Genomic DNA, 144,179 nt, shown 5'->3' with positions numbered 1-144,179 from the left:
ACACACTTTAAGGAGAATTCCCATTGCCGTTAGAAAGGAGGTAAAGGAAATGCTTGATGATATGCAAAAGCAGGACATAATTGAACCAGTGGAAGCTTCCGAGTGGCTTTCGCCAGTTGTAGTCACACAGAAAAAGGACGGTAAGCTCCGTTTTTGTGTTGACCTTCGTTCTCTTAACCAGAACATAATAGTTGACAAATTTCCCTTGCCCAACATTTCGGAAATGGTTCTTTTAATGGACAAGGTCAAATTCTTTAGTAAATTGGACCTTAGGTCCGCTTATCATCAAGTCGTGTTACACCCTGACTCCAAAAAATGTACTGCTTTTGTTACCATCGAAGGGGTGTTTCAGTTCAAAAGATTGCCCTTCGGCTTAGCCTCTGCGGCAAGCGTTTTTCAACGCATGATGCTTTCCCTATTCAAGGACTTAAAGCGTGTCCACTTCTTCCAAGATGACATTTTGATTACAGGTATAGATGAGCTTGAACACAATTGCAATTTGTCAAAAGTTTTACAAATTTTATCTACTGCTGGTCTTACATTAAGAAAAGACAAATGTCAGTTCTTGTTAACTGAAATTGACTACTTGGGGTACACCATTTCACAGAATGGCGTTAAGCCCAAAGAGGACCTTCTAAGAGCAATCAAGTGTGCCCCTATTCCTACTGACAAAGACCAACTAAAGTCGTTTCTTGGTTTAGTGGAGTACTATTCCAAATTCGTACCTAATTTCTCACACAAGACTGAACCTCTACGTATGCTTTTGAGGAAAGGTGTGCATTTCAAGTGGGGAACTCAACAGTCCCAAGCTTTTGAACTGGTTAAGAATGATATTATTAATGCGGGCATTTTAACAACTTTTGAACCTGGAAGAGATACTTACGTTACAGTTGATGCAAGTGCTTATGGAATTGGTGCCGTATTGTCTCAGAGGTGTGGAGGAAGTGAGAAGACCGTAGCGTTTGCTTCTCGCTGCCTCAATTCCTCTGAGCGTAATTACGCTGTTATCGAGCGAGAAGCCCTAGCTGCTGTATGGGGCGTTTCGCATTTTCGCACCTATCTGTGGGGTATGTTATTTTGTTTAAGAACTGACCATAAGCCCCTCCTTAAAATCCTGTCACCAGGTGGGGCTAATAATGGTTCTCCCCGCCTGATGAAGTTTGTTGCTAAGCTACAAGACTACACTTATAGATTAGAGCACATATCTGGTTGGAGAAACACACAAGCGGACTGCTTGTCACGTCTTCCTGTTTATTCTGAGGATGTTAATGAGGATCTGGAAGATGAGAGTGTGTGTTTAGTTGCTGCCTTCGAGGATGTTTGTTCTTCTGAGTTTCACTCTATCTCTAAGGAAGAGTGGCATCAAGCTGTCTTAGAAGATTCTGATTTTGGTGAGTTGGTTGATGCTATTCGTTTGGGATGGAGAAGGGAAGGGAACGTTAAGCCTTCCTTGCGTTCCTTTGTTAAATTACAAGAAGAACTGAGTTTGGGCGTTTCTGATGATTTGGTGTTGCGTGGTGAGAGGTTTGTTCCACCGTTCTCTCTTAGGAGGAAACTTTTTTGTTTAGCTCATGAGGGACATCTGGGGCAAAACATGACTCTTAAGAGGATTAAAAAAAACTTTTGGTGGCCCGGAGTTGACGATGATGTGCGCAGGTGGGTTGAATCTTGTATTCTGTGTAAAGAGAGTGAAAAGAGGTTGAAGATCTCCTCTCCTTCACAGGGCTCCATTGTCAGCACGAGTGTTTTGCCTTGGGATAAGATCTGTTTAGATTTCATTGGTCCCATGGATTCCTTACCTTCTGATTGTAGGTTTGCTTTAGTTCTTGTTGACGTATCTTCTAGGTGGTTATGTGTAGAGTTTATGAGGAATATCACCACTGATGCTGTTATAAAGCAATTGAGGTCTTTATTTTTTAAGGAAAGTTTTCTGAAAATTCTTATTACAGACAATGGTACCCAACTTACGTCGTCCTCTATGCATTCCTTCTTAGCCAATCATGGAATTAAACACATCTGCACCTCCCTTTACAACCCCCAGGGTAATGGCTTGGTGGAACGCATGAATCGTTTGATCAAGGGTACCATACAGTTGTCGGTGCAAGGACAAAAGGATGTACGCAGGGCTGTGGAGGATATGGTGTGGTCTTACAATACCACAGCCCATGGAGTCACTGATCTGGTTCCGTTTGAATGTATGCGTGGTAGAATCCCTAGAACTAAACTCGTCCCGCAGTGGTTGTGGGAAGGAACGATTGCTTCTAAGGTAGTTCCTGGAAAGGTTGGTAGAGTTGAAGTGGGTGACTTGGTCAAAATCAAGTTGGGCCGCAGAGAGTTTGGCATGAATAAGTTCTCCGATCCCATGAGGGTTAAGGAAGTCCATGAATGGCATGTTGTGCTAGAGAACGGACAAAATTGGAATTTCCGCAGGATTGCCTTGTACGCTAAGAAAGAGGTTTCTAATGGAGGGTTGGTTGAGCAATCTACCAGGGATGTGTCCGTGAAGGGGGACTCTCATCTCAGGGGATCTCAGTTTGCTTCAGATCTTTCTCAGGCTACTTTTCCGTTGCCGAATCCTTCCCTACCTACACCTTCATGTTCAAAGAAGTTTTCTTTTGTACCAGAGTCACCAGAAGGAGCGACTTCTAGTTTGGGTCGGTCTTCTTATGGGAGAACTCATCGTGTTCCTAAGAAATTTGATGAATTTGTTAGATATTGATTTTCCTTTTGTTTGGTTGTTTTTCTTCCCTTCCTTTGTTCTTTCCTTCCCCTCTTCTTTACTTGTTTTTTTTATTTGTGTTTTTTTTTTTCTTTAAGGGGAGGAGATATGTTGTGCCTCTCATCATACTGTCTTCTTCATCTAGAGTGTTAGCCAGCATGTATTCTGTATTCTCTTACCTGTATGATTCCATGTTCTGCATTCTGATCCTGGCGGTTGCTGAGGCAGGATGGTTGATACTTGTACTGCTGTGCTTCTTGAATAAACTCACCTTATTCATCCTCCTGGACCACGACTTTTCACTTCATATAGCATACCCCTAGACTAGATATGTTTGAGCAGCAAGGGTGGAGTAGGTGCTCAGAGTCATCCAGTCATGTGTTCTTTTAAATAAGGCTGCTTTATCCTCGATCCATGATAAACATTTTACTGTTTTCCATATTCATTTTTTGAAAAGGCACTGGTTGGTGGGTGTTTCCCAAAGCACGGTTAGCCCCATGGTGATCTGACTTGTTTGTACATATTTTGCGGCAGGTGATGATTTTTGGTATTGTAACTCTAACCACAAGCTCCAATTATGAGTTCCTGTTCCAGATTTTCATACCTTGTCCCAAAAGATGACATACTGTATTGTATTGCCAGGGTCTGCTTTTGAACACTAAACTCAAGCCTGATCTGTGCAGGAGAGATGTATTTTGACAAACCAAAGATTATTCTGTATACTGTAGCAAACGTACTGTCTTGTAGTTTGGTGTCCCTGCCCCTCCGTGCCTTAACCTTTTGGAGGACTGGACCTCCCTCATATAATTTCTCTTGACCTAAAGAATTAGAATGGTGCTCAGTGCAGTTTACCAGTACGATTGTTTCTATGCTAGTCCACCATGTATCCTTATTCTATTATTCTTTCATTTCCCTGTATAACGCACTTGTGTTAACTTTTCCTTATACTATTCTCCCTTGATATTCTACCCCGACGACCATTCTAAGATGGCCGCCCACTCCCCTAAACTCCTAGCCCCTCTTCCATTTCCATCACTTGCACATGACTTCAGCAGCCAATCAGGTCAGTGCTTTCACCTTAAGTAGGCTTGCACAAAGACTGCCGGCTCACCACTCCATCGTGAGGGACCGACACGCTTTGGAAATCTCGGTAAGTGTGCACACAGTTTCACCTTATCTGCTGTGTTATATGATGTAGAGGCCAACTCTCACGGAGTCCTCTTTTACCCCCTTTTATAGGCTATTTTGCTTAATTTGAAGCGATCGCTCGTATTGTTTGTTAATTGACTTGATGCTTAATTTTGGACTCCGATTCTGGTAAGCCCCCTGGCCGTATATAATTTTAACACGTTGGTTCTAGACGTTCGAAGATCCATGACAGTCTTACTCTTACAGGGTTCTGCCCAACACCTTGTTCATTGCAAGTCACCAGTTCATGAGCCCTCTCCACACTGGCTCAGTCACGGTAAGCATTAACCAGCAACGCGCCGCTAAATTCGACCGTACCCGCTTCATCTCACCGATACCACTTCATTATTTAATTGCCGATTATCACATTCATTGACAGTCAATTGGCAGAATTCTTACTAGTAGCTGCCCTCCCTCGGTTCTTCACACACGGGCTCTCCCGTACAACTGTAGTTCTTCTTGATACGTCCGACTTTATCACCAGATCTACTGACCCAGCACCGTTTCATAATCTTGATACGCCTGTGTCTCTGACCCTTCGTGAAGTCCTCCTCATCTTAAGGGCACTTTTTAGACGATTTTTAAGAATTTTATAGATTCACCCTTCACGCCCTTAAACTGCCGGTCTCGCCTTGACACCAACTACATGTCTTCTCACTGGCAATTTATCTGACTCTTAATTCGGTTGTATTGCTCGCCCTTTAACTTATGAGATCAATTTTCCTTACTGTCTCTTCCCTCCCTTTCTTTTCCTTTAGGCAAATGAGGCTTTTATCGTTTAGGTATCTACTAAATGTCCTGATGATGATCCCCATAACTATGCAGTGGGATCGAAACGCCGTCGACCTTAATTGCGCACATTATACATTTATGTACCATGTGCCTTTTACCATGTAACGGTGTCTGAAATTTTCTGTTCTACTATTGAAATTGTGATATTTACAGAACCGTAAGCTTTTGCCTAAGAGCCCTTTGTGTTTCACTTTTTGTGTTTGTTTTAGTAGGGTATAGGCTTGTGCCCCACTTTGTAAATTGTTGATGAATTTGTTGCTACTACTCTAAAGTAAATATTTGACCTCTGTCCGGCTGGACATGTCACACCAATATAGAAACGACTGTGTCTATATTTATTTAATTTTATTCTTTTGCTTTGCTTTTACAATGCAAGTCGTTACCACGACTTGCGTTGGAGGGTGCTCTAGGCTAAGGAATAGTAGATTTACTATTCCAACACCTTCCCTACTGTACGTAGGCTGGAGTTAGAATAGTAAATTATACTATTCCTAAGTCCAGCACCCTACAGCGCAATCGTGGTAACGCCTTGCGTTATAAAACCAGGGTTGTAATGGTAGTGCAGTGTAAAGACCGCATGGTAACGTCATACATCCGTTCAAGATTAAAATGCTAAAGACACATGTTTACCCAGCCAGATATCGGGACATACTTTCTTCTAATAAATATGCTACATGTGACAACTATGTGAACTATGCTACAAATATTATTTGCTATCCTTTCGATGCTCATGACGAGCTCAGCTCGTCATGAGGTACACCTCTCGTGTGCTCATGACGAGTTGAGCTCGTCATGAACAATGGGAATCGATGATTGTCAGCATAGAGGGAGAATTCCAATAGCAACGATGGTGTTAAACAGTATAAAACACCTTATACTTAGTTTAATCAGAATATTACTTTTGTAGAATTAAAGCCACATGATGTATGCGATACCCCTGTGAATGTAAATAAATCATGCATGTCAGGGTGTTATGCAAGGTGTGCGGAGATGAATTCCTGACACCGCTGCTAGGCACTAATGTGAGGAAATGGAGTGTATTATGCGGTGTGGTTGTACGACCTCACAGAGTAACACACTTACCAACACCTTTTAAACCAGTAGGTTTCATTTGATAAACCCTCTACCTCAACCCTGGGTAACCGTGGCTCTGAGCAGCAAGGTGTACTTAAAGGAACAGGTGTAACACATTCAAACAGTACCAAAACAATTGAGGAAGAAATTCACAAGACGCTCAAGAAATCCCAACACCAATTTGTAAAATTAGATTATATTTTTTTGTATTATAGGCACCACAACGAAAAAGATCCACCGGAGGGTATTGAAGATATAGAAATTACAAGGTATAGTAAATCAGACAATTTCGCTCAAACCGCAAACAAGTATTGGCAAATTCACCAAATTTGACACTCAGAAACCTTTTCATCAAAAACTTGGCCTAGTTTTATTGCAGTCTCTTAGAGCCACATTAGGCGACCAACTCCAGTATGGAGCCCATCAGGGGAACCAGCTAGCTTCTCAGAACCAGTTACTTGGTCAGGGAAGCAGTCTTCAGGAGGTTCCAGTCACTTTTATCTCTTTGATATAGGTTCCTATGGTTATGGTCCTTATACAAGGGATGCAGGATGCTAAAGATGCTCAAGGATGCTGTAGATGCAATGCAGTTGGAAGGGCCTTCCTGTGGCTACTCCTCAGTCCTGCGAGGGGGATGAGGCAGTCAGGGCCATGTGGTAAATGTCCCTCGAAGTCCTCTTGGTCCTAGTAGAAGTCCAGTTGCCACCGACCTACCAGTTGCTCTATATCATGGTCACAGCCAAATCCTTCCCTGGGCGATAACTTGTCTTCTGGGTAACCAAGTTGCACTTCTGTGACTCTCCCAGGTCCAGCAGACTTAAGTGCAACTTCGAGCATTGGGTCCTGGTCTCTGGTGCTGCACGGCGACAGTTGGTATCCGTATGAAGATTATGGGCTCCCAAATTGCCCCAGATGGCTTGTTCAGCTGTTGTGGCCCTGTGTTGGGAACAGGTCAGCCAACCAACCCTTGAAGTCTCTTGCTTCGGCTGGGTCCCAGAGATAACCTCTCTAGGAGTAGGACACAGCAGACACAGTCCCTTCTTTGCTATCAACCAGGTTCAGAAGGTGCAGCCCATGCCTGTAAGACCTCACAGTGCAGCAGCAAAGTCCTTCTTTGATCCTTCTTTGATTCTTCTTCCGGTTCAGTTGCAATCTGAGTTCTGGGGTCAGGGGTGCCCTATTTATGCTCAGAAAGTGCAGTCAGGTTAGATGCCAATGGGCTACTAGTTCCCTCCCTTCTGATCACCTCTTTCTGGGAAGTGTGGCATCTGGATATCCCAGGAGGCACCTTTCTGCCCACTCCCAATATGGGAGAAACTCTCTATCAGCGTCCAGAGTTCCCCACCAAACCCAGAGGTGTGGCTACATGCCCCTGCGAAACTGATTTGGCAACTGGTTTCCCCTTCCAATGCCAGCCTGCCTTCCTATACAATGGAACCATCCCACTCCCAAGTGTTCCCCATTTGCTTGTCAAATGCTCAAGTTTAAGTTTCAAGTGTATTTTTATTAGCATAGTTACTTAAAACCACTGCTACAAAATGTATCAATATAAAGTTTCATTATAAATTACGTTTATAAGAAAAAATTAATAAAGGAATTTGGTTAAAACAAATAATTGTTCCTTTCCAATGCAGTGTATAGTGGACAGTTTGTTTGCTGAATATCTTTTAGCTGCCATACGTTTGGGTGGAGATGTTGCTCTGCCATGTGTAATGTTGGTGCTGGAACATTCTTCTCACAGTTATGGCATTTTCTTCCTCACCTGCCTCAAGAACTTCACCAAGCGACAGTTCAGCTGCTGGTTTTCTGGTGCGAAGGAGGCCAACACAGCTTGTCTTTGCGAGCGAATGCCTCTATGATTAAACAATGGTTTTAAAGGTTGTTTTCGTTCAGGTGTCAGTTCTTTACAGGTACAGAGTAGGTGCATCATGTCCTCCTGTGCTGTACCACATAAACAGCAGGAGGAGTCGGATTGGGCCTTCAGCCAGTGCTTTGTGCATGGAAATAGGCCAAGTCGATACTTTAAAAAATTGGATTATGGTAGATATAGCATACCCCTAGACTAGATATGTTTGAGCATCAAGGGTGGAGTAGGTGCTCAGAGTCATCCAGTCATGTGTTCTTTTAAATAAGGCTGCTTTATCCTCGATCCATGATAAACATTTTACTGTTTTCCATATTCATTTTTTGAAAAGGCACTGGTTGGTGGGTGTTTCCCAAAGCACGGTTAGCCCCATGGTGATCTGACTTGTTTGTACATATTTTGCGGCAGGTGATGATTTTTGGTATTGTAACTCTAACCACAAGCTCCAATTATGAGTTCCTGTTCCAGATTTTCATACCTTGTCCCAAAAGATGACATACTGTATTGTATTGCCAGGGTCTGCTTTTGAACACTAAACTCAAGCCTGATCTGTGCAGGAGAGATGTATTTTGGCAAACCAAAGATTATTCTGTATACTGTAGCAAACGTACTGTCTTGTAGTTTGGTGTCCCTGCCCCTCCGTGCCTCGCTCCCGTAAGCTATTGTCGATAAGAGTTTTGCCTGTATTATTTTGGCTAGTTGGAGGAGTGATGGGCCACTTAATTTGGAGTTGAGGGTTCTTTTTACAACTACCAGGGTTGTTCCCTTCCTCCGGATTGAGTCCCTTTGGGCGGTGAAGTGGTTGCCTTTGTCGATGACCACTCTTAGGTATTTATATTCTGATTCAGAATCTAGGTGGGTGTGCCCTCAGAACCAGGTGGGTGATTTATTTGAATTCTTTTTGATTGTCATGGTCTTAGTTTTCTCCAGGTTGGTGTTCAAGCTGTTAGCTTCGGAGTATTCAAATGTGGTGGTAAGGAGATGCTGTAGACCCACCTTCATCTGGCTAAGTAAGAGTAAGTCATCTGCATAGAGTAGACTATGGTAACGCTACGTTCCCTAACCTTGTGTCGTGTGAGTTGCTAGCGTTTAGTAGTGGGACAAGGTCTGCAAGGAACAGATTGAATAGGGTCAGTGCCAACACACAGCCTTGCTTGAGTCCTTTCGTTGTTGGTATCCATCTTGAAAGGGTTGACCAGTCACCCAATTTTATTTGGATCCAGCTGTCAGTGTGAAAGTTGATTAGAAAGTTAAGTAATGGCTCTGGTATGCCTCAGTTGGCCAGTTTTGCCCATAATCAGTGGGGTCAAAGGCCGCCCTATAGTCAATGAAGAATAAGTGTAATGGTATTTTTGTATTCTCTGCCTTATCAATCAGCAAAGCTATAGCTGTGACAATTGTTACAGTTCCAACAGACTTAGAGAAGCCAGTCTGATTTAGAGGAAGAGTTGTCTTCGGCAAAGTGATGGAGTTCGTCCAGAAGAGTTCCTGCAAAAAATATTGCCTTCTTATCCAAAAAGAGCAACTAAAGGGTAATTCTTTGGCAGGGCATTGTCTCCTGACTTGAAGATTGGCGAGATTATCCAGGCCCTCAGGGACTGGGGTAGTAGGCCGGTCTGCCTTATTTCAGGGAAGGGCTGAGTGCTTTTGCCCAGTAATCTGCGTCTTGTTTGTAAAGCACCGGCGGGATTCCTTTGGGGCCCGGTGCCCCTTCGCTTCTTCCCTTACCTATTTGTCGTTTGATTGCTTTAAGATGGTCACTTGGGAGTATAACTCCTGGCATTATGCCTTCATCCCCTTGAAGTATTGTTGCGCTTCCCTCGTCGGGTTGTTACTCAAGTGTGGTTATTCTCAGAGTTGCGGCTGACCTAGCTACTGTAGGCAATGATATCTCATCTTGATGTAAATGATTTCCAAGGTAGGTTGCCCAGTCCTCTTCTGATATGTTGGATGATCATCACTCATAGTCCGGGCGAATGAATTGATTTATTGTCCTCCAGATTCTTGCGCTGTTTGATATTGGTGTGCAGTTTCGCCCATACCGCGTCCTCAGAGGCTCTCTTAGCCGCCCATGTTACTCACTTTAGCTGGGTTTTCTGCTGTCGTAATGCGGCTACGTTTGTAATGTGGGTTGGATATTATTGAAGGTGTCACAGCGTGTGATTGATTGTTTTTTTTATAGATTTTTTGTGGTTTTGTAAAGTTGGTTGGACTGCTGTTGCTCAGCTGTGCTCTTGGTTTATTTACGGCGGCAAAAGACTCTGCCATTAAAGTTGTGAAGTTCACCCATTTCTCTTTTTTGTGGCCCCCTACCCGCGCCTCAAATAAAAGTATTGCAGTTTGCAAGAAACTCCCTTGCGATGCTTGCACAAATTTTATTTTCCTGTGATTGATTGTAAAATTTGTTCTTATGGGCCATTCGATTTCGAGAACTTAGGCATGTTTGTGCAAAGTGTGAGTTTCTGGGGCCGATGGTTGCTGTCCGCTTTGTCGCCCATGCTAAATGTAGCAAGTTAATTGAACAGGGTTAGGGACACAAAGGTATAGGCTAGTGTTGATTTTGTGGTTGATGAATAGTGAGTAATTGCTGGGGGGTTGTCACCTGTACTTCTGCCATTTACTGCTCTAAAATTGAGGTGTTCGAGGTCGTCTAAAAGACACTGGCTAGTTTTTGTAGGCAGTTCTGATGAGCTCTTCCCCTGTGGTGGGATGTTTCATATCCGGTTTTGTACAGACACTTCCTCCGCTGTCAATGAGCCGATTAGATGTATACTGAAGTCCCCTGTGAGTATCATGTCTGGTGTTTGACCTCACTTATACATAGCTCTAAGAAATCAGTCAGTTGATTCACAGCCTTGATTTTCCTGTTTGGGTGTATGTAAGTGTTTATTATTACAATGTCCAACCACCTTCCCTGGTAGCCCCCTTGGTGCAGATGTTTTTATTGCAATAGATTCTGATGCTGTCGAGCCAACTAAGCGGGCTGAGGTTGTACTTCTGTTATTCACGTAAATTGCGAGTCCTCCCTGCAGGTGTCTATATCTTGCCCCTTTGACCGCTGGTGCAAAACAACGTAGGTATCCTTGAAAGTGTGGTGGATCAATCAGCCAAGACTCCTGCAGTGCAATGATGTAGAATGTCCTTTGATATTTTATAAAATCCAAATCTGTCATTTTGCTGAACAGCCTGTTGATATTCCATGAGCATTTCCACAGCAGGTTAATTTCTCCTGTTAATGATGAATGGCGGCTAGTTTGTCAATTGTTTCTTGCTTGGTTGTTGATTGGCCTTGTGAGCCATCCTAGGTCTTCGAGTTGGGTTACTTGGTGTGCAGGTTCTGGGCAAGTTCTGTGTGTCTCCTGTGAATGTCTGTTTGTGAGAGGAGAGCGTCCTCTTGCACCTTTTAATACAGACCTTGGGATGTTTTTCGGAGCTGTCAGTGCTTTATCTGTATGCACCAGGGCCAGCGGAGCAGGATAGCTAGGTGTGCTAATGGGGTTGATCTTTATCCCCCAGCTTTTTAAAGTCGAGCTTACCAGGAGTATTTATTTGTGTGATAGTTGACTGTCTCCATGTGGTCAATGTATCCCCTCCCCCCTGGGGGGTCATTACGATTAATGAATTCTACTGAGTCCATGGCTGTAGTAGTTACATCTGTCAATGTTGGAATATATGACAATAGGCGGAGGATGTTACCTCGATTTAGTATGTCATGTGGGCCTTTCGATCAGGGCCGGACTGGGAACCACAACCGGCCCTGGCAAAGTGCTCGGCCGCCTCCCCTCCTCCCCACTCGGGGGTTGGAGGTGCCGCTGAGCTCTTTGCCGGGGCCGGTTTTCGGACGATTTTGGTACAGGGCTGATTTTGCAGCTATGCTGCAAAAACAGCCCTGTAACAAAAACGGCCCCTAGGGGCCCAAAACCAGCCCCCACCCGTGCGGCGCACAGGGGGATTGCCCGGTGCCCGCTATGGTCAGTCTGGCCCTGCTTTCGATCTATATTCTGGTGTAAACTTTAGGGTGTTCCCGTCTTCAATGAGGTTACCAACTATGTTGGCTGCTTGCTGGTTAATAGTAGACCGATAGTTGTTGATTCCTGGTTTGTCCGATGTTGTTGGTCCTTCAGTGGCAACCCTGCACTGATCATTCTGAGTTTATTTGCGGCTGATCCAGTGTTGGACAAGTGGTCTCTTTTTTCCACAGAAATCGCCCTAAAGCTTTGGTGCGATCAAGTTTACTGGTCGCATATCCCTTATTGGAAATAAGGCGGGTTAGTCGGGCATTAGATTGCCATTTCCGGTTGGAGTTTGGGTTGGCTAGTAGAAACGGCCAAGACAGCCTGGGAGTCTTAGCCCCTTGATAGACTGACAATGCTGTTGTTGGAGTAGGTGAAAGATAGTGCGGTGTGTTTGCTTCTGCCTTAGTTATGCGTGATGTTTGGCCATGTGCCTCCTTTCTGAGGTTGTTATGGTTGAGTAAGTATTTATCTTCATCTTCAGCCTGCGTTGGTTGCCATGGTAGCTCTGTGGTAGTGGGCTTTCATTTGATTTGGGGGCTGCCCCCTTTTCAGCAGACGTGTTTTTGGCTTTTGGTTCTGGCCCTTCCTCCCTTGGGCACATCGTTTTTTTGCTTTTGAGTTGTCATTTGTTCCTTGAGCATCTGGATCTGTCCCGGGTTCCCGGGCGGGCCCGGTGTCCAGTACCTGTGCTGTTGCTTTATTGCGTCCGTCGCTTTTGACTTTGCATCTTGTTAATGCTTTGAGAGGGAGAGACTTTTGGTCTGAACTCTCTGCACTGTATGTACTTGTTCTGATTTGTGCCTCGGTAGGGAGAGGCTCCTTTGAATGGGGATTGATGGGGTTCTGAACTGTATTTTTTATTTGTGCACACAGGTTACTCAGCATTGAGAGAAGGGAAGTTAGTTTGTCGACTATTGGGCCGCACCTACAGCTTAATTCCCTGTCTTGAGTATTGCCCCTTGTGTTCTGGAGGAAAGTGTTTAGAACTCCTAATTTCCCATCAATGGCTACTTCGAAAACAGACAAGGTCAGCTGAGTGTTCATTTTATCAGATCGGTACTGGAGGGCTCCCACCAAGAGTTGCACTGTTTTAAGTAAACTTACCAAAGCACTTTCAGAATAAAAGTTTTGCTGATGCTTGATTGAACTTTCCAGATCAATCCTTAGTGCCGGGTCCTCCGTCCCCTGGTTCCCTCTGGCTTCCAGGTGCTCCAATGCATCAGAGTTGTGAGGATTGGTCTTGGGCTCCACTGATCGCTCTTGTGTTTAGGTTGCCAGCAGTTCCTCCCATTCCTTTGCGTCAAGGTTAGAGTACTGTTCAAAGTCTCCATTCTCATGTCTGATTCTGGTTCTAGTCTAGACGATATTGAGTTAGCAATAAGCGAAGCTCAGCGTTGGGTTCTTCTGGTGTTAAGGTCAGTTTAGGTTTTGCTTCGTTGATGGAATTGGGCGAAGTGCCTAGTTCTATTATTGACAGGTCCTTGTCCGTGATGCAGTTATTCCTAATTTTTCTACTGCAGGCCCTATCCTCCAGCGGTTCTGTCACTCCTCTCTCACCCTCCCCAGGAGGTGTTAACCTCTCTGTTTTTGGTCCTTGTTGACTGGTTGCTATTACTTCTGCCATAGTTAGCTTAGCAGGACACTGAGGGTCTTGTGGTGGAAGTTTGGATTGATTTTGTGAGCCTGGTGTTGAAGCCGCAGTGGGTAGTTTGGCATCGAACCCAGGTTGGATCTCTGAGCAGGATGTTGCTCTTGACCACAGGGCCAGGCCATTCCTGCTGCTTCCGTGATCTAGGGGTTTGAGTTGCACAAGCGGCGTACGTAGGTCCTGGGCTGCAATTGTGCTCAAGAGGAGACCGTCGCCCGTATTTTTCAGAAACTGGAATTTGGTGTAGATCTTAGGCTGTGACAGTGTAGGGCAGCTCTGAGAGGCTTTCACTTCATGTTGTTTATCCCCTGTGGCGAGGCTCCTCCCTGTTATGGAGTCGCTCAGTATGTTTTTAGGGTGGGGCTCAACCATGCTGCCCTGTGGAGACAGGGTCCTTCTTTTGCGTTTATTTGTTTTTGCCTTGGGCAGAGGACCCCCTCTCACCCTGCCTGATCTAATTTATCCTTGGGTGGATTTCCCTTGTCTCCTTGTTCCTCCTTATGCGCGGCTGACTCCTCTGACCCCTCCTCTCTCTCTGTGCTGCCCTGTCCTGTACCTTAGTTGCAGGTAGCACGCTCCGATGATAAGCGTAGGTGACCAGCATAGCTGTAACTGGAGCTGCCAACCAGACAGGGGCAAGCTGGGGCTGTGGCAGTGTTTTTGCTCTGTTTGCTGATTCTTCTGACTCCCGGACTACCTTAATCTGCCCTTGGTGTTCCTGGCCTGCTCTCCTGAATACCCCAGTTAGTCTTAGATGCCTCAGATGCAGTCAAGCTGCTTGCAGTCAGAGCAACATGGAGCGAGGTGGGGTTGAGCAGGGGTTCAACAGCTCTGCCAGCGGATTTCAGCGATACGAAGGGAACCTGCGGTGAGATTTAATGGTGAACCAGCTGGTGAGAGAGCTCAGGTGGGGGTTGCACCTCTTGCAGGATTTAGCGCGCAGACAGCACGTTTAAGGGTTAAACGCTGCTATTGGACGTTCTTGTGTTCTTGTATAATTATGTTCTTGTGTTCTTCCCTCTTCCTTCTAGGACTACAATTACTGGCCAGTGCAAACTGGGAGCGAGATGGGGTTAGTGGCAAGTTAGTGGCGAGTGGCTGTGATCGCTGGTGGAGGCAATGGTAGTGAGGGAATAAAGGTTGAGAGTTAAGGGAAGTTTAGGTGGGGTGGGGAAGGTTTTTCACAGCTTCAGGGTAGGCTGCCTCCCCTGTGCTGTCCACCTATGAGCCTTATGCCCTGATCTGAAACCGGACTGATGAGGGTCAAGGAGTTGATATTTCTCAATGTGGTTGCAGAGGTGCGAATGGATGCATCTTTCAAGCAATTTAGCTAGAGTCATACTGTTGGTTATGTGTCGGAAGTTGTTTGGATCTGATAGGTCCGCATTGGGCTTCATAGGAATGGGAGTAACTTGCGCAACCTTTAGGCAGTCCGGAATCTTGCCCTGTAAGAAGGATTCATGATTGATCTGGACCAAAGAGGGAGAATGGCTGAGTTTACATCCTTATAGAGCTTAGCGGGTAAAGGATCACCAAAATGGTTGGAGGGTTTAAGGGATGCCATGTTGTGAAGAAGCTCGGTGCAATCTGGTAGGAGAAATCTCTTCCAAGAGGCGATGCTTTTGAGAGAGCAGCCCAAAGGCGGGGAGATTGTCGAGGATTCTGCCAGCTCCACTTATCCTTCACAAGATTTCTTAGGTAACAAAGTTGGGTTGACAGGTAATAGCTCCAACTCTATTTTCCTTGTTTTTTCATAGAATTGAGCTGTGAAATCATCACCACTAGGGAGCAGGGATGTTGGAGTAGAGATCTGGTTGGAAGACTGGTTAGATTGTTCCTTAATGATTTCAAAGAGTTTTTAGGCTATTTTTGGCTCCGTCCAATTGAGTTCTTAAGTGGTCTGTTTTCGCCAGCCGGTTGTGTTTGTTGTAAGAGCTTCTCACCTTTCTAAGTTGAGTGAGATTTGTGGTAGAGGGAGTGTTTCTCAAGAGTCTTTCAGAGAGTCTAAGATTGCGCGGTTCATCATTTAAGGAACCATTAAACCACGGTTTGGAAAGCTTGACTGGAATCCTTTTGAGCTGTTTCGGTGCAATAAAGTCAAGAATGTTAGACAACGTGTTAAAGTAAGGATCAGAAAAATCATCAAGGTTGGTCAAATTAGGGGGGGCTGTAGTCTATTTTTGGTGATTGGAGTAGCATATTGATGATGAGGTCTCTCATATTGCGAGTTTTTTCGCTTTAAGGGGTTGACCCTGCCTACCCAAGCCCTTATCTAAGATGAAGAAGGGAATTTGAAAATGATCAGACCAGTCACAAGGTAAGATATCGCCTATTTGTATGATGTTGTGTTTGGCAATGATAAGGTCGAGAGTGGTAGCCTTATTGTGTGTAGGACCTTTACAGAGCATTGAGAGGTTAAGGTCAGAGAGGAAAGTCTTAAAGGAACTGACAGTTGAATCCCTAAGGAATATATGGCAGAGTTGGTCCGAGCTGATGACCTCCATGATTTGCTCAATGAAGACCAGACTGTCACCAGAAGGGTGATAGATCGAGTGCAGCACTCAAATCTTCTTGTCTTTGTTCCAGATTTCAGTGACGAGTTGTTTACAGGAGGATAGCACAGCACATGGAGATTGTTTTACTGTCAGAATGGAGTGATGAATGCAAGCAATGCCTCCCCCTGTTTTACCAAGTCGATCACTTCTGAGAATGGAGTAGTCAGGGGGGATTAGGATGTCAAGAACTGGGGGAAGAAGTATCATTGAGCCATGTTTCAGTGACGATCAGAAGGTCAAGGTTTTGCGCAATTATGAGTTCTGAAATATCCCCTGCATGTTTCACAGTTGATCTACAGTTGAGTAGCATCGAATTGACGTGCAGATTGGAAGTGAACACTTCTTGAAGACAGGTGGTTATGTGAAGTAGGTTTTCTTTGTTCACCTTTCTGAACTAAAGACTCGGTTCCCTGTCAGGGTCTGCAATGATGGAGGGGATGTTGAGAGTAGAGTTTGAGGAGGAGACCGTCCTCGAGTCAGTGTAAGACGAAGGGCAAGAATGTCTTTTTCAGATAGCTGAGGTAAGGGCCTGTGGGGCCTAGAGTGATGATTAGGTAAAGGCCTAGAGCACCACCTAGAACTAAGATAGGAGCGGACGTGGGATGGTCGTTAACTGAGTAGAACGGATTCTGTGAGTTGTAAATATCATTCCTCTGAGTGGGGGCGAGACCCAACGCTTCTCCATCTTCAAGGATAACTGAAGAATGCTTTACACCATCTCTTTGACAACCAAGAGATCAAGCTTGAGGTCATATCTTCTCCTCAAGGCAGGGATTGTTCATGCACTTATTTGCAGGACTGGAAAGCAGTGAGAGGGGTGATAGAGGGTTGCAAAGGACCATTGGCAGAGTTACAGAGGGAGCCATTGACACAGGCACAGAGGGAGATAAAATCATGCTCGAGACAGGAATCAGAACCTGGAGTGGGAATGGGGAAAGGCAGAGTGTAATTAGGCGAGGTAGAGGGTGAAGAACATAATGAGAGTGTGGGTGAGTGTCTGTAATTGGTCAGTGGGGAGGAGACACCAACTAGGTTCCGGGCCCTGGAGTTGGAAGATCCAGGGCCTAGGGGAAGAATATCCGAGCCTACCTGGCTGTTAGAGTTGGAAGGGTGTCCATCACCCCCGTTGTTGGGGCAAGCAGTGGGTGACGCAGGGGACTGAGGATAAGAGGGAAGGCAGGGTAAAGGAGGAACAGTGGTGGGGACAGCGCAAGGTGTGTGGTACTCAGGTCAGTTAAACCCTCACTTGCGCAAGACAGAAAGGGGTTGTTCGGGTTTGTGGTGTGGGGAGTAAAAATAACCTCTGTTAAGTTGGGCAGGTCTGTGGTGTGCTTGTTTACAGATTGGAGCACGGTATAAGGGGAGGAGGGGCCGTCTATCACCTCAGGAGCAGAAAAAGGGGGGGGCCCAGTCTGGCAGCGAGTGGAAGGGTTGGAGTTAGTTAGTGTGTTCTTAATCCTTAAGAAGGCATAGTTAAATCACTTGAGCATTGTGTCCGAGGCTTGAATAAGTACATTACCATTAAAGGGAGACATTCAGCTCAGCCTTAAGGGCCTGGGATGGAAGCGGGTTAAACGAAAGACATGCAGAGTATTGGTCAGCTGTTTGGACTGAAGCATAGAAGTTAGGACCTTTCTCCACTGTGCTCTTCTGTTGGTGTAGAAGATGTGGTCTGTCACTATAGCACCCTTACTAGAGATATATGTGTCCGATATAAGTGCTTCGGGCCAACGTTTGACGAGATTGTGTGAAAAGGTCTTCTTCGCATTCGATAGGTTGAGGGGTAGATAATCTTAAAATAGTTCAAGCCTGATTGAACAAAATTGTTAGAGGCATGATAAGTATTTTGTGCCATGGTGAATGTGGTGCATAGGAGGGAGCGGTTGAGGGAACAAAAAGGTTCAGGATGAAGATATATGAGAATGGGGGAGGGAAGGTAGATCCAATTAGGAGGGGGCCCTGGTAAGGGGAAGGGGAGCGATAGTTAGCTTGCCATTGTGACTTGATAACGCAACTGCAGGGGTGAATTAGTAAGTGGAGGAACGGTAGGGAATGGGGAGGACATTAAGCGATAGGGGAGTAAAGCTGAGGAGGTTAAGACGCCAAATGGGCATGGGGGTAAAGTAGGAAGAGTAGTCATGTACCTAGTTTTTCAGTTAAGCATCCCAGGCATCCTAGGTAGAAGACAAGCAGAAAAGATAAAGTAAGAAATGGGAGCAAAAAGGTGAGGACCCTAGAGCTGACTGAGGACTTCCAGGTATTTAATAAAATTGTCCATCAAAAGCTGAGTATAGTAGCCTTGGCGATGTAAGAGAAAGAATCAGAAGCTGTCCCTGCGTAAGGAGAGAACTAGGAGGGCGAGTCCCTGCTTGCAGGTTCAATGGGGTATCAGACGAGCAAGGTATTAATTCAATAATTACGATTAAATCCTGCTGGAGTGAATATCAACGTCATTTAACAAGGAGACCGAGAGTACCTAACTCAGGTGTTGAAAAAGTCAAGGTTCGGGCAATCTTCTAGGCCATTTAGAGTAGTGGTCATTTTGAAGTAGTGGCCTGAGAATGGATGATAGACATAAGAGGCCCCATTTTGAAGTTCGTAGTAAGCCACCACAGTCTACGGGAGGCAGTTACCTCACAGCTCAATGCTCAAATTGAGCCGCCAATGTTGCAGGGAAGGTTAAGGTAAAAACACTTACCTAGTTCGGGGCGAACACCGGGTGGAGGTGTCACTCCTCTGCACCCGGACAAAAGGCATCTAGTAAGGAGTAAGGCAGAGAAACGCCTCTCTTCCTCAGTTAAAGTCAAGGCATCAGCTGCAGGCAATTCAGAGCAGAAAAAGCCTGCCAGGCACTCTTCTCTCTGCGAAGGGTAGCTGCAACAATGTATCAGGTCAGCGCGCCAGTCCATCCAATCATGGAAGCGCGCAAACTCTCCAGGCAAATTGGGAAACAAACAGTTAAATACCACGTGTCCCAAAGCTATGCACGCTGAGCAGGACGCTCCTGTTGTGTCCTGTAGGTGGGGAGTGATCGCCCTAGGGGTATCAATCTGGGGCCTACACTCCGGGGCATCTAATCCTAACTAGGCCTAACACGTGGCCCTAGAATAAACTCAGTCGGACACTGGGAATAACTTTGTTGCTTGGTCTGCGCGCCTCTGAGAGAGTGCGTGCGTGCGCGACCTCTTTTTATTGTCAGGAGTCACATGACAAGCGCACCCCACGCCCGGGGCGCCGGGGGCGGACCTCCAGGAACATAACATTCCTCCTAAAATAAGGAAAAACCAAAACACAAACAAAATCACACTTCAACATTTTCGCTCCAGTCTCATGGAACATTAGGACCGATACCTTCAGCGTCCTTTAAGCGCAGCGCCACTTTACTGGCAGGTCTGCTCAGTTATATGCATATTTAAATGAGAACAGTCTTACGTGAAGTAGTCTCTTAACCAGCCGGAGGGGGTGGAATTGTCTCTTAATCGGCGCTGCGACCCCCTGTGACTCAGCATTTCCGCTCCAGCCTCCAACTCTTGGCTTGGCGCCTCTCTGTCGGCCCACTCCGGATCTGGGGCCTCCTCACGGGGCTCCGCGTCACCTCCCACTTCTTCACTGGAGGCCTGTGTAGTGTTACTTTGTCTGACCTCGTGACTGGGTGTGGATTCGACAGTTGGCGAGTTAGTTGCAATTTCAGTTTGTTCGCCACCCTGCCGATGCTCTGACTCCGGGGCTGCAGAATGAAACAGTTTGAAGTGAGACACATTGTGAGTCACCCTCTCTCGTCCTCGGATTGCCGTGATACGGGTGCCTTTCACCCCAATCACTCGCCATGGCCTTTTCTCGTAATTGAGTCTAAACTTGCCACTAGTAACACGATTGCGAAGAAGCACCACATCTCCTCGTCTGAACTGGGGTGGCACTGCCCGTCGTCTTTGGCTGATTTTGGCAAACGTGGTGTTTCTTCTCCTCGCAACCACCTCTTCATTAACCGTTTCAGGTGACCACTGTGGATGATGGGGGATTGAGTCTGTTATCACTCTTCCTAGGAGCAGATGTGCCGGGGCAACCCCCGTTGTGGAGTGAGGGGTCTGGCGATAGCTTCGGAGAAATGTAAAGATGGCCATTTCAACGGACTGTCCCTTATCGTGAGCAATACGGATGACTTTGTTCAGTGTCCTCATAAACCTCTCAGCTTCCCCATTGGCTTGAGGCCACCGAGGTGTTATACGCCTGTGACGGGTCCCCAGAGATGCCAAGTATGTGGCCAAGTCCTGCCCTTGAAATGGCGGTCCATTGTCCGTCCGAAGTTCCTTCATGGCACCATGAGTGGCAATAATCTTTTCCATTTTGGGTATGACACAGTCTGCACTGGTGCTTGTTATGATTTCTACTTCGGGGTACTTCGAATGGTCATCTATCATCACCAGAGTATGTCTTCCATCCGGGAGGCTGCCAAAGTCCATGCTGACCCGCTCCCAGGGTCCTTGTGGTCGGGGCTCCACAATGATGGGGGCCTCCCAGGAGGTCTCTCCCGTGACTTGGCAGGCAGTGCACGACCTCACCACGCTCTCTACCATGTCGTCCATGAGGGGAAACCAGACTTTGGTTCGCAGCCGGGCCTTGGTCTTGACCATCCCCTGGTGACCTATGTGGGCTAGTTGTATCACTTGTCCCGTGAGAGCCGTTGGTATCACTAGGCGATGTCCACGCAGGAGGCATACTGCCGTGTCTTTATTAAGTTCAGCCCTGACATGGTACAAACTTTCCATAATCTTCTGAGCCTCTGGGGTGAGCACCTTCCAGCTTTCCTTGGCTTTCTGCCAGTTGGCAGTTCGAAGGAGGTCCTTGGCCCGCTGTATGCAGGCGTCTTGAGCCGTGGCGCTCACAACATCTTCCAGGGAAATGGGACGCGGGCATGACCTGGCCACTACCCACTTCACATATGCTTCTATTTCTTCCGCCTCATCCATCTCTTCTGGAGTTGCGGGCCTGGGATGTCGCGATAGGTAATCTGCCGGGTTCTTCGCTCCTGGTTGGTACTCAATATTGCAGTTGTATTCCTGCAGTTGCAATATCCACTTTTCTATTCTTGGGGGTGGTTTCGATGAAGTCCCTGAGAACAGAGCCACCAGCGGCTTGTGGTCGGTCACCACCGTAAATGGCTTACCATAGACGTACAGGTGGAAGTGGCGACATCCCCAATGAATTGCGATGGCTTCTTTCTCAATTTGTGAGTACCTTTGTTCAGTGTCCGTGAGGGACCTGCTGGCGAAGGCAACTGGTGTCCAGTCTATTTCATCTCTTGGCCTTTGCATCAGTACGGCCCCCAACCCCGCCGGTCCAGCATCCACTGCGATAATTGTTGAGTTTTGCGGGTCAAAGAACGCCAGCGTGGTGTTGCTAGAGAGGGCGCTCTTGATGTCCTGGAACGCCTTCTCCTGTTCCGGTCCCCAGCTCCATGGAGTGGAGTCCTTAGTGAGCTCACGCAGCGGAAGGGTTAGGTTGGCCAAGTCCTTGATGAAACGACCACAGTAGTTTACCATGCCAAGAAAACTCCTGACTTCCGTGACCGTCGTGGGTGGTGGTGCATCCTTAATGTCTTTGACTTTGTCAGGATCGGGGTTGACGCCGTCAGCTGAGAAGACATACCCAAAGAATCCTAATTTGGTCCGTAGGAATTCACACTTGTCTCGGTGCAGCGTGAGGCCCGCACTGCGGAGCCTGCGGAATACTTGCGCCAACCGGTGATTGTGTTCTGGAATTGTTCGGGCATGCACCATGATGTCATCACTGACATTTATCACCCCTGGTATGCCAGCAATCAGCTCCTGAATGACATTTTGGAAAACTTCAGCCGCACTGGATATCCAAAAACTAAGTCTGGTGTATCTGCGAAGTCCAATATGGGTGGAGAAGGTTGTGATGTTTCTTGACTCTTTGTCTAGTACTAGTTGGTGATACCCTGCCCGAAGGTCAAGTTTGGAAAACCAACAGGCTCCAGCCATTTCGCCAATTAGATCATCTATCGTGGGGGTGATATGGCGCTCCCTCTTGATGGCAGCATTTGGGAGGCGCATATCCACGCAGATCCGGACTGCTCCCGGCTGTTTCGGTTTCCGCGTGACCACGATGGGCGAAACCCAGGGGGTGGGGCCTGATACCTTCTCGATTATTCCGGCTGCTTCCAGCTTCTGCAGTTCTTCCTCCACTAGTGGCCGAAGGTGGAATGCAATGCGACGGTGTCACAGGGCCACAGGTTGTACGGTGGGGTCCACGTGCAGATGTATTTCGCGGCCCTTGAAACACCCAATGCCCTCAAATAGATCTGGAAAGTCCATGATCAGCTGTTGCACCGACTCTTCATGCACTCCGAATGCAAATGTGACCACCCCCAGGTCTTCGGCTGTTCTGCAGCTCAGGAGCATGCCTTGACCCTCTTCCGACACGAAGATGTTGGCTCTCGTGATTTTGTCCCCATGGCGGACTGCCGCTTTGAATTTCCCACGGATTCGGAGCGGAATGTCTAGACCATAGGCATACACCGTGATGGGGGTGGGGCTGAGTCTCGGAGGTGTAGACATGTTGCTGTAGAGCGACGCACTCATGAGGTTTATAGATGCGCCGGTGTCTACTACCGCCATGATGTCCTGATCCGCCACCTGGATGGAGCATTGGGGCAGTGTCCTGGTGCGTCTGGTGGCGGAGCCGATCATGTGCACCTTGTGTACGGACCGCTCCTCCTCGTCATCGTCATCCATGTCGCTGGTGTTGGGCTCACCTTCTGCGACGGTGTGCACCGTCTGGCGTGGCTTGCGGAACCTCTTGGACCGGCATACCTTTTCAAAGTGGTTCATTTTGCCACATCCTGAGCATCTCTTGCCCCGTGCCGGACACTCTGATGCCGGGTGTCTCGGGCCTCCACAGTAACCGCACGACTGTCCTGATGCCCCACCTTGAGGGAGCGTCGCTCTTTTGGGCCATTTGGACGGTGTCTGGACCTGTATCTTGTTGATCGGTTCCACTTTCACATTGGCTTGTAATGCAGCTTCCATGTGGGCCGCCCTGGCCTTTGACAGCTCCTTTGTGCGGCCCAGGGTGAGGATGTCGGGTAGAGGCTTCCCGGATTCTTCCAGGATTCTCTCTCGCAACTTTGCAGAAGCACACCCTTGAATTATCTGTCCCCTGATCTCCTCCGTGACATCCTGGAACCCGCACGTTAGTGCCAGTTTCTTAAGTCTGGTGTGGTATGCGTCCAGCGACTCTTCCGGCAGTTGCCGTGCTTGTCGGAAGATGAACCGTTCATAGTCCTGGTTCGCCATGGGCTCAAAGTGTGCATTGAGAGCGTTAATCAGGGTATGGTGAGTCTTGGGGGTAGCCTCTGTGAGGGTCCGAGCAATGGAATGAATGTCTTTGCCACCAAGGTGGAGGACCATGGCACGCTTCTGTTCTTTGTGGACCTTGGTGGCCTCGAAGAATATTAGGAGCCTGTCCACCCACTCCTTCCATTTCGGAGCGAGAGTGGAGGGCGCACCCTCCACCACAAACGGTTCAATGGGCGGAATGGTAGCCATCGCCCAGGACACGCTTGATCAGGCCCGTGGCCAGCCGAGGTAGGGTCCGAAAAGGCACTTCGATGAGGCCGTCGACGACTGGGGTTTTGCACGAACGAGTCAATGCCCACCGGCAGTGCGGACGATGACCGCTGTGAGTCCCTCCGTGACCGGCGCTCCGGAGTCAGACGGCAGTGAAGCGCCCAGGGACGGGCAGACACCGCGTCCCCTCGAGCAGCTGGGCAGGACCGGACGACGTCCAGATCGCCTCGCCAGGCGTGCCGAGGTGCGATTCACGCACGTGCCACCGAGCACGGTGCGGCACCGGATGGGGAAATCCTGCGGGGGAATGGCCTCGCGCGACCAGTGGTGCTTCGATGCGCAGCAGGGTAGCGTCAGGCAGCGCTGCTCACCTCCAGAGGGTCCGGGGTAGAAGTCGTCGTCCCTCCAGGCGCGCTGCGCGGGGGTGTGTGAGTCAGCAAGGCACGAGCGATTGGGAGCGCTCGCAGCCGCCTCACCCAAGAAGGGGCACACACACGCCCGTAGCGAGGGGTCGGCAACCACCCTCGTTGCCAATTGTTGTGTCCTGTAGGTGGGGAGTGATCACCCTAGGGGTATCAATCTGGGGCCTACACTCCGGGGCATCTAATCCTAACTAGGCCTAACACGTGGCCCTAGAATAAACTCAGTCGGACACTGGGAATAACTTTGTTGCTTGGTCTGCGCGCCTCTGAGAGAGTGCGTGCGTGCGCGACCTCTTTTTATTGTCAGGAGTCACATGACTAGCGCACCCCACGCCCGGGGCGCCGGGGGCGGACCTCCAGGAACATAACAGCTCCGACCAAGGTCGTCATTATCTCCCCGACACTCAAACCTCCAACCGTGCTGCGGTACATGAGGTGGAACAAAGGTGTTGCGAAGAGGTTGAAATTCCTGGCCGCAGTAAGGAGAGGGAGCACCCAAGGCAGAGAAGATATCTGCAATCAGGGCCGCAGTAACAAAACAGTTTTGAGAGGCATATTCCTCTTGGTATGTCTGCTACAGAATGCAGCACCCATAGAAAGAGGAAATAACCAGTAGAAACAAATATATTACTTTTCGTTATGCCTCTCCCGGGAAGGCATATCTTTTTGGTGCATTCCCAGGTTTACAAGGTCTTGTACATCTGGGAATGCATCAAAAACCATGGGATTTGCATGGGAACACCATGCAACAGCCATAGAATGCCTTCCCAGGTCAGAGTAATGTAATGCAGCGATATGCACTTCATTGCATTACTCCAAATTTTTGAAGCCACTCGAAGCCACACAAAGTGGCTTTGTGTGGCTTCAAAAATCTGATTTATAGGTTTGCATCATACATGTACCACTTTGCGTAGTGTGAAAGTGACACAACCCTTTCATAAATATGCCCTTTAATGTCAGCACCCACACACAATCTTGAGCCTGTCAACCGAGATCCCTCATCTTCTACTAGCATATAGTTATATGAGAATTAACTATACAGGGCTGCTATGTAGACAATGGCTTCCAAAGGACCGAATGTTGTTCAAAATAAAAGGACTAAATAGTTATAGTAAACGCAAGAGAGTTTGGCATACCTGCCAATTTAGGAAGTTGGACGTGACCCTACTGCAGGTCACCCACCTATGTATCAACGAATTATCAAAGCTGCGGAGACAGAATGGGGAAAATTATCTATGCAGCGGGCCACAGTACAAGAAAGGGGTCTCTGCTATATTGATCCATAATTGTGTGGTCATGCATGTAAGCAAGTGCTGGTTGGATCATGGCAGGGGCTGCGTCTTCGCAAAACCTAAAATAAAATCTTCTTGTATCTTAGTAGAAATGATCTATGCTCCTAATGGACATAGGGGCATATTTACAAGCCCCTTTGCATTACTCTTGCACCATGCAAAGTGGTGCAAGAGGGACAACATCAAAATAAGATTTACGATGCCATGCAGGACCACCTTGCGTGGCCCTGACTGGCTTTATAAACCTCGAGTAATGTAACGCAGCGCAAATGATTTTGTTGCATTACTCTGCGCCAGGGAGGCGTTTTCAGGGACGCTCGGTGGGTGTTCCTATGCAATATCCATGGTATTTGACGTATTCCCAGATTTACCCAAAGTGGTAGACCTGGGAATGGGCCAAAAACCTACACCTCCCCAGGTGAGGAGTAACGCGCAGAAAATCTCTATTTCTCCTTGTTTTTTTCTCTTTCTCTGTGTGCTGCATTCTGCAGCACACATAGAAAGGATAAAACGCCTCATGTGATTGTTTTTGTGCAAGGAGGTGCCCCTTACAACACAGGCACCCTTTCTCCATGGTGCAAGGATGTCTGCGTTGGCACTAGGCAGGCAGCAGGGCACCAGGGCACGTTAAACAAGCATTTGCAATGCAATAGGTCCTCCATTACTTAAGTTTGAGCTATTGGCATTGCTAAATATTGCAACACGAATTGCAACAAAAGTCTAAATTGTAGGCCAAAGAAATGTGTATTTATATTTGTAGCAATGGTAGCATGCTGCGCTTGAGATGAATGGAGACATATATCTTATTTCTCAGACCGTTTATTTGTTCTTCTCTTTAGATTTTCCCCTGATGAAGGGCTTACTGGATAGCCCGAAATGCATAGGGATTTACAATTCAAGCATTTTGGATATTGTTTGTTGCATCTAATCTGCAATATATGAATGAACTTTTGAAACCATTAATGAGATTAAATCAATAATGGACTAATCTTGTGATTTTGATCAACTTTATTACACCCCTCGTTGGGTACTTTGAACGCTGTGCGTAGGGGGACAACTCCAAATCTGGATTTGCGTTTCTGATACTTCTTCCACACGCTCCAAGGTTCAGAGAGCGAAGCCCCAGCAGCATGCGACAACTTTGCAAATCTTCAACCTTTGGTGGTGCATGCCTAACCCTCGAATTCTAAAGGTAAAGTGCACCATACTGCGTTTGATGTGTGCACTGATGGATGGTGGTGTGTGTGCCTGTAGAAATTGTGCACTGATGGCTAATGGTGTGTGTGCCTGGTGGAAGTGTGCGCTTACGGCTGGTGATGTGTGCCTGGTGAAAGTGTGCACTGACGGCTGGTGGTGTGTGTGCCTGGTGAAAGTGTGCACTGATGGCTGGTGGTGTGTGCCAGGTGAAAGCATGCACTGACGGCTGGTGGTGTGTGTGTGCCTGGTGAAAGCGTGCACTGGCGACTGGTGGTGTTTGCGCCTGGTGAAAGCGTGCACTGATGGCTTGTGGTGTTTGTGCCCGGTGAAAGTGTGCACTGATGACTGATGGTGTCTGTGCCTGGTGAAAGTGTGCACTGACGGCCGGTGGTGTGTATGCCTGGTGAAAGCGTGCACTGGCGGCCTGGTGGTATGTGTGTGCCTGTTGAAAGTGTTTCAATTAGACTGCCTCACCAACCAAGAAATGTTACTCTTTCCTGGGTGGGACCCAGTCTTGGAGATCCCTGCCCAAAATAACATGGAAAGGTTCAAAGCATTTGCTCAGAGGATTGCTGGTCACTGTTTTAGCCTGCCTTTCGCTGAAGGCATCTGGTTGTCAGACAAATATAGGTGGGGTCCTATTTCTGCCACCCCAGATGTGGCTGGACTGGAAAAGGAGGAAAACGCTGTCTAGGTGTCTGCAATTTTCTTTCCCCAAAGCAGCTTCCATCTCCATAGCGAAGGCCTTTTCAGAAGAAAAGAAACACAAACTCAAAAAGCTGGATTGGGTTAAAAAAAAGAAAATACCTAGGGGCCGATTCCGATCCTGGAAAAAAAAGCGATTTTTATCTGAGCCATCGCCGTACGATTCGTACCCGTCCGTCCGAGTCGCGTAGTACTATCCGTGATCCGTCAATCCATCCGAATCGTCGCGATCCGTATGTATTGCAAGGCTGAAACAGTGAACCGTACGACTCGTACACATGCAGTACAACCCGACGAGTACGATCCGGACCGGGGTATCAGGACGCGAGTCGTACGGTCCACGTCAGGTAAGGGCGATTCATACGGAAAAGCGCACAATCACATACACACCGTACGGCGCGTACTCCCCCATGATCGCAGGGGTACGGCGCGTACCACTGCGATCATGGGGGGTACACCCCGTACACCCAGCGAACATGGGGTACACGCCATACACCCAGCGTACATGGGGTTCCGTACCTGTTTCATCGCAAACTCTGCTTTTACGGCTATTTTCAGCTCCCGTAGAAAAAGGGTTGTACGGTGCGTACCCGACACGTATCGTACTTGCTGGGTCGTATAAACCAGCCGCGAACCGTACAGATGTCGCGTACAGCAGGTTCGGAGTGAGACTCGTACGGAGATTAGAGTTGTACGGTCTCTGTACGATTCGTACGGAGTCCGGCTCCTGGTACGAATCGTACTTCGTCGTACGAACAGGGGACGTTGCAGGGTACGATTCGTACAGGAAAAATGCTCCGAACAGTTATTCGGAGCGGTTTTTACCGGATCGGAATCGGCCCCCTAATGTACCCACCCCCACGCGCTGGCCATTTTGGGCCCGATGTAGGTGGCCATTTACCGGCCGGTAACGGCCGAATTCGGCCGTTACCGACCGGTAAATGGGTTTTCAGATGTAGGGGGCCTATGTTTTACCGGTTCTGTAAATTTACCGAATCAGTAAATGTACAGAATCGGTAAAATACCGAATCGGTATATTTACCGATTCGGTAAATCCACATGTAGGTGGCACTCCTAAGAGTGCCACAGGCCCTTTAAATCGGTATTTTACCACCCAATCCTATTGGGTGGTAAAATACCGAATTCAGGTGTGCATGCACGTCTGTGCATGCACACCTGTGCAATGTTACACACAGACATGCCCTTAGGGCATGTCTGTGTGCCACATGGCACACAAGTCCGGATTTGGGGTGCTAGAGGGTGTCAAAGTGAGACCCCCTGCACCCTTGCTGAAATCGGTATTTACCGAATCGGTAAAAACCGATTCAGTAATGCCCATTGATTCCTATGGGCTTCAATGCCCATTGGAATCAATGGGCATTAATGATTCGGTATTTACAGAATCGGTAAATACTGAATCTTAACGATTCAGTATTTACCGATTCTGTATTACCTACACCCCCCCCCTCTATTTTACCACTTCTTAAATACCAAATCGGTATCATTCGGTATTTAAGAAGTGGTAAAATGTAATTACCTACATCGGGCCCTTTATTTTTTTGTATCAGGGACCAGCATGGCCTGGTTTTGATGATTAAAACCTGTGATTACACAGTAATCTTTCCAACAAGTGCATTAACCATCTGAGCGGTTTTACCAGCTTTTACCTTGGGACTTGCCGGATGCACTGCGATCTCTGTAGCAGATCCTTTAACTTACCCCATCTTGCTACCTTGAAAAGCTTGCGGTTTGTGGCCTATTCCATGAGCCAGAACAGTATCACCAACCGTTTCCTTGTAGTCAGTTTTATGACTACAATTGATAGGTTTGCCTGGTAAAACTGTGGCCCTTCTTGAACCCAATGCTTTGCTGCAGCAACTCCATTTGTGGGTTGCCAGAGTACTTTTGTGCCATTGCAGCGCTCACTAAAACACTTTTACCTTTGGTTTCTTCCTAGCATCACAGCAGATTCTAAATAAAAGACAATGTGCAGACATCACAAGAAGGGAGATGTGTGTGCCTGTAAACACACAGCATGAAATCCAACCACAAAACGTGTAAGGAAAAAAATCCTACTGCCTCAGCTCACTACTTAAGAGTAAGTTACAACCCCTACTGTCAGTGCCAGGATTAGCTGCACGCACGTTTTACTTACTTCTAAACTAAACTCGGACTTCACAGCCCGATGCTTAACATACACATACAGCCCCGGCACCTCCATGGAATGAAGTTGATGACGTGGCCTGGCCACAAGTGAGTGAAAGCTCTCGCTAAAATCCTTCTGTCCAAAGACACCTCCAAATCTAATTCACGCCCTCTCTATCACCTGAAGGAAGACCTCACATTATTGAAAATTCTATTGTCCTTGACTATTGAAGTACCTTGCCAGTGTGTTCTGGCAGTTTGAGTGTTTACCATTTATTGCAGTATTATCCTTGTAAATGTGTATGGTACCCTTTTGGAACTTGCACACATCACTTTTCTCTTGTATCACACTGTATGCTACCTCTCACTTTTTGTTTGCTTTAGATACTTGCACAAGTGCCACCATTGCCTACATAACGTTTGTTCTTGTGCTGGAGTGTCTGCCATTTATTGCAGTATTATACCTCTACTTGTACTTTGTACGCTTTTGTAACTTGCACACATATCACTTTTTCCTCCTGTAATGTACCGATTGCTACCTCATGTATTTTGGTTGCTCACTATTGAAACATTTGATTCATGTAACTTAACGATTGCTTTTGTAATTTGTTCACTAATTTTTCTCCTCATGTATCATTGCGTTCCTATTGTGAAGCGCTCTGACACCTTCGGGTAAAGTCTGCGCTATATAAAATCGCATAAATAAAAATTTAAAAAAAATACGCGGTTGCATGATGTCAGTCCCTCTGCCCCTGCCCGCGTCACCTGAGGACATCGTTCCCCTACATGAGCAACTAGATAAAATAAAATAACAAAAAGAAAAGCTTGAGTGTTGGGGGGAGAGCAAAGGGGCTGCTGTGGAAAGGAGCAAGCTTGTTTGGCTGCCTGGGGCTGGGTTGTGTGATAGAAAGCCTCAGCCTGTCAGCACCGAGGCACGTCACAGCTACTTTCTAGGGATGTTCATTTCTCCAAGAAGTGGTTAACCCATTTATACGCAATATATTATATAACTTACGCCTATTTTGAATGCTCCTTTCTGATTCTACGGACAAGAAGAACCATCATATAAAAGCACTGCACAACTAAAAAGGAGGTGTATCTTACAATATAAAACCTGATAGAAACCCAGGCAAGGGTACAATACCTGCTTGCTTGTGTCAGCCACAAAATCGTCTTGAAGGAACTCCACGGGGACCCCCAGTTTGACGAGAAAGAAAGAATTCCAAGGCATGTACACAGCCCGTTTTAAGACAATAGATAACATATTTTACAATATTAAAAAAAACGAAATAAACTCATTGTATCCCAAAACATCGTTCTATATTTGAATGAAGTTAACTTTATCCACTTATTAAATTATCCGCAAAAATGGTGTAGAAAACAGTTACGTTTCTTGTTTCCACCGATGTAAATACCATTTGCTCCATTCCACGTTACATTAACCTCGAAAGACTGATACAGATGGGTTATTTGGTATATGTGCAAAGTTTTTTTGCTCTGGATCCGAAACCTCTGGCTTTTAGGAAGTGGAAAACACAAAGAAACAAGACTGTTTGATTTACACACTGTCCCTAGTAGGCCTCCCGGGAAAAACTGAGGTTTGCGCTGATGAATTAGGACAATGCTGTACTTTTAACCTAGAGCAGCCGGTAAAGCCACCAGCTATCAAACAGTGCACTCTGCTGGCACATATTGGACAAAGCATCAGTTTTTATGTTAAATAAATGAGCACAGCGGATGGTGAGTGAGTTCAGGTGTGCATGTGTCAGTGTGGTTTGCATTTGGGTATGTGTGTTGGATGTGTTGCATATACGTGTGTCTTCGTTGAATCTACAAGGTTGTGGGTCATGTTTTTGCTAACATGCTGCACACCAAAACTTCACAGAATGAAAACCAAAAAAAACCCTGGGATTCCGCTGGCTGCCATGTAGTCAACAAGACTCAGGAATGTATAGCCAATGGTACTGGGGAAAGTAGGTGGTCTCGACCCTGCGGAAAAGATGTGAAGTTGTGAGCGCAGCAGAGTGGCTGAAAGTGCCGAGAAAGCGGCTTGGCGTGACCTGTGGAAGATTATGAAGGGAGCGTGAGGGCAGGGCAGGGAAACAAGCATTGGCGGCCGCGAAATGAATTGAAAAAAAGAAAACGCAAGTGGTGAGGCGCGTCGTGATGCGCGTGGTGTGCATGCGCATCACCGCAAGTGCTATCTTGCCGGCGATCAGCATGCTATAACACGCATGCGCGCTCTTGTGCGCGTTCTAGTAAGCTGATCGCTGGCAAAGTAGCATTTTTCAGAGCCCTACTAAATGTCTCGGCAGACAGCAGCGCATGAGCTGGATCAGGCCGAGACCTAAAAAACAGGAAAGTGACATTATTGACTTAAGTATGGCGCATTCCTGCTAATTTCCTGTCACGCAGTGAAGCGAGGTGACGTGCTGCGCTGGACTGCGTGAGTTGGCCATATATTTGGCCCCAAATATTTTAGGACTGTGTATTAGGTCTACAAAACGTCACAATATAGAAACTGAGAGGGGACGATAACATCGCTCAAGATCCTATTTTGGACCACACTGGAACACTGGGAACAGGCTGAAATAATGACAGGATGGACTTACTAGATCTACTGAGGGATTATGTCCTTTTAAAAATGTTGTCCAAAATCTGCTTTTGATATAGACTAGAGTTCATATTGTTTTCAATTTCAGTGCGTTATGGACAATTATTATGGGATACAGGGTGGTTCTCCTTAGAGAGACTTTCCTAACAGCAGCATTCGCTGGCCTAGCTAAGATCTTTGGTCTAAAAATAATGCCTGGCTAAAAACGGGGGTGCATGCAGGGGGCGCATGGTGTGCCCTCCTGTATTTTTGCACCACCTGTGCCTGCACGAACAGAAATTTACAACATTGTGCATTTCTGTCCGTGCAGACATGGGCTGCGCCGCTCCTACAGCGGAGTCTTTATAAGGCTCTCCTATGAGCCTTAGAAAGGCACCAACATGGGACCGCTGTCGCAGGACCGCCTGCCAGGATTACAACTCATAATGCAGCCGGCAAACTGACTACGGGTTTGGCAGTCTGGGAACACAGTGCTGGGGTGACGGCACGCTCCAAGACCGCCAAACCCGTAGTCATGTCCATAATTCTCATAAATGTAAGTGGGCAACCAACATCCACCCAAAGTAGCGCAGTGGGTGCAGGACATAAAAGAATGGGCGACTGCTGAAGTGATTCGGATGCAGCAGACTAGACGAGATGAAAAGCTAGAAGAGGATGTATGAGTCTGGAGGGCAATGGTGACAGAATTGACAGATGAAGCCAAACGGTGAAGATGGAGAGGACGCCGAGGAAGGTGTGGCATCTACTGGTGGGCCAGAGAACAACCAGGAGGCGACTGGGATGGGATAGTAGGGTCAAGCCGGGCAGTGATTATCCAAGGAACGGGAGGCCAATTTACGAAGTTATACGACATGGGACCATACGACAGACATGGAGGGGGGGAGTGGGCTGGAGTTTAGTTGGGGGAAGGGGTTTGGCAGATAAAGGGTAGCTCATAAGTACAAAGACAGAGATCACAGTAGATATGCGGGGACTCACAATGTAGAGGCACATGCATAGGAGGAAGGCCTTAGAGAAAACAGATGCAATCTTATCGCAGCTATACTGTAAATAGATTGGGAATTACTGTACATGTTCCCTCGCTGTTCTACAATATGTAAATACTGAGTATATATTGATTGTTTGTAATGTTTACTATAAATGCCAATAAAGATATCTTACACAAAAAAACAAATAAAGTGGACAACCAACATGTTTCGTCTATATGTGACTTTTTCAAGGCTTAGTTATATAGAAAGAGGTGTTGTCAAGCATCTAGAGGAACTTCATTCTGGAGTTGAGAATAGTGCTGTACTCGTGTCAGCCTGAATGTGCAGAGCTGGAATCCTCTAGAGCAGAAATATGTGTGTGATTCTGTAAAAAAGGCAGGAATAATTACTGTTCTGTAGTACAAAATAATGCTCTTGATAATTGCTAAAGGCATTCAAGGTCTTGCTAATATGTACGCAAGAGTACCCACAGCAGGGGATCATAATAAGCCCCTCCGCCCAGATGCTGGTAATTTCTAGAGAGATTACCGGCATTCATTTGCAGGCTCTCACTTCAGTTAGGGATTACATTTCCCAAGCATACTGTACTGTGCCTACCAGCGGCAGCTCCTCCTCTAAGAGGAGGAGTGTCACCCCACTGCTCTGTCTGTAGTGCAAAAAGTAAAATTAAAACGATAATAATTAAAGTTATTATCATTTTAATGTTCCTACCTGCTAGGGTGTGGTGCGGGGCTGGGTGGGTAGGCCAGACTGACCAGTGCAGGGGGCAGGGGGAGAAGAGTAAAGCACACTCTGAAGTCGGCATGGCGGTATGGCCAACCCAAGAGGGCCAGTCAAACAGTCATGCGCAGTTTGCATCTTCCCAGCTAGCTGCATTACACAGCCTAGTGAGGAACATGAAAAGCCTCCAAGCTACTGTCTGAGTACCGATCCAAGCACTCAGACCAATCACAACTCTGCTTAAGGCAGCATTGTGATTGGACAGGAGATTTTGGGAGTCTGGGAGCTTCCTGTTGCGGCACGGAGGAGACGGAGCAGAGGCAACAGTATCTGGCAGCACCCAAGTAAGTTGGTTTAATTTTATTTTTTGTATTCTCCCCTCCACTCTCCCAGCCTCCTGCTCCAGCACCCGTACTTAGTAGAGGTCGGTACTGGTGCCTACAATTCCATACTGGGAAAGGCAAACACCTGAAGAAGTCACATGCAGTAGCGGCCGCTACTAAGCACGGATTGTGGGGCGGAGGGGAGTGGAGGGGACATCACAAGATAAATTAAACTGACTTACCTGGGTGCCGCCAGATGCTGCCGCCTCTGCTCCACCTCCTCCGTGCTCAGTCATCAATTCATAAAAACGAACAAAGGCAAAGTTAGGGAGTGTTTATTCTGAAATATTTTATACAAATCTTTAAGACATTATGAGAAAAAAGGTACTATGATATTGAATTGGTCTTTTTCACAAATACATGTAGTTGCTGAAGACAATGGAGCTGCAGTTCATGAAGAACATCAACAAGGGTATCACTTCTTCAGAAGGGGCATCATTTTCTTCAGCAGGGGTATCACTTCTCTTGGCCAGAAAAACTCTTGATTGTTGATGTCCAAACTGGAGACAGAGGTTGTGATCATCGCTCCGCAAATTAATTACATGAGTTGATGTCAATCACTCTAAGGATGAAGGCCACTAGCACTGAGGTCCAGACTTGAGATGGACACAACTCTCCTTCCGCAAGTTGATCATGCTGAGGACTTTATGCATCATTTCCTACGCCAGAACCAGGCACTAATGGTGATATGGCTTCTGCAGAGCCATTAATGATGGTTAGAATAGGAAGGGATTGTTGTGGTCTGCTGTCTTAGTGAGACAGTCGTTCCTTGTGGCCACTATGAAAGAACGACTATTGGGAATCCATTCACTTCCACTGGACATCCTGTAGCGCATGGCCGATAAAGATAAACATAGAGTCTGTCAATTTCTCTTCCAGGGGAATTCATCGCTCGTGTCAATGACAGAAAGGGCTATGAGTAACTGTCCAGTGTAATACGCTCCCATGATGATGAGCCTAGAGTGGGACACTGGGAAGCAGAACTTGTCCACTGCCAGAGTACAGTCTGAGACCATAAAGACCACAGAGCCCACTGCTGCAGAGATGCGTGCCCATGAACGGTTGTAGGATGACAGGCGGACACGAGACATGGCTCTCCAGCCCATGGTGCCAATCAGGGCCGCATAGCCTGCCACCATGAAGAGGAATTCATCTTTCAGGTAGGGGAACAGGAAGGCGTAGAAGGATCCACTCAATAGGAGAAGGAGAAGGAAGACTCGCAGGTTGAGGGGCCGCAGGCCAAAGGCAAAGGTGTAGAAGAGGTGAGCCAGCCCGAACATGACCATCCCTGAAAAACAAATGACACACAGGTAAGAGGGGAGGCTCTCTCACGATTGTTAGCAGGATCCCCCCCTCCAACTATGTAAGTTAAAGGAGTGTGCATTTTAGCAGAGTTCATATTCATGACACTCTCATATTTCTTCCCACACCACATTCACTGTAATCTCACAAGGTCCTGCAAATGATTGAACTACATAAATTCCGCAGATGTGTGACACAAGTACCTGCAACTCCTACAGTGCACAATGCCCAAACCCTTCAAGGGGGGGTCCATTCACTTCAGTGCCAATTAATTTCTGTGAGATATGGAAGAATCCCAGAAACCCTCATCACATACTGAAGGGCGTTATTTTGTGTAACACCACTGGCTTTCTGAAAAACTTGGCTTTCATTGCTGAAATTTGAAGCAGCCAGTTCTAGAATTCAAGCCTGACTCTATAAGGGAGGATCCTCTATGGACTAGTATCTTGCCCTTAAATGGACGGTTCAACTGTTTAAACGCATATAACACTTTTTTGATAATCAGTGATTTGCTTCTTTCACCATGCTATCCCAACAGAGTCTTAGCAAGACATAGTATGTTGTATCAGTGCTCTTATTGCACTTGATAAATGTTTTTATTTTTCCAGAATGCAAATGGACCTTGTAGGGTGGTAAGGGAGCTCCAGATGTGACTTCATGTGGCCAGGAAAAGAACTAAGGGAGTTAGAGGGTAAATAGCTTGGCTCGCCCTCCAGTCATTAAAGTCAGAAAAAAGGTTTCTGTTTCCAGATACCTGAGAGCCTAGCTAGAGGAAAGGACAGCCACTGCTCAATGTGGTTGGCTGTTGGAAGTAGTGTCTAATGTGTAACAAAGGAAAAATTGTTCCTTTTTTAGGTGTCCCCTCACTCACCGGGGTTGCCCCACGGTGACATGCTTCATCATTGGGGCCATCCCAGTCCTCTACGGGCTGGGGCGTGCTACGACTTGCGGAGTTACGTAGGAGCACTTAAATGGACTATGTGTGGTACATGTGTATTTGTGGGGTGATATGTAATACAGGCCTGAAATGGGAGTTAAGACAGTTTTCGAACTGCAATACATCAGGAGTTGTCTACATGATTACATGTGTGTGCAATTTACATTATATTGGAATGACAACCAGAAAGGTCAACACCAGAATGGTTGAACATCGCAGTAACTTTAGGTGTAAACATTCGAACACCAAAATGACAACACACTTTTTGGAAAAGGCACACACACCCAACGATATGCGCTGGGTGGTGCTGGAAACACAACCACCCCATGCTGACATGGAAAAGAAACTGTTGGAAAAGGAGCAACGCTGGGTTTTTAAGCTCCGCTCCCATATCGTGGGATTGAATGATGACATTCCCTGGGGACAGTTTACATAAGAAATATATGTAAACATTATAATATCAGACCCAGCAGATGTGTATTTCGCGAAGTCGCATGTATATAGTATCAACCACCTGTGGGCGAAAACTGCACAACCAATGAATGAATGATCCACCACTGTTAGCTAAGATCCCTCTGAATTACTGTTTTTTCCAGCTAAAACTGACCATATGACTTTGGTGACACTCCATACCTTTAGGAAGGGTGGCGTTATCAAACCGGAGTAATCAGTTCAATTTACGAACTTCATTTTCATTTTTTTTTTTTTTTTGAATTTGGCGGTTCAAAACCCTTATAATATAGCAAGCACTTTGTAGAGCACCATAAATTATTTCAGAAGTGTCAAACTGCTGTAATAGTCGTGTTAGACACCTAAACTCGACTAGTTACGAAGACCGACACTCCTAAGATGGCCGCCACGCAGACGGGCGGAGTAACACACGCTCTAGCTTACGCAAAGGGCGTTTCCCTCGACAACGCGGGACTACCGCGATTGCCTTCAGCATTTAAACTACTCGGAACCTCCAGTCCGATAACATCCGGACCGGAGGGAGAAACAGTAGGTGCCTGAAAACAGGAGGTAACCGGAGCACAAGTAAGTAGAATAGAGCACGAAGGAATGCCGTTTTCTAAACGGAGACACGGCCTAAGGAGCGAACAGCGCTGGGGAACTTAACAACTCCATTTCTCTCTCATTAGAGTTGCGAGGATACCGATACCCCTCCGACTCCATGGGGCCCAGTTAGGTCTCAAAAGAAAGTATGTATGAGTGTGTATGATTGTTGAATGTATGGGTGTGACACTATGATAGGTGTTATGTTAAAAAACCACGTTCGAAATATGCACGAAATCCATCACGTTTTTTGTGCATGAAAACACGGCCAATGAGTTCGCGTTCAATATTCACAGAATACATCACTTCTGGAAGAAACTGTGTGTGATAACTAATGGGGCCAACCACCCCTTGAATTTTAAAGTTGTTTTCTATCTTTCAGGAACCACGTGTTTTTGGGAACAAAATACGTAGGTATAAATGCATGCACTTAATAGAGTTTGCTGCAGTTTAAAAACCTTTTTACAAATATCTCATTGATAGAGTAAGGAGTGGCGAACACAGGGCTGGTCCCTGTGTAGTCCCGAAGAAGTGCTTGGGGTATGCACGAAACATGTCGACTTAGGAGTTGATAGGAACATCTGGACACATTAAGTTTAGGATAGCCTATCTCCCCACCCCGTTTTTAATACTACCACCTAGAGGCCAGAATAAAGTTTATTAGTAACCTACTGGGCAGGTAACTTTTAATTTCATCACATAGTCCACTCCCCACAAATACACATGCACCACACATAGTCCATTTAAGTGCTCCTACGTAACTCCGCAAGTCGTAGCACGCCCCAGCCCGTAGAGGACTGGGATGGCCCCAATGATGAAGCATGTCACCGTGGGGCAACCCCGGTGAGTGAGGGGACACCTAAAAAAGGAACAATTTTTCCTTTGTTACACATTAGACACTACTTCCAACAGCCAACCACATTGAGCAGTGGCTGTCCTTTCCTCTAGCTAGGCTCTCGGGTATCTGGAAACAGAAACCTTTTTTCTGACTTCATGTGGCCACTCATCTGGCCGCCTGTGAAAACCCAGTTTTCCTATAAGACTATAGGAAAGTAAAAATGTGTAATCGTTCCACTGTAGACAACTAGATTAAATAGTGTGAATTAATACAATTCATGTTTTTGATATAGTGTGCAATACCCAGACACCCAAAGGGGCTGGATTGATTTAACACTATCAGTTTGTGTCCTAAACAAATGCAATAACATAACACAACATAAATGATTAATGATTGCACTTAAGGTGGCAACAATTAATAGCAAAGGAGATACCAATTATATCCTATGAGAAATTTTTAAAAACCTTCTAAACTATTTAATATGTCCATGCTCCGAAAAAACAGCAAAACATTATACATGCATAATCAGGTTACATTCCGAGGACCACAAGGCAGACCAGGGCTACAGGGCATCAACAGTGAGGGTTGAGGTCATATACCACGATTGTCCTGTGGTCCCTCCTACTATGGCTCTGCAAACAGGGTCAAGTGTACCCTTTCCACACTCTCAGGGTCGTAAGGGCAAGCAGTCAATGGCTTCTCAGTGAGATTATGTGGGAGGACAATAGCTCAAAACTCAACAGTCAATCACCAGACACAATGATCTATTGTCTAGCTCAGTGCTCACATATTAGGTAACAGAAAGTGTTTTCATCATACAGCGAAAAGAAATTCTGAACATCCCTGTAGTATGTATTGCATTTAGTATTCTTGTTCTCTTTAAGGAATGTTATATACGAGTTCTTACTGTGTGATCTTAGAATGCCATGTTTACTATGTCACGATCATTACGAGCCTGTTACTCATCTTTACTGGTCGTGGGTTGATTTACTCTTGACATTAAACCTCTAATGGTAAATCCTCAACTTGGATTTCATCTCTTATTTTCTCAACAAGCATAATACATTTATTGGCGACGATTTGAAAACGATTTCAATCAATCAATCAATGACACTTATAGAGCGCGCTACATACCCGTAGGGTCTCAAGGCGCTGGGGGGGGGGTGCCGCTACTGCTCGAACAGCCAGGTCTTCAGATTCTTCCTGAAGGAGAGGTGGTCTTGGGTCAGGCGCAGGTCGGTCGGGAGGGAGTTCCAGGTCTTGGCGGCCAGGTAGGAGAAGGACCTTCCTCCTGTAGTCGTTCTTCGGATGCGGGGGACGGCGGCGAGGGCGTGGTTGGCTGATCGGAGGTGGCGTTTGGGAGCGTAGAAGTTGATCCGGCTGTTGAGGTAGCTCGGGCCTTGGTCGTGTAGGGCTTTGTGTGCGTGGGTGAGGAGGCGGAAGGTGATTCTTTTGTTGACGGGGAGCCAGTGAAGGTCTCTCAGGTGTCCGGTGATGTGGCTGGTTCGTGGGATGTCGAGGATGAGTCTGGCTGAGGCGTTCTGGATCCGCTGGAGTCTCTTCTGGATCTTGGCGGTGGTACCGGCGTAGAGGGCGTTGCCGTAGTCCAGTCGGCTGGTGACGAGGGCCTGGGTGACGGTCTTCCTGGTCTCGGTGGGGATCCACCAGAAGATCTTCCGTAGCATGCGTAGGATGTTGAAGCACGCCGAGGAGACGTTGTTGACTTGCCTGGTCATGGAGAGGGAGGAGTCCAGGATGAAGCCCAGGTTGCGTGCATGGTCTGTCGGTTTGGGTGCGGTGCCCAGGGCGGGAGGCCACCAGGAGTCGTCCCAGGCGGAGGGTGAAGAGCCCAGGATGAGGACCTCCGTCTTGTCCGAGTTCAGTTTCAGGCGGCTGGTCGTCATCCACTCGGCTACCTCTTTCATCCCTTCGTGCAGGTTGGCTCTGGCGGAGGCGGGGTCGTTGGTCAGGGAGAGGATCAGCTGGGTGTCGTCGGCGTAGGAGATTATGCTGAGGTTGTGTTTGCGTACGATGGCCGCGAGGGGGCTCATGTAGACGTTGAAGAGGGTGGGGCTCAGAGATGATCCTTGAGGGACGCCGCAGATGACTTCGGAGGCCTCTGACTTGTACGGTGGTAGGCGGACTCTCTGTGTTCTTCCGTCGAGGAAGGAGATGATCCATTCCAGCGCCTTGTCCTGGATTCCGGTGTTGCTGAGGCGCTGTACTAGGGTGCGGTGGCAGACCGTGTCGAATGCCGCGGAGAGGTCTAGGAGGATGAGGGCCGCTGTTTCTCCATTGTCCATCAGGGCTCGGATGTCATCGGTGGCGGCGATGAGGGCGGTCTCGGTGCTGTGATTGGCTCGGAAGCCGGACTGTGAGGGGTCGAGGGATCCGTTTGTCTCGAGGAAGGCGGCCATCTGCTTGTTGACGGTCTTCTCGATGACTTTCGCAGGAAACGGGAGGAGCGAGATGGGGCGGTAGTTCTTGAGTTCGGTGGGGTCCGCTGTTGGTTTCTTGAGTAGAGCGCTGAGTTCGGCGTGTTTCCAGCTCTCAGGGAAGGTGGCGGTGTCGAAGGATGTGTTGATGATGTCTCGCAGGTGGGGTGCGATGACAGCGTCAGCCTTGTTGAAGACGTGGTGAGGGCAGGGGTCGGTCGGTGATCCGGAGTGGATGGAGTTCATCGTGCGGATGGTGTCTTCGGTGCTGATCGGGGTCCAGGAGTGGAGGGTGGTGGTGGGGGGTGGTTGTTCGGTCATGGTGTGCGTTGGTTGGTTGTTGAAGCTGTTGTGTATGTCCGCGATCTTGTTGTGGAAGTATGAAGCGAGGGAGTTGCAGAGGTCTTGCGATGGGGTGATGTCGTTGTTTCCTGCGCTGGGGTTGGAAAGCTCTTTCACGATGTTGAAGAGTTCCTTGCAGTTGTGTGCGTTGTTGTCCAACCGGTCCTTGAATGCTGTTTTCTTGGCGGCGCGGATCAGCTGGTGGTGCTTCCGGGTGGCAAGCTTGAAGGAGGTCCTGTTGTCCGGTGTAGGTTCCCTTCTCCAGACTTTCTCGAGGGCTCGGCAGTTCTTCTTGGAGCTCTTGAGTTCGTCGGTGAACCACGGGGCTTTCTTGCTGCCGGGTCTGCTGGGCGGGGTCCTCAGCGGGGCGAGTTCGTCCGCGCAGTTGCTGATCCACTTCGTGAGGTTGTCGGCGGCCTGGCTGGGGTTCGCTGAGCTGGCAGGAGGGTGCTGGCTCAGAGAGGTGGCGAGCTGGTCTGCTGTGATCTTGTTCCAGCTTCTGCGGGCGGCTTGTTGCTGGTGGTGGTGGGTCGTCGTTCTCTTGAAGGTGAAGTGGACGCAGCTGTGGTCCGTCCATTGAAGCTCTGTGGCGTGGCTGAAGTCGATGTCTGTGCTGGAGGAGAAGACTGCGTCGAGTGTGTGTCCGGCGAGGTGGGTGGGGGTGGACACCAGTTGCTTGAGTCCAAGATTGGTGAGGTTGTCGAGCAGGGTGCTGGTGTTGCGGTCGTTGTTGTTCTCCAGGTGGAAGTTGAGGTCCCCCAGGAGGATGTAGTCAGCGGAGGGGAGGGCATGCGGGCTGACGAAGTCGGCGATGTCCTCGCTGAATTGTGTGCGTGGTCCAGGGGGTCGGTAGATCAGGGTGCCTCTGAGGGTGGTGTTCGGGTTGGTGTGGATCTGGAAATGCAGGTGTTCGGCGCTGGTCAGGGTGTTGTCGGTGCTGGTCGTGAGACGGATGGTGTTCCTGTGGATGATGGCAATGCCTCCTCCCATCTGGTTGGCGTTGCGATCCCTCCGGACGATCTTGTAGCCCTCTGGGATAGCGATGGCGATGTCGGGAGCTGAAGAGGCGTTCATCCAGGTCTCTGTGAGGAAGGCAACGTCAGGGGCTGTGGCGTCTAGGAGGTTCCAGAGTTCGATGGCGTGTCTGTGGACGGAGCGGGCGTTGAGCAGGATGCACTTGAGGTGGGTGCTGCTGGTGTTCGGCTTGGCAGGTGCTGGTGCGAGGCAGGTCCGGATGCAGGTGAACTTGCAGGCGTGGCAGCTGAAAGGTCCATGGGTGCGACGTGGAGTGGCTTGATGGCATTCTGGGAGTCGACCGGTGTTGAGTGCGATGAGGGTGGCGGCGGAGTACGTCAGGCGGGTCGGTCGGGGTCCTCGTGGGCCAGGGGTCCTGGCGCTGGGCGCGATCCGGTCGCGGACGGGCACAGACGGGCTTACCTTTGGCGCGCCTTCGGCGCACAATCGGCGCGCCCGCTGCGCGTGACCGCTGCGCGTTCGCACGGTCGCCATATATGGCGAAGTGCGCGGGTGGGCGGGGCAGCTGGGAGGCGGGAGCGGGGAGGGATACAGAAGGCAAAAAAGGGGCGGGGCTTAGCGGCGGTGGCGGGAAGCGGGGAGCGGGGAGGGAACAGAGGGACAGAAACGACAATGCTGACAATAAAGGAAAAAAGACAATATTACACAGATTAAGCAATACAGATCTTACTAAGCCTAACAGAAGACAGCAGGGCACAGGAGCTACCACGGACCTTGAGGCTCGAGGGAGGGGGCGTGGTCGGGCGGCAGCAGCTGGGCAGCGAGGCAGAGGGCGGAGGGAGCACACGCAGCAGCTGGTGGCCGTGCGGCGCGGGGGTGTCCTACAAGTAGGTCACACTCACCTGCGTCGCACGGTCGCCATATATGGCCAAGTGCGCGGGTGGGCGGGGCAGCTGGGAGGCGGGAGCGGGGAGGGATACAGAAGGCAAAAAAGGGGCGGGGCTTAGCGGCGGTGGCGGGAAGCGGGGAGGGAACAGAGGGACAGAAACGACAATGCTGACAATAAAGGAAAAAAGACAATATTACACAGATTAAGCAATACAGATCTTACTAAGCCTAACAGAAGACAGCAGGGCACAGGAGCTACCACGGACCTCGAGGCTCGAGGGAGGGGGCGTGGTCGGGCGGCAGCAGCTGGGCAGCGAGGCAGAGGGCGGAGGGAGCACACGCAGCAGCTGGTGGCCGTGAGGCGCGGGGGTGTCCTACAAGTAGGTCACACTCACCTGCGATTTGAAGCTTGTTAAGATCAAACCCACCGACGTGAGCCGATCAGCTTTTGAACTTTTAAGCCACCGCGTCTTAACCGATTCAGGCAATTTGGATTTTGACTGTGAAACTGCGTCCTTATTTAACGGGACTACTACAGAAACTGTAAGTCATTTCACCTTTCTCAAATTACCTGAAAACGATCTTCTTAACGTGGGCCTGGCAACACCGTTTATTCAAACGCGAGAGGCTTTCTGGTCTCGCGCATATAGCCGACTTGTTGTCTGTCACGCGACGCTTGCACACGCGCAGCACGTCGATCAGTAAGACGTCATCACGGAATGTGCTCCATAGCAACCTGCTTTGTTTACGCTTCCAGCGCGTAGCGTCACCAACACAAGCACGTCGACGGCCATCTTCTTATATTAACGGTGAATTTGTCAAAGCTACGCGACTATTGAGATTATAGTCGGTTCTTGTTTAGACAAAAAAGATCGTTTGTGCTGACTATTCTTATAAAGACTGACAAGTAAGATTTTTTTTTTGTTTTCTGTGAATTGTCATTTGATTTTATTTTATTATGGCAACTTCTGGAAATAACAACAATGGAATTGTAGCACCTCCTTCATTTTTAATTGTTCCTGGCAAGCCTCCAACACCATGGCACAAATGGCTACGAGTATTTACAAACTATTTGGAAGCTATAGATGCTTTAGATTATCCTGCATCCAGAAAAAGAGCTATTCTTTTCAATCATTTAGGAGATGCTGGCCAACAATTATTTGACAATTTAGCAGTTGTTCAAGCTCCAGCTGATGATGACTCATGGAATGTGTACACCGAGGCATTAACGCGTCTGGGCAAACAGTTTAAAGATGATCCATCAGTCATGGTTGAGAGACATATGTTCTTCAAAAGGAAACAGTTACAAGAAGAGTCTATAGAAGACTATGTGGCAACTCTACGTGTTCTTGCATCAAAATGCGAATTTGGTACATATTTAGAAACTGCTCTACGTGATCAGTTAGTATTTAATTGCTTCAATAAGAAAATCCAGGAGCGGATCTTGACATGTAAAAATCCAACATTAGATGAAGTTATTGTAATTGCGAAATGCATTGAGTGTTCCGTTGTTTCCTCAAAAATTTTAGCTGAGCATGCCGCTTCTTCAAGTATTTGTAATGTTTCGCAGGCATCTGGTGATAATTGTAATGTTAATGTTGTTTCTAACCACAATACTGGCAAAAAAGTTTATGAACCAAAATCTAATGTATTTTGTTACAGGTGCGGTTCAAAATTTCATGTAGGAAACAACCCTAAGTGTCCAGCACAAGGTAAAAGGTGTTCAAATTGTAAACGTATAGGTCATTTTGCTGCATCGTGTCGTTTACCTAAAGATAAGTCTAAAGTCAATATGGTTTATTCTGAAGAAGAAATTTGCGATGCGTTAAATCTTTCTTCCATTTCCTTCATTCAGATTAATGCTTTATGTGATTTCAGTATTAAGGGTCCTATTTGCACAATTTCAATTGGCATTCAGACTATACAGGTTATGGCTGACTCAGGATCTCCTATTACCATTTTGGATGAAACTACTTTTCAGTGCTCTTGGAATAACAAAGAATTACTTGCTACTGATGTTAATCCCAAAGCTTTTGGGGGTTTTGATATAACCATGCGTGGATATTTTCCTGATAACATTGATTTTAAAGGGCGTGTGATTTATACAAAAATTTATGTTGCACAGAATGGCCGGGATATTTTAGGCTGACAAGATCAGGCCAGACTTGGCATTATTTTAAAGCCTGGTCATCCTGAACCTGTGGCCTTGGGTGATCTACCTATACTATCTGTTTTTGATTATTGTAATGATTCCATTCTTTGCAATGTTTTAGAAAAATACAAGGTTGTATTTGAAGACAGGATTGGTTTGGTAAAAAATGTTGAGCATAATATTAAATTAAAAGACAACGCTTGTCCTGTTATCCAAAAGGTACGTCCGGTTCCTCTGTCTGTTAGAGAGGACTTAAGAAAGCACATTGAATCCCTTATTGCTCAAGACATTATTTGTCCAATTGAATCTTCAGAATGGGTTTCTGCTGCCGTCGTAGCACGAAAACCTTCTGGGGAAATTCGTTTATGTGCAGACCTGCGGGTGCTCAATCGCAACATTGTCATTGATGTACATCCCTTGCCAAAAATCCATGATATGCTGGCCAATATCGGTAGTAGCAAATATTTTTCCACTATTGATTTGCGCTCAGCGTACCACCAAATTCCATTATCTTTAGAATCTCAACCTCTTACAACGTTTGTTACACCTTTTGGTGTGTATATGTATAAAAGGTTACCATTTGGGCTTGCTTCTGCAGCCAGTATATTTCAAAGATTAATGGACTCCATTTTTTATAATTGTCCAGGAATTCAAGCGTTCCAGGATGACATTTTGGTTCATTCTGAATCTCTGGATCAACATTACATATTGATGGAGTATGTTTTAAAATCACTACAAAGTCATGGTCTTACCATCAACAAGAAGAAATGTAAATTTTTAGCTAATGAGGTTGATTATTTAGGCCACAACCTCTCAAAAGATGGCATTAAACCCAAATCTTCTTTGTTGGAAGCTATTAAAAATGCTCCCTCTCCTTTAGATAAAGACTCGTTGAGAGCATTCTTGGGGTTGAGTGAATATTACGCTCGTTTTGTCAGGAGCTATGCACTTGTAGTCCAACCTCTTAGAGATCTGTTAAAAAAACATGCAAAATATGTGTGGTCCTCTGAATCTCAATCTGCTTTTGACTCCATCAAAAATATGATTCTCTCTGCTCCTGCCATCAAGCCCTTTTCCCATGGTGTTCAAAGCATCATTACTGTTGATGCTAGCTCCCGTGGTCTCGGAGCTGTCCTTAGTCAAATGATTAATGGTGAGGAATGCACCATTGCATTTGCTTCTCGTTCTTTGACTTCGGCTGAAGTCAATTACAGTACTATAGAGCGAGAAGCTTTAGCTTGTTCATGGTCTGTCGAAAAATTTAAAATGTACATTTGGGGAACCAGATTTCTTTTATACACAGACCACAAGCCTTTAATTTATATGCTTGGAGAAAGTTCCTCCAATAGAGCTTCTTCTCGTTTAGTTAGATTATTGGCACGACTTCAAGAATTCAATTTTGAGATAAAATATTTACCTTGTGGTAAAAACATCCGCGCGGATTGTTTATCACGTATTCCTTTGTCCACTTGTAAATTGGTTAATTCTGACTTAGAGTGTGTTTTTGCTGTTGATGATGCTCTTCAAGGAAGTAAGATCACTAAACAAGATTGGTTAAATGGAATGGAGAATGATTCCTGCCTGCTGAATGTTAAGAGATTTTTGATTAAAGGTTGGCCCAGGGATAGAAGTATGTCAATGGAGGAGAAACATTTTGCACAAGTTGCATCTGAGTTGTCTGTGTCAGGTGACATTTTGTTTAGGCAAGACAAATTTGTCCCACCTGTTAGCATCAGACAATCCATTATTTCTGTGGCACATGAGTCTCATCCCGGTATTACTGGTACCACAAATAAAATCAAAACCACTTATTGGTGGCCTGGAATTGATAATCAGGTTAAATCATTTGTCAACCAATGTCCACAATGTTTATGCTCAGATAAACATTGGAAGTTGTCTAATTCACCACTTGTTCCAGTAGAATGGCCTGAGGCTCCTTGGCAAAAAATTGCCATAGATTTTTCTGGCCCATTTTCTGTTTTTAATGATAACCTTAAATTTTTGATTGTGGCCATTGATTACTTTTCTAAATGGATATATTTTTCTTTTGTTAAGAATCCAAATTCTTGTGCTGTGATTTCATTTTTAAAGCGTTTATTTTTTATCGATGGTACTCCACATGAAATTGTTTCCGATAACGGTTCACACTTTGTTTCACAGGATGTGAATATGTTCTTAAATAATTTAGATGTCAAGCATATTTTGGTTCCTCTTTACAGTCCTGCATCAAATGGTCTTGTAGAAAGAGCAAACCGTTTGTTGAAGGAAGCTGTTCAAACAGCTTGTGCTAACAAACTTGATATTTCTGATTTTCTGTATGAGAAAATCTGGAATTATAATTGTACCCCGCACAGTACCACAGGAGTATCTCCTTTTGTTTTACTTCGTGGTAGGATTCCCACTTCTAGATTGAATCCTTCTTGGTTGATGAAGAGTTCCCTTGTCAATGTTGATTTAGCTAAGATTAGTGAACGTGTTAAAATGAAACAGGAGAGTTACAAAGGCAATTACGACAAACGTATGCATGTTACTGAAAAGCCTCTTGTTTCAGGTGATTGGGTTATTATTAAGAAACCTGTTAAAATCACTAAGGGTCAGTCCAAATTTTCTGCTCCTGTCAAAGTGTTAAAAGTCTCTCGATCTGCAGCTCTTTTATTTGAAAGAGGTTGGTGGAACAAGAATGCTCTCATTAAGATCTCTGATCAACAGGCTAGGATTATTTCCTCTAACAAGCAGACTTCGGATTTATCCGATGATTTGAGTACTGATTGGTTTGGTGTTGGAGAGTCTTCAATGATTCCATCTGTTCCATCTGCTCCTGTCAATTGTTCAGCAAATGTTGTTCCTGATTCTTCGTTATTTGCTTATGGGGATTCAAATAATCTTTCTTCCCTTCCCACTTTACAACCTGTTTCCAATACCATTGGTGCGGGGGATGGTAGGGTGGTCGGTCGCAGAATCAGATCTGTTCCTGTGAGACTCCATGATTATGTTTTGAATTAGTATTTCTTTTTCTCATGAAACTGTATTTTTATCTGTAACTGTTTTTTATCTGTAGTTTTGGGTTTATTTATTGGGGGAAGGATGTGTAGTATGTATTGCATTTAGTATTCTTGTTCTCTTTAAGGAATGTTATATACGAGTTCTTACTGTGTGTTCTTAGAATGCCATGTTTACTATGTCACGATCATTACGAGCCTGTTACTCATCTTTACTGGTCGTGGGTTGATTTACTCTTGACATTAAACCTCTAATGGTAAATCCTCAACTTGGATTTCATCTCTTATTTTCTCAACAAGCATACTACAATCCCAAAGATGACTAATTTACAAGGTTTAAATCTCCCTCTGAGATCTAGTAACAAGCTATTACCTTCAATAGTGCCCACTTCACCTACACCCTCTATCTCGGGAATGATCGCCCCAAGCAAGGTTGACTTAGGCAAAGATAAAAGTATGGCATAGATTAGACAAAAGTGTAGCTCCCTATTAAAGCCTTAGAGAGACCGACATAGAAGGCTCTACCGGCCATGAAAGGCCCACTCCAATGTTAAACAAGGGAGCAGGCTTTTAATGACCGGTCGCGCCCGATACCGAGGGCTCTAATGCTATTAGAACATTCTGCCCTTAGAAGACAGAGTGTTCTAATTTGTAAAACAAAGGCCTCAAGGAGCCTGAGGGAGTTGAAAACCCATCGGGCTCAGTGAGGCCTTTATTTACAGTAACAGCTGTGAAAGAAAAACATTAGAATGATGATCTTCTGGGCTTCTACCAGCATTGCCTTCAACAGAGCACTCAACATTCCAATGTTCTAATAGTTCAATAGTCTCTCAGGCCTAACATGTTTCGATTGGGAAAGGTTAGCATTCTAGCAGCACACTTTCTCTTTGTGCATACTAGGTACAGTCTCTTAAGACGTGCAGGTATGGCCCAAGTTACCTGTTCAAGCGATGTGGTGAATCAGCAACATGATCTGGTGTGGTCAACGACTTTACACCCCCTCTGGCATCAGTGTCAACAATGAGAGATGGGAGATGGGTGTTAGGTACATCCCAGAACAAGTGGGTTGAGTAGCACATTTTACTGTCAAGTCAACGGCTGTGGCCTCTAGGACCACGGCAAATGGGCATTCATCTTTGGCAGATAACAGCCTCTGATTCAATCAGACTCTCATCTTCAGCAGATGTAGCCTTTATGGTTGATGCAGAAGCACACTCATCTTTGGCAGTGGTGGCCCCCGCTGCTGATGCATCAGCTGCTCAAGAAAGTGCACTCTTAGTAGCAGCACAATAGCTTCAAGGTCTGCAGCAGAAAATTGCGGCAGCACAATTGTGATTCAGTGTTCAATTTCTTACCTCTTCATGACCAGAACTGAACCAGGAGTGCAGGGGACCTCTCAAACTGTAATCCAGTACTGGCTTCAATCCCTATCTGTTGTCATCTACTTTTAGTTGTTCTACACCCCAGGAACACACTAGGCTTCTCCTACTGGACACTCTGTCCTCCTGCAAGGGGTGGCGTAGTGGGCAAAAGAACAATTGATTTAACCCAGATCTCTTGACTGGGGTGAAGGTTTGATTTACTCAGCATTCCGTCCATCATTTGCTGATGTCGCCCTAAGTGGGATGGGTATGCCCAGGTGTGCGTTCCTTGCTCGCTGTGCCACTGCATTCAAGGTAGCATGGCTGATGAGGGTTGAAAGCCTGAAAATGGTCCCAGGATGCTTGTTTCTGTCCAGTGAGGACCCGGCTTGACAGTTCAGGCTGGATTATTCCCATGAGGAGCAGGGTCAAGACTGATTTCAATATGGCTGAGTCCAAACTTGGGTGGCGTAGTGAGCAAAAGAACAATGGATTCAACCCAGATCTCTTGACTGGGGTGAATGTTTGATTTACTCAGCATTCCATCCATCATTTATTGGTGTAGCACTCCTGCAAGGGCAGGCACTCTCCTTACCTACCTGAGCAGGCATGCAGGGTTCTCGGTACGTAGGCAGACACCCAGATTCTACAGCAAGTGGCAGATTTTAGGTGATGTCCTCTCACTTCTGTGAGACTGACTTTCTGGCAGAAGCCATACCTGGTCAAACAGCAGTCCTTTGAGTAATTGGCAGAGCACTCCCTTCCTTGTTTAAGAAGAACGTGGAACTGGAACAAAGTGAGGTGGCTTGGATCACACTTTTATTCCCATCTTGTAGATAGAGGATGTGGATCCATTGGCTGAAGTCTCAGAACCAGTTTGGGTTGATTGTCTTTCAAATGTCATGTTCTGTCTGCTCCTCAAACAAGTTTTTGTACAATATGATGACTCTCACATCAGTTATCAATGGTGCAAGCTCCAAGCAGAAGTATCTAAAAGACAGGCACAACTGAGTGTAAGATCTCTGCACCTGGCTGCCATCAGCCTTCCTCAAACAGTAACCAGTAATAGACAAAAGGGTAGGAATGACCTAGAAACTTCCTCACCTTGAACAACAGAAGTGCAGTGTCATCCCTCACCCCTACCAAATGACAGAGCAGCAAGAGTTAATCAGGAACTCCCTGATACCAAGGTCCTTGCTGAATTTCTGGGTATCCATGTCTCCATCCTCTCTCACTTCAGTGTTTGGACGAACACTCCCAGCCACAGCAATAAAATCACTGCGTGAGAAGCTGTATTCATCCTTCATTGTATGCCATGGTAAGCAATGGGCCATGCAAAATGGATCCCACTGGTCCCAGTGCTCAGACGCCCTCAACCACATATTCCTAATACCACACGTCACACACATATATAATGCATACACGCACAGGGCATGCACATGGAACATCAGAGTAGAGTTTGGAGTTCACATACAAAGTAAAACTTTACACAAGAAGGGCAGTAAAACGCACTCTTTTCTGACACAGAGAAAAGGTTCTGGCCATACATAAGATATATAAAAACTGTACTCCGTTCTCACCATTTTAAGTGACAACCAAAGGTATCCCGTTTTCCTCAAAGGAAAATGGGATGCATTTAAAAAAGAAAAATGTAACTACTCAGTTTAATTTTTTAAGGTTCTGCTCTTAAAAATATTTTCTCACACACTATCAAAGGGGAAGGGGTCCCCTGGGGATCCCTTCTCGAGTGGTTTACCACCTACTTAATGTAGGTGGTAAACTGCGAGTGTTGCGGCTGCAAATGCAGTCACAAAATAATAGTACATGGCAGTGAGTCCCGCTATTAGGAAGGGACTCCCCTTCCAAATAGCAAGAGTTGCAAACACTATTTTGCAAGCCTATGACTCGCAAAATAGCTTTGTGCATGCCATTACCCTTTTTGTGGTAGCAAACGGGTCAATCTCCAATTTGCGAGCACAAAAAGGGCAGCACATCTGGCCCTATGTCATTAAACTGGCAAAACCAGCAGGAAAGTCGATCTTCATTTGAGAGTTACATTCTGGCTTTGTGCTCCACAATAAAATCAAAGCTCATTAATGTGAGAAGCCATCTCAACATTTTGGGATTTTCACCCTTCATTGTTATCAACCACTTGAGAGGCTTGTGATCTGTCTGGACCACAAACTTGGTACCAAACAATTAAGGTTGGAACTTACTATCACAAAGCATTCTCTTTCGTTGGCGGCCCAGTTCTGTTCTCTATGAAGCAGTTTATAACTGATAAATACAAATGAGCATGGTCCACACTTATCATCAAGTCGAGCTAGAACTGCTCCAACTCTCGTCAGAAATTTCAGCCATTGCAAAGAAGGCCTTATTGTAGTCAGGTGCTTTTAACACAGGAGAACTGCATAGCACCGTTTTCAGGTTCTCCAAGGCATTCTGAGAATCACTATGTAATGCAATTCACTTTCTTAGGATACTTCTTAAATGTCATGGTTGTCAAGAGCACATCTATGGGCCAAAAAATCCGGAAATAGACAGTGAGTCCTAAAAAGACTCTCACTCCAACACAGACTGGACCTTAGCATCCAATGGGTGTATCTACTCATTGCCCACCTGATGTTCAAGGTAGCATGTTTAGGACTGCCCTACCTGTCTTGACGATCAGTTTTGTTCCCTGTACCCAGAACAACACATGTTCTAGGTACTTCACTTTATTGTGGTGCTTCCAGGTATTGATGGTCCTCCCATAAATTGTTAAAGATAGCGCCATTGTCAAGATAGGCCATACAGAACTCCTGCAGCCCTGACAGAACATAGTTTCTTAGGTGCTGAAAAGTGGCAGAAGCATAGAAGCCTAGAAAGACATGTCCATAAATTGGTGCAAGTCTTCTCCTTAGCACTTGTTGCTTATGCAATCTGCCAATACTCACTGGTTAGATGAAATGTACCCAAAAAGCAAACAACATACAACCATCCAGTTGCTCCTGAGCTGTGGGAATGGAGTGTACATCCATTGTGCATTGAGGTGCTATGTTATGCATTGGTAATGTGTTCATCTATTATTGCGATGTTTTTTTTATATTTTGTTGGTATGTGGGTGTGTCTTTTATTGTTTTGTTGTCATGCTTGCTGTCTTCTGTTGTGCATTGTTATTGTGTGTCTTACACTCACGTGACAGCTTACCCCAGATTTACACTATCAAAGTCCTTCTCAATGAATCTGCTTCTCTGAAGACCAGATATACGATATACGTAGGGATTTAGATTTATTAATTTCATCTATGTTTATTTACTTCACCTTAAAACCATGTGCAGCCAATTAAGACATATGTAAGCACAGTTGTACATTTATAAGCACAGTTGTACATTTATGAAGCATTTACACGTACATACATGGAAGTGCTTTTACATACCTTGGGCCAAATTTAGTAACATTTGACGCAACGCAGCTTAGCAAGGCAACTTGCTGCAGTGTGTCAAATGGAGCGAACAGGAATGCCCTATATTTACCAAGATATGGCACATTTCTACATCTCCAAATCCAAAGAAATCATCTGTGGAATACCCCAAGGATCCTTGGCCAGCTCCACCCTCTTCAACACTTATACAACACCTCTGGCCAGCATTGCCAAAACCAACGGACTCAACATCATATCCTACATCGATGAAACACAACTATTACTCTCCCTTGCTGAAGACACCACCAACATCAAGACCAGCTTCAGCAACTGCATGGCAGGTGTCACCAACTGCATGAAGGACAACTGCCTGAAGCTCAACACGGACAAGTCAGAGGTACTGATTTTCAGAAGTACGAGTTACTTACCTTCGGTAATGATGTATCTGGTAGAGACGATTCTAGTCGCAGATTCCTTCTTGTAGAATTATCCCCAGGCATAAGACTGGATCCGTATAATTTTATTTGCCACAGCATCTCTGCGCCCCGGGGGCAGTACCACGTGACTCCGCCCTGATGTCGTCCGCGGGCATGACATCAGCAAGGTCACATAAGCCCCAACCCGGCTTGCCAACGTCAGTTTTCTTCTGAGAACTTTTCGGCGCCACAACGCGGAGCAATCACAAACAAAAACTATGAGAATATGGGAACAATGTGCGAAAAAATCAGATAAACAGAAAGGGAAGAAACGAATGGTGAGAAACAGCACCATCCGGGAGAGTGCCAGGCACTGTGGCACCGAAAGTCATAGGGGGCAGAAAAGCATGTGAAAAAGTCACAGCAGACGAAAAGACCTGCAACCCCAATCTATAAACAGTGAGGGACAACAAGGCCAGAACTGAAGAGTAACTATAATTCCCCCCGAGACAACACCAGCATGGAGAGGCGCATTCCCTGTAAAGAGCTACGGGTCGAGGCACAGCCAAGAGACCCCAACTCAGAGGACTGCAGAGGAGTCAGAAATGTCAAGCAATGAAAAAGGGCGAAGAGCATGAGTAGGCCCAAGATCAGGGTGCAGGGATGCAGAAGTACCCATGAACCAACCAACCAATCACCAGAAAGGAAGGAGTGGGTCAAACAAACAGGACGAGCATCCCACTAGGGAGAAAGCGAAAGAGGGCACTCGCAGGAGTCAAAACCACCCAGAGGAAGGGGAGTGCAGAAGACCAAGCTGAAGGTCCTCTCAGAACCGGGAGGAAGGGCGGGTTGTGAAGGAATCTGCTGCTAGAATCGTCTCTACCAGATACATCGTTACCGAAGGTAAGTAACTCATAGAACTGATAGAGACTACTAGCCGCAGATTCCTTAACGTAGAATAGATACCCTAGCCATACCCAGAAGGGAGGAGGGCCTGCGAGAGAGCCTCCCAGCAGGAAGAAACACAGGGCCGCAGCAGGGGATGTGTAAAGGGAACAAGAAGTGCGGCCCAGCCCCCTCTAAGCAGAAGGAAGCACAGATGAGGCGAAGGGAGGCCAAGCCCATCCAAAGTACCAGGGACATCCGCTAGAAAGCCCCAGAGGTACAGACAACAGCAGAGGAGTACAGAGGAAGAAAAGAATCACCTCAAACTCTTAAGGAGAAGAGGTAAAAATGAAGACAAGCCCTCCACAGGAGAACACACAGTGAAGGGGACAGCTGAACCTGCCTCAACCTTGAGTCAGAGGACAAGGCAGGAATGGCTCTACACCCAAGAAAAGCAGGCGTAAGAAGAAAGACTCCAGCAGAACAAGAGGCAGAAGCACAAGGGCACACGCCAGAGTCCCCGGCTGTGGACCAGAAAGAGCAGGCTTTCGCAGCCGGCAGCTGGCAAGTACCATGAAACCGAGCGCCAAGACCAAGCCGAGCGCAAGACGAAGGTAAGGACCAGGGATATCCAAAACAACCCCTATAGGAAGACCGTTCCAGACATAAACTGACCCACAAAAAGAAGTGGGACCAGCCAGAAGAGAAAAGGAGAAATACGTAGGACGGACCAAAGTCATCAACCAGAACACAGGAAAATACCAAGAAATCCAGGAGGACCAGGTCAGAACGCTAGAAAAAAAAAAGACGGAAACACCACAGCACAACGTCGCAGACGGCATGCCAAAGCTGTTCCAGCGAAGCAGCAGATTCTGAGAATCACAGAACCTGGAGCAGCACAAGCTACGCCCAGACAAAGATCAAAGAAACCGCACCAGCTGTATACAGTGACACCAGGAAAGGCGAGGAACCCGCAAAAGGGAGTCCACACCCCCCAGCATAGGACAGAGCTATACAATAGCTACAAGTACCCCACTTAAGGTATGACACGTCCCAAAGAAAGCATGGGAACCACTCTTAGGGAAAAAATCCCGCATCAGAGAACAAGAATATAAGAACTGCAGTAGGAACCACAGACAGCTAAGCAATCAGTCAGAAAATACACACTTGTCAAAAGGGCTGAACCAGCAGCCAACAGAAGAGAGGGGCCAACCAAGGGACCCCGAAGGCACGTCAAACCACACAGAACAAAACGGGCCACTCAAAACACCAGATTCCAGGAAGCAGGTGGGATAACGCCTCCCATCAAGCCCCAGAGGATCAACAAGCCAGCCTACGGAGGGAGAGGAGGACGGAGTCCCGCAAGGAGACACTGAATTGCCGAGTCCGCATAAGTGTTAAACAAAAGGACCCCATCAAAGGGAAGGTCAACCAGATGCTCCCTAATATTCTCAGGAAAAACAGCATCCCGCAGCCAAGCAGGGCAATGGAGAGCCACAGAATTGGCCATAGCACAGCAGAGAGCATCAGCAACATCCAAGGCCGCACGGAGAATAAACGCGGCCAACTCTCGACCATTCAACACATGGTGTCGTAGATCAGTGCAGGCACCCTCATGGGAGTCATTAGGAAGAAAGGACTCCACAGAATCCCACAGGCTGGAGGTAGCCCTGGCTAACACACAAAGAGTGTGGAGCACCCGCAAAGCAACACTGGATGAAGCGAAGATGTTACTGTCCCATGAATCCAACCACCGGGCCTCCCCAGACGGAGGAAACAACACCACAGGCAAGGACGGAAAAGCAGTCTGCAGAAGAGAGCCCTGAGTAGAAGGGTGGAAGGAAAGGCAGACTGGGTTGAGTGGAGCAGGACGGTGGCGATGCAGGAGCGGCTGAGACACCGGATTACACGTGGCAGGATGCCCCCAACCCCCCAGAGGAGAGTTTAGCAGATGTGGAGGTCGCTCCTTCTCCTACATAGCAGTGAAGACATGGCACACGCTACCCTTTCATCTACGGACCTCCCCATCTCTTCCAGAGTTCCAAAAGTACCTGAAGTCCTGGCAATTTGGCTATTCAACTGGACCCTGACAGTGCCTGGATACCCTCACGGGTGAAAAGTAACATTCTACAAATCTACTGATTGAATGATTCCTGCTCTCTCTGCGCTGTTGCACTGTATGCAGCCTAGCGCCAACACAGGCACCCTGGCGCCATGGGGCATGAGTGCCTGCAGTACAAGGAGGATAGTTTTTTTGCAGGAACGGATACCTTCCTGCACAAAAACAATTCTCAGAGGCATTTTCCTATTTTTGCAGAATGCAGCACACATAGAAAGAGGAAATAACAAGGAAAAATAAAAGATATTCTCCTGGTAATGCCTCTGTTGTGATGGTGTAACATTTTGACACATTCCCATATTTTCTCCTCTTAGTAAATCTGGGAATGAGCCAAAATCCCAGGGATGAAGCATGGGAATGCCCACGTCCACTCATGGAACACCTTCCCAATGCAGAGTAATGAAAGACATTTGCTCTTCTTTGTGTTACTCTGGATTTACTAAGCCAAGCAGAGCCATGCAAAGTGGTTTTGCATGGCTTAGTAAATATCACTTAAGCCCTTGAGTCTTGTGTGATGCAATGGCAATGCAAGATCTTAGTAAATCTGGGCCTCAGTCTGTTTAAGATGTAGCATGTACACCTAAGAGGCTTACCATGGAGAAACAAAGAGGGCCAGATCAGGCAGGCATCCCCTAGGGCAGAGAAGAACAACCCAATGAAGATCATTCGGGCATACGAGGTGAAGACTCCAAGACTGGCAGCATGAGCACCAACGAAAAAGCACAGGCTCAGAATGGGCAGGCACTTGATAAGGGCGCTGAACCAGCCAGGTTCAGTGAGTGGTAGCCACAGGACGAAGTAGATACAGGTGGTCTTCAGGAAAGGCAAGAGTTTTGGGACGACATTCCACACCTGTAGGGAAAACAAAAACAGACTGCGACTCACTATGACATCTCATATAGCAAGCGTTCTTTTGACAATATAAAATGTGTTATCTTAGCATTCCCCAGTGTATCTTCTGCTACCTGGACAAACTATAATGTTAACTTTATGCGACTCCAGTATTTGTAGCCAAAGTAAATTCCCCTTACTGAGTTGTGGGTTTACTGCCACCTATTGGATTGGGCAGAAACAGCATCAGAGAATGTTGGGTAGTCCCTTAAAACCCCTTTTCTAGAATGGAATGAGGAATATAAGTAAGAATGTAATTCACTGCGTTGCACGGAAGATAGCACAACTTGTAGAGTCATACATAAATGGACTTTCAATGTCTGAAAATAAGTATAAATGTTGGGTCCTATGTAGTGTCCTCTAAATAAAATAGCCATACCTAGTGACTCTCCCTCTTGTGTTAGCAGTTCAGGAACAACATATTGGTATCAATTATAACTCCCTCCAAATGAGCACAGGCATTATTGACATGTTTACAATTCACAATATTGGTACAAATTGCACTCACATCAAGTGTCGTTTGGGAGGAGAACCAAGGTCCACTCAGACCTTCTAGAAGTGTTCTAGAGTCATAGCACAAACATAACCATGTAAGGAACACCTTCATACAGCCTTAGCGGTCTAAACTCCATCCTGGACTTAGGATAGTGAATCAGGATGGCATCGGATTTGCCATGGTTAGAAGTGCTATAGTAGGTCTGATAAGCAGTGGGAAGGGGGTGAGGCAATATAAAGTGACAGTCCATGGGGGTTGCAGGGAGGGACTAAGGTGTTGCAGTGATGGTGTCCTGTTATGGACATTTGCTCACATGCTTTTGCCAAATCCTGTTCTTTGGGTCTCCACTTCTCCTTTCAAGCTCTGTCTTCTAAGCACAACTAAAATCTGAGAATTTAAGGATCCAAAACAAGTACTCACAGGCGACTACAGCACGTCTACGAACTACAACACCTCCAATAAAAATAAGCATTGGGAAAGCCAATAGGTTTGGCCCCTGGCAAATGGAAAAGTAAACAAGCATTGGCATACCCAATAGGTCTTGCCTAAATGTTTAGCCATGCAACAGTTGATGTTGTTGCACCAGGGATATTGTGCTGGATAACTAAACACTTATAAGGTCCCAAAGGCGAGACCTATTGGCTATGCCAATGCTGGTATCTTTTCGTATGATGTGGGGGAAAGGGACATGACCTGATTACTTTCCACTCTCCCATTCCTCCTTTGGCTACCGTCCTTCCAGCTGCCTCCATATCTTGCTTGGAAATTCTGCATGCCCCAGAAGCATTATGTCTTGCTTGTTTAGGTTTTGGGACTCCACTCTTGTGCTGTTCCCCATCACCTTTAGATAGTTTTGAATTTGGTGGCTGTCACTGTGGCTTATGCCAACTGAATCTCCATGCTGGTGGTTTGAGGTGGTAAAGATTTCTTGAGGTGGGGGGCAGCTGTTTTTTTCCACCTCTGTTCCATTACTCTGGATCTTTGTCTTAGAAGTAGGTAGTATCAATTTCTTAGCCTGCATTCCAGTAGTCATTACGGCAGTCAGCAATGCAATTTGGCGGGTGGTAGGCTGCTGGTCAGAACTTGTAACATTTTCTGCTCCTCTTCCACATTCTCATTTATGATCCGCCTCACCACCCACTCCCCTTTTTTAGTTCAACTTTGAGGTAGTGTGAGAATTAGGGGAAGAGCTGCACCAGGACCTTGGTCTTGGTGGTGCCCCGGTAGGCACGTCCTCGCCCTCCTAATTACTCAGTCAGTCAGTCAAGTACACTTTATTCGATTGTTAAAATCATAAAAGGTATAAAACTTCAATGTACATACATTCCAAGTGCAGGATAACACATAGTTAAAACAGTTTAGCAGCAGGAATTATAAAAGGTACATTTGATTATAAAGATTTCATTTCAAGGAATGTACACAATTCAAATGATAATAAATTCATGTTCTTGTTAAACGTGATTTCGTTCTTATCGCAGCCACCAAGAAACTAGCAACACTAAATATAACATAAGTGCTACCTAGGAGCTGAAGGTTAATTACAGCAGGCCTTACTTGGGTAAAGCCTTCCTTTCTTAAAATAGGTAGCAAAAATTTAGCCCTTTCCACAGTAAAAAACCTGAAGAACATAGGTAAGTGCATTGTATTTTGTATGGATCTATTGTCGCACTTACAAAATGGGGCTGCCTCAGGTTTCGCCCATTTAGGGAAGCTACCCAACTGGAAGTGGATTAAATTAAAACGGAACTTAGTCAACAAGAACCTATGAAATGGTTTAGTGACAATGGCAAGATATGGTTCCATTGAGGGGGAATGTAGAAGCAAATAATGAGATCTGACAGTTGGCTTCATCAATTCCCTTTCCTCTTGTGCCAGTCTGGCCCCCTCCATGTAATGTTTTTTGATCATGCCAATGTCCTCCCTCCTAATGCAAGAGGGTGAATAAAAAAGTTCCGGGCGACCCATCTCAACTAAGGATCTTTTTATGTACTCCAGCCAGGGCACCCTATTGGAATGATCTAAAGACATGACGACAGCCATGATAGAGTGGTTCAGGGATAATTCGCTGTTCAACCAGGTCCTTAGCCAGAAGATTATTGGGGCTAGCCGTAACCTGTCGGAAACAAAATCCAACCCCAGCTCCACATGTGTCGAAAAGGTTGGGGTAGACTGAGGGACCGACAGCAGCGATCGTAAAAACCTATTTTCCACCTTCTGGATGGTGTCGTCTTTTATGTAACCCCATAAAGGGGAACCATATGTTGCAATAGAAACGCATTTGGAGTTATAGATCTTTAACATTGCCTGCATCGGCCTGGCCCCCAGCCTTTTAGAAAACCCCATAAGTGAAGCAGTTGATCTTGCAACGGCTAGACCTCTCGCTCTGACCTGTGGTCTCCATGAGCCTCTCTCATCAAATAGTACTCCTAAGTAAGGGAAAACGGCCACCCTCGAAACCACCTCCTCCTTGCATTTAAAAATCATCCTTTTACTCTTTCTGCAGTGGAGGCCTACTACCATAGTATGGGATTTGTTGGCATTAATCTTTAAATCGAGTTGGTCCATGAAGGCCCCGAAAGCGTCCAGCAGCCGTTGCAGACCAACGCCAGTACGGGCTATAAGCACTGCATCGTCCGCGTACAAGAGGGCAGGTATTTTAGCCTCTCCTATACGCGGAAGATCACCCTGTACCGCCTCCAGATAGCTGCTTAGGCCGTTAATGTACAGTGTGAAGAGGAGGGGGGCCAGGATACAACCCTGGCGCACCCCACGCATGGACCTAAAAGAGGTTGTGCATCTACCCTCATTAGTGACTCTGATCTTAGCAAACAATTCCTGGTGTAGTGATGGCATAAAATTTACCAGGGCCCCGTCTATACCCATCTTCAAGAGGATGTCCCATAATTTGGTTCTGTTTACCAGATCGAAGGCCGAGGAGAGGTCCATAAAGGCCAAAAATAAAGACCCCTCCTTGGTTACAGTGTATTTAGCAAGTAGAAGATGCAAATTTGAACACTGCTCGACCGTACCTCTCTTCTCCCTAAACCCGTATTGGGCATTGGCTATGCCCCCGCTACTTTCCACACTATTCCTTAGTTTCGTCAGAAGGACTCTGCCCAGGATTTTAATGGCAGAATCTAAAAGAGATATGGGTCTGTAGCACCCGGGGTCCTCCCTCTGTCCTTTTTTGAAAATGGGTACTATGACTGAGGTGGCCCAGGAAATGGGGATGACGTTTCCATTAGCGGCTGTGAAAACTTTGGAAAGCACTCCTGCCCAAAATTTCGGGGAGTGCAGGTAAAAATCTGCGGGCATGCCATCTGGGCCTGGGGCTTTGTTTTTCGAGGTTTCCAAAATAGCTATCTCAACCTCATCAGTAGTAAAAACTAGTGGGGCATACTCAGGAGTTATAGCTTGGGGGCCCTGTGTCCCGGGCGATGGGTCTCCATACACTGTTTTAAAATGGGCACGCCACCTGTCGTCGGGGATAACACAATCCATAGGCAAGTTATCCTGGCCAGAAAACAGGGGCTGATTTATCACTTTCCAGAATAGACTGCTATCCCGCTTGACATCGACTGAGAGTAACTTCTCCCACGCCTCTTGCTTTAAGGCTTCCTTACGCTCTCTGATAGCCTGCTTATATTCCCTCCTTAGGGTAGATACAGCCTCCCTATTTCTTGGGTTACGGGTTAAGGCTGCTAGGAGTGCACTATGTGATTAGAGCATTTGGAGTCAAACAAGCGATGTTGTTTGTTGCCACTCTTCCTCAACCTAACAGTCAGCTGGTTTGAGATCTGTAAACAAATTTCCTCATAGGCACCCAGGATTTCTCAGTTATCTGCACTAGGATTTTGGCAAATTGCCACCGCACTTTCTATATTAGGGAACAAAGCTTCGTAGAAGTCATCAGGCACCACATTAGCCCACTTGAGCCGTCTACCCTGGTCCACCACGTTAAGTGTTCCCACCCTGGGTTTATCGGGGGACGGCATAGAGCCCATGGAATCACCCCAGTAAACTTCCAATAGGACAGGATTGGGATCACTAAAAGGGGATAATAGGCTCCTGTATGAGGCAACACTATGTAAAATAGCCGGTGACACAAATATGCAATCAATAATGGAACCTGGGTCCGACCCTTTGAAAGTATTGAGCCTCGGAACGTCTGAGCTACAGACAGGTTTCATCAAATTGGAATTAGCCAATAACTCCTCTAATGCCTCTCCCCCTTTAGAATGCTCGAAGTGCGTAATATCTGGGCCGCTCAGTCCTGCATAATCAATAGTACCACATAACAAAGTACATGGGTGAATGTTAAAATCGCCCATAAGGACGAGTTCGATATTAAAATGTGTGTCTTGACTGACCTCTATCAACAGTTGGTCCAGGATGGCAAGATTATCGTTGCTATTATCCTGGATTCCTGCATTGTAAAAATTGATAAACATGGTTTTCTGGGATGAGGAGATCACCCTTTCCACTAACAAAAGGTGTGGTGAAGGTTTGTTGATTACTTTAAGTGCCCCCTTAAGTTTTAGTGAGAAAAGAAAACCACCTTTGGCTCTGCCCGCGGCACTAGGGGCAGCCGGCACCACGAAACTCGAGAATCCATCTAAACTGAAGCTGGGTGATGTGTCCCAAGATTCCTGGAGGGCTACAATGCCATACAAGGAAATAAAAGCAAGCCAGGCCTCATCGGTCCTTTTTGTTCTAATACCCGCCACATTCCAACTCAGTAGCATGCATGTTTCCGTTGTGTCAGGAATGCAACTAGGTTCTTCTACTGGGTGTGCTACTGGTGGTGCAGGTAGTCAATCTGTATCCTCTAGCCCTGAAAGTGAGGAAAAGCGGTTACTGAGAGCCAACCCACCCCCATCTGTGGTACCAGGTATATGATGACTAAGGGGTGCGTGCTGCCATGGCTCGGGGGGGTTAAAACCAATATGGATCGATTGGTCCACTCCTGTTGGTGCTTGATAGCGGGGGATTAGCAAACCTGGCCTCCCCGTCCTTACTGGATATGGTCCACTACTACCCCCTCTAGGGGGACGTTGCGGGCCGTGTGGGCTTATTGTGGGTGGGTAGAAGAAGCCTAGAGGCAACGGTCTTAAGTGATCGTTGCTCGAGACTCTAGAACCATCCCAGAATAACCTTTCAGCCACATCGGCGCTGTCGAAATTAACTATCACACAATCCCCCTGAACCATTTTTGGAACCCTCCCAATCCATCCCACCCTATTAGCAGAAATGATCCTATCGGAGATACTTCTCCCACTACATGAGGCAGTGCACCAGGTTCGTACTTTAGCTATGAGATCACTGGCGCTCTCGCGCTCTCCTCTATTCAAGGGTGGAGTACCCACAAAAATTGCCACTAGCGGAGCCGCCTCCGGTAATAGATGACAATGAATGTTACTTCCTGTGGGATTTCTAACAATGGGAAGCTTTTGTGGTACCCTAGGATTATCCACCTGGGTGGGAGGTAGTGTAGTTACGGTAGGATCGACGGGTGGTTCGATCACCATGGGCTCCCTTGTTAAGCTTCCCGGCTCTGCCCCCGCAAGGCCCTCATTGTATCTACCCAGGAGCAAATTGTGATCAGTAACCATTTTATCAATAATTACACATTTCTTAAGGAGTCCCTCCAAGCAAGTGTTCAGAGTGTCCACAATGTCCTTCGCGATGGCCACAAGGAGCGGTTTAATCCGAGCAACAAAGAGCGCCTCCAACTGGGCCTCCAGGGTATTAGTGGATGTTATTGTCGGCCCTGGCAAATGTTTAGCTTTCCCCCTTTTTTCCTCTTAGATGTGTCACCAGGCTGAGGAGTGGTGGTAAGCTGTGGTGACTCCGATAGAATACTCGCTATGGCAGTAGGTGTGGCTGCAGGCTGTGTGACTATTACCAAAGGTTCCAGTGGAATAGCAGGGGTAATAAGAGCATTGCCACTAGCTGCAGGGTCAGCAGGTTCCACAAGGGTTGGGGAGCTAGGTAGGGTGGGTAAGACGGCAGCTTGTCCCAGACCCAATTCGAGTTCGGCATGAGCGATTTCCCACGGCCGTGGAGAGAAAAGTAAGGATAGACTGTGAGTGTCTTGGTATCTTAGCTTTTGTGTTATTATCATCGCCATTACTCAAGTTCTTTCGCTTACCCATGACACGATGTTAAGGGCCGGGCCCAGCCCTGCCTCCTTCTGCCAATGACGGCCACAGACGGCCCGCCCTCTGCCCGGGCTCCGCCCGGCGCCGTCCGCGCGCGTCCCGCGGGGCGGGAGGCACCCCTCTTACTTGTAGAGCCTCCGGGCGCTGGGATGGCGTCACAGGTCTTGCACCGGCGGCCGGGGCAGCTGGGGGATGTAGTTCCGGCCGGAGTGTAGCCAGTAGCCGTTGCCCTCACGGCGCGAGATGGTAGGGGAGATGATTCTGTCCCTGCTGGCTTCACAAGGCCGTTCCCCTCACGGCGCGTATTGCTGCAAGTGCCCCCTAATTACTCCTTTCTCTGAGGAGGCAACTCCTTACTTGTGAAATCTAGAAAAATATGGGTTATCCTGATAATGGTGCAATCCATGTAAGTTGGTTGTTTTTTTTCCATTTTTAGTAATAACTAACTACAAAGATGCACTGGTACACACGCACACACAAACACACACACTTTTAAAATAAATTTTAGTTGATAGTTATCATACAGTAAAAATCTACACTTTTATTATGCACTTCTAATGAATTAAGTATAACCATGAGAGTAAAATGTACAGCCCTATGTTACGGTGCAGCTATATCCTGCTCTTTGATACCAGCAAATCACTGATTCTGCATCACATTTGGGAGCTAATAATTCAATGGTGTGGAAGAGAAAGAGCAAGCACAAAGCATTACCACTTAGCACTAAGGTAAATAATGGAAGAAACAACCCCCATATATTACTACTACACAAAAAAACTAACATATTTCAGTTAGAACGCTCTCCCTGTACATTCATTATGCCCCTGTTGACAACGCTGATACATCTGTCATGTTGTGATTGAGTATCAAGGGATGCAACCATCTTTGTGTGGTGCGGTTATTTAAACAAATGTATAAAAAATCCACTCTAATGCGCATTAGAAAGAATAATGGAGAGATGTCACACAAAAAGTAGCATTACACACAGGCCCAAGGCAGGGAATGGTTTCATATGTAAATCCTGCAGACTTTGATTAGGGGGTTGCCAATTATAACAATGGCTGCCATGAGTTCATTCTTTGCTATGTCTTGCACTGCTCCTACTACTCCTGGTCTTAGACATCATGAAGGGGGTTGGCCATCCATTTTGTTGGATGTAATGCCCTCACACACCCTTGCAGGTGTCATGCTTCATCATCTGGGCTTCTCCTCGTTGGGTCGGTGGTGCAATACCCAACGGGTGACACCTCAAAGAGGGGCACTGTGGCGGAGATCTTCTATCTAACTGCCATCAGGTGAAGTGTGGGTGTGGGGCCAGAACAGGTTAGACGTGTCAAGTGAGTTAAAATAAATCTCGGAGTACCAGGATCAATTTTATTCTGTCTGCCCATCTTCCTGCACAAACTATGCAAGCATGTCTTCTCCTAAGAAATGGCATAGATATATAATTTCTAATTGAATATCACAAAAAAGAAGGGACTAGAAAGGTTAAGAAGAAAACTAGCACATGAAAAAAGACAACTCTCATCTAGCAATCTTGAAAACATGCCATTGAGGGTCATGCTTATCAGGTTAATAATTTGTACAATGGCACAGTGTACTGGACTATACGAACTAATTGTTGAATTACCCAAATCGGTGGACGTCAGAAGGATGAAAGGCTGTGTTGGTCCTCCGAGAATGTGAAGCTATCACCTTCAGGTTACAGCCAGATGTCTGCTGTGGATGTTTTAGCCTGCAGGCAGGGTCAGTGTAAAAGGTTTTGCAAAATATTGCTACATTAACAAGATGGACCGCAGAAAAGCCAAGCTGTTCCTCGCTTTCTGAGTGATTACTGCAGAATCTCTTTATTCTTCTTTCATCTGATTCCAGTTTGTTAACATGATATGTGTTTTTCAAGGGTCCCACACAAAACAGTTGCTGCATGCGACTCCAAATATTTCTGGCTTGCGCAAGCACGGGCGCAGGACCACGTCCTAGGAAACGGTATATTATAATTTCAGAAATATGTGCCGTCTGATGAAACGTCTCTCTGTACTCGCCAGGATGCCACTGTTCCCTGGAGTGAGTAAACCAATTGGTTATTTCTTGGAAGCTTTTTAACCAATTTAAAAGCTTAGTGGTTGTGCTGTAGCTCATGCCGATGTTTACTCAGGATGAACCTTGCATTCTACATATACTTCCTTCGAGGTATGTGCCGGGTCCTTCCGTCTCTATGGCTGCTTCAGCGTGGCACGGGGGTCCTGCAGAAGTCAGGCGCGTGCATGCTCGCGTGCACATAGCGGAAAAGGAAAACGGTTGCAAATGGATTCTGCTCGATCCAGCTGAGGGCCTGTGGGCCTACTAACTGTGTGGAGAAGTGGCAATTATATCGTGTAAATGCGTGGTGGTGTCTATATGACTATATTTTGTATTTACATTCAGTCATTCATTCAGTAGAAGTGTCCTAGATTTTTTCACTAGGGCATATATAATCCGTCGCTGTAACTGTATTCTGTGCCACATTGCAATTTTCGACAGATAGTTGCAATTTCTAGCGAAGGCCCTGTCACTAGTGCTGGAAGCCAAAGCATATGGAAACAAGCGTTGGCAGGCTGGCAGCAGCAGGGGCGGCACGAGGCACGAGCCTCGCGCGGCAGCAGAGGGGAGATGGGGAACTGCGCGATTCCCTTGAAAGAGCGATAATTGCTACCATTTGGCGGTGCTTGCTCCCGCAAGTGAATCGCCAGACGTGCAAGCGTTGCCATTGAAGGCAATGGAACGCGTACACGTTTATGGCTGAAAAGCCAAAGCGATAGCTAAAGGTCTTTTTGCCTATGCAGCACAATGAAGTCGTGAGTCTCTCTGCCGCTTTGCGGCGGTGGGCTGGAGTGAGGTTGTGAACCTCTAATACGATCCAAAGAACTTTTGTCAATCCACAAAAAGCCAGCTCGAGCCCAAATCCATAAAGCATGAAGTTATTTATTTAGACATGAAACAAGCCATACCCGATGCGTTTCGGTGCAGCATCACCTTGGTCACGGGTCAAATGAGTGTTTGTCAAATCAAAATACATATAGTGCACAATCAACAAATTGATGTAGGACTACGTATCCCAATGTCACGCTATTCATGGAAAAGTGGCATCCATTATTAAATGGTTTTTAACAATGCAGCTTTAGCCCAAACAACCATTTATTTTCATAAGACTTTAAGTATTTAATGTCAAGCACCTGCCCTCCCTTGGGCGGGGCCGCACACGTTTTTCTCAAAGGGCCTGTCCAATTTGGGTTCCTGGATTGTGACGGATGTTTAGCGGCCTCCCAGATCGCGGATATGGCCCTTTGAGAAAAACTTCAACCTTGGCTGACACCACGGAAGGTTACAGCGTCTAAAGGCGGAAGGGGAACGGACGCTATCCAGGTATGCATGCGAGCCCGCACCATATTTCAGCAACAAAGCAGCATGGAATACGGGCAGGACACTTGACTTTCACCCACTTAAGATGTAAATATGTTTAATATGATGAAGTGCGCATCCACTTGGATTACACAGCTTCTGAACTACAGCGCCCAGAAGGCCGGGTGCGGCCATGCCCAAGGGAGGGCAGGTGCTTGACATTAAATACTGAAACATGCTGCTACTTCATTTCTTGACTTAAAGCCACTGAAGAAGAGAGCTTGCGACACTCTCGAAACGCGTTTGGCATTTCATGTAGATTGGAAGTGTTTTCCTGTTCGAAATCCACGAGCATGCTGAAATAAACAGGTGTCTGAAAATCAGCTTCTGAGTGGCCTGTCCAATTTGGGGTCCTGGATTGTGACGGATATATATATATATATATATACACACATGTTTTTATAATGATTTGCTTGACGAGGCATGTAGTACATCTAATGCATAAACATTTCCTTACCGGCTGCCTGACCATCTAATAACAAGAAAGCAGATTTTGCTGACAGACACGCTGTAGTACATTCTAATCTTGACTTTTCCAATGAGTTCAAGAGTTTTAACCACTCAACCTTCGTTTCCTGCTTCCCAATGTCTTCATAGAATGATTATGTGAATGTATGCATCACTAGGATCGCTAAAATGTATTTGCTAGGCAAAATGACCACAGCCTAAATCTTGCACTTTTATAACTGTTGGATAATTTGCCCTTGCTACATGGTGACCAGGGATTGTTTGCCTTTGTATTGAACCTTAATTGTGTTGGCTGTAGAACTCTGGGCACTTTAACCCTGCTATCCAGTGTCAGTGTGCCTGTGCTCTCCCTGTTGCACATTTTAAACTTGGTATAAATGTGATTGGCACATTAATGTGCTTGTTATGTCCTTAGTATATGGCACTAACTGCATAAAGAGCATGCAGAACAAATGATACTAGTGTCCTACAGCTCTCATTGTGCCATCCACTAAAAAAGCACTGTGAAAACATGTCTCCACGCCTGGCAAAACAAACCTTTTGCAGGTCTAAACCTTCCTTTTTGATACTTATAAGTAACCCCTAAGGCAGGCCCTAAATGCCCGTAGGGCAGGGCACATGGTATTTATATATTAGGACATGTATATTTAATGTTTTTCATGTCCTGGCAGTGGAAAAACCTCTTGAGACATTTTTCACTTTTGCAAGGCAGGCCCTCCCTCAGATTATTACTAGCTTACACTATTAACATCAAAAATGGCTACATTCAGTTTAAGAGTAGCTCAGAAAATTGTTCAAACACTCATTTTAATAATAACATAACTTGAACAAGTCATTTGGGAAATTACACTTTTAGAAAGTCGTCATTTTTATTCCTACTAAAACCAAAAGGTTTTCCTGACAGTATCCAGCTGTCACCTGACCCCTGATGGCTCACCTGTGGTGAGATGTGTATTGCTTCCTGACAGTGGACAAAGGACCCTGAGTCTAGAATACGTCTAAAAACATGTTATATGTAAAAAATGGAAAAAAAGATGCTATTCAAATTCAAAAGCTCACAAGCCCACTAAAGAATCAATATATGATTAGACTTACTGAGCACATCGAAAGCCATTGTTTTCAGTGACAGCAGAAGAAAAATAAAATAAAACAATGTTTCTTATACCAATTTGGCTTGTTTGGAAAAAAAGGCTGAATTGTTCCCATCACACGAGAGCCAAATGTTTATGTGTCCTATGTGGGAGACGTAACATTACTGTAGCTTGCATTCGCAGACGACAGTCACTGTAACACCTCTTGTATCAGGTCAATGGAGCAAAGGTGATCTTCACGGTTCCCACAGCAACTGCTGAGGAAGCACTCAACACCTGTGAGCCTGTTGTAGAGCCGTCGTCCATTTCGCTAGGAGCTGAAGCATCCATCGAGGCTCTAAGAATACAGTCATCATCATGGGAATACGCTGAGGACACCGATACAGGTGGGCCTTTAAGAGGTCCAGTAGTTCATCTATGGCCGGTGGTGCAACCAATGGAAGGGTCAGACACAAGTCCAACACCCATTCATATCGTCATAATAGGCTGCGGAACACAGGCAAGATGAAGTCAAACCAGACTGGTCTGAATAATAGGAACCAATGCTCAATTAGCTCCCGAAGCCGAGGTGTGCCCAGATGAAGCACCATGCATTCACGGCAATGTTGCACCAGCATTGATTTTTCCATCTCTCGATGAACTGGAACGTTCAGTGCAAAGCAGGAAAACTAAAACCAGGATACCCACTACATGTAGTAGAACCAGCGGAAGCCCTCCAAAAATGTTTCCCAACACAGAGTGTATCAATGCTCGAATGACTTTAAAGATTGTCTAAAAGGTGCTAAACAATCCAGAGCCTATACGTTTAAATTGGTGCCCGATCCCCCTCGCATCAGACATGTTAAAGATACGATGAACCAATAGAGAGGGAAGTTCGTACACACTAGTGCCTGTATTTCAGAAGAAGACCTTGCAACCTAGAGATCAAACATTTTTCGGGCTAAGGTTAAGGCCACATCCTCCTGAAAAAGCATGGCTTTCAGCATGCTCAGAGAAACAAACCGTATAAAGCAAACATTCAATGTAGGCCATAGCGTAGCCTCCCTAACTGTGTGGGTCGGTGGAAACAATACTTTCATACAACAAGTAACCATGGAACTTACTGTGACCAGATATGCGATGCCCGGTACCATTCCACAACAGCCTTGATTATACAGTATCAAATAGCTCCCATTCAAGAGCAACTCATAACACCGGATAAATCACGCGAGCCAGGGAATCGTTCTAGTAACAGGACAAGTTTGCAACAGAACCATTAGAGGCCCCATGAAGCGAAATATCCTTGCAAACTAAGGACCCACTTAAAGTACTTTCACAGTTTGAATTGCTGAGAAAAACGTCAGTGCCCCTATTCCTGCATCTAAATCTGTACGGTAATTGCCAGTACTTGCGTATGTACCCTTCTCCTAGCGCTTCATATCTGCCTACTGAATAGTATTTGAGACAGTATTAAAATTGGAATGTCACCACTGACAGTGTAATATAGCCATAGATTAACCATTCTGTGGCAGGTGACTCAGCCACGGTGAAAGGTAATTGGCCCAATCTTTCAATGTGCACCATGGTATATTTTGCATCTCCGTGTGCCATAACCATCTGTCTTTCCATTAGGTTATTTACTGAGAACAGAGTCTTGCTGTTGATGTAACACCAGGGCACGTGGCCAGAATTCAATGATTCTCCCGTCCAGTTTAATAATGTAATGGACCGGAATTGCGATTGTCCTTGTTGTAGAATAGACCATTATAGCTATTGCAGAAGACACAATGTTGCCCAGTGAATTAATTCTGGATGATAGTATGGCCATACTATTGTTGACCACAGTCAAAGCCTTTTCAAGGTTAACCCTATCTATTTCACATAGTCTCTCAGCAGCCTCCTGTTGAGAGATTTTCCATAGCTCGTTGTAAGTAGCATACAAGAAGCACTTCTGGCGTGGCTTCTGGGGACCTATCAAAAAACCCCTAAGATCCATGTCATCTGAGAGAAGGTATAAGTGTTGTTTCACTTGGGACAGTTTTGAGGTCTTTAGCCACTCTAGGCATAACTTCTCAACACTGTAAGATGTCCATCAGTTTCACCCCCCTGCCCTGTAATCATTCTGTATTTGGTTCAATACATCTGGTAAAACTGCTATTGAGGGAGTACCATGAGTTCTAGTATAAATGGCAGCAAAGACTGTACCCCAGGTGGTACAATCCTCTATCGGGGAGCCATCCCCATTGGCAAACAAACTATTAGTATTCTGTGTTTTCCTGCGGGCCCATATGGGGAAATACTGCTTCAAGCGGAGCAATTTTCTGTGCTATCCAGATGGCATTTGCTCCCGTTTGGTGGGCATTCTTCCCATAATCGTGTTCAGCATTTGTGAGCTGATAGTTGTCGTAGTCAATTGGGGTTGACCAGTTTGAGCAATCCTCACAGGTTGAATTGTAAGTGTTCGCATTACGAACTGTGTAAGGGTTCTGTTTAGTTTTACTACGTCTCTGTAAAGTGTACGTAATTCTGCTGCTGACAATCTATTATTCTCTGGATGCGGTGTGTAAACAGCTAGGACTGGCCAGTTCACTCCTTCTCTGTTGAGCTCCTAGAGGCCTAACTCCCTGTAACTGCACAGCTGACCAGTTCCAACTGGTCCTGCCATGGACCCTGTTGCTGGCCTCTGGCGGAGTGAGTTCTGTTGAGCGGACTGAGTCTCACAATTGTTGTGGTGTGGGGGAGGGTACCTTTAAACCAATTATTATGGTCATGGGATGTTAACGGGACTTCTACATCCAAGTATGGAAAGCAGTCTTCAGGTGTGCCATCTTCAATGTAAGTATATAACAACTTTGTACGTGCATCTGCAGGCGGGAATCTGACCCAAGAATAGAACAGCTCTGTCCTGAATGCTTTGTGTGCCTCTAAAATGAAGGTAATACAACCACCCGTTGCCCAGAGGAAGTATTACAATAATTTCATAGTAACTTCAATCTGTAATTTTCTATAATGTTAAGAGCAACTTCCTGCTCTTCTTCCTTTGTACCCAAAGCGCCGTCTCCACTGACAGACATTGAGACGAAGTCATCTGTGGCGTACCACAAGGATCCTCACTCAGTCCCACCCTCTTCAACGTATACATGAGCCCCCTTGCGGCCATCGCTCGCCAACACAATCTCAACATCATCTCCTACGCGGATGACACTCAACTGATCCTCTCTCTCACCAATGACCCCAGCACCGCCAAAACCAACCTACACGAAGGAATGAAAGAAGTTGCCGAATGGATGAAACACAGCCGTCTGAAACTGAACTCAGATAAAACAGAAGTCCTCCTCTTAGGTACATCCCCCTCTGCATGGGACGACTCTTGGTGGCCGGAAGCCCTTGGAAAAGCACCCATCCCGACAGACCACGCACGGAACCTAGGCGTTATCCTGGATTCTTCACTTTCAATGAACAGACAAGTCAGCGCCGTATCCTCATCCTGCTTCAACATTCTTCGCATGCTCAAAAAAACATTTCGCTGGATCCCCACCGAAACCAGAAAAACAGTCACCCATGCTCTGGTCACGAGCCGACTGGACTACGGAAACACCCTCTACGCAGGTACTACCGCTAAAATCCAGAAGAAACTCCAACGAATCCAAAACGCCTCAGCCAGGATCATATTAGACATCCCGCGTAACGAACACATCTCTGGCCACCTGAAAGACCTCCACTGGCTGCCCGTCGATAAGAGGATCACTTTCCGACTGCTGACCCACGCACACAAATCACTCTACGACATCGGACCAGAATGCCTCAACTCACGACTGTCCTTCTACACCCCCTCCCGCCAACTACGTTCTTCCAGCCAAGCCCTCGCCACTGTACCCCGCATCAACAAGACCACCATGGGTGGAAGATCCTTCTCATACCTGGCAGCTAAAACATGGAACTCACTCCCCACTTACCTTCGCCTTACCCAGAACCACCTAGCATTCAGAAAGCAACTTAAAATGTGGATATTTGACAAGTAACCCTCCTCCCCTCCCTAAGCGCCTTGAGACCCTCTGGGTATGTAGTGCGCTATATAAATTCTTTGACTTGACTTGACAGACATTGTGGGAGGAAGTAATAAGGAAAAGAGATAAAGTTTTGCACAGTGTGGGGAACTATAATCCTTCAAGCTTGAAAAACCTACAACCAATACATAGAAATTAAAAGCTCCTAGAGGCCTAGCTCCCTGTAACTGCACAGCTGACCAGTTCCAACTGGTCCTGCCATGGACCCTGTTGCTGGCCTCTGGCGGAGTGAGTTCTAACCCCCAAGTGGTGCCCCATGTCCCAGACCCATGGCTGTGTCAGAGTACTCATCCTGCCCACATTGTAAAAGTTGGGACTGAGAAACATTTTGCCAGCTTTCTGTCTGGGGAACCGAAGGAGACCAGCATCACTGTTGAAGTCGCAACTGTCAACGTTGAATCACTGATCAGCCTTAGCTTGCTAGTTTGCCCGGCTAAAGGAGAACTGACTTTTCAAAAAGTTTCCTAGTCCCAACATAGAGAGGACTTCATCGAGACCAAAACCGAGCAGTAACTCGTCAAGGTTGAAGTCTTCACTCATTCAAGCTTGCCATCTTTATTGATGGCCGTACTAGGACTCTGTTCTTCAGCAATCCATTGTCACCAAGCCTAGTTTCAGATGCAGCTTGCTTCACCGATGACCAGCGGTCTTCAGTTCTGCGCATGTGCAGAGGACAGACGCCATCTCGCTACTCCGCCGATTCACAGGCAACGTCGCCCGCCCGCCAGGGCCAGAGCCGACCACCGACCGCTACCGCCTCACAGAGACCCTCACAGAGACCCACGACAGCTACGGCGGTTTCCAGGTGCAGGCGGCATTCTTTGCTGAAACGTCGGCCGGAACGGCGGGGGCGGCCCGAGAGAGGCGGGAGTCATAGCGAGTTGCCCGGGAGCCGTTTCAGTAGCTCCTTGAGGGTTTTAAAACCGCAAGAGTAGCGGGAGAGGCCCGACGGTGGTGGGAGCCGGGAGCTGGGAGCCGGGAGCCGCAGTGAGCTATCCCGTGGGTCATCCGGTGAGTCGTGCCGCCCCCCGCAAAACACCTGGCAAACTTTCTCGCATTCAGCTGGCCAGCAGAGGAGGAGCCGCCAACTGCGCCTTGGAAAATAGGCGAACAGGTGCCTGCAAGGTGAGAGGCGGAGGCTGGAGGGAGGGAAAGACAAAAGCAAGCGCAGCAGCCGTTAGAGGTCGCCGCAAAGTAAGAGCCGGGGGTGGACCCAGGGAGGCGGGTTGACTAGGTCCTCCCAGCCTGCGGCCCCCGTGTGCTTCGCTTGTTTGCCCACCGTTGCCCGATTGCCACTCACCACTTGCAGTTTGCTGCTATTTTCCGTCATTTGCCATTCTCTGCCACTCTTATTCGTCAGCGGCAAAACCAAACCAGCAGCAAATTAGACAACAAACCAGATAAACCGACAATAAACCTACAACGCTATTCGCCACAACTCATCACAAACTTACTACAAAAGGGAACAGAGTTAAAAAGCCAACAGCTAACGGCTAACAGAGATACAAAGTAACAAAGAAGGCGAACATTGTTTTATCAACGCAGCCTGCATATCGTCCCACCTCATTATCAATCAAAGGGTCAATCTGCACTGCCCTCTTCGTAGCAGCATGAGGTCGGGGAGACTACGAGGCGAGGACGCCATAGCATCCACATCACAGGGGAAGACAAAGAAAGTTAAGGGGGGTCCCCCTGTACGACCACCAACGGGGTGGCGGAAGAGGTGGGGGAGGAAGTCGAAGGGACAGCCTTGGGCAGGGGTAAGAGTCCCACAAAGTTAGCCCAGGAAGTTCAAGGCTTTAGTACAACAGCCCCCGCAACTGACTCTGCAGACCCCGCAAAAAACCCCCGGGGCACGCAATATCAATCTGACATTCCTGGTTTACTAAGCACGGATGAAGGAGCCAACAGGATCAACAACAAGGACAGCACAACTAGCAGCCCTGCAGTGAATAATGAGGGAAACAATTTGAGAGATGTAACATCACTCCCGGCACATAGTGAACAGGCCCTGCATTTAAAAGCAAGCAAAAGGGCATTGATCACGGACTTCCTCAAAGTTTGTCAAAGACTTTCCACTGGGGGTGGGAGCGGGAAGGTACCCCCACTACAAGACTCCGGCTCTAAATGCAACAGCTTACAACATAACGCTTACATGGAGGGCACAAATAAGGAAGCCCAACGGTCCGTATCACTACCAAACCGGCCAAGGTGTTACAGCGAACCCTGCAAAGCCCAGACTACAAAGTCAAGAAGGAATTCTGGGTGCAAGAGGTCCGGCCCTCTCTGGTCAAACGTTTTAAAGATCCAACAAATAGCTAAAGACTTAGAGCAAGTTAAGGGGGAACCATCCATTCAGCCACCACAAATGACCAACATACTGCCAGCGCGCGTCCTAGTACACTGGGCCCCGGACGCAGCTGATGACTCGGTTTTTCAAGAGCCGAGTTTGCAGAATGTACATCCAATTCAGAATACGTCCACGACTACAACTGAGGAATCCCCTCCGCAGTTTCAGGTGTATCCCCGCGTTGAAAAACCGTGCCCAACACCACAGGTAAACTCTTACAGTCCAATGTCCAGTCATCCTACGCTGGGCTTGGAAAAAAAGCACTGCCCTCTTTCCACCGGACGAGTCACTGAAGACACTGATGCTATCAAAGATAGTCCGATACCGAAGCTACAGCAACTAAATTTAACAGCAATTGAGACTGCAAAACTCGAACGAAGCTCATGCAAGTTATCAACTCAACACAATCAAGGTCCTCGGAAGGAAGAGAGCACCGACAAAAGACCAGGGTGCGACCAAATGCGTGAGCATCTCATCCAACCACACCACTTAGTCTACTCTGCTATATCACCGATCTCCATTCATAGACACTCTCGGGGGGAATCACCAGAGAACAGTCAAACGGTTTCCATTTGGCCGCAATTATTAAAGACAATGGAAACCATAGGAACCGCCATATCCTACCACGCGGACAAATTGGACACTCAAGTCGACCTGCTCTACCTCCTGGCGTCTCACGTCCAGGGGATTGAACAAACCTTCAAGACTTAAATACCATGATTACCAAGGTTCAATTGACTAAAGATCATTCGTTCTACACTTGTCACTGCTCCAATATAATAGACAAATTGGCCACAGTACCCAGTCTGATGACCCAAATACTGGGGGCTGTTAAGGATTCGTCAAAAGACTCCCCCACGGAAACAACCACAACATCAAGTGATCCAACCGGCAATCAGCATTCTAAAGAGGACCCCGGTAGGCTGACAAGGCTGACCATTGCTAGCAGGGGCGAAGAGAGCCTGGAATCGCAAGACTATCCACACTCCCCCCAGCAAAGGAAAACAGGTCGCCAGCAAGCCTAGACGACAACAACCTGGTTAACCGTATAGAGGCAGCCGAGTTAATTCAGGAGCCAATTCCCAACGTGGTGCCAACCGCTAATCACATCAAACAGGCTTCAACGCTTACTAAGAGAGAACGGAAGCGACTAAGGAAAGCCAGAAACGCAAAAGTACACAACCGAAGGGCCCCTCAAACCTCTCCGGAAAAATCCATCAACAATTCCGTGATCAAGGAAGCTAAACAGCACTCTGAGTGCGTCCCAGTCCAAACTAAAACAATGTCAGAGCAAGGGACCACGCCGAGGGATTCTTCACCCACCAAGGCACCCTCAATTTCAAAAGGAGCAACAGGTCACACTACGACAAATCAGAACGCATTAAAAGTGTTCAGTATCTTTAAACCTGCGGGACAAAAACCAGATTGTAAGGTACCACTTCAAGAGCCTGGAATAAACATAAACATCAATCAAAGGACAGAATTAAGCGACAATAATTCTTCTAGCCAAGCCCCAGACATCAACAGCCAAGTTATCTTAGTTAATGCCGCAAAGATCAAGGGAGTCAACTCACGAGACACACAGAGTGGCGAATTTCTTGTTCCAGTCCCCAATGGACAAGACTTCGTCAACAGCGTACAGATGGTAAACTCACATACATCAGAGCTAGAGGTTGACCAGGCAGGAACAGCCCCTCCACCTAATGAAGAGAGCAGTCGACCAAAAATCCTAAAGCGGTCCATGTCAAACAACAAAATCGAGTTCATTCCACAATATTGTTCAAGAGGGTCCTACGATATCCTGAAAAGAGGGGCCATTTTAAGACTTCTAGAAGAACTCCCAGGCCTACGTTACTTAAAATCGAGCGACCTTGAATCAATAGAGTTCAAACCAAACCCTCTTCAATTAGGCTCAGACTCGACGATTACAACTTGGACCAATCATACCATCACAGATCAAATCCTGTCTCATAGGGAGGTTTTCGTCGCATGGGGCATTGAACTAAAAAAAGTGGAGCCTGCAGGATATCCCAGCCCGCTGCGGAAACAAATCCCAAAAATAAGCCTTTTAAAAAATGCCAAAGGGCCAGATTTAAGAAGCAGTAACGAAGTGGAAGTGCAGCGACTAAAACAAATTACAATCACTTTCGCTCACCAAGAGGCAGATATGCCCGAAAGGCCCCAACAAGCTATTCGGGCACAATCCCACAGGAACGCAGCTTGAATTGATAGCAGACCAACGATGGGGGAAAAGCAGGGCTGCATGATCTGCTCATGGAACATCAATGGCTTAAATACAAAGCTGGAGGAAGACGACTTTATTGAGTTCATAACCCAATTTAAAATACTACTGTTTCAAGAAACATGGCAGACCAAAAACTCGCCTTTAGTGGGATACAAAGAATTCTTTGTTTCAGCCCAGAAGGAGGGACGTTCCGGTAGGGCCAATGGGGGCCTATCCATCTTCACAACAACAGATTTCACCTGGTCACCAATTTGCATTGACTTAGACTCTACATGGATGCAATGTATCAAAGTGGAAGTTTCCCCTAACCTGGGCCTCCTGATCGTGAATCTCTACATGCACCCTAGCGGAAAACACAAAGGGATAAGGATAAAACAACTAGTCACCACAATCAAGACACTGAAATCAACCTACCTAAGCGAAAACATGATTATAACGGGAGATTTTAATCTGAACCTAACTCGTGGACAGGAGGGAACCCTCCCCGCTCACATCGAGCCACGGCAGGGCAATCAATGCAGACAAAGTGCATTGGGAAGGAAATGTGCCTCTGAATTGGAAGCTCTTCATCTGTACACCCTAAATGGGAGAGGCCATCTGGACAGACCAGCCGCCCTAACGATGGTCTCTAAGAACGCAGGCTCTACCTTAGATTACACCCTGGCTGACCCCGACCTATTCCAGCACATTAGCGATTTCCGGATTCAGGAACGCGTAGAAAGCGATCACTTTCCACAGACCCTCATCCTGACCATTCAACCTACAAAGTCAGAGAAGGCCGTGCCTTTGTCCTTGAATACACAAATCTTTAACCTAAAACGGCTAAACTGGAACGAAGGAAATCTCTCTATCTTAATGGCATCATGCCACGAATTGCTCCAACTATCTGAAACATCGAGAGACATAGTCAAAACCTGGGAAAACTTCGTAATGGAGATCAATAAGAAACACCAATCCAACAGAGGACGCAAACCCATAAGAAAAAGAGGTGGGGAATGGTACACACCAAAACTGCGCCAACTAAAAAGGCAAATAAACGCTTTCCTCAGGGCTGAACGCAAAAAAGATCCCCAGCTCTCACAACCCACGCTGAACACAATCGAATCTCTAAAAAAAGAACTAAAAAGAGAGATTAATCTGGCCAAGCGAATGCACAGGGAAAAACTAGCATGCTCCATACTCCATGCAAGCAAATTGCAGAATTCGAAAGATTTTTGGGCAAAAATAAACTTTATGTTAAATGGCAAACATCGCCAGTTTAACTCAGATATGACGGACCAGCTCTGGAGTAGTCACATCGACTTATTGTACAATTCCTCGTACAATTCACTTACGGACAATAACGCCGAGCATCTTGTGGAGCTTCCCCGGTCCAGGCCGAGTAAAATGCCAGTTCCAAAAATCACTGGGAATTTACCGACACCAAAGACTACAGGAGACATGGAATTGTTCTCACTAAAGCAGGTCTCAAATACCATAAAATCATTGAGAGCAGACGGAGCGGCTGGTCCAAACGGGCTTCCCAACGCCTTATTTAGGAAAGACCCATTGTTTTGGGCCAGTCAACTAACACCTTTATTTGGTAAGAGGCTAAAGACCGGGAACTTTCCCGAATCATGGAGAAGCAGCATTCTGCGTCCAATCTATAAATCCGGATCCCTCTCAGACCCTAACAACTATAGGCTTATAGCCTTAATAGACGTGGAGGCTAAAATCTACGCTTCCAACTTGTTGGTAGAACTGGAATCCTGGGTGAGCAGTACAGGGATAATTCCCCGGACACAAACAGGCTTTTGGCCAGGACTGGGCACCTTGACCAATCTATCTGCGCTAACCCTCCTTGTTAACAAAGCTATCTACAATTCCACCCCGCTGTACACTTGTTTCCTGGACCTAAAAGCGGCCTTTGACAAAGTGCCAAGATCTAATCTTTGGGCCAAAATGAAAGCCTGGGGCGTGCCGCCAAAGTTGCTGGGAGCAAGTATTGAGCTCTATACAGATACTTGGGTCCAAGTGAAAAAAGGAGATGGTCGACGCCTGACAAGGAAATTCCATACAACCAACGGTTTAAAGCAAGGCTGCGTTCTGGCCCCCAGCCTCTTTAACATCTATACCGCGGACCTAGAAAGTGACCTAAGCACCATCCAGGGAGACCCACCAAAATTGGCCCACTCACCTATAACAAGTCTCCAATACGCAGACAACATTGTGCTCCTCTCAAAAACCCCCATCGGTCTACAACGCTTGATCTCCAAACTGTCGCAGTACCTCTCGAATGCACAACTGACTATAAACCTAAAGAAAACTAACATCATGTGCTTCTGTGGCTCCAGAAAAAAAATAAACTTTCGTCTGGAAGATAAATTCTACCCCTCTAATCCAGGTAGACCATTATAAATACCTGGGAATCTTATTGGACCACCGATTAAAGTTTAAACAGCACCTAGAAAGGGGGAATCCAAAGCTAAGCAGCTTCAATTTGCTTTCAAAACTGTTCAAAAGCAATTAAACGGACATTCCACCGGCCACATTCTTAACATCGCAGCCGCCAAATTTCTGCCATCACTGACATACGGCTCTAAACTACTGGCAATCCGGGACGCCAAAGCGTTAAATCTCGCCCAATCCAGGCTGTTCAAAACTCTTTTCTCAATCCCGAGACATATTTCGCAAGCCCAAATTCGTTTGGAGTTCGGTCTTACTAACCAGCTCCCAGCAAGACAAGGAGCACTCGCCAAATATGATTGGCATATGAGGGACGCAGAAGACGAATCCCTGGCCCACCTTTGCTGGTTAGAAGTCGAAAAACAGGCCGGGCTACCAGACTCAACATACAAGATCATGAGGCAAGCTTTGGAGGCATTAAAACTAGAAGAATCTTGGCGTCTGCCCATGACTTATTCCGCCTTCAAACTGATAATCAAGAAAGCAGTCAAACAAACATCACTACTCATGGATAAAGCAGCAGTGGCTGGCAAAAGCCACGCCTGGATCGTTTTGCCGTCATATACCTACCTAAAACCTCAGGATTATTTGAAAGAATGCTTCAGGGACCACTACAAAAGGAAATTAAGCCTTTTAAGGCTGGGTTGCTTCTCGTCCAAAGACCTCACTCCCAAATGGCTACGGTTGTGGGCAACTCCCGATTGCCGCCTCTGTGGCAACGGCGCAGAGTCTTTACTGCACCTTATATGCATATGCCCGGCACTTCAAAATCTAAGAAAAACGCTTCTTAGATCTCTTCTAAGAGAAGCCCAGGTGAGAACTTGCAGGGCGGCGGTGATAAGATGCCTAAGTGGATCTTGGATAGAACTCTTATGTAAAACCATAAAATTTTTGAATCTCGCCGCCATAGAGCTGGAAAAAAGGGCAGCATCCAAAGAGGTCTCTGGACAATAGGCCAGGCTTTGGCAGGCCACAGACTTTTCCACTCTCTTCCCCTCATCTCCAAACGGTTGTCTTTTTGTATCATGAGTTAAAAATAACGAGTCTCTTGTTTGAACTACCATTATTCTTCTATACTTTTTATTTTTTTCCCTTTCATCATGAGTCAAAATTAACGTGTCCTCTGCAAGAACTCACATCATTCGTTTTATTCTTTTCCTTTTAGACCTTTTTCCCTCTACTTTTGTATAGCATGATATAAATTTTTAACGTGATTTAAAGTTGATTTTGTGTTGTTTTTATGATGTAAATACCGCTTGCATGGTGGTAAGTCCACCCTTTTATGATTTTTTTAAAATCAAATAAAGTATCATTATCATCACCGATGACCAGATTTTCTTCAGAAAAGTTTCTAATTTTAAAGGTAAACTTTCCACCGGAACTAACCTGGTTCCTGTATCCAACCCGTGCTCTTTTGTGTTTGTACATTTCTTCTAATTTAAACCTACTTGGTTGTGCCAGCAACCAGAGGGCTATGCATTGGCTTATTTAATGACCTTATTGGTTCATTCTGAAAAGGATTGTGAGTACTATTTGTGGTGGGTTTTTACCGACTCAACTAATTCTCCAATTTCTTACTATATTATTTTTCTTACAGTACTATTTTTACTTTTTTATTTACCCTTTATTAATTGATGGTAATGGCACATAATGAAGCAGAGCTCTGCCAAAAGACAAAAAAAGTTGTTTTCTTTTTTATTTCTTCCTCCAAGTACAATTTGATTAGCGACACCAAGACATAGTTTCATAATTGTTCCCTTAAATGTGTTATAAACTTCAACTGGGAAGCCATTGTTTCCACAAGCTATCTTGCAATGCCTTCTCCCTACAACTCCCATAATTAATTCCGTAGAACAAAGCTGTATAAATCTGGGCCTTGGCGACTCATTCTAGTCTGAGTGTCAGTAAAGATTTGATAAAAGCACTGAAATTATCCAGATATATTATCTGTTGATGTGAATCATCTTTCAAATGTTGTAAAGAAATAACACAAATCTTCTGGCTTTATACCACATTATGAATTCAGGGGTGGTAAAATAAAATAATATCATTTAATCTTGTTTTTCATTTTGATGCGTACACTAAAAACTTCTTCAGATGTTCACTTTCTTCATACCATCGATGGATATTTGTATTCGAATTTAGTTGATTATTTCTGTAATAATGATCTTTTATTTCCTCTTTCACTACAATTCATTCTGATCTTATTTTCACTGGACAACTAGGGTTGTTTGTTAATCTTTTCTTCTGGATGTTTAACTGTTTCCCATTGCTTTCTTTTCCTGCAATATCAAATTATGTTATTCACCCATGCAAAGAAGCTTTGAAAGTATCTCAGACTATGGCATGAACTGTGGAACCTGTAATACAATAAAAACGCTGAAGAAAAGTTCCTTGCTCTTGGTACCAGTGTATCATTTTTAAGGCATAGTTTATTAAAAACATCTTCTAACTTCCCTTAAATGGATATCTATGCACACTTTAATAGCAGAATGATCTGGGAACTATTTGGAAAAAAGTGTTGTTTTACAAACTTGAGGGAACCTGACATTTAAAAAAATCCCGCCTTATGCCTTCTAAAAAAATCATGATGATCAGCTATTTGGAAATGCAGCTCTTCATGGGTCGTTCAAATTCAACTCTGCCTTATATTTAGTCAAGATTTTAGCAGTTTCAAGTTTCTTTTTCCTACAATACTGTAATTGAATCTAAAATCAAATCTTGTACATCATTGAAATTAGCCCCCATAATGATTTCACCTATTAATGTCATAAAACCCAGTTCTTCATTGCTTTATTTTTATGTCTATCATTTAGAACATTGACATTAAATGGGAAAACTAACATTATCTATCACCAACTCATTCCATACCCCATCAAAGCTCAGGCGCAGACCTACTATACTTATAGATCTTCCCTTCCTTTCCATAGCCCACCTGACAAGCTACAAAAAAGCTCACCAAATAAACTAAACTCTGCTCTCCTTCCACACCACAAAAAGGAAAAAAAAATGTTGGAGACCCTTTCATACTTCTTTTCTCCACTTGAAAGTGTCTACCCATTTCTCCCTTCTGTCCTCTCTGCTCTTCCTTCACTACCCTCTCTCATCACCATTGAACTTGTCTCCGTCCTATTTCCCTTCCTTCAATGCCCACTTTCCAACAACCCTTGAGCATGTAGCCACACCCTATATGGAAGCACATTCTCCCCTCAATCCCCTAAGATTCCCTGGAATTGCACTTCCCTGTGCCAGATCTCTCAGATTTCCCATTAAAACATGAAGCTATAATTTTAAGACAATATATTCCAAAGATGTCATGCAATTAAAGTGAGAAAGGTGGCATATATTACCTAAAGTATTTCTTCTCTATACAAGGGATCTCTTCTTACACTTCTCAATTTCAGAAAACAGAGCCTAGGCTGAAGCAACTTCAGACGTAATTTGAAATTGATTGTCCCACAGTGATTTTAATTTGGTTGGTTATAGTAGCTGAACAGGTATTCCCTTATTTTTACAGTAAGACATTAATTGCTTCAGTTTCCATCTCCATCTGGAAGTTTCAAAGCTAAATTCATGATAGAAAGATTATATTCATTCTGAACTTTGTATTGATCTTTTTTATTGCCTGTGTGAGACCCTGATCCTTTATATTATAATCCATTAAGTGCACTAGAATCGTACAAGATCTGGTACCAGGCTTAAGTTTATTAAAAGTGGCCTTGCTATTGATAGATCTTTGAGGTCTGTGGTGATATCTGGTGAAACATGCCTTTCAATCAAGCTAGACATAGACCTGATCATATCCTGGCCCTCCTTCTTGCCTTCTGGAATTCACACACCTGAAGCTTGAATCTTCTTGACCAATTTTCTAGGTCTTTCAGTTTAATTTGCAGCATAGTTAAATCTTTTTCCATGTGTAAACTCTCAGACTCAGGTTAAGCGAAAGTATCTTCAATTACTGATTCCTATCTTTCCAGTTGATCTATTCACCCCGAAAATCTCTCTAATTGATTTCTAATGTTATCTATTTTAGTTTGTTTGAATAACAGAGAGAGTCTGCACCCGATCAGAGACACGTTGTATTAATTTTTGGGTCTGGGATATCAGCTGTAGAATGGAGATAGGCAGTAGGTCAACTAATTTTGGCCATGTTCATGTCATGCCTTGACTATGGCAACATTTTGTACACTGGTGCTCCTGCCTACGACCTCCGGAAACCTACAACTTATTCAAAATCAAGCAGCCCGACTTATCTATAAACTCTCCAAGTCCCATCATGTTACACCCTTATTAAAAACCCTGCACTGGCTTTCCATTCGGGAATGCGCCGTCTTAAAGATAGGCTGCATGACCTTCCAGGCCCTGGCAGGAACTGCACCAGCTTTTATTAACTCCCAAATCAAAGCATACATCCCAAGCAGAGATTTGCGTTCCTCAACCCAATCCTTTCTCTCTGTTCCCAGCTTCAGGAAGAAGAAATCGGGGGGCTTGAAGTTTTCCACCTTGGCTCCCATTTTTTGGAATACTCTTCGATTTACCATTAGGTCCTCTTCCTCCTATCTTGACTTTCGTAAAGCTCTTAAGAGCCTCTGTTTTTCACAAGCCTTCTTGCCCTAGCTGACTCTTTCTACTCCACCGGGTCTGTGTCATTAACGCCAAGATACCGCGTGGTGACCGAGCGCTTTACAAGTCCTTTAACTTCAACTTCAATTGTGATTATAGAAAATTAACAATAAATTATGCTTTTTGTTTTATAATCGGGTTTGTAAATACTTACCATGTAATGTATATTCTAATACTGATCAGTATGTATATATATTTTCCTTGCAGCCCTGATGACGTCCATCACAGGACGAAACGCGTAGGCTGACAAGAATGATTTGATCTTGAACAACAGATGCTGTGATTTGCATTTGTGAATAAAATTAACTTTTCACAACGAAGACCTGCCTGCCAACCTCTTTTTGTGAATCAAGTGTCTGAAAATTTTGTTTTGGGACTGAAATATTTGCAGTGATTTGGAGAGTGCTCCTTTCCCATTTGTAGTACCTGATCAGATTGGTTTCCAGTTCATGATGTATTTTGGTGCAATATATTCCGAACCCTTGTTTCTAATGCCATAATCTCCAATACTGCATGATTATCTACTAGGTTGGCAGACCAGGCTTTGGAATTGACATCAACATCTTTGATCTTATCAAGCTGATTTGCCAGATTTTCTGCAGTCGACTTACTTGAAAACACACCAATTATGACAGGCCCCTCAGAACCTGCAGCAGCAGTAAATGTCGGTGATAAGATGTAGCAGTAATTATATTGCTCAATTGAACACATATGTACTTATCTTCTTCCTGAGATTCCAGGACTTATTCTTTCTTGTTGTTTTCTTAATTTGCAAAAGCTATCATCATATTGTCACATTCCTCTGCATCAGAATTCTTACCTCCATTTTGCTATTATATCCTCATAGCTTCTATTAAAATCTACAACTGGCTGGAATGTTACGCTGAGTGATTACCAGTGATTAGATGTTGTTGGACCTGGCCCTCTCTGTACAGTCATCCCCAAACTTTTTGTCTTTACCCTCCACTTTCGGCTGAATTTGTTTTTGCAGGCCTTAGGACTCTGTGCACTTTACCACTGCTAACCAGTGCTAAAGTGCTTGTAGTCTCGCCTTAAAACACAGTAGAAATGGCTTATACCCTATTGGCATATTTAGTTTACGTGTAGGTCCCTTGTAAAGTGGTACTACATATGCTCTGGGCCTGCAAATTAAATGCTACTAGTGAGCTTGCAGCACTGATGCACGACCATCTTACGTAGCCCTTTAATCATGTCTCAGGCAAGCCATTGAAGAACCTGGTGTGCAGTTTGAAACTGTCACTTTGACATGGCAAAATATACCTTTTGCTGGCCCAAAACCTTATTTTTAATACATTTAAGGCACCCCTAGGGTATTCCATGGACAGCCAATAGGGCAGGGTGCAATGTGCCTAAAAACGTAGGACATGTACATTTAAGTTTTACCTGTCTCGGTAGTGAAAAAACATGAAATTCATTTTTCACTACTGCAAGGGATATCTTTCCCATAGGATAACGTTAGAATTGCTTTATTACATACTATAAGTGCAATTTCCCAATGGGAAGAGATAAACAGTTCATGTTTGGTGTCTCTAGATAGAATCACAATTTAAAATCCTAACTGATGGTAAAGTTTGATTTCAAATTGCAATTCTGAAAATGCCACTTTTAGAAAGTTGACATTATCTGGCCTTAGCCACTTAGTGCCTGTAGCTTGTCTCTGGTCACATGACTGGGTATAGCTGACAGTTGAGAATTGTGTATTCCTCCTAGACAGTAGGGAGCTTAAGTGTGCCTGGATGGGCCATCATTGGCAGGAAGGGAGGGTAAGATTGGCAAAGCTACATTTTCACCTGAAAAGGCTGTGTCCTGCCACCACACAAAGGGCTGCACACCCCCTGTGTTGAGTCTGGAGCCAGGGCAGGGAGGTTGGGATGCTTGCGGACTTCAAAGGGGAGTCTCTAAGAGCTTCTCCTCCACTTCAAAGGCACAACTGGGTATAAATATTGGACCTCAGACACCAACACTTAGGTACACTTCTGGACCTGTGGGTACTCTGCCAGGAAGAAGGATTGCTGTGCTACTACAAGGACTGCCACTCTGCTGGACTGCTACTCTAAAGGAACTGTCACCCTGTTGGGCTGACCCCTGCCCTCTGGCCTGGTGGAAAAAGAACTGGACCTGCAATGTAATCTTGAATGCAGAGTGACTCCTAGTCTGCTGGCCTCTTGATCTGAGCCTCAGGGACCTAAAAGGCTCCCCAGCGAGCACCTGGACCCAGCTGCTGTGTGTTCATGATCCCCAGGTGGTGCTTCTGAGGTTTTGGACCCTTGGTGTGGCTCATAAAACAAGCTCCACAAAGAGCATCAGGGCAAGCCGCCACCAGCCGATCTCTTCGCACAGCAGCATTAACACCCCACGACAGACCACCAAAGCAGAGCTCCAGCCTGCCCAAGACGCCCAGTCTGCTCTTTGCGTTACACTGACAGCCACCTGCGACACGCTTCTTGCTCTTCAAGACCCTCTCCAACACGAACGGGACTCTTGGCACAAACCTGAGAAGGTAAAACTTCAGTGAGACTAATCTGGGACTGTATTCAACATGTGCTCCATCGCCGTCGGCCTGAACCTTTAACACTGACACAGTCCAGCATGGCCAGATAGATGTGGTTGGCACTTTGTGCCTTTAGGCGCTATTTTATATTTTATTCTTTTAAAATTCAGAACTCTGGTTCTACTGATTTGCTTTTTGGTCTTGTTATAGTGATTAAATTCAGCTCTATTTTTCTAACCTGTTGTGGAATCTATTCACTGTTTTACTGTGCGAAGGATTGCAGAAACAATTTACACATTGCCTCTAAGCTAAGCCTGACTGCTTTGTGCCAAACTACTAGAGGGTTGAGCACAGGTCGTTTTGGGGATTTTGCTTGTGCCTTACACTGACAAGGATTGTGGTTGTTGCTTGACCAAGGCTGGCACACTAGTCAACCAGTAACCCAATTTCTTACAGACGTATTGCAAGAATTCCACCCATCACCTTTTGTGTGCTTGATTTAAACCGCTAAGTGTGAAGCATATGACCAGATGTGGGTCTCGTTCTCACTGTGCCACTAGAACCAAACTACATCCGACTGATGAGCCCCAATCAGGGCAAAACCAGTCTTAGGATGCATTCATTTCAGTTCAGAGAGGACTTGGCCCGGCAGTTCGGGCTGGACTGTTTTACTGGAGTAGGATTAATGCTGATTTGCTTATGGCTGGGTCCACAATGAGGTAGCATGGTGGGCAAAAGAACTATGGGTCAGAACGTTACTCCTGATTGCCACTATGACCTATGGCAAGCATTCAACCTATCCCCTTTTGTGTGTTTGATGTATTGCCCAAAGTGACAAGGGTATGCCCAAACGTGGGTCCTAAGCTCACTGTAAAACTGAAACCGAGCTAGGCCCAACTGACAACCCTAATCATTGCAAACCCGGACTTGGATTGCGCGTCTGCCAGTTCAGTGAGGGCATGGCCAATTGGGCTAGACAATTCCAATTGGAGCAGGGACAAACCTTATTTGTTTATGGCAGAGTTCATACTGGGGTGGCAAGGTGGGCAAAAGAACGATGGCTCGGAATGCTACCTCGATTAATTGTCAGTGCTTAGACTTATTTCACGCATTCGGGCATCACCTTTTGTGTGTTTGATGTAATGCTTCTCTTTGTCAGCACACTGTAAGAGTTTTACATAGTAGAGGTAGGGAGACCCACTCTAACCTTTGGATCGGTGCCTGCAACAGCCATCTTGGTTGGGTATGACCACAGACAGGATTTACAAAGCCACACTGGGGATCTTCAGCTTTTCGTACCAGATGCACCAGGAGCAAAGAGGGAGCCCCACTCCTTAACTTCAGCCAACTCCTGTGACATCCATCCTGTTAGCTAGTTCATCTGAGCAGTTCCCTCAATCGGATCATTGTACCAGGCATCTACTCTGGGTAGGTTTCCTCCTGCACGGCTGTCCTCTGCTCCCCTTTTGGAGCAAGCCATGTAGGCTCTTTCCCAACGCAGACTCACAGTTCTTCTACCGCAAGTACTAACAGATTTTTCAAACGCTATACCCTCACCTCTAAGAGACGGTCATTGACACCAGCACCGGATCTCAAGAGCTTTCCTGGCAATCTGTGAATCACCTCTTTGTTCAGTGGGAAATTTTGGAACCATCCGAGGGAGTTTCAGCATTTCTCTTATTGTCATTGTTGATTTCACTGTAATAGATCAGGAAATGGCTTCAGGCAGTTCTCTCAGTTTGTGTATCGCCTTCTCTTTAGAGGAGTCACAGTCTATGTCTTCAGGTGATGGTCTCATCACAGGGACCATCGGACAGTTATCAGCCTTGAGTAGTACCCCAGGAGAGACATGGTTCATCCTGCAGTTACAAAGGAGACCACCATCCCACAGCCTCCTTCTAGCCTGATGGGAAGGCTCACGAAGGAACAATCAAGCAGGCTAATACTGAAAGGCTCTGCTACATTCTTATTGAGATCCCTGTCTCCATGCACCAAAGCTTTAATGTCTGGTACTGCATAATAGATTCAGGAATGACAACAATACACATTGCTCCTCTGGGAGGCAATTACCAACCTTTCATGATTTAACCAGGTAAATCCAAAATAGATCTCGCTGGTTTAACAGCCACAAGTTCATGCCTTCAGATTGATAATACTGGTAACCTGATATTCCCTGCACACATAAAATACACTCAGGGTGTCAGCAAAGAGCCTGGTCATGGCATTTTAACATAACTTTAGACTGCAAAACCATTAGGGATCTTGCTTGCTACCAGGGACAGGAAAAAGATTGGTTTGGTGCTAGAGATGAAAGAAGTGATCCTGACACCACTACTAAACGTCTATGATTCAGTACATGGACAGCAGCCTCATGTAGAAAAGAAGGCGCACTGGGTGCAGGAAAATATGCCAGGTCTCTGAAAAAAAGTAAAAAGAACCATTGATGGACAGAATGCTGAACAATGCAAACATTAAACCCCAGGTACAAAGATCTTGGTTTAATTCATCGTTTTTTTGCTCACCACAACACCCCAGTTTGAGCCCAGCCATATGCAAATCAGTCTTGACCCTGCTCCTCAAGGGAACAGTCCAGCCCAAACTGCCAAGTCCTCCCTGGACCGGAAACAAGCTTCCTGGAACCGGCACAGGTCTCTGAAGAAAGCCATACCACTAAGAGAATACGCAGTACAAGGAGAGTGCATACTGAATGCACTGAAGGGTCACCCATATGTAAGATAGACACATTTTAAAGTTTTACTTGTAATTTTTTGAGTCCATGAAAATAAATATGCAAGAACACTGGAAAGCCTGCAATCTCTGCTGAGGACTGTGTTGAGCCCTGGTCTTCGTACTGAGTCAATGTTGGGTCAACATTCTTGCTCCATTAGAATGTTTGTATTTGCTGGGATGACTGTTGGTCAGTTGGCTGGCAGGCTCCTTCCCTGTGTGCTACATACCTAATAAAGTCATTACCCACTGCTAGAGGAACTTACAACTTGGGCAGAGGCAAACGAGATAATACCGCTAAATCAAACTGGCTTTCGTAAAATGGTGTGCACATCAACTAACATTCTCGCAATCTCACTATTGTTAACAAGGTCAAGGACTATGACGTTTTTCAGTGCACTGTGATTCCACTTGTTTAGGACACTAAAGATCTGCTCAGTTCCTTGCAATTCAAACTTTAGTAAGAATTATGATATGCGAAGGAGAGGTAGGTATCTAAGACACACAATATAGTTGGGATACTTGGGGTCCCAAGAATCATACAAAGGGCAACTCATCAAGGGAAAGGCATATGCTGCAAAAGTGGGTATTGAAATATTAGGTTGAAACCACCAGAGCTAGTTATAGAGGCCTTAAGGCTAATTATTTTCACCTTGGCGCACGTTTCTAAATTCTGTTTTGCAAAGAAATACGTGTTCACTCGTGGGAAAAGAATATTCATGTGCACCATAGGAAAAATTGCTCCAGATTAATCAAACTGATTTACAGGAAAGAAATCATAGAACTCATCCAGTGGTTATTACTGATCATGGTGGTCTGGAACAGGAATGGCGAACTGAGCGTATTAATTGGCCTGTGCAGCATTCACAAGGCAACCTGGGTAAATTGTCACCCTTTAGTTGCAAATAGTCGAGCCACTTGCCAACTCGGATTAACGTGCAGTTATCACTAATTGGATCTCACAGCTGCAGATAGAACAACGTGAAGTTACATCATGTCAGTGACTTAGGCCCAGATGTACGAAGCCATTTAGCATTTGTTAACGGCCGAATCGCTATTTTGGACCATTAAGAAATGCTAAATGGCCTTTTCAGATGTACAAAGGGCCAAAACCAGACGCAACTTACAATTTCTACGCTGCAGAAATCACAAATTGCAACCCCAATTAAGGAATCACAAATAAGGATTACCCATTTGCGATTCCTAAAGCACATGTACAAAGTATTTCCTAAATGTGAATGGGGCATTAAGGAAATGTAATACCATTGACGTCAAGTCGATGGCAACCGTCTACAAAATAAAAATAAAATGCATTAAAAATGCATTTTTTTTATTGTGATATGAAGCGCACATATGGCGCTAGGGCATGTGTGCACTTACAAATGCATTAGTATTAGGGTGCCTACAGGGGGGCTTAAACCCAGAGGCACTCTTACCCTTGCATTTCTCAAATTGCTAGAGTTGGTATCAAAGCGAATTAACATGGTTTGTCGTTGTGATGTACAGGAAAGGAAGCAAAAGGTCGTTGTAATTTAGTCTATTTTATTTATAGTTTTCTTAAAGTGCAGGTGAGAACAAAAACAGCCGACATGTGTTTCGCCCAGTGGCCATTGATCGGGTTGATTGGCCCTTCCTGATGAGTGTGTTGTGTCGTTTTGGGTTTAGCAACACCTTCTTGGGCATGGTGAAAGCTAACTATCACTGCCACAAATCCAGAGTCCTAATTAATAGAGTAGCCTCGGACTTCTTTAACCTATCACGGGGTACAAGGCAGGGGTGACCACTGTTGCACATACATTTATTAGATCTGCATAGAACTCTGAGCAGCACGCATTAGGGCAAAACCAGACATCCATTGGATCAGGTTTGGCCAAGACGAACACAAAATCTCACTGTATGCGGATGATTTCCTTCTGCCCCTCACGGATCCCATCACATCCCTACCTGTCATACAAAATGAACTTGGTAGTTTTGAGGAAGCGGCGGGTTTTTGAGTTTACCTCTCAAAATTCTTCTTACTTAATTTGTCCTTGCCGCAGGAGGTGCTATCCACCATTACAGCAACATCACCTTTTAGATGTGTACACAAAGAATCACCTACTTAGGGATTAAAATTACTCCCCTGCCAGCACACCTATACAAAGTGAACTTTCCCCCTTTGTTACGACAACTTAAATCCTACTTCAAAAAAATGAACTCTGCGTATGTGACTTGGATAGGCCGCCTAAATGCGGTGAAGATGAATGTCCTCCCCCGGCTTCTCTATCTATTCCAGGGTCTGCTGATTGTGGTAGTCAGGGAGTTATTTGTCGAATTAAGGGCAATGGTGACAAAATTCATAAGGCAGGGCACGTTTATCACATTGTGTATTGACCAGAGCGCGAAAGGCGGGTGGGTTGTCTCTTCCAGACTTCCTCCTTTACTATAGAGCAGCTCAGCTTCAAGTCCTGTCTGAGTGGTCCCTCAGAGCCTCAGATAAACACTGCCTCCAAATGGATAGGTTGGTGAAGGGGAAAACAATATGGAAGCTTCCTTGGAAACGGAAACAGGACCCACCAAGTAATGTCTATCTTAGCATTCCCACAGCTACTATCCTTAAAGTCTGGGACACTGTCACCAAAGCCTTGCCATTGGCTACCTTCCTGTCCCCCTACACCCCTCTTCATTTGAATCCTGCCTTCCCCTGCATTACTGAAGGGCCCCTTTGATAAATGGAGGGAGGGTGGCTGCCTAATGCTATCAGACATGTTTGTGCGGGGGGAGCTGCGCTCTTTTGCAAACTGTTTCTGCATTACATATCCCTTCCACTGAGAAATATCACTACTTTGAGTTGAAGCACTGGGTGCAACAGCCCAAGAAGCACATGGATATTCTACATCAGAGGGTACTTCTGTGAGCTGTCTAAACTGTGTTTACAAGGGACTGTGCACTTCGTTTTTTGGCCAGGAGAGGGAGTAACGTTTTATTCAAACAGTATTGTTAGATTGCAAGTTAGTGAGGCCTTTACCTGCAGAAGTCCAAAATGTGGATTGAGCCTGTCTGTCTCCTATGAGATTCTGAACAGGATAAACAGCTCCCCAGACCAGCAGACCCTTGGCTATTCAGCTACCAAGCAACTCTGAGCCCCCCCTTCACACCTGTCCAGGCCCCTTAAGGCTTTGCTGGATGCACCCCAAATCATTCTCCTCCATCTTGTGAGTTGCAGCCTACCTGTGCCCCAGATTGCAGTGAGCAGAGTCAATGAAGTGGTAACGAGACAGACTAGTGCTGTCTCTTCCCCATAAAAAAAGTTGTTAAAAAAACGATTTTCCCTTTCTGTGATTACTGTCTTTGCCTGTGGTTGTTACAGTTTAAAATTGTAGTTTTAACCTGCCTGTGATTGCATATTTTATCACCGGTTTTGTGTTTTAAACTCGCGGTTTTCACTGCCCATGATTGTTTCCATTTAACGTGTTGAATTGTGGGATTTGCAGTCCAAACTCTGTCGTTTATCCCTCTCATTCCTGGTGACAAGTCAGTTTTCCCTCCAAATTTCTCCTGTGCTCTGTGCTAAGACCTGTATGTTAAAACAGTGCACCCCCAGCCACCATTTTGTGTTCACAAGCCAGTGAAACCAGCCCCCCCAACAACAGGGATGTTCTACCTCAGAGGGTGCTTCTGTGAGCTGTTTAAACTGTGTTTACTAGGGACTGTGCACTTCGTTTTTTGGCCAGAAGAGGCAGTAAAGTTTTATTCAAACAGTATTGTTAGATTTCAAGTTAGTGAGACCTTTACCTGCAGAAGTCCAAAGTGTGGATTGAGCCTGTCTGTCTCCTAGGAGATTCTGAACAGGAGAAGCAGCTTCCAACTTTTTGGCCAGCAAACCTTATCTGAGGTCGCTGGGACCTTATATGGTCTGCTAGCGGTTGGTACATGTAGAAAAAGTTTGTGAGCATCTGTTCTTCCTTTTCAAATACATGTGATCACCCCCATAAATGGGTCAATCTTCTATTTATTTTTTTTTAAGACAACACAATACAAGTTCGATGGAGTGAGGATAGTTTTTTTATTTATGTTTTTCACTTCATTTCATCCATTTCACTCATTTGTCATTTTTCCATATTGAATATTCTTGATAAAACAAAGAAGAAGGACAGCCGACACATCTTTCGCCCTGTGTGGCGAGTAGAGCCATGGCTTTCTCAAGCCTAGTTAAAATCAAGAATATTCAATATGGAAAAATTACAAATGATCGGAATGGATGAAATGAAGTGAAAAACATAAATAAAAAGAACTATCTTCACTCCAAAGAATTTGTATTCTGTTGTCTTCAAAAAACACAAATAGAAGATTGACCCATTTATGGGGGTGAACATACGACATACGTATTTCAAAAGGAGGAACACATGCTCACAACCTTTTTCTACATTGCTTCCTTTTGAGGCTGGAAAGGTCAGAGCCTCGAGCATAACTCCTCTAAAATATCAGGTATTCATATCCAGACTCAGGATTTCTGGACCTCGTCTTTCTTTCACAAGTGGTTGGTACATGTGTACACTGATTGGTGGTTGTATCTGGTGTTTCTATTGGATTAGGGTTAGTGTCATCATTAGTTGGGTATTTGAGTGTTCTGATTGGTTTCTGGGTCTGTGATTCAATCAATGTAGGGTTGAGACTAGGGCTAGGGTTAGGATTTTTATTGGAAGTAGGTCTAGGGCTTCCTATGTTATTGGTTGTTGGGAGTAGGTTGAGACTAGGGCTAGGGTTAGACCTTTAATTGGAAGTAGCGATTAGGGCTTCTGGTGTGATTGGTTGCTGGACTAGTTGTGGGACTAAGAGTAGGGTTAGGCTTTCTATTGGAAGTAGGGACTAGGGGTTCCTGTGCCATTGGTTACTTGGGTTGGGACTACTGGTAGGGCTAGGGCCTCTATTGGACGTAGAGATCAGGGTTTTTGAACTGATTGGGTGCTTGGACTAGGGCTGAAATGTCCTGGTCTCCTATTGATTCTAGATTTTAGGGTAAGTGCTGTGATTGGATAGTGTTAGGGCTGGGGTTCCCATTTGTTGAAGGGGTCACCTGATTACTAGGGCTATAAAAGGCCAGGGTTAAACCATCTCAGCCCGGGAGTCGAGGCTAAGGGCAGAGAGGACAAGGGCAGTTGCCTTCTTTGAGCCTGTTAAGGGCAGAAAGGAAAAGGGCAGTTGCCTGTTTGAGCCTGTTTGAGACGGACCAGGGCCAGGCCCAGAAATGCTGCCCATTTTCCCATTTAGCAATACCCAGCCCACACTATCAACATCCACAAACTTATGGTACTTATGGATCTATATATTTATTACCTTCTTCTAATTTAGCATTTCCAATGCACTACCCTATTTCTCAGCCTATACTTCGCTCAATATATCTTCTAGCCCAATCTTCTGACTCATCTCAAATTTCTTTCTACTACTCTTTCCAATGCACTACCCTATCTCTCATCCTATACATCTATAAATATATCCTCTACATCCACTCTCATTTATCCCAAACCCCATACCACTACTATGATCCCCAAAATAACCCTTTCTAGACTCTCTCCTACTCTACCTGTCCTTGCATCATTTAACAACTCTTTTACTATAGCGATCCCCTAAAACAAACCTTTCTAAACTCTTCCCTCTGACTCCTCCCCGCCAAAACTCCCTTTTACTCATCCAAAAGCCTCCTCCTACTGCTAAAAACTAAAACAAAAAATCATCTTTCACTCTTTTCCCTCCACTATCCTTTTCAATCAAAATTAACAGACTAACATGTTCACTTCTCAAATTCCATATTAAGCTATACTAATTCACCACTAATCATTTATGGGTTCCAGAGTGGCATGCTACTCTCCAGAAAAGCGCTTCAACACCGATCAGGGGTAACAAGTGCTATATGAATGCAAACCTTTCTTCCCCTTTTATCCCTCCACTATCCTTCTCACTCCAAATAACTGAATAATATCCACCACTGAAATAACTTCATATTTCACCATATTAATTTGCCACTAATCCTTTATAAGCTCCCTGAATAACGTGTGTCAACACCACATCACATCACCACAAGGGCTAAATAAATACAAACCTTTTTCCTCCTCTATCCTTCTGCTATCATTCCAAACCCAAATAACTGACTAATCTAGCCACCACTTAAAATGTACTTGCATGTTTCACTATACTAATTCAACACTAATCCTCTATGGGTCCCGGAGTAGCGTGCTACTCGCCGAAAAAGCTCTTTGACGCCTCGTCAGGGGTAGTAAGCACTATATAAATGCAATTACAATACAATACAATACATGGGCGCCACAAGGAACCTGCTTCCCATAGAGAGATTTGTGCAGTCAGGCGGTACAGCTAAGGGCTGCATCTCCTTTCTCTATTTCCTCCTTTTGTCAGAGGGCACTTCTCAACCCCTGAGTAATTTTGATTTGTGGAAGGGCATTCTACAGACCCCTATTACAGACAAACAATTATGTCCCTCATATAACTATATCACTAAATACAATTGCTCTATGTTTCTAAAGGAAACCTGCTACAAGATCATGTACGACTGCTATCTTTACCCCAAGAAGCTACATACCCTTTTCCTGACCACATCGGGTCAGTGTTGGCGGGGTTGTGGGATGTTGGGGGATTCCAGTCATATTTGGTGGGACTTCCCAGCAACCCGGCCCTTCTGGAAAGAGATCCTACCCCAAGTCAGACAGATCTCAGGCTACCCAATCTCCAATTCTCCAGGATACGTCCTTCTTGGGCTACAGGACCCCAACTTGAAGCACCAAACCGAGGAAGACCCCTCCATCATGTGGTTATGTCTGGGGTCATCCAAAATGGCAGTGGCAGCAGTCTGGAAGAAACTGAAGGCCCCCTCCCTGACTCAATGTCATGTGCAGCTGTGGCGGGCATTGGCCGTGGAGCGGATGGCTGACATTAAGACAGATTCCCATAATGGGTTTGATTACATTTTGAATCCCTTGGTGGGGTACCTCTCGGAGGGTTTGCCTCTCTGTGCCTGTGGCCCTAGACTGCAGGCCCTACATCTCTTTAAAACCTAGTGCAACCGGGCCCCATGGCGTTTCCCCCAGGGGGACTGCGGGCCCAAGGTGCTGTCTCCTCCTCACCTGGGTGGGTCTCCCCGCCTCCCCACTTGTCGGTGGGGTGGCATCTTCTGACCTTCTCCTTGATTGTATATTATCCGGTAGCGCTCTTCCAAGACCACTGCAGCTACTAAATACCAGGGAAATGTTTGTTTGTTCCTCCTTTTTTTTATTTTTTGTTGTTTATGTTGGCTCTCGTATATTTTTGTAAAGGTGCATTGTGTGACATGGGGGTCGATTTGCGGCATATATAAACCCTTAAAGGAGGGTGCCCGATTTGATTCTAGTAGAGGCTATGCCGAGAACTTGGGGAGAAGATGTGTTATATCTCTAGCTTTCTAATACTCTCGGCGTGTGGCAAGACAATGTTGAGCCTTACAAGTTGTATAATTGTCTGTTCTGTGCTTGTTTGGAAAATGCAATAACAAAGAATTTGACAAATACAGTACAACTGTGGCAGGGGTTGGTCACATACATTGTCAAAGCTCGACCATTTGTTCAGGCAGATATCAACACTCGTCCCATGATGTTTGTGAACCTTTTACATTAAATCCAGTGAAATCTTTGAAATTGGACAGGGTGTTTAATGAGGCCTCGGAAGAAAGATAGTACTCTTGTCTGCTAAGAATAAAAACAAATTACTGTTGACTCCATAAAAATCAAACTCCTGCAGGCATGCATTCAACAATCCATTGTTTTTCAGTACATATATGCTACATCACTGCTGATGCAAGAGCATACGCTCCTCTCTCAATTGGTGAGTTCCTAGGATTTCACTTTGGGTTTTGCATCCCAGATGCGACGATCTAAGACCATCAGTTTATTCCTATCAATAAGGAATTGACCGTATGTTCTCGGACTCTTGACAGTCATATTTTTGGGGTTGGGAAAAACCTTCAAACATTGCTCTGCATTCTAAATGATGAACATCAGTTCTGCAGCTCGACTCACCAGGATAGCAAGGAACTCATTAACATTCTCACAGGATGATTAACACTCCGAAAGAAAATAGTTCTCTATGGTGCTTTGCGCTATTGGATTGCCAGTGTTCTCTGGTCATAACCTGAGCGTTGAGTGGTGGGAGAGGGTAGAGTGTCTTATTGCCATATTAAATGGTTGACATTGGAGGAAAGCTATATGCCTACACCAATGTTCATGAAATTGCCATAGGTTTCTTTGGGCTCATTTTCACTTTTCCCCGTCAATTTAAATATGGGTTGGGTATCAAACTATTTCTTTAGGTGCTCAGCAATTAGGTTTCAGGGTGTCAGCACAAAAAATTAATGTCTTTCGCAAGAATGCATTCTTGGGTGTATTACCCATGTGAGATATTTGCAAATGACTTGCAAATTGTATTGGTTAAAAGGAGTATCCAAGTCAGTGTGAATTTTTGATCATGCAGCATTGTATACTAGCCAACGGGCTTGTGTAATCGATGAATAAAATGTGTTTGTCTGTTCAGGCTGGTGCTAGCAGCTTGCCTTTGGTTGAGGAGTACAAGTCAACATTACTGTCCTATCGAAACATGTCCTGCTTGACAATGGATAACCCCCATTTGAGTTATTCATATGAAGGTGAGAAGGTTCTGCTTTATGTCCAATGTAGTTAAAGAAGTGAGTCGATTAAAAAGTGAACATAATGACATCCAATACGGTTGTGCGAAAGAGGGATCATGACAGAGAGAACAGTGCCAAGAGTTATTTGTTGCTATAAAACTGGTAAGAAAAGACATGACTAATGGCGATCCTGTGTTATTCAAGGAGTCAAGGTGAGTTAATGGAGGGATGTCTAGATTTTGCCAGCATAGGGTGGGAGAAGAGATAAACAGAAATGCTGTGCTTGACCAAATGGTGCAACAGTGAAACCCTGGCCGTGTATCTGAAGTAAGTAGCTAGGGTGGACAAAGGTGTTGCCTCTCTGGAAGAGTGTTCGAACTTCCAAGTGACCCCATACAGGTTCAAAAACTGATTGTTTTCCCCTCATTAGTAAAAAGGTAATTCCTTACAAGTTTACTGTGTTTCTCCATACGAATTTTAAGCATGCATTTATCTTGGCAATCTTCATTTTAAGCATTGTCATTGGTTTGCTAAGAACTATGTTGTGTGCCTTTTATCTGATGGCTTCTGGTGGCTTCTCTTGGTGTCCAAACTGAGAAAGTCCTATTAGCCATAGAATGGTATGTTAAGTGTATTTGTAAAGTGCACAATCATTCCCGAGGATATCCTGGTATCGAGAATATGTAGGCTGAAATTGCACTCAGCCATTGGAGATTGCATGTGCCCCTGGTATAGGCTTTGTCAATATCAACACAGGAATTAACATTAATTTAGGGCATGAATAAAGTTGGAAAGATAAATTACTCTGTCAAAAGCATGGTGCTGGTAATCAACTGTATTACAAGAGCATTATAGCCTACGGCACTTGTATTAAGGAGGAAAGGTAAGGTAAGGTAAGAAAGCAGGTTTATTTAGACAACTGTCCATAAAATATTCTAAACCACAATTGACAAGTAAAATCATAAAAAAACACTCCATCCTAAAGGTATACGTTCCCTTTTGTGATGGAGTAATCTATCTGCCAAACCCTAAATAAGTCCCATAGTCTTTGCAGATCTTTTAGTCTGCCTTGCTGTAGAAACAAACACAAGCATTGGCATAGCCAATAGGTCTCGGTTTTGTATGTGAATGCAGACTTACTAGTTTTGCCATTGTTTTTTGCCTGTATTGTTTAACATTAGCAGAAAAAAAGAAGAAAGTGAAAGTGCGATGATATGCATGCGTGCATATGTAATTATAAGCTGGGGAGGAGGTATTTTTAAGTGCACACCTGCCCAGCACAGCTCACAGTTCTTCGAAGACATGCATCTCTAAGGCCGCTGTTGTGAAAATCACACCAGCAGCCTACATTTCACAACTAGCAGCACCATTGGTGGAGCCCCTCCTCAGAACGTTCAGCAGCATTCACATGTGGAAAAGCGTGCTGAATCAACCACTGACCACGCGCTTGCACTGCTGCACTGCCAGGGCCGGACCTTACTCGTGCACACTTGGCTGGCAGTCACCGCTAGCAACTGAGTTCATTGGCACACAGAATACTACAACATTGTGACCAGTTTATGGAGTAAGAGGAAAGCAGACTTGCCCGCACCCCCCCCCCCCCGTCCATCCTATGGGCAGGTCAAGTTTTAGAGACCATCCCATAAAATGTATGGAGTTGATCGAAACCAGAATCAAAAGGTATGACATTTGTATTTCAATTAGACCGATTAAACAATTTTAAAAAGGGGTGGAATTACCCTAATTATTTCCTGGTCTTTCCTTATCCACCACTCAGGTGGGTAGCTCAGTGGAAACCACACACGGTATGGCACAAGCCATTCATTTTGATATGTTTCTTGCACCCAACATTTTACAGCACTTAGATGATCCGACAGAGTTCTACATTCACAGGTTTCGCTATTGTTGGAAGCAATATTTATTCTCAAGAGCACACTTTACTAAACAGTAACAGGCATCTCTCCAATGCACTTTTAACAGGGGTCGAGCGTTAGCAGGGAAGGACGGGGAATTAGTAGGCCTTTCCAAGTTATCACTGACTGACAGTCCACCTTTCGAAAGGAGAGAAAAACCAGAGAAGTAGCCAGGAATGCAGTGGACTCCTTCGAAGTTTGAACCAGGAATAAGGACAATTCAATTTGCCTTGAAGAAAGGTCCAAAAGACCAGTGAATTACCATCAGTGCGAACAAGGGAAATAGGTGGTGGGTGGGAAAGGGTTGAGACCAGGTTTCAGTTGCGCTGAAGTGGGGATGAGAAGTCAAGAGAAAGGGGGTGGCCAGCTCTCTTAGAGGACTGGTTGAAGAGGTGTGCCATGCAGAGATCACTTCTCTGGCCCTTTTTATGTCTTTAGCGGAGGGGAAGGCCTTTTTATGCGAGCAGCTCAACAAGGCAGCTCAGTGCGAAGATGTCTGCTTCAGGAACACATGACAAATACAACTCCTACATGGAATCCCTTATCGACAAATGTGCACACCTGAAGTGAAGTGAACATTATCCAAACCAAAAGAGCTTTCTGAAAAAAGAAAGCTTATCAGAAAATGCTAAAAAGAATGGAGACAAGCGCCATCTCACCTGAGTTTGACTAAGCTTCCCAAAGCGAGAGACAATACAAAAACTGAATCCTCAGAGCCAAATCCTCAGACATCGGAGCCATTGTGAATTCTGCAAAGAATAGACCAAAGCGCTTATTCGAGGTCAGTGAATAGACTACTAACCACTTTGGCTCCTAAGTCATCATTGGCCTGTTGCTACGACTTTGTGGTTTTCTTTGATAAAAAAATAGAGAAATCCATGTCTCGCTGCTCATCATTGACTTACTTGAAATGGTTGTGACTCAACCATGCAAGGCACTACAATCATGGTCATACTTCTCTCCAATTTACGAACAGGACCTACAACAAACAATCTCCAAATTAAAACCCTCAAACTATCATCAAGGTTCTAGCTTCTATCAATATATCTCTTCCCATACACCTTCTCCCCATATGGACCACCATTGTGAACTCCTCTCTTACACAGGGCCTCTTCCCAGAACAACTAAAAATGGGTAAAATCACCCCTCTTGAAAAATCAACCTCTCGATCCAGAGAATCTGAACAATTACCGCCTAGTCTCCACACTTCCTTTCCGAGGCAAAGTCACTGAAAGATGTGTAGCATCCGAACTAGCCTCACACATTCAAACAAACAACCTCCTAGTCTCTCTCCAATCAGGTTTCCACCCGGGTCACAGTACAGAAATTACGATCCTCCAAATAGCCGATGACTCTCTCAGAATCATTTACTACGGCAACTCCTGACTCCTGGTTGTTCTCGATGTATCCGCTGCATTCTACACTGTCAACTGTCTTGACCTCCTTCCTACTCTTGAACAGCATATGGAATGTGGAGGCACTGTCCCCAACTGGTTCTCCTCATACTTATCCAACCTCTTCCAAATAGTGACATTGGGCAAATCGGTCTCGAGACCTGCCAGCTTTATCTAATAGGTCCTTCAAGGGTTGATCCTCTTCCCAAACCTCTTTAACCTCTACCTAGAACCTTTTTGTGTGATTCTCGGAAATTCTGGGATTCATTTACACCTCTATGCAGACAATACCCAAATATACTTGAAAATCTCATCCCCAGAAGATTTTGCCCTGCTTTCAAAAACACTCAATGATTCAAAACTGGATGCACAACCACCATTTAAAACGCAACCCAACGAAAAAAGAATTTATTTTGAATTCACCTCTGAAAGCCAAAATACCAGTACAAGACTGGATGGCCAAACTTTCCACCATTAGCCAGATCACTTGGCATCTGCCTTTACAATCATCTCAATCTTCACAGCCATTGCCAATAATTGAAAGTCACCAACTTAGGCAGTTTTGGGGCATCAGACAATTGATTCCAGAACAAGACCTCAAAATAGTGGTGCTGTCTCTCATTCTCTCTAGACTAGATTATGGAATTGCCGTTCTCTCAGGCATTTTTAAGATTCCCCTAGGCCCACTAAGAGCAACACTACATGCTGCAGCACGCTTCGATTTAGCTGTCAAGAAATTTTACCACACTTTCCCTTCCTTGCAAGCTCTCCCCTGGCTCCCCGATTGAAGCGTGTGCCCAATACAAAATTACTTGCATTACCCACAGAGCGCTGCACTCCTCCTAACCCTCCTATCTAAATGCTAAACTGAAACTCTCCAGAGAAAATAGGGGCTTCAGAAAAGCCCAATCCCTGCTACTGGAACCCCCTTCCCACCTTCAGTCGAGAACAATCTAAGACCAGTCTTTCTCTGGAAGTACCACTAGAATCTGGAACTCTCTGCCTCACTCCCTCTGTCTAACAACCTGCCTAGTAACCTTCAAAAGGGACCTCAAGCTACTCTTTTTTGACAGACATCTTGGTTAATTCACCCTCGATCTGACTTATATACTTCTCCCACTATGATTATTCTTGTCTGGGCCACAGGGACCTCTACCGGGGCGTTAAAGCTCACCCCCACCCCTACTCCCACAGTCAGCATAAATCGCAGCAGTTTTTTGACTTCATGCGTTAACGAGACAAGACAAATGGTTCCCCGAATCACTCCCTGGATTTCATGGTGACAGGGGCAATATACCCCATACCATCGGGAGACGTTTTGCTGCTGCTTTGTGACATTCGGATATGTACGGCATGGTGCACAGGGGCCAAATGAGATTTTAAAAATGGTGAGCTTGGATGGGAGCCTCTCACATGACATCTTGTGCTGACTAATTATTGTACCGCACAGACTGATATATGCCTGCCAATTAGATGTGCAGAGAGCATGGTGGGGTGGGAAAGAAAGTGCTTGTACGCGCACAGCGCATCAGTGCTATCGTGACAGGGACTGCCATTTTGTTTGCACAAGTGCGGCACCTCTATCTGGACTGACGGAAACAATGTAGGATGTGAAGCGATTCAGTCGACAGGCCCAGAATAAAACAAGATTTACAGCCAGGGGCTTGTAATGCAGTGATTGAGGTAGTCCAATTAATCTGCCTGTGGATGGAAGATACATGAGGCTTTTAAGACAGGGAGCGAACGAGGGAGGTGAGAAGAGGTTGAGGACAGCGCGGCGCAGCTCTTGCTATTCCATGCCCCTCTGCGCTGGTGCTCTCGTCAGCCAGTACTCTCATCTGAAGAGAAGCTGGGCTCAGTCAGCCATGAAGGCAACAAAAGAACAATGGAGCGAGGAGGTGGAAGTGAGTGGGTGCGCCTCAGAAGCCATGTAGACGGACAAGTCCCACAGAAAAAGGGAGGCTTTTCATGGTTTTTGTAAACACTGGCAATGCCACTGCTAGCTCCGTGATCACAGAATGGTAGCAGCAAAGGGCACAGATCCTCTGTGAATTACTGTTGTAAAGCTGCATTAAAATGCAAGCAACTACGGTCGCTGAAGACAGGCAAACAGTAATACGAGCAGAAAACACCTAAAGAAAGCTGTCCCCCAAATGAACAGATAAACAACCAAAGCTTAAAGATAGAAGTACTTGGTCCCTGCTCCGTGGGAGGAAACAAAAGACAAAAAGGAGGGACAAAGCACTGACCACTAGCAAGCAAGGAATTTTAAAAGACGACTGAAAGAAACAAATTAGAAGCAGTGTGAGGGCTGTAAGCCCACAAAGAATTATATACAAAGCATATACAACAGATTTCAAGAGCTCGACCTAAAAACCACAAGAATGGGCTACCAGTTCAGCTAAACCTCAAAGAAAGGGAAGTAGACAGGGGCCCCAAACACCACAGCCAATCATTCAAACCCAAAAAACCTAGGAAATATATGTAATGCATGGTTCATGCATCTGATCAGCTACTCCCTCCAAAACGCCACTGCATTGATGTGGAAGGAAAGCTGTAAATCTGTATCCTCAAAGCTGGAAGTAGCAGGACAAACAACACTACCCATCAGGAAGGTTGCACTCTCCACTTATAACCTTGTTGGTGGATAAAAATCTGCTACATCAGGAAGTAGTAGAGTTTGCAGAAAGAGGTGCACCTATGACGATTAGGATGAAGCCGGAAACAGACACCGGACAAAGGGAAAAGAAATCTAATGTGTAGATCATTTACACCAGAAAGATTCAGCCATGGGAACATCTTCAATGGGTCTTCATCTACATTTTTAGTGTGGCCTAGGGGATATTTATTGGTAACCGCTTAAGGTGCACTTAAAGATACTATTCAATAAATAACCCAATATGGTCTCTAGACATTGTTACTGTAACCCAACATTACAATCAGCTATGGAATACTCTGATAGATTACAATATTTTGTAAAAGGTGGGTGAGTTGTATACAATGCCATAGCAGCTACATCTACATCAGCAACGACATTTGCCAGTTATAATTGTATAGCAGGTACTCAGGGTATACTCTGGGGATCACATTCAAACTACTCTGCACAATCTTCACAACATAATGGGTAATAAGTAGGAAATAACTACAATTTCAACTTCTCCATACACATTCAACTTCAGACCAATACAAGCAAATTCAAATCAAATTTATCCAAAGTCATGTGGGTTACAAAACCATCAGAAATGCACATGCATGCTTTGGGAATTCGCTACATACAGATATAAGAAACCAACCAAACTCGATGTCTTTCGCAACCAATCTGAATACAAGCCTCTTCGTGAGACCTTCCCAACATGCTAGATGCCCGAGGGCCCAACTCCTTCCTCTATTCAGAGAAAAAGGCTTTATGTAGGGACTTTCTCCTGGGAAGTAGGCATCGGAAGCACCCTAAAACTATCCCCGGAGTCTGTGAATTTCCTTTTCCAATGACTCAGTGAAGTTATGTTATGTTATGTTACAGGAGTTTGTAGAGCGCCTGGTTACACTGACCCAGTGTGTCCCCGCGCTAGGGTGAAGTGCTGTTTAAAAACTTTTTTTTCTGAAAGATGTAGCTCTACCCCTCAAAGCAGACTTTTACAAATCAATAAAACAAATACGTTTTCCCCATACTTTGAATTGTGACTAACCAGTCCCCAAAAGCAGGAATAAAGCTTGAAGTTTAATGTGGGCTGATTGGGCTTGGCACCATATGCCCCCTTTCCAGAAGAAAGCTATAAAGTTGCTGTTCCTCTTTGCACACACTATGCAGAACAAGGGTATACATAGAAAGGAGTATGTATACAAATCTGCATTTTTGGGTCTGTCCACTACACACAAAAAACATGTTTCGCCAAATAGTAACAACGTTTTACTGATTAATCCCTGCTGAAGCACTTATCAGTCATGGGAGCACTAGCAAGGAGTACAGCCAAATGCCCCATGTAATATGTGACGCCTCTGTACCCTTTTGTGTTTTTTGTGGGGTTTTTTTCAATAGGGTTTTGGAGTTTAGTACTTGTACTTTTGTTGTTCACTATTTAGCTACAGATCTATAATAACTACTCCCAACAAAAACTCTGATCACAATTTCTTCCTTTCTCCAGACCTCAGCTAGCTGAGAGTTTCTGCTGCGATGCTCGAGACCTTTAGTCCCCCACAAACAGGATGCCCTGGTGAGCACGACTAAGAATGCAGCTCCCCTTCGAAGGACAGCTGTCAAATATGCGGTGCAGGCTGCGAAGATGCAGGGCTGCTGATGTTTCAAAATACAGTTGATGTCATGGAAACCATACTTTCAAAGTAAGAAGCAGTACTAGTGAAATTAAAACAGGAGGCATTTATAGTGGAGGCGATGGATTCTAATGTTAAATACACGATTGAGACCCCGGTGTTTCATTCGTGTAAAACAAACTGTCAGTGATTTCCATCAAAGGTAGAATGTCCTGGTGCTAACATCACCCCTATTTACTCTTGTGTTCCGTTGCTAAAAGTAAGGGAACCTTGATGTCACTGGCTGCAGTTTCACATTTGGATCAATTGTGTCTCGGAATACACAGCGAAAGGGAAAGTTTAAGTGCAAGATCTTTATGGGGTGACTTGCGCAGAGGTGGAATGAACGAATGGATGAATTAATGAGTAAATGAAAGAAAGATACAAGAGTGCAAACACTAGTAACATCAATGAGGTACATGGAGACCAGAGCCAGGCCTCACCAATAAGCTCGAGATGAGGGCCACGTTTCCATGGCTTTCCTAAAAGCTGAATGGTTGGAGATGAATCTAGTGGGTAACGTGCTCCAAGCTTGTGCTGCTGTACAAGAGAAAGTTCTGGCAACTAATCGAGAGCTTTTGATGCAGGAGGAACTCGCTCCCAGATTGGAAGTCAATGCAGGGTGGCGAACTCACCACAGAAGAGCCCATAACAGAGGTGGCCTAAAACAGACCACGGTGCTGTTTTTAGAAGTATCTGGAGTCGTTTTAACGTGTAGTTTGGCAAGACAAGATAGCAGGGGCGGCCTTAGGCATGTGCAAGCTGTGCACCTGCACATGGCCACCAAACCCCAGGGGCAACCACACCAATATATATCCTTAATATAATAATCCTCTGAGGATGGATACATATTTGCGTGGCGGCCCCTGGCAGGGATTTGGCTAGAGCCTCCCCTGAAGATACATCACATTTAAGTAATCCAACTTAAATGAAATGAGCGCCAAAACAATTGTTTTATAAAAAAGAATAGGAAGGAGTGGTTGAACTTTGCACAGAGTTCTGAGCATCAAAAACATGATGCAGAAAGCTTTTCGTTCTGAGATGAGAAGGATAACATTGCCAAATATTAGACCTAAAATACGAGCTTGTTCTACTGGTGGGAAAGGAGTTTCTAAAGAGAGAGGACACCAGGAGTCTGACCAGATGCAAGAACATCTCGGTTATCCCCAAATTAAGCTTTAGATGATTAGAATTCTTCCAAGAAACAACATAATCCTAGAAGGATTTTAAAGGGACAATATTTGATTGCAGATGTATGTGGTATTATCAATTGTGCGTGATCATCAGCCTGAGAATATTAAAAAGAAAGGAAAATCATGTTACTTAATTAAAGGTCTAAAAGGTGATAGGAAAGAAGAAATCCTGAATCCCTTGCTGTCTGCTTGCGTGTCTCTCTCTTGCTGACTCTCACGCCCATCCCACGAAATCTCTGTAGGATAATGGGGTGAGATACAGTGTCAAAGGTCTCTCATAAATCAAGTAAAATTAAAATCATTTGAACCACTTGCATCTACAGAAAAGTGCTAGTCATCAGGAACTGTGAATGGAATTGTTTTGGTACCATGATCTTGCCATAAACCCACTTTCTGGGAGTTCAAAACACTGATTAAAAAAAACAGTTGATAGTTGAAAATTGGCCTACAATTCTGTTACCTAAGCTAGCTATGAAAGAAGCAAGAGAGATAGATGATTGGCTAAAACTATTGAATCAACCAAAGGCTTCTATAGAATTGGAGCTATAATTGCCTTATTCGACTGACAGAAGAACAATGCCAGATGATAAAGGCAAATTACAGTTAGCAGTCAGTGGTTTACTAGTATAATGTTCTAGGAGTTTCAGAAGTTTTGCAGGACAAGGGTGTAGACGGAAAGCTCACCAATGGGGTCGCACCCTGCTAAAACACCAGCGGGATCGCCCCTAAGGACCATGGTAATTGTAGTTACGTTTTCTGCGATGCATCTTCTTTCGAATTCTCGTGTATCTTCAAATCTTTGCCTTCCCTGTACACGTGTTTCGGGGAATTTACCACTCATCCGCAGGGATCAGGCTATCTTCTGGGGTTGCTGCGTGCTACCAAATATTACCAGGTATAGTACCACACAACGGCGCGCAGGTGCGGGGTCCCGAGCTCGTCAGGGATGGCGAAGATTTGAATATACGCGAGAATTCGAAAGAAGATGCATCGCAGAAAACGGAACTACAATTACCATGGTCCTTAGGGGCGATCCCGCTGGTGTGTTAGCAGTGTGCGACCCTATTGGTGAATGTTTATGCTCCTCGGAGCCGGGAGCTGACGAGCTTGGGACCCCGCATCTGCGCGCCGTTGTGTGGTACTATACCTGGTAATATTTGGCAGCACGCAGCAACCACAGAAGATAGCCTAATCCCTGCTGATGAGGGGTAAATACCCCGAAACACGTGTACAGGGATGGCGAACATTTGAAGATACGCGAGAATTCGAAAGAAGATGCATCGCAGAAAACGGAACTACAATTACCATGGTCCTTAGGGGCGAACCCGCTGGTGTGTTAGCAGTGTGCGACCCCATTGGTGAATGTTTATGCTCCTCGGAGCCGGGAGCTGACGAGCTCGGGAACCTGCACCTGCGCGCCGTTGTGTGGTACTATACCTGGTAATCTTTGGCAGCACGCAGCAACCCCAGAAGATAGCCTAATCCCTGCTGAAGAGGGGTAAATACCCCAAAACACGTGTACAGGGATGGCGAAGATTTGAAGATACGCGAGAATTCGAAAGAAGATGCATTGCAGAAAATGGAACTACAATTACCATGGTCCTTAGGGGCGATCCCGCTGGTGTGTTAGCAGTGTGCGACCCCATTGGTGAGTGTAGACGGAAAGCAAAGAGTAATTGATAACGATTCGAGAGAGACCTATGCCTGGTTGAAGATCATTAATGTTCCCACTGAGTCCACCTTAGACAATTTTGCTTCCTAGACCACTTCATCATTTATTTATTTTTTTTATCTTTTATTTTTCCTTCACCAGATCAGCATTAGTATAGAGCTAGTATGCAGTAATCAAGCATTTACATATAAACTTTCTGAAAATCCCCATTGTTACAGTAAATTCCAGTTGTAAGCATGCAACATCATACTATTTCTTGTCATTTGCACATTTGTTTGGCAGTTTTACATTGTCAACATTGACCTAGGATGTCTGATATACTTTCCCAAATTGAATTACAAAAGATCAGTGGTACCGGTACATGTGGGGCTATTTTACCAGATCTACCCTCTGGTTTGTTTCCTCCAGCGTCTCTAAGTGCCCTGCCCTTGTCCCTCTCCTGCCTCGTCTTGTTTTTCTTGCAGGTAGTCAACAAGTGGTTGCCAGAAATTTTTCGGTCTGGAGGCCCGAGGCAGTTCCTCCTCATGTACATGTACATGTATTTATATACATGTACATGTACATGAGGAGGAACTGCCATACGTCCCCAATGTTTCTTTACAATATATCATATCTTTTATCCAATCTTTGAACCTGGGCGGTCTTTTGCTACCCCATTTTATTGCTATTCCCCGTTTTGCTAATAGCGCCACCGCTAGCAGTTTCCTCCTCCTAATCTGTTTGATCTTGAAAGTGCCTAACAGGCATACCAATGGGGAATTTGGGATATGTTCTTTTAACATGTGTGTAAGTGCAGTCGTCACTTCTAGCCAGTACCCAGTGAGGACCGGGCAGGCCCATGACATATGTAGGAAATCGGCTTGGGGCGCATGGCACCTTTGACATTTATTGTCTACTCTAAGGCCGTACTTATGCAGCTTGACCTGTGAGTAGTACGTTTGGTGTATACATTTAAAATGTATAATGCGTAGATTGCAATTGGATGTGAGTAGGCTTATTTGTGCACAACTATAATTCCATTCGTCTTCCGATATAGTCATGCCCGTTTCTCTTGCCATCTTAGTAGGGATCTAATTGTTTCCCCCGTCTGTTCATGCTGGGATGCCGTATACAGTCTAGTAGCTAATTTCGAGCGTGTTGGCACTGTTAATAAGATTTGTAAGGCCTGTAGTGTTGGCGGTTCATCCGGGAACATTTCATATAGGTCTATGATCGCGGCTCTTAGTCTGTGAAAGGCGAACATTTTTAATGGTGTTTGGTGGGCGGATAACCCCGGGCTTTGGAGGGATATACACTTTTTTTGTGGAAACACCGTACTCATTGTTCGGAGACCCATGTCTCCTAGTTCTCTATATTCATCCGTTGCTCACACGTGACCGACAGTTTGGGATGGTTTGCCAGTGGGAGTGCTGGTGCATATAAGGGGAGTTTGTTTGCTTGTGCTGCCAGTGTGTGCCATGCCCTAGACGTGCATTTGACTGGTTGGATTGTGTCATTGGTGTAGTAGCTCACCATATCTGCAATATATTGTGTCAGTTTTTTCGAATGTACGCTATCCGTTTCCACCCCTATGTGTGGGATATGTGCATGCGGTTGTAACCAGTAATGTGCATGTTGTGCCTGTGCGCAGTAGTAGTATAGTTGTAGGTCGGGAGCTGCGAACCTTCCCAGGTGGTAGGGTTTTGTAAGAGTTTTCAACCCGACCCTCGGTTGTTTCCCCCCCCCACTTGAGTCGCTGTAGCACCGTGCGCAATTTGCTGAAAAACGGTTTTGTGAGCCACACTGGGATGTTCCAGAATAAATACAGGAATCTGGGTAAGACTATCATTTTCTGCAATGCAATTCTGTCAGCTATCGACAGCGGAAGTTTAATCAATTTTTCTACATTGTCTTCCAATTTGGACATGGCGACACCGTAATTTTCTTTAAGCACTACCTCTGGATCACGGTGTACCCATATTTCCAGATACTTCACCGGGCTCGTCTCCCACGTTAATGGGAATGTTAATGTGGGTTGCGGGGTTCCTGCCGTCAGCGGTATCACCACCGACTTATCCCAATTTATACTTAGGCAAGCATATTGTTCATATTTGATATATTCCCTAATCAGTGGATTCAAGTTTTTCTCTGGGTATCTGGTGTACAGCACCCTGTCGTCCGCATAAAGTGAAATCCCTATAGGCCGAAGAGAGAACTGCAGCGCAGATTCTGGGTGTTTTTGTCTGATTTTGCAGGCCAGTGGTTCTACTATGAGTGTGAATAATATAGGGGACAGTGGACAACCCTGTCTAGTCCCTCGACTTATGTCCATGCTTTTTGAGGTGCTTCCGTTAATTCAAACTCTCACCCTAGGCTCATTATATAGTAAGGCTATCCATTTTAGAAATGAGGGTGGGAACCCCATTCTTGTCAGGACAGTGAACATGGACTCCCATTCTACCGAATCGAACGCTTTCGATGCGTCTAAGAGTGCTGCTGCAGCTGGCAGATCCCAGTTCAGACTTTGGTACATTGTGAATATTGTTCGTAGGTTTTGTGTTGTGGATCTGGTGGGGATGAAGCCTGCCTGATCCGGGAGCACCAGTGATCCCAAAAGCAATTGTATTCTAGTAGCTATGATTTTCGCTAGGATTTTAACATCTATGTTGATAAGGGAGAGAGGACGGTAGGATTCGCATTTTGTAAGGTCCTTCCCAGGCTTAGGGAGCGCTATCAGTAACGCTTCTCTCAAAGTCTCTGGGAGGATCACCTCCTCATATGATTCCTTGTACATCTGGGCTAAGTGTGGTAATAATAGGTCTCTATATTCCTTATAAAATTCGCCCGGTAGGCCATCTAGTTCAGGGGCATTGTTATTTGGGAGCGAGTTAATAGCGTCCTTAAGTTCATCCTCTGTTAGATGGTGCCCTAGAAAGGTTCTATGTGTGTCTGATAGCCAGGCTAGTCCTACGTCATCTAGGTAATCATGTATTTCATGTCCTGATTTTGTGATCCTCGTGGTGTAGAGCGTGGAGTAAAAATTCTGGAAACTGTCCAATATGGCTGGGGGGTTGTAAACTGTTTAATCTGTATCAGTTTTAACCCCTCCCATGCTCATGACGGAGCCGCTCCGTCATGAGCATCGGCTGAGCTGTGCTCATGACGGAGCGGTTCCGTCATGGCCCTGCCGCCGCGCCTGCGCGGCGCGTTCTATTGAGCGGGCGGGGCCATGACGGAACCGCTCCATCACGAGCACAGCTCAACCGCGGCTCGGCCCCCCCGCCCTACCTAGCACTGCGGCGGAATTGCCGCCGCAGCGAAGAGGTTAATGTGTGTTATTTGAATATCATGTCGTATTGATTTGATCTTGTGCGAGAGCACCCTACCTGATCTGCCTCCCTCCCAATATGTCCTGGCCTTGTAGTGTTTTGATAGGTATTTCATTTCTGTATCCGCAAATTCATGATATTTGTCGACTTTGCGTCTTATGTCAGCCTGAATGGATTTTCGCGGTGTGTCTGCGTACTCAGCTTCCAACTTTTGGATGTCCTTCTCCGCCATGGCCAATTGCTGTCTAATGTCTTTAAGTATGCCAGCATGTTTAACGATGCAGTGCCCCCTTATGGTAACCTTGAAAGCCTCCCATAGTGACCGCGCACTATCCACCAACCCTTCATTTATCCGGAAAAAGTTTATAATGGCCTAGTTTAGTTCCGTTTTGAAAACTTTTAGTGCAGACTGTTGGAGACGCCATGTAAATTGTTTCGGTGTGTTTGTGGGTATTGCTAGGACCATCCGTACCGGGAAGTGATCTGATAGAGTTTTGGGCAGGTGTTCCACATTTGTTACCCGTGTGCTGACCTCTCGTGTAGTGAGCCAATAATCAAGCCTCGACCATGTTGAATGCGTCAGCGAGGTACATGTGCCTTCTCTAGTGCCCGGGTGTCGCAGCCGCCACACATCCACTAGCGCCCACTCATCTATTCCGTCCAATAAGGCTCAGACGGACCATTTGCCTTGTCCAACGGTACCAGCTGATCTGTCCAATGTTGGGTCTAAGTATGTGTTAAAATCGCCCCCCATATTATATCTGTTGGTTGTATGACTCTTAGTTTGGAGCAGATGGTCTCATAGAATTGTGGGTTGTCCGTATTTGGACCATATACAGAGACCATTGTGATATCTGTACCGCCGAAGTTGCCGTGCAAAATAACAAACCGTCCCTGGTCATCAGTTTCCACGTCTATGAGAGTGAAAGGGATGTTGCGTCTAATCATTAGCAGTGCCCCTCTAGCATAATTTGAATATGAGGATGCTACCCGTAGCTGTGCCTATTTGTATCCTATCCTGCATTCTCGTAGGGGGGTTATGTGTGTCTACTGTAGGCAGGCCACATCCACCTTATGCCTGTCTAGATATGCCATCACTTTTCTAATCTTCCGTGGATCTTGTAGACCTCTCACATTCCATGTTAGGATTGACAGTGTCCTGGTCTGCCTCAGATTATTTGCCATAGTTTTCTGTTACCTGTACTTACTAGTCTTGTGATTCTGTAGGGATGCAGCCCATGTTGAGCACAATATCTTACACTGCAACCAACCTTAGCTGTCTGGTGAATTGTATGTTTACTCCCCCCTCCCCACTCCCCACTCCCACTTTGTCTTTTACCCCTCAACGGAGACATATGCCCTTCCCCTTGCATAGATCTACCCGGAAACAATAACAGTTGTGTTTTACACAGGTGGGAGAAAACTGCCTCGACTCTACCCCCTTAACCATGGGGGAGGGGGGCCCCACTTGAACATTTAGTTGCACTAGATTCGTGCACTCCAACCCTTCTGTTAAGTGTTCAGTTTGATATAGTAACTCACATTACAATCAATATTAACAACGTGCGATTTTTCGTCACTACCTTAGTTTGGCTTTAACAAATATATCAATGTCTCATCGGGAACTTATCTGGTACTCAGAGTCGTGTTTCCAGCGCGTGTTGTCACAACCAGATCATATCTTGTCTCTCGGCCCTGTCGTGTGCCAGTGTCCTAGCTTCCAACTTTTGTTTGCATGTAACGTTTTCTGCTGCATCTCACCGAGTCACATTGCCTCGTTATCCGTTTAATCTTCCGCGTAGTGGCGGTATCAATGTGCGTCCAAATCTGACATGGCTTCTCTTTCTTGGAGTCTATCCCGCGGCGATCTTCTACGTTCTCCTTTCGGTTTTTTCAGTTGCAAGTATTTCATTATGTCTTTTGGCTCATTAAAGATTTTTATGGCACCGTCATCCGTGATCTTTAGTCGTGCAGGGTACAGCATGGCATAAGAGATTTGTAGCTCACGCAATTTCTGTTTCGCTGTTCCGTACTTTTTCCTCGCTTCCTGCACTGTTTGGGTAAAATCTAGATATAGTGCTATATCCATTCCTTCGTGCCATAGTATCCCCAGTTCTCTCGCTTTTCTCAGTGCTGCGTCCCTGTCTCGATAGTTTAGTATTTTGGCAATTATGGGCCTTGGTCTGGTGCCCACTGGAGGTTTAGGGGCTAGGGATCTGTGTGCCCTTTCTATGAGAAACACCTCTGAGAATGTGTCCCTTCCCGGGAGCGTTATCAGCAGTTGCTCCACGTATTTCTCCATTGGGCCTGTGTTTGTGGTTTCCACAATTCCCATAATGCGTATGTTACTCCTTCGAGATCTGGATTCCAAATCTTCGGTTTTTGCCGCCATTGCCGCCAGTTGTTTGTCTATACCTGATTGTTTGGCGGTCAGTTGGTTGTTAGTGTCTTCCACATCTGATATTCTCCTTTCCGCCATGTCAATTCTCTCGGTATGTCGGTCTAGCCTCTCAGACATGCGGTCTACTCTGTGCGTTAGCGTGTCAATTTTACCATCGATGTTAGATAACGCGGTCTGTATTGATTGAAACATTGATTGGACATTGTCCACTGGGATTCCGCCTGTTTGCCTCACCGACGGCGGGAGCGCCTGCTGGTCCGTCTCTGACTGTTCCGGAGGCTTTTTTGACGCCTCAAAGTTTATTTTTGGCTGGTTTTTATCCGGTTTACCCATTATGGCGGTGGGTCGGTATCTGCGCTGTTCTCCCCCAATCTGGCTAATTGCGCCTTTTTTAGCTGTAGTAGTTCCCCTTTGTTTTTAGATGCCACAGTCTGCGTGTGGGACTTGGCTTTCTTCTGGCCACCTCTGACCTTGTAGTGGTCGGTTTGTTTTGCTGTAGTACCTTGCCTGCTTTCGTCCCGAGCCCACTGCTGTTCCCAATGCTGGTCGCTTTCTTCACAGGCAGTAGGGGAAAAAATGCTCCTCCCCTGTGTAGGCGGCCTCGGCGGGTCCGCTCCTCAACTGTGCAAAATAGCGTCTGAGTTTTCCTCACTTAGCCCCTTCTTGTTATCCTCTCATGTGCACCTCTGCGCTTCTCCTCTTTGCTACAGTGTCCTATGTACTTCTATGTAGCGCAGTGTAGTGCGACCTGATGACTTGTTTAGCACTCGAGCATTTAAAAGATGGCCTTCTTTTCCTCCCGTTCTCGTAGTGTCTGTGTGAGAGATTTCCTGAGGGGCAATTTACCCTCTTTTGGGCACTTTTGATTGCACTATGTCCTCTATCCAGACTGAGCAGTAAAGTTCAGTCTCCCTCCGTGTTGATAAACTCAAGTGCCTGGCTGCGCGCTCTTTCTCTGCCAATTCGGTGCCTATTTTCATGCTGTTTTGCAGGACTCTGCTTCTGCGCTCCCGTTTGAGTACAGGGCCGCGCCGCGCCTTTCAGTTTACTGCCCGCTTCTTTTTGCGCCTTTTTGCTACATGTGGCCTCAGTTTTGCAGCGTGAGGGGAATTTGGTCTTCTTTCTGTCTAGGTTGCTATTTCCCCAGTTGAGATTGCGGGAAGGAGAGGGGTCATGTGGGGCGCGCAGTTGTCCCGTACCTGTTCTGGAGCATCAACACCTCTCGGTCCAGCTACCGGTCTCACAGCTCGCCTCTGGCCGTCGTGCGTGCTGTGCGTCTCAGCCTGCGTCACAGCCCCAGGCCGGTGCTTCTCGCCTTCTGGTTCCCAGCAGGCCTCGTCAGCTTTTTAGTCTGTAACTCCTGTTGAGGTCACTCTAGCGGGTTCCTCTTTTCGTCGAGTGTGTATGAGGCTTTTATGTGTCCTCGGTATCTATTTTGGGTTGAAGTGACACGTTTTCGTGCAGGATGAGGATGATTTAGTAGGCCTCCTCGAGGAGCTCGCTCAAAGTGCGGCCATCTCGTGTCGTGGCTAGCTCCGCCCCTAGACCACTACATCATTTGCCCTGACATGACTGGAAAAGGAAGCACAAGAGTGGAATGAATGTATTAGCTGATGTGTTCAAATTTGTTTAAACTTTCAGAACGATTTGTGCCTTCATTGAAAGTCAGCGTGAAAGATATTAAAGAGAGAGCTGACCAAGGCACATCTATTACCTGAATCGTGCAATCATTGGTATATCTGTAATAAAGAATATTTCCTACTCAATGTGTAGCATTATAAATTAGTTGATGTAAATTCAAAAATAGACCAACTATAGGAGGTCAGATGGTACAAAGCTTTTAAGGTCATTTATCCATGTATTAAAACATACTGTTCAAACAAAAGAAGTCCCTTTTAGCATACATAGACTTGAAACATTTAATATATCTGTTCCTAATTTTACAAACGCACCAGGGCGAAAAATTAAACAAAAGAGAATTGAACAGGACAAAGTGAGATTAACCTGAACCAATAAGAGTTTGTCAATCTCATATTGAGATGGGGAGATGATGGTCACAGAGAGCGCAATGTAAAACATTACCACTAGACCATCACCCTGTTCTGTCTGGCAGTCAACACACAAAATGATATATCCAACAGGGACCGCCATCACAATATCTGGAGTGGAATTGTTCCGCACAATGTTTCAGTGACAAAAAAAGAGATCAAAAGAATGCTTCATTATTATCTCAGATTTTCTGCAGTGTTTTCCCCGGGTGCATTCATTAAGCGTGCAGCATGGGGGATTCACATTAAGGGATTGACATTAACTGTTTCACAGATGCAAGCTGATCAACTCTTGCAAATTTAGGAGTGCGGCTGTCAGAGGAATAAGTTTTAGATACTTAGCACTTATCGGGCTGTACAGATGTGTCAGAGGTGTTAAGGCTCGAAAAATATTCAGTCATAGTAAATCCAATGTAGTACATTGGAGGGGCTGCTCGAATAGGCAGCATTTTTTGTTCCTTTCTCAGCTGGCGTGAGGTGTAGCACAAACAGGCTTGCCTTTGGCATGACTGCGCATTCAATTAGCTAAAATAATCAAACTAAAATCACAAGCATTGGCATAGCCAATAGGTCTCGCCTTTGGGACCTTATAAGTATTTAGTTATTCAGCATAATAGCCTTAGTGCAACAACATCATGTGTTGCATGGCTAAACACTTATAAGGTCCCAAAGGCGAGACCTATTAGCTATGCCAATGATTGTTTTTGTTAGGCACAGGGAGATTAAGTGATTTGCCCAGAATCACAGGATGTTCAGCGTTGTTGCCGAGACTCAAACCCAGCTCGCCAGATTCGAGGTCGACCGCCCTAGCCGTTAGGCCAACTCCTCTCCCTTTCAGCTATGAGATGAGGCTGCTTAGACCCTGCTAAACTGTGACTGAGACTCGGGCCACTAATGATGATGGATAGGTTACCAAGCTTCATGAGGTTCTGTAATTCTCGAGACTGACTTCATTTTATATTGTGCCACCATTTTGTGTTGCCCTCACGTAGGCCTGTAAAGGTAGCCTGGCGAATAAAGTGGCCTGGCCTTCTTAGTCCATGTATACATTAACTAAGGTTTCTTTTTGACTCTGAAATGAACTGTAAGAAACTGACCTCTTCACCTGAAACTGACCTCGCAAAGCCAATTTCCCTGATTGATCTTTGTCTGAGATTGCCAATCAATGTTCAGGACATCGTTAACTTTTAGTTTCCTTGCACATGCCTTATCTTGTTCATCATCTGTTAAGGTTTCTTTTTATGTTTCTTCATTACATAGGTTATGCTTTCAATTATAGGTTTGTCCGGCTTTTGGAGGTTGAATTTGGGACATTCTTAATGATTAACTTTTGGGTTGGGATACTGTACATGTAATCATGCCATGCCCTGTAGTGCCATCTAAATCAGATTAACCTTTGTGAACTATGTAATTATAATGTTTTGCCGATATCCTGCTAAAACCCCAAAGGCTACTCACCTGCTGACCCTCCAGATTTTCCATTTGTTTAGGAATGTAATTGGTACAACTCCCTAACATGCCTGGGGCAGAATAAAAAGTATATGACGTGAAGTAAGACCATTCTAACAGACTGCCTCATTCAGTTGCTAAGGCTTCTGTATGACGTAGTCTCACTCAATTGAGATTAATAAAAATGTTGTTTTATATTTCAGCTTCTGTGCCAAATTCTTTATTATTGGTTTGAATGGACTAAGTATCAGTGAGACCCCTGAGAAGTGGATTTTTAATTTCTACATTCATACTAATTAGGATGGGAATCCTAAATACCCAAGGGCAAAATATTGTATAGTAGATAATGAAATATCAACTGTCAAGGGTAAGCATGTCAAGGAAACCAACTTCAGCCAGTATTGGCTTTTAGCTACCAGTATGTTTGTTGCATGCTGGGAAATGAAGTCCTTACTTCTAATGAGAACAGTACAGTTAGAAACCCAGCCATGCAAAGTGTGTGGTACAATGATCTGGATTTACACCCAGTATAGCTATTTGCCATTATAACTGCCTGTGTCTAGTTGACATCACAGTCTAAAATAATCCACTGCATGCTGGAGTTAGCAGAACACCCAGTCACATGTTACAATGCTTGCTGCACGCTGCAGACACTGATGTTGATCAAAGCAGTGCAAGTTACATATGTATTGAAGGACCCTTATTCGCAACCTCAGTATTTCAGGACCAAGTGTGTCTTGCTGCAGTGTATGATGGCCACTGAAGGCCACTATGGGTCACTTGCTGTCTTGCATACTAGGTAGTGCAGGATACAGTGCTACTCTCCACATTACATGATAGTTACTGCAGAATCTAACTTGTTGCCCTGCAGACTGGGTATTCTAGGACGAAGTGTTACTTGCCGTATTTCAGAATGGATATTGCAGACTCCAGGCTAAAGTGTTGCCATGCATAATGTGTACTGACGGATGAAGAGTCATTTGTTGCACCATATACTGGGTAATGCAAGGCCCAGTGTCACTTGCTGCATTTTAAGCTGAATATTGCTGGACCCAGCGTGACTGGTCTGTCTGCAGGACCCAGTCCCAGTGGTTGCAGGGCACAGTGGGTAGCCAAGGACCGAGGTCAATGATTCCATTGCATGCTAGGGGGAGGATTTACAAGCCCCTTGTGCCCCTTTTACGCCACCGTTGCGTCACTTTTGTGACACAGCGGCAGCGTAAAAGATGCGCCACGGAGCGTGGTCACGGGGCGTGGTACTTACAACGTGACGCATCTGGGAGATGCGTCACGTTGTAAAGCCCTGCGCCAGAAGGAGGTGTTCCTGCACAGGGAGGGGTGGTGGGGGGGTGTTCCGGCGCAGGTACGCCTCCTAAAAGTGGCCGAGTGAAATCTACAAGATTTCACTCAGTCACTTTGGGGCCCATGCTGCGTCAAAACCCTGTGCCTGCTTGAAGCAGGCGTAAGGATTGACGCAGCATTAACAATATAGGGCCCACCAGAGCCTTGCTGGAGCTGCATGGCGCTTGCGATGCAACTCCAGCAATGCGCCGCCTTTACGCCACATATGCGTCACGCCCATTTTGCCCATTGGTGCGCCGCATTTACAATACGGCGCATCAATGGTGGCGGAGGCATTGCACACAATAAGTGGCGTATCCCTGCTGACATGCAAGGATGCGCCACTTATTGTAAATCTGCCCCTAAGTATTTTAGGACCCAGTGTCACCGAGTTGCAGTGCATGCTGGGTATTGAAGGAAACAGTACCCTCTCTACAATGCATGCTGACTATTACTGGATCCAATATCGCCTGACATACTGCATGCTGGACCATGTAAATCTAGTTTCTGAATATGCTGGACTGGCATCACTTGCTGCGACTGATCCTTTTTATTGCATTACATATACTCTCAACAGTTCACCGATACCCGCCCCATCTTTAGCCTATCCCTACTTGCGCAAACTAAAAATATGTAGTTATCTACCTGCCCTCGTGTCTCCCATCCATCCATGTTAATACCTAGTTCACTGTTGTAGGTGTTGTAAAGTGCAACGCCTTTGTGGCTTTGGCAATACATGACTGCCAAGTTCAGCTCTTCCATTCAAAGTGCTTCGGCTAATCATGAAATAACCTGGTGTCCGTGTCACACTACACATGGGGTATGTGGATCGGCACGTGTTGGGTATTACTGGACTGGAAAACATTGGCTGCAGTTCATGCCAGTCATTGGGGTATTGAAGGTCACCGCTACAGTGTATGACTGACTGAATGTTGCTGGTCCCAGCAGGTGGTAACTATTGCAGAACTTGGCATTGCTATCTACAGTACATGATGTGATTATAGAAGCCTATGTCCTTTCAGGCTGTTCATGCATTGCAGCGCCCTGTACAACATAGGGTATTGCATTCTTGGAAACAAAGCCTCTCTCAGCACTGCCAAGGCCAAATAGCCAGAGCCCCCGCCGGCCTCGTTTGTAAAAAAAAAAAAAAACAAGGGCCAATGCAGCAGCGGCAGCTGAAACCCTCTGTGTCCCATTCTGCTCAACCCCGGCACCTACCATACTCACTCACCTCTGCCCGCACTGGACCTGCGACTGAAGCTGTTCCTTAGGAAGTTGGCAAACTGCGCCATAACCCTGTACCTCACACCGCCAGGCCCGCTTCACCTGTGACCAGCTCCGCACCTAACAAAGGTGCTCAGGCACTCTGCGTACCCCGCACGCGGAAGTGCTACAGGCTGCCGTCTTTCAGCTGACTGTCACCCTCAGAGCTGCATGCACCACTTCCGCATTCAAGGGGCACGTGCGGCTTTCGTTTGTTCTTCTCCTTTCAGGACGTGCCCTGGGATTCCCTGTTTGGAGCCGGAGGAGTTGGCGCCTGTTTTCTAAGAGTGGCGAGTGCGACTCTGAAAAGTCCCCATCAGTGCCATATGCCTCAGATCCATGAGCCGACAAAACTGGCTGAACTTTTTGATGTGGTGCTATCAAGTAAATCAATTGTAATGTTAAATCGCCGTACCTGTCACGCGAGTAGTGCACCCGCGCACGCCACTGTGAGCGATCTGTTTTCAATTATCGCGCCCGAGTCGGGGCACGATAATTCAAAACACATGTCACCCGTGAGGGTAACCACAAGCAATAGGCCATGGGCGGAGCAAAGGCGGGACATGCACCCGGCTTTGCACAATTGCGTGCTGTCTTTCTTAGAAAGACGCACGTAAAGCCCAATAGCCTGTAACCAAAAACAAAACACACGCACGAGCATGTGGTGAGCTTTTTGAAGCCCCAAAAGTCTTGCCAGAGTAGCGCATGCGCGCTGCGTAGGCGAGTCCTAAAAAGGGAATGCATCCAAGAGGCTTACACCACCTTCAATATGGTGGTCACAAAAGGCATCACTTCGACCCAGCAAAGTGACAACTTGATAATAGTTAGTAAATAGCAGTTTAAAAAAGTATCTGTCCTAGAAATACAAGTCAAAGGTGCCAAGTGATAATTAAAAACAGTTAAAAGAACCAAAGATGTACAATTAATTTAAGAGTAATTCTCCAATATACTATAAATGATATGGTGAGGTGGGAAGGCTGGTAGGAAAATGTTAATTTGTTAAGTTGTGAAGCTGCTCTGCTAAAGTAATCAGGCAGAGACACATAAGAGTAAAGCAGCAAAACCACTAGAATGGACTCAAAGTATCTAAAAGGGTTAGAATATCTTTAATTTGGTCAAAGTGATGCTAGCACAATTAGTATCCTAGGCGAATGGACGAGCCTGGGGTACTGTTGTGTAACTGAAGTTATAATAAGGAAGACTTGTGCCTGCAGGACAGAATATACAGTCCTGGTGCCCAGAAATACTTGTTGGTGCAGGCCACCGGCACAAATTAACCCTTAAATTGCCCCCGGCTTTAGGCAGTGAAGTAGTGACCATGATACCAGGCTACTAACAAACGAATCATGCAAGGTTCATTCAGTGCTTTGGAGCCTAGGTGGACTATGACTTTGGAGTATTAATAGCTAATGTTAAATCCCAGCTCAAAATGTCAAACCTTTCTTGCACCAACTCTGATAATCAATGGAGATTTATCACTGAGGGGGGTTGGCAATTTTCACTCTTTTCTTACCTGTATTCATTTAAGCGTTTTATCAAAGTTAATCTTATATAAATCTTAGCCCTCATGTTTAGAAAAGATATTACCTCTTCAAGGTCATAACATGTAAAGGCTAGCAAGACATTTGACAAATGTCGGCAAGACATAGGTTGAGAGCCTGCAGTAATCTAGCCCCACTGGGGACTTGTAGTCATTTGGCAGCAGTACATGGTAATTCGGGTCCATGGGCTAATGATAGCTTTGCATTGCATCAGAAAGGGGCCTAAAATCCATCCAATTAACAATTTCTAATACTTTACAACGTTTCATGTAATCTTCTTTATCTTCTCTTAACTTATCATTTTAAATCAAAAGAGTTCTCGCCAGTAACAAAAATAAATAAATATAAAGACTACATATGTTCCTTTTACTAATTGCCTAGCTAATGGAGGGCCTCTCTTACTGGTTCACTGCCCATTCAGTCTGCCACGCCACTTCGCCATTTTAAAGCGAGCAGGGACAAGGTATTCACGGATACACTGACCGGTGGCAATCGATATAGAATTTCCATCATTGTGTGCGGAAGCCTGACGCTTATTTCAAATCTATTCTACTAATTAAATGGTAGATTTTTTTTTTTTTTACTGCATGCTAGTCGTTGCCGCTTTTGTTTTACCATGGCCCCCCTCAGATGGTGATGGCAACTCTTTCTTAGATACCCTTTTCTTATTAATTTAATAACTTGGCGTCGTAAATATCGTCTTTCAGGTCACACACTGAGCAGAGACTGGCCCTCTGGGGGCCTCGGGAGAACGTATGAGGAAAATAAACAATCTTACGGTCGACAGAGTCTTTTTCCGGTATCTCTTGTCAGATTCCAAAATGTCCATGTTTGCTCCTCTCGAAATGGGCTTCCAATCCTCGCACCCTTCACCCCTCTCGGAATGGGCTACTGTGCGCTCCCTTCACCGGGCTGCTGAGTGGCGCGCGAAGGGTGTCACGATTACACTTTAACCTGCCAAGTGTCAATGTGGACTTTTAACTTTACGAGCAAGCATGGCAACTGATAACGGGGTTCCTAGCGGAGGATACGGAGTGTCACGGAAGGGCAGGTGGTTCGAAGGTGCGTGCCCGCCCTTCTTTGTATCAGAGCACAGTCAGTTAAGCTAACAAAAGTCAGTCAGAAAATCATCGCCACTAAAGCTCGACCGCGAGTCAGCTCATGTGAGTGACACATTAGTGCATGGCCTTGTGACGTCAATAATGGAACGTCCCTTTGTGTTTACCAAAATCCCATTAAAAAAACGCTGCCACAATACAGACCATACAATTTTAATTCCATAAAAAAAATAAACTACTAGCCACTTGTAAGGAAGGATGCAATGGCTGTTTAGCTAGAATCCGTTAATCTCCCTGTAACTTTTGTGCTCTGCTTCAGAAACCCCCCATATTCATATTTCAGGTATGTCCAATCCCATTCCAAACGGGGTGCATGAAAAAGGAGATCAAGTGGGCAGTCTTTCTCCAGCTTCCAGAACTGGGCCCTGGGTCTAGACTCCATAACCTCCACCACCGAATCAGAGCAGGCAGGATGGTGGGCAAGTGGTTTGAGAGAAGAGGATTTGAAGGGTAAAAAAATGATTGCAATATTTATCAAATGTAAATTTCTTTCCAAAATATAGCCGGTTAGATTTTAAATTATGAAACCTTCTGGGGGCAGTGGAGATTGGTGATTTGCATAAGTAGTTGAGCATAAAATATTTAAAAAAAATTTTTTGTGAGTTTTATCAACATTGCACTCTTGCCTATGTTCTCCCTCCCTCCTTCAAGTTGCCGCGGACTGTTCGGCCACGTCCTACATTGAACAGCCATATCTGCCCATGCGTGTTCCTTCAAACATCAAAGAGAAACATGCTGTGCAGGGCTAACATTTAACAGTAAAGCAAAAGTGTAGATTTTTCTTGGAATTTATGAAGAAAAGTCTTAATTTTATTAAAGACACGGAGGCAAGTATTATGCTTTCTTAACTTGCTTTAATTCAATAGCAGCAGTCTTGATAGAACTGTTATATGGCCGTTAGGGTCATTGTCGACATTGCTAAGTTAGCATGAGCTCTGCTGCCATGATGCAGCTGCTTTTGCGCACGTTACTACATGACCTTATTTTGCAAGACTTTCTTTGTGCCTTTCACATGAGAACTGTCTGCTTTCTGCGTGCTCTGCCTTTTCCTGGAGTTTAGTCTGACCACAATGTGCAAGATCGATAAGCAATGCCTCTTGTTATTCTGTTCTTGTCAGTCCCTAGCACCTAGACAAAACATGCTAACAGAGCTGCATTGCTGGAAACTCTTGCTTTGATATTACGGGGATGCATGTTGTTCACACACACTTGGAGAGGGACCTTTCCATGGAGAAGCACTATGATGTAAAACTTCCATCTAGGCACTAAGTTATGGGGTCTGCTGACAAAGCCCAGAGATCTTCCTTTATATAATAAACTTCAACTAACCAAGGGAAGGGTGGTTAGGCCTAATCGTCCTTTTTCCACTGTATATGATGACATCCCTCTTTATATTCTATAGAATTGTAACAATGCTAATTGTTTTAGGTTTATGCATTTTGCTACTGGTAGTGCTTTGTATAATGCATTATAGAGCACAATAGTTAAGATAAACATTTTGAACCATAACCGTGACTCTGACAATTCTTATTGTGGACAAGTATGAGTGAGTGAGCGAAAGGGTATGTCTTGCTACCGCGATTCCTAAGAGAGTCGGGAGTGTTGTATTCTGGGTTGTCTAATCATTGTGAAGGACCGGGTTTTAGAACCCAGCGGCGTCAGGGAGAACGCCTGAAACCTTCGAGTTCCCCTGTCTTGGCAAACAGAGACACAGGATACTTCTTGATGAAGTCAAAGACCAAAGTTTATTGGTTGCAACCAGGGACAGAGATCTACGAAGTACACACGGGTAGTTCGTCAGAGACTGCACACTTCGGTAAACGGATCTCGGTCTTTTATGCCGAAAATCATGCCTCTGGCAACATTACAATTTACATTTGGTGCATACAAACTGACCAATAACAACGTAGCATTTCAAAAGTAGCAAATGACGACAGTCAAAGACAATCCCATTTTTCGTTGTCCAGCCCACCAAAAACGATCGCACACATGCTTGGTTTCCTGTTCGATCAGGCCGGACAAACCCATCGTAAACCCTTCAACCCAGATCGATGAACATGTCGTAAAGGAAAGGCAGAAACAGATGGAAAGGAGATAGAGAGGTGGGAACAGTGTACTATAAACTCGGACACGTCCTGCCCTTTGATCTTTATCAGGCCAGCTGCTGAACAAGGAACTGGCACAGCGGGATTCGCCCCAGGCAAGGAGTCAGTTCGGCCAGGTCAACCAGAAGTCAGCTAAGGCGTACGTGTCTCAAGGACTTTCTCGGCCGCAGTCATCGGGCCTATGTTAGAGCAACCACACAAAATGGAACCCGGAGGTTCAAACTAAATCCTCGAATACAGAGTGTTCTCCTATATCGATTCATACGAAAACACTCAGACACGTTACAATCGCCATTTGCGGTCTATTGAGACCAAAATCGTCCATTTCCGACGATCTTTATGAATCGGGTTTCGGAACTATCGAACCCAATTCGGAACCACGGAACCACAGACCCTCCTTTTGCCCTATCATAGGCAATAAACCCTGACCCATTTTAATCTAAATCCGGATCCATATTCATCAGGTCATCGATATGCTGCTATAGCATCATCCTATTACTAAGCATCTCTCTCTTTGGACAGGTTTCCGTACACACAAGGTAGCACAAAGGCCACAAATAGCAGGAGCACACTGTACACAGAGACAGAACATGAACAGGATTGCTAAGACCATCCCAATGACCATCAAAATCTTCCAACACCAAGTGGATATCAATCCCCATAACCATCCCATCAAAGACCAATCTCCTTTGTGCAAATGGACAGAATTGGAGATTTTGTGCAATTTGGACATGGCCTGGAAGACTGATGGAGCGTTGTCTGGAATAGAAACACAGCAGCTTGATTGAATCAATCTACAAACTCCACCTCGATCTGCCAGGATAAAATCAAGGGCAACTCTATTCTGAAGTGTCATAAGTCTATCCGACTGCAGCTCAGCAGTCAAGTTACCAAGGGCACCGGCAGTTTCAACTATAGTGGACTCGATCACTCTCGTTAGCTGACGAATATTCCTACTGTTAGCCATAGGTCCCCAGAACGGCAGAAAACCCTTAAAGAAATCTCCCAATTCTTGTCCTGCAGTGTCTTCTTGGCTAAAGACACCTCTAGCAATTCTCGTCTTGTGGTAATCTGCCGCAGCTGTAAAAGTGGGGGGTAACAGAAAGGAAACAAAACATGTGCCCGAGAAGTCGGGGGGCAACCATGTGTACGCTTTGTCATAGCAAACAAAGTAGGTACCCTTAGCAGCTAAGAACGCTGGGGAAGACTGAGACGGAAACACGTAGGTCTCAGCGCAAACACTCTTCCCTAACTGAGCCTTCGGATTCTTACCATTGCCCTGCAGACAATAGTAGCCCTTATGGGGCACTATCCAGATCGGTGGAGGACTTTTCGCTCGCTGGGTAATACTCAGACTAACTCCCTATCCAGTGACGTTCCAACCACTATATGGTTGCCTCTCATCTTTCGGAATAGTCTCAACTGCATTAGTCCCTTTAATCATGTTGACTATGCCTCTAGCTAAAGGACTATTCTTCGGATTGTCTTTCGGTGAATGTAGGGGGTGGACACTATGGGCATAGATGAACATGGTTCTGTATGCTCGAATCGAACCATTTAAACTGATGGGCAAAACCAAATAAGGAATACCCTTATCGGTTGTATGAGGCATCAAACCACAAATCCAGCAGTCCGTTGTATTAATCACTAACTGGTGCAGGTGCAAAAGTTGAATGAAAGAATTGTTAGAAAATTCCAAACGTCTGACTACCTCATGTTCGGGCAAAGGATGGAAAGAATGGGAAGAAATAGTAGGTGAAGGTGTAGATTGCACAGTGGGATTAGACGTCGTTTTAAAAACAAATGCTACATAACTGGCTATGAATATTACAAAACTCAATAACAAAAGTAAACATGGTATCAAAAAGCATTTCTTCGACATTATTTTGCATGTACGTTTTCTAAAAGTCAATGTCTGTACAGGTCTCTCCAACTCAAAGAAATCCATCCTAAACTAAATGTGCTGCCCGCGGTGGTTGGTTGATTCTGCTTGAGAGTGCCTCTGCTGCACCCAGGAAGGCTGCCTCGGGCCAACAGAACCCTCGACCTAGTGTCTCAGGCTTACACTCCCAAGACTGGTAGCAACCGCAACCCTAGCAGCGAGACCCGGATGGCAGTTCAAGAAAAACAAAAATGAGTAGATCCTTGGTGGAGAGTTAACCTGCAAACAGTAAAAAAAAATCAACTTTATTAATATTTTATTTGTCCATAATTCTCGATCTCAAATTGTATCGATCTTTTCCGGATAGTTCTTGATCAGTGAACAAAAGATGAGGCTCTGTAGTGTCCAATCACTCTGCAGGAGGAACTGATGCTTGTAAAATATGATCGCTCTCTTTTTCTGAGCTAGTTCCAATCAAGCGGGCATCGCTGAACGGTATGAACCATGGGATTGCTTCTGTCTCAGAGTCCGCAAGACCCTCCTGAGCCCACTTGTCGTAGGGCAGAGGCAAGGGTGCCTTTTTGGTGTGCGAGCCGTGGATCCAATTTCGTTTCCCTCGCACTTGAACCGCAGATCTTGTAGACAAAAGCACCTGATAGGGCCCAGTCCAGCGGGGCTGCTCGTTCTTCGTTCGCTGGAAATTTCGAACAAAAACCCACGCACCGGGCTCAATGGTGTGCCCTGGATCCTCTGTAGCTTGAGGAAGACTGTCATGTACCTGTTGGCGTAAAACACTCATTTTAGTTGTCAGTTCACGCAAATAGTCAAGCAAAACAGGGTATTCGAGGTCACTGAACCTCGTCGGTCTTGGTACGCCCCAAACATTTGCCGGGCGACCAAACACAACCTCATATGGACTCAAACCCATTCGTGAATGCACAGTCATTCGGGTGGACAAAAGTGCTAATGGCAGGGCATCTGGCCATTGTAAACCAGTGCTTTCCTGAATCTTGGCTAATTTCAACTTAAGGGTGCCATTATAGCACTCGACTAAACCAGCTGATTGGGGATGATTTGCAGCCTGGAATTTCTGCCTAATCCCGAGGCCCTCACACACTCTCTTCATAACTTGACCCACAAATTCACTTCCGTTATCACTCCAGATGATTCTCGGCATTCCGAACCTCGGGAAAAATTCCTTTATCAAAACTTTTGCTGTGGACAAAGCAGTATTGCCCTTAAGGGGGTAAGCTTCTACCCATCTAGAAAAAGAGCAAACAACCACTAACACATACTACAAGTTGTTGCATCTCTCCATATGGATAAAATCTAGCTGCAAAGCCTCGAACGGATACGTAGGAGGAGCAAAATGACCAGCTGGTGTTGGGGTTCCCTTACCAGGATTATGCATCAAACACACCATACAGTTCTTGACTAAATTCTCTGCACATCTGGGGATTCCTACATTCTGCCAAACCGGAGCCAACAACTTGCAAATCCCTTTCACACTGATGTGTGCCATTCCATGTGCCATTGTAATGTTAATGTTAATGTTAATGTTAAATTGGGACTTGTATAGCGCAACGGCTACTCCAAAGGAGTGTCCCGGCGCTTTGAGCTCCAAACCAAAAGTGGGACAGGAAACATAACAATAACAGAGAAAGGGCCACAGAGGGGAGAGTTATCCGGCAAACAGCCAAGTTTTCAAGTTTTTCCTGAAGACAAGCAGATTAGAAGTGCTCCGCAGGGACAACGGCAACGAGTTCCAAAGCTTAGGAGCAAGAAAGCTAAAGGACCGGCCGCCTAGCCGAGCCTTTTTGATACGTGGGACCCGAGCCAAGGCCAAGGTTTCTGACCTAAGGGAGCGTGCCGGTCGATAAAAATCAAGCCTCCTCTGAAGATACTTGGCACCAGTGCCATATAAGGCCTTGTGGGCGAGAGTCATGGTCTTAAACAGTATCCTCTTCCGCACCGGGAGCCAGTGGAGGGATGCAAGAAGATTAGAGGCACTAGTCCGACGATGAAGGCCAAAGATGGCACGCGCAGCAGCGTTCTGAGTGATCTGCAGGCGTTGGAGGAGGTATTCAGGCAGGCCCAGATATAGAGCATTGGCATAGTCCAATCTGGACCCTATGAGGGCCTGAACAGTGATCCTCCGATGTTGCTCCGAAAGTAAGGGGAAAAACTTGCGCAACATTCTGAGGATGCCAAAACAGGTTCCCGTAAGGGTAGAAACCTGGGATTTGAGCGACAGCTCATTATCGATTTTGACTCCCAGGTTCTTGGCCCACTTAGATGACTGTGTGGGAGGGAACTTGTCAGCAGGCCACCAGCCTCGCCAGTCTGGTTCAGAGGGGCATCCGAAGAATAGTATTTCGGACTTATCCGAGTTGCACTTGAGGCTGTTTTGTGAAAACCAGCTAAAAACAGCCCCAAGGCACTCGCGGATCCCTTCACCATCAAACTCTTCACCCTTACGACAGGTGAAGAGGAGCTGAGTGTCGTCAGCATAAGAGACGATCCGGGCCCCATGGGACTCCGCCAATGTCGCCAGAGGGGTCATCAAGATGTTGAAAAGAGTGGGGCTCAGGATAGAGCCCTGAGGCACTCCGACTCCCAATGGCGGCATCTCGGCGGATCCGGGTGGAACCCAGACCGTCTGGCGGCGGCTGGCCAAAAAGGAAGAAAACCAATTGAGCACCGTCCCCCCTAGCCCGATGTCATGGAGCCTAGTGAGGAGATCCTCATGGGGGACGGTGTCAAACGCCGCCGATAGGTCTAGCATGACTAACAACACCCTGCCTCCCATATCCAGCACCTCTCTGATGATCTCCGAGACTTCCAAGAGCGCCGTCTCGGTGCTTAAGTTGGAGCGGAATCCCGATTGGGATTCATGGAGCAGATCATTAGACTCCAAGAAATTGGAGAGCACGCCATGTACGTGCTTTTCCAAGATCTTGGTCAGTGCTGGGAGGAGCGAGATTGGTCTATAGTTGGAAGGTGCCTCCGGGTCAAGATTGGGTTTCTTGATCAGAGGAATGACCATGGCTTGCTTCCATGTCGGAGGCAGAGAGCCCTCGCTCAGAGATAGATTAAGGATGGGATTGGCTATAGGATTTATAGCATCAGCCACTCTCGCCAGAAATTTTGCCGGGCAAGGATCTAATGGTGAGCCCGACTTAAGGTTCCTCATCAAGGTTAAAGATGTATCAACCGAGAGAGGAGGAAAATCGAGCAGAACTGGGCCCGGTGGAGACAGAGGCGCTGCCTCAATCGGCCTCACAGACACATTATCCGGATCTCTCTGCGGAAAGGAGGCCTGGATTTGCCTGATTTTGGTGGTAAAAAAGTTGGCAATAGTGTTGGTCCAGGTCTCTGTCGGGGCACTCTGAGTAGAGATAGACCGGGGGCCAGTGAATTCACGCACGATTGAGAAAATCTCCTTACAGGAGTTGGCAGCGTCATCAATCCTTTTGGCGAGATATCGTTTCTTGCTCTGAAGAACAAGTTCATGGTATGCCTTCATCGTTGTTTTATAACGTTGTTTAGCCTCAAGCTCATACTGGGCTCTCCATGCACGCTCTACCACTTTGCAATGCCTGCGGGCAATGGCTAAGTCCTCCGTGAACCAGGGAGCAGAAGCCCGTCGAGCAACGGACCTGGGTGGCTGGAGGGGAGCGAACTCATCGAGTCTGGCAAGGAGCCATGATTGTAAGCTCTCCAGATCTTCCTCCAGATCCCCAGTGCAGACCACAGGGTGATCAATTAAGGCATGTGTGAGCATGTCCGAGGTCACCCTGTGCAGTGTCCTGTAGTTGCTGCCCTGCTGTCTCGTGGTTCTAGCAGGGGGGGCCGGGATGGAATGTATTTCAAAGTGGGCCAGGAAATGGTCGGACCAAACGATTGGCAAGAGTGTGACATTCATGATAGGTATGGTGGAAAAAACCTGATCAAGTGTGTGGCCTTTATCGTGGGTGGGACCAAAAAGATAAGGGGAAAGACCCAGGGTAGATGTAATATCCAACAATTTGATGGCATTTTGATCATTGTGGTCGTCCATGTGAAAATTAAAATCGCCTACCAATAAGCACTGCTCCGATCTCAAGACAAGGACCGACATGGCCTGTTGGAGGTCCTCGAAAAAAGAGCCGACAGGGCCCGGGGGTCTGTAAACGATCATACCCTTCAATGCTTGTTGTGGTGATAGAGCGATGGTGAAGGCTAATGAATCGGCCCCTTCGATAGTATGTGTGTGCATGACTGTGCACGGAAGAGAATTCTTCACAATCAGGGCGACTCCACCTCCCCTACCCTTGTCTCTATCCTGTCGATGGATAGTGTAGTCAGTGGGAATGGCAGCCACTATGTCCGGATTAGAGGAATCATTGAGCCATGTCTCAGTAAGCATCAGGCAGGTGGGACTGATAGTTGACAGGAGATCAAAGATCTCTTGAGTGTGGCGATGCAATGACCTCGTATTAAGGAGTAGACAAAGATGTTTAGAGCTACTCTCCTTACCAGGCAAAGGGGAAGGGAGGGTGCGAACAGGATGCCAGAAACAAGCAGGGCATTTATGCTTACCCCTATACCGGCTGGGGAAGACTGATAGGCACGACGCATTACAATTGCGCAGCGACAGAAGCTCCTGAGCGGTATAGGAGCGCATAGTGGCCAGAGGTACCTGCCACGCCGTACGCCTCCGGGACGCTGACGGGCGCAGACGGGCAGGACTCTGGCACGACTCCGGCGCAGATCCGGCGCGGCCGCTGATCGCGTCCGCTGCGCGGAAAGAGAGGTGAGCTTTTTATAGCGCTGCTAGAGCGCGCGTGTGGAAGTCCTACCCCCAAGATGGCTGCCAAGATGAGATCCCAGCCCTCGGCGTCAATACTCAGCCGAGGGCGGTCTCAGAGTCCCAGGCAAGGGAGGGGGGGGAAGCAAAGCGCTTACAAGCGCTGGGAGATCGAGAAATAAGCAGCGCTGTGCTCCAGCACGCTTTAAACACAAGCGCGAGCACAAACTGCAAGAGGCACACAATGAAATTCTAAATTTTAAAATACACGAGTCAAGTGTTCTAAATAAAAGAAAAGTAAGGAGACCTCCCGGCTTCCGCCTCAGGAGGGGAAAGTAGGTTCAAGGCAGATGGTAATCACCTGCAGAATGCTCCGGTTCCCTTTTATAGCGCTGCTAGAGCGCGCGTGTGGAAGTCCTACCCCCAAGATGGCTGCCAAGATGAGATCCCAGCCCTCGGCGTCAATACTCAGCCGAGGGCGGTCTCAGAGTCCCAGGCAAGGGAAGGGGGGGAAGCAAAGCGCTTACAAGCGCTGGGAGATCGAGAAATAAGCAGCGCTGTGCTCCAGCACGCTTTAAACACAAGCGCGAGCACAAACTGCAAGAGGCACACAATGAAATTCTAAATTTTAAAATACACGAGTCAAGTGTTCTAAATAAAAGAAAAGTAAGGAGACCTCCCGGCTTCCGCCTCAGGAGGGGAAAGTAGGTTCAAGGCAGATGGTAACAACTGGAAGCACATACGCGTTAGGCAACAACCATCTCTGATGTTCAGACAAGTCAGTCCAACACCCATTTGAGTCCAACCTACCCTTACTTTCTCTCCATTCATCCAACACTTTCTCTGTGGCCTCACTCTGAATAACTTTCACGCTTTCAATGGTGTCTTCACACATACTCTTCTCTGGAACCCATCTCGCCGGACCCGCAACATACATTCGACTCATCACATTTCTAGCAGTTTCTTTCGCAACTTCATCCGCAAACCCATTACCGCGACCAACGTCATCCGTAAACTTTTTATGGGCACTGCATTTTACGATCGCTACTTGCAAAGGTAACGTAAGAGATTCAAGAAGTTCATTCACCAATTGTCCATGCAGGATCTTCGCCCATGCGATGTCAAAAATCCACGTTCACGCCACAAACGTCCAAAACTATGAGCCACACCAAACGCATACGGACTATCCGTATACACATTCACTTGTTTCCCTTTCGCCAACACACATGCTCTCGTAAGTGCAATCAATTCAGCCGCTTGTGCGGAGTTATGTGGGATACGTGCAGCTTTGACGACCGTATGCAAAGTCGTCACAGAATATGCTGCAGTTGTATCACCATTCGGTAATTTAAAACACGAACCATCAACCCACAAAGCATCATCACAGTCAGGAAGAGGAGTATCCCTCAAATCTATTCTCCCTTTCGTCTCTTCTTCGGTTCTTAGAAAAAAATTAAGTGCTGTGTCTTTGTACGATTCAACAAGGTATCCACTGCATGTGGAACCATAACCACTAATGTATTGTCCATAACCAAACCCGCAGATTGTCGAATCGAAACAGCCGCTGCCGCTGTGGCTCTCAAGCAACTCGGCAACACTCTGGCTACAGGATCTAAAGTCGACGAAAAGTACGCACATGGGCGTTGCTTCCCGCCAAACTGCTGAGTCAAAACCGATAATGCACATCCCTCTCTCTCGTGGACATACAATGTGAAAGGCTTACTGTAGTCGGGAGTGCCCAACACAGGAGCCGAACAAAACGCATTGCGTAATTCAGAGTAGCTCTTTTAACATTCATCAGTCCAAGGAATAGGATTTGGAGTATCCTTAACCGTGAGGGCTATCAAAGGCTTCGCTAGCAGGGAAAAATTAGGGATCCACTGTCTACAGTACGACGTAATACCCAAAAGCGCACGTACTTCTCTCTGTGTCGTAGGGACACTCATTCTCGCAATAGTCTGAATTCTTTCTGGGGTCAGTTTCCTTCCCTCCTTCGATAAGAGGTGACCTAAATAGGTAACTTCTTGGCGACAGAATTGCAATTTCGAGAGAGAAACTTTATGATGGCAATCAGATAAATGAGACAACAAGGACACAGTGGCATCCTTACAGATGTCTTCGGTATCAGCAGCGACCAACAAATCATCGACATACTGGATAAGGGCTGCACCGTCAGGGAAAACTAACGAGTCAAGTTGAGTCTTCAGAGCTTGACTGTAAATTGATGGACTCTCGCAATAGCCTTGAGGAGCGCGTTTAAAGCGGAAACTTCGTCCACCTAAGGAGAATCCAAAGATATCTCTACTCTCCATGGCAATCGGAATGCTGAAGAAAGCATTCTTCAAGTCAATCACTGAAAACCAAGTGGCAGAAGCCGGAATCAATGTCAATAATGCAGTAATGTCAGGCACAACAGGAAATTGTGGAACAACAATTTTGTTCACTTCACGGAGGTCGATAACAAATCTATATACAGGAGGCTGTGCAGGATCAGTTTGCTTCAAGACAGGCAAAACAGGACTATTACACACATTACTTCGCGTCTCTTCAATAACACCTTTGTCAATCAGATCATAAATGATCGCTAAAAGTGCACGCTCACCATCACTTGAAATACGATATTGTGGAATGCGCGGTAACTTAGCATTCACCTTCAGTGTCACAACATATGGGGGAATGTCTAACAGGCCCACATCATTCGGACCCGTAGCCCACAATGAATCTGGTAACGAAGACAATTCAGGTGGGAGACAATCCTTTGATACATATATCGGAGAGATCACATTCTCACCCAATGTAAGGTGTACTCCTAACGGAGAACAGTACAAAGTCGCATACAATCTCTTCAACAAATCCAGGCCTAGCAAGTTCTCATTACAACCTGTAGTCAAAAGAAGGGGTGCTTCAAACCTACGAGGACCAACAGAAAGAGGCAATGGAACGGAAATCGGATTCGTAACGGGGGCGCCAGAAAAACCTATAGAAACATTATTAAAGCCAGACAAAGGTGCGCCAGGGAGTTTAGAACGCATAATAGAACTCTTCGTAGCACCAGTGTCTAGCAGAAAAGGCTCTGACACACCTGATGCAATCACTTCAACGTAGGGTCCACTCTGATCTACTGGAATCGAAACAACTCCCTCTCTTTGTCTATGGCTGTCCTAGCAATCATTACCTTGCGCTTCTTCGCCTTCAACATAATAATCATCCACATAGTACTGTGCTGTCCTACCAGACGAATTCTGCTGTTGGTCGAAGCTGTTCATTGAATTTTGCGGAGGCAAAGGGCGCGCGTTCTGCCCGCGACCTCTACCTCTAGATGCTTGCTGAGCACCTCTACCTCTCACACCAGGAGCACTATTTGCACGTTGCAACAGAACCGGACAACTATTCTTATAATGGCCCTCTTCTCTACAATACGCACACTGATTAGGCCCATACGGAATACGCTGTTGAGGAGTCTCGTCTCTTTGCGAGTTCCTCGAATACTGTTGAGGCTGTTGGTAATCGCGCTGATTATTAACACGGGGTGGATAAGCTTGTTGTAGAAGAACTCTAGTCTTCAATTCCTTAGTCTTCTTATCCGCTTTCTCTAACTCATCCTTACGCCTATTCTCATAGTGCTGAGCCGTAGCAAGAATCTGCGCCGATGTAGAAACGGCCAAGCACTCTCGGAATCCTTCAACTTAGTACATAATTCAGGAAGAAGATTGTGCACAAATTTATCAACAAATAATCTCTGGCCACCCTCGGTAGCCATATCCTGACCACTATGATCAACAAAAGTTTCTTCGAAACGCGAGAAAAAATCAGACACAATCTCATCTTTCTTCTGCTTACAAGCAGACAATTTATCCCAATTAACATAAACCTCGGGCATCAAAGTCTTCATAAAGGTAATAATTCTACCAGGAAGTTCAGTAATGATATTTTCAGGTTTAGCACCTCCAACTTGTCTATCATTTGCAGCAACAAGATTCACCCACGAATCACCCAATTAGTTATCATGATCCGTATGTCGAATGACATTCCAGATGGGCTGTGGAACAACATTCCCAAACAACATATCTATGTCCGCCAAATTCATGACGCACAAACTCACAGTTTGCGTAAGTTCTTTATAATATCCCGCCGGATTCTTCCGCGGATCAGGTAAAGTCTGTTTAAGCGCTAAAACTTCTGCACGTTTTCATGGAACATGAACCCACACTCGCTGAAAGTGCGCAACAACAGGTGGATGAGCATTTGCATCAGCAGGTCTCCATACCGGAGGAACCTCCCGCATCGGATACTGACGCGCATGTCTCCTAACTGACGAATCTGGCTCAAATAGTCGTTCAGTAGGGACATCGCTTCGGAGCGACAGTAACGTCGACACCGCTTTCTCGATGTCGTGTAAACTCACAATCGTTCCTTTTGCAAACTCGGAACGCAATCGAAACAATTCTGCAGGAGCTTTACCCACTTCGTCCGTCCATTGTTCATGGAGGAGGCACACATAAGCTCAAAAACATAACGTTGCTTTGGTGCTTCACATTGTCGGAAAACATCCATAATACCCTCAAGATCGTACTGGGACTTGTACGCCACCCATCTACGCGCCATATGATCCAAAACCACTCGCTCATCTGTATCAGGCAGCTGACTACGCAGCTGTCTACGCTCACTTACAGGAGAAATACCCAATTGTCCTAACCAAGGAGTCAGAAAACCAGAAAAAGCAGCAGTCATCCGCTGTCTAGGAGAAGGAGTAGTCGGAAGGACAAGAGGAGACGAAACAGTAGTAGAAGAATCCATAGTCGGAACAGGCATAGAAACAGTAGTAGCAGAAAAAGGCAAAGTTGGCGGCCCCTGAGGAGGCTGCGCCAAAGGGACAGTAGCCAACGAAGGAGCTGGCTGTGGAGGAATAACAGGAGGCAAAACAACCGGCAATTGCACAGCCACGACCGGTGGCGGTGGTGCCGTAGCATTCTGCACATAAGGTGGAGGTGAATTTAACAGATGCCACATTAAAGGATCTTTTGCAAGATCCTTCTCATCCTTCTGCTCTTTAGACGGCAATACCGGGTAGCATCGGACTACCGCTAACTTCTTCACTCTAAGCATCTGCTCACTTTCTTGCTCTTCTTCATTATCTCTATATGCAATGGCAGCTTGCACCACTGACATACCCTTCTTATTTTTCTTCGCTAACTTTATTTCTTTCTGTTTGGCTTCTTTGCGCCATATGCGGAAAGAGTCAAACATCGCCGGCCGGGCTTTCTTCTTGAACAACTTCACTTCAAGGTTATCTAAGATTTCTGTCTCAAAACTACCGTAACGGGGCCACTGTAGGACACCGTCACTCTTCGTGTATTTTACCCAAATCTCATTATAGCTAATAGGACCCACACCATGTTTCACATATAGTTTGTATGTAGGAGTTCCGATCGGAGGACCCAGACACGAATCCTCAAACCGGGAATCCCTCAAAGTACCACAACTAAACAAGTATCTAAGACTGCTAAAACCAGGCATCTTGCACACTAGTCTAGCTTCAAACAACAAGGGAGATCTGAAAACGATAATCTCGTGAATACACGAATCCCTTGGCTTTGGGGCCTGCAGGTACCAAATCAAAGCTATCCAGTAAAGGATACAAACAAACTAAGGACTAGGAGACGCTCCGTTTATACTTAACTGAAATGTTAATGGCGTCACCAGAAGACTTGTCAATCGTCTCGCTCTACAAACGTCTAAGGCTCCAAAACAGGGCGACAGTCAGGGCAGCAGTCCTTCGTAGCCGTCGGAAAGCGGGAAACCTCGCAGCAAAGACTTTCGGACCACGACGACATACAGGGGTCGATGAAGTGGCTGGCCTTCCTCCAGAATTTTCTCACGAAGCTTCTCACGAACCTCTGGCTTGGACCGGTACCGCTGAAGTCCCCCCACGTTGGGCGCCAACTGAAGGACCGGGTTTTAGAACCCAGCGGCGTCAGGGAGAACGCCTGAAACCTTCGAGTTCCCCTGTCTGGGCAGACAGAGACACGGGATACTTCTTGATGACGTCAAAGACCAATGTTTATTGGTTGCAACCAGGGACAGAGATCTACGAAGTACACACGGGTAGTTTGTCAGAGACTGCACACTTCAGTAAACGGAGCTCGATCTTTTATGCCGAAAATCATGCCTCTGGCAACATTACAATTTACATTTGGTGCATAAAAACTGACCAATGACAATGTAGCATTTTGAAAGTAGCAAATGACGACAGTCAAAGACAATCCCATTTTCCGTTGTCCAGCCCACCAAAAACGATCGCACACATGCTTGGTTTTCTGTTCGATCAGGCCGGACAAACCCATCGTAAACCCTTCAACCCAGATCGATGAACATGTCGTAAAGGAAAGGCAGAAACAGATGGAAAGGAGATAGAGAGGTGGGAACAGTGTACTATAAACTCGGACACGTCCTGCCCTTTGATCTTTATCAGGCCAGCTGCTGAACAAGGAACTGGCTCAGCGGGATTCGCCCCAGGCAAGGAGTCAGTTCGGCCAGGTCAACCAGAAGTCAGCTAAGGCGTACGTGTCTCAAGGACTTTCTCGACCGCAGTCATCGGGCCTATGTTAGGGCAACCACACAAAATGGAACCCGGAGGTTCAAACTAAATCCTCGAATACAGAGTGTTCTCCTATATCGATTCATACGAAAACACTCAGACACGTTACACTCGCCATTTGCGGTCTATTGAGACAAAAATCGTCCATTTCCGACGATCTTTATGAATCGGGTTTCGGAACTATCGAACCCAATTCGGAACCACGGACCCTCCTTTTGCCCTATCATAGGCAATAAACCCTGACCCATTTTAATTTGAATCCGGATCTATATTCATCAGGTCATCGATATGCTGCTGTAGCATCATCCTATTACTAAGCATCTCTCTTTCTGGACAGGTTTCCGTACACACAAGGTAGCACATAGGCCACAAATAGCAGGAGCACACTGTACACAGAGACAGAACATGAACAGGATTGCTAAGACCATCCCAATGACCATCAAAATCTTCCAACCCCAAGTGGATATCAATCCCCATAACCATCCCATCAAAGTCCAATATCCTTTGTCCAAATGGACAGAATCGGATATTTTGTGCAATTTGGAAATGGCCTGGAAGACTGATGGAGCGTTGTCTGGAATAAAAACACAGCAGCTTGATTGAATCAATCTACAAACTCCACCTCGATCTGCCAGGATAACATCAAGGGCAACTCTATTCTGAAGTGTCATAAGTCTATCCGACTGCAGCTCAGCGGTCAAGTTACCAAGGGCACCGGCAGTTTCAACTATAGTGGACTCGACCACTCTCGTTAGCTGACGAATATTCCTACTGTTAGCCATAGGTCCCCAGAATGGCAGAAAACCCTTAAAGAAATCTCCCAATTCTTGTCCTGCAGTGTCTTCTTGGCTAAAGACACCTCTAGCAATTCTCGTCTTGTGGTAATCTGCCGCAGCTGTAAAAGTGGGGGGTAACAGAAAGGAAACAAAACATGTGCCCGAGAAGTCGGGGGGCAACCATGTGTACGCTTTGTCATAGCAAACAAAGTAGGTACCCTTAGCATCTAAGAACGCTGGGGAAGACTGAGACGGAAACACGTAGGTCTCAGCGCAAACACTCTTCCCTAACTGAGCCTTCGGATTCTTACCATTGCCCTGCAGACAATAGTAGCCCTTATGGGGCACTATCCAGATCGGTGGAGGACTTTTCGCTCGCTGGTTAATACTCAGACTAACTCCCTATCCAGTGACGTTCCAACCACTATATGGTTGTGTAGCATTCACCACAAGCAAGACAGGACACGGTGAATGCTGGACATCCGTTTATTGTGTACAACCTCCTGTGACCTCAGCCACAGCCTATTCCTGTCGCTGTCACCGCCTCAGTGTCCCCGGCGCTCGCCTTGGAACGCTGGTCGCGGTGACATTCTAAATGATGTCACCGCGAGCAGCACCATTACATGCGGAGCTGCCGGGGGGCAAAGAGGGGGATACCACACATCCCCCTTCCCTGCGGAATTGAAAACATTAGATAAACGGGGTGCAGACACCAAACATGAGTTAAGACATTTCATAAGCAGAATGGCAATAGTCAAATCATTACATATTGATCAAAACGCCTGGGGGGCCTGGTTACCCTCCTGCGAGGCCTGTGGCCCGGATGAGAAACACCTGACGATCTCCTGACAGCGAACCCGCTATCCCTTCCAGGACCCTTTCCCCCCCCTTTTTCCTTTTCTGGGACTTCAACAGGAGGGTGGTACTTCACAACCCTCCCTAGGTTCCATATTTTCCCCTCTTGGGTCTTGACTGCATTCTTGAAAAGTTTTGTGATTTTCGTGGGACTGCTGTACTCTGACCAGCTTGCCTTCCCTGTGGGAGCTCTGATTTTTATGTTGTCTCCAACTTTGAAACCAACCTCTCGTGTGGCCTTGCGTTGGTCGTATCCTTCTTTCCTCACCTTCATGGCTTGTTCATTTTTCCTCAGGCTGTCCTTTTCCTTGGTTCGGTCCGACCACCCCTTGTGCCATTCCATCCACCCCGGGGTAAGCTTGGTGTTGGGTGTCCTTGCACGGAGCAGTTCGAATGGGGTGACGCCCGTCGTCTGATGCGGTGTGAACCTGTATGCTTCCAGACGCCTCCACAACTCTTCTTTCCAATTTACGCCACTGGCTTTGGCCAGCTGGATGCTCTCCTTGATGGTTTTGTTGAAGCGTTCGACCATGCCATTGGTTTCTGGGTGGTATAGCGCGCATCGCTTGTGTCTGATGCCTCTTTCTTCCAGGAAGTCCTCCATCTCTTTCGAGCATAGTTGCACTCCGTTGTCAGTGAGAATGTTGCTGGGGAGCCCCTCACGGATGAACACCTCCTGCAAGAATCCGATGACAGTCTTTGTCGTGACTTCACTGACGAGTTTTATCTCCGGCCACCGAGAATACAGATCCATGAGCACCAAGATGTAAGGTGTCCGCAGTTCCCCGGACAACGGGCCCAAAATGTCTAAAGCCAACTCGTCCCATGGTCCAGACGGGGGCGGCCTACACACCATGGGTGGTGTCTGTTGCTTCAAGACCTTGTCGCTATTGCAGCACGGGATGCACTCCCTGATTCTTCTTTCCGTGATCAGGTCCATGTTCGGCCACCAATAGCTCTCCCTGAGTCTTTGCTTGGTCTTAGTGATTCCTAAGTGCCCTTCGTGAGCTATCTCGACCAGGTTGTCTCTCACCCTAGCTGGTGGTACGAGTCTTGTTCCCCTGAACAGGCATCCGTCGACTATGGTTAACTCATCCTTCACAGCCTGGAAGGGCCGCAGGTCTTCAACACGTTTGTCCACGTGCTTCCATCCATCTCTCACTCTTCTGCGAACTTCTTCCATGGTCTTGTCTTCTTCTTGTGCCTTTCTCCAAGTTTCTTCACCCAACGCCTTCTGGATGGTGCAGACATTCTCAACCATGAATCCTTCTTCATCTTCATCTGTTTTGTCCCGTATTTCGCTCGTTTCTGCATCACTGACCAGCCTGGACAGACAGTCGGCTGCAAGGTTTTGTGTTCCCGGAACATACTCGACATTGAAGGTGTACTCCTGGAGACTGACCACCCAACGCCTTATCCTACTGGAGATGGCATCCAATCCCTTCTTGCTGAACACTTCCACCAACGGTTTGTGGTCGGTTCGGAGGGTGAACTGCGTTCCCCACAGGAAGTCTCTGAATTTGCCTACTGCCCAGGATACCGCCAATGCCTCTTTTTCAATGACCGAGTAGTTGTTCTCAGATTTTTGGAGTGACCTTGAGGCAAAGGCCACGGTTTCTTCTCCTTCCGCACCTTTCTGGGTAAGGACCGCTCCCAACCCTTTTGCACTAGCATCCGTGGTGAGGATCGTAGTCCGGCCGGGCATGTAGGACTTCAAACTAGGGGCTTCCGCAAGAGCTCTCCTTACATCCTCAAATTCGCTCTGGCATTCTTGGCTCCATTTAACCTCGCTTTCTTTCTTCAGCAACAGCCTGATGGCGTAAGTCCTGCCTGCTAAGTTTCTGATGAATTTTCCATAAAACTCCAACATCCCCATGAATGATTTGATCTCGTCTTTGTTCTTGGGTGGTGACAAATTCACAATGGTGTCTTGGAGCTCGACCTTGGGACGTATGCCTTCTGCTGTAATCTTGTGACCCAGGAAATCCAACTCGGCACAGCTAAAAACGCATTTGTCCTTCTTCACGGTAAGACCTTGGGACAAAAACCTCTTCAGTACACATCTAAGTCTCTGATCATGCTCAACTTGGTTCTTTGCGAACACCAGTACGTCATCCTGGTAGCACATGACGCCCGGGATGCCCTTTAGGATGTTGCCCATGATTCTTTGAAAAACGGCAGCCGCCGAGACTAGGCCAAAAGGCATCCTCTTGAACTTGTAAGCACCCATGGGTGTCACAAAAGCAGTGAATTCTTGAGACTCCTCGTGAAGTTTTATCTGGAAATAGGCCGAGGTGAGATCAAGGGTGGAAAACACCTTGGCACCCTCAAGCATGCTCATCATTTGGGTGATGTTCGGCAAGGGGTATCGGTCAACGATGACCTCTTTGTTGAGTGCCCTCAAATCAATGCAGAGCCGGACTGACCCATCCTTTTTCTTCGCTGCCACGATGGGCGCCAACCATTCGGTCGCTTCCACAGGTTCGATAACTCCTGCCTTGCACAGTTTTTCAAGCTCAGTTCTAACCTCCTCCTGAATGGCTATGGGGAGTCTTCTGACCTTTGCTACAACGGGCTTGGCATCCTTCTTCAATTTGATTTTGTGGCAGTAGTTCTTCAAACACCCAAGCCGTTCCCTAAATACTTCTTCAAATTCTCTTGTGAAGTCAGCCTCACCCTCCTGTATCTCCTGTATCAAAATTTGGGGATTACTGTTGGGATTGAGGTACACCCCTAACCCCTTTTGTGCACGCCACCCCAAAATGTTATCTCCTACAGTGGACACATATACTTTGGAGACAGTAGACCTGTTCCTGTACTCGATCTTACTCAGGAAGTACCCCTTCATGGAGATGGGGCGCCCTGCATACCCTCCTGGTCTCAGGTCTAACCTCCTCAAGATTATCTTGCCCTTTGACACACGTGAGAACTCATTGGCATTGATGATAGTTATACGAGAGCAAGAGTCAAACAATGCATCTAACTCAACATTCCCAACTTTTATAGTGTCTTTGGGACTTTCAACTTGTTCCTCTTCCACCTGTGCTGTAACTTCTTTTCTCAAGGGGTTTCTGGGACCTGGCGTCTTCAACTCTTGTACTTGCACAACAAATTCGTCGCTCACCACATTCGTTCTGTCTCTATTCTGTCTACTGGCCCCTTGCCCACTCTTGCAAAACTGCTTGAAATGGCCCTTCCTACCACATTTGTTGCATGTGAACCTGAGGGCGGGACATTCTTTGTCATTGGCTAGGTGCCCTTGTTTCCCACACCTGTAGCAGGTACCCTTGTACGACCCTCCCGGTCTGCTTTCCTTCTGCTCCTTGCCCACTGCCTTCTGACCCTTAACAACAGACACTGTCTCACATTCGGACACCACCTCACTGACATTGACCTTGTCATCGATCTTCTTCTCCCCTGCATCTTGCTTAATTTCTTTGACGCACTGCAACATGTGCTCTACCTGTTTGGCTATGATGAGAACTTCTCTTAATGGCGGGTCATCTTTGAGCCACAGCTCCTCGCGAACCCGCTCCATCCTGCAGGTCAAAACGAACTGGTCCCTAATTCTCTCCTCGCTCGCTCCCCCAAACTTGCACGTTGCAGCTAACTTCCTCAACTCAGACACAAAATCTTCTATGGATTCCCCATCCTTTTGCACCCTCTTACCAAAATGGTACCTCTCCATAATAGTGCTGGTCTTGGGGAGGTAGTGCAAGTCCAACTTTTTAAGACTAATTTCAAATTCATTCAGACCCCTTGCCTCCTGTGCCCCTAAATCTGGGAGATGGTCTAGGACTTCCTCCCCCTCTGCGCCCAAGTAATAAGCTAATAATGCAACTTTCCTTTCTAGACCCAAGTTGGGCCCACACACAGTAGCATAATTAAGGAACACTTTTTTCCATTTTTTCCACAGGATGGTGGGATCCCCTGGGCTGGTCAGGAAGAAGGGTGGAGGGGTTACGCTTTGCATGTTTAATACAAAATAGGCAGAAAAAAAAACTCAACCCTTCAAGAAGGCAACTACTCTTCAAGTAGCAAACTGAATTTAACGAGAACCTGAAT

General features: G+C 45.9%; 1 protein-coding gene across 1 annotated transcript; it reads right to left on the bottom strand.

Annotated features, from left to right (window-relative positions):
- Positions 1–34,171: 34,171 nt before the first annotated feature.
- TMEM86B (transmembrane protein 86B) lies at positions 34,172–122,960 on the bottom strand. Its single transcript, XM_086930308.1, has 3 exons — positions 122,770–122,960; positions 56,611–56,869; positions 34,172–35,200 (listed from the first exon to the last, which is right to left on the bottom strand). The coding sequence occupies exons 1-3, from the start codon at positions 122,818–122,820 to the stop codon at positions 34,776–34,778; spliced, it is 735 nt and encodes a 244-aa protein (XP_086786434.1). The 5' UTR covers positions 122,821–122,960; the 3' UTR covers positions 34,172–34,775.
- Between the last annotated feature and the right edge of the window lie 21,219 nt (positions 122,961–144,179).

This window comes from Lissotriton vulgaris, chromosome 7, assembly GCF_964263255.1.
Source record: "Lissotriton vulgaris chromosome 7, aLisVul1.2, whole genome shotgun sequence".
NCBI lineage: Eukaryota > Metazoa > Chordata > Amphibia > Caudata > Salamandridae > Lissotriton > Lissotriton vulgaris.
Note: the sequence above shows the minus strand (reverse complement) of the source record. Positions and strands in the feature narration are given on the sequence as shown.

What these genes read in the sequence shown, in the direction of transcription:
- TMEM86B (XM_086930308.1), bottom strand. Translation starts at nt 122,820, where the DNA reads ATGGACATTTTGGAATCTGACAAGAGATACCGGAAAAAGACTCTGTCG. An exon ending in GGAAAAAGACTCTGTCGACC is followed by an intron (nt 56,870 to 122,769) that starts GTAAGATTGTTT and finishes TTTTCCCTACAG; the next exon opens with GTGTGGAATGTCGTCCCAAA. An exon ending in GCCCTCTTTGTTTCTCCATG is followed by an intron (nt 35,201 to 56,610) that starts GTAAGCCTCTTA and finishes TTTGTTTTTCAG; the next exon opens with GGATGGTCATGTTCGGGCTG.